At 43.2% G+C, this 144,179-nt stretch overlaps 1 protein-coding gene across 1 annotated transcript; it reads right to left on the bottom strand.

Moving 5' to 3' along the window:
- Positions 1-30,777: 30,777 nt before the first annotated feature.
- LOC124622650 (myrosinase 1-like) lies at positions 30,778-125,604 on the bottom strand. Its single transcript, XM_047148428.1, has 11 exons — positions 125,478-125,604; positions 104,031-104,164; positions 94,223-94,357; positions 79,584-79,706; positions 79,330-79,510; positions 71,825-71,919; positions 68,789-68,936; positions 57,032-57,147; positions 36,545-36,697; positions 36,342-36,448; positions 30,778-31,076 (listed from the first exon to the last, which is right to left on the bottom strand). The coding sequence occupies exons 2-11, from the start codon at positions 104,136-104,138 to the stop codon at positions 30,950-30,952; spliced, it is 1,293 nt and encodes a 430-aa protein (XP_047004384.1). The 5' UTR covers positions 104,139-104,164; positions 125,478-125,604; the 3' UTR covers positions 30,778-30,949.
- Between the last annotated feature and the right edge of the window lie 18,575 nt (positions 125,605-144,179).

The following is a 144,179-nucleotide window of genomic DNA, read 5'->3' as shown; positions in this document are numbered from 1 at the left end:
GGAACACACACCATTAGTGACGGTGCGTGTTGTGTACATAAATCACGAGTGCGACAGAGCTGCGCGGGAAACAGATATCATGCGACGAAAAAGCAGAAATTGTTCGTAGAAGAAAATGGAACTCTCTAATTGTCAAATTGCCGATACGTTGAAACTCTTAACTACCATGACTGATAATGTCGTTATATTGGACACATGTTATGGACAGACCGGAAAATATGGGCAAAGTATAAAATTATCTGAGGCATCGAAGCCGTTACTTTTGCGCCAAGCAGGGGCCACAAATCATTATTGTTTGCAGGTTGTTGCTGAGTTAAAGTTGCCAGTAAATGCCAGACGAAGACGAAGAATTTTGTCTTATGGCAAACATCTTGCATTCACGAAACGAGTGGAGAAAGCAGCTCTAAGACCCAAACATGAACAGGCTAGACTGGAATTTTTATAAAAACATATGTCATGGATTTCCGAATGGGATACCTTCAGTGATAAGAACTTTAATTTAAATGGGGCAGGTGGATTTCTACATTGTTGGTATGATCTGAGAACAGAGCAACAGATAAGAATGAGCAGAAATGTTGGTGGTGGAAGAGTATATCTGCGCTAAATGTAAGTCACTCAGTGCATGGCTGAACACTAGTGACGTTTAATATGTTCATTGATATGATAAAGAGAGAACTGACTAGAATATATGACCTACGGGATGAAAGTCTAATGTCTCAACTAGATAATGCATCTGTGCATGTTTTTGCTGCGATCAAAAAGTAGTTTGAAGATAGATATATCGATGTCTTGCTCTGGCCTAGACGTAGAACGGAATTCAGTCCCGTGGAAAACCATGGTGGAATACTTGCAAGGAGAATTTATCGCAGTGGAAGGTAATCTGAGGCCATATGTGAGATGAGAAGAGCGATACGAGGGGAATGGGCGACAATTTCACTTCAAGAATACAAACCCAAACAAAATAAATGCCGAAGAGAATTTTTGATGTTATTAGGAAGAACGGAGGTTGGACAAAGTTAACTCGTGTTATGAAAGAAACCATGTAATTCCGTCATGATTGTTTATTTTTTATATGTATCTACTACTTTCATAACAAATTCAATACGTGTACGCTCCAGACATTATAAAATCCTGCCTTTACAGAAATTCCACTACTGTATACGGCCTAAGTACCCGACCTGATGCACAAAGAAGGTACACTTGTCGTTCTTGAATTTTAGATCGGCTATCTCCAAGACTCAGAAGAGGGCTTCCAAATTTGTGGAGAGGTTATCGGCGTTTTTTCCGATGACGATGATGTCATCCGAGTAACTTGCGGTTCCGGGGACCTGACAAATCAGTAGTTCCAAGCACTGCTGAAAATAGCTGGCGCACTATATACCCTGAAACAGTCCGAGCGGCATGTTTATAACCACAATGATTTAGGATACCTTATTCAGCGACAGCTGTAGGTATGCCTCCGGTACGATGATTTTCTTGAACATTGTACCTCCTGACTGCTCTAACTTAATCTCCTGCACCTTTTGAATGGCGTATGTGTTAACTACTGTCTGGGCTTGGACTTGAAATCACTGCAGATCCGTAAGGATCCGTCTGGTTTTTCCACTAAAAGAATCGAGGTAGCCCACAAACTGCTAGCAACTGGAGCTCCAATCTCAGCTTACCTCATAAAACAAAAAGTTACATTCTATGATTTACACAGTTTTGGGACTAGCGAAGACCTTAAATAATTAGCGAAGACCTTAAATAATTAGTAACGCAAGTTGATTGCCCAGTGAACACCGAAAGACATATCTTCAGTAGCTCTTCCAGTTGCGTGCTGGGTAAAGAGAACAGTGCACTTCCAAACCTAATTTGTGGCAAAGATACAATCCCAAAATGTTAATACGTGCAGCTACCAAGAAATAAGCCACAAAAGACGATCCGTGCAACTGTGTTATAGAACTCAGTCGTACCAGCACAGCAATGTCATTATTACTGTAACTCTTCGACTGTGAGGCAAATGGTTGAAGTGGCACTGACACCAGCTGCCTGTAGGTAGGCAGACTGATCACCGTTGTGAAGGATCCTGTGTCGATCTGAAGTGTGACGGACCGGAATGATGTTAATTATCACTTCCAGCGCCAATGGACATGCCGCCACGGGTAACACAGCCTGGAGTTCATCTACACCTGACCTGTACACGTATCTGCAAGGTACGTGCTATCTACGTTCACGTGTTAGCGGAGTTTCACACTTCCGCCATGTTTCCCAGCTTTCCACAAAATGAACATTTCGTCTTCCGAAAACAGCACCACTGTCGTTGGTGAGTTATAAATCAAGACCTACAAGTGCCCACATTTCTATAACGCGACATCCCTATATCTCTGGAGGACGGTGGTTGTGTCCTGAGAAATGGTGTGTCCTAAACATCTAGGGTGGACTTAAGTGGCTGATGACTTGAGAACACCTGAAATGGGTGGTAGATCTGTCGAGGATTTAATCATCTGTTCAAATGCTCTTCTAAGTGGACGATAAGCCGACAACGAAAAATGTTGAACTACAGTACATCATTCCTAAGTCCCTCATCCGGTGAGTGGACTAGGTCATGTATCTAACCAACGAATCAGCATATGTTTCTTTACCCTTCCAATTAAAACACTGACAATGACAGTGCCGAGGGAGCCCCTGTAACTGCACTGTCCAGTCTCTGTACGTCTGGTCATTCATTTCGTGTCAGATAAAGAATTTGTGGTGAACAGTGCCAACAACTCTCTGGGAATCAAAATACTCCACTAATTTCGGGTGTCGTGATGTTGCCTACCTTCATCTCCATTAACAGTTTTTGTGCTTGCGTTAACATTTGCAATGGTAAGAGAATTTTTGTGCCACATATGTGTTGACTGTGACAATACTGGAATGAGAACTGAATATTTGGACACCAGCTACGTGATACGAAAACTTGTTGAAGACTTTCCTAAAATCACGGTGTATTCTGGGAGTATAGTGTAAAAGAGGAACAGGGAATTACAAAAATAGTAACGTTCATCTGCTCATCCAAAGCAACAGGACACTAGAAAACATGTGGTAAGACTCACAAAACGTTAATTTCTGTATAACACACTAGTATGTGTTCGACCCTAGATGCTCCACGAGACTGAATTTGGAGTTATATCGATCGAAATGTGATGAAGAAGGCGTTGAGAGACATAACAGTTCGAAACAGCATATAGTTGAAGTAATAGCAGAAGAAATTCAAGAGGCTGAGCAGATCACGGTCAAGGGAACGTGTCGAAGAAACTCATAAAATTACCATTCTCTCTTACAACACTTGGGTAGTAGACAGTAATAGAATTACCCTTTTACAATACTTTAATTCACTAAGTACCGGATGTTTATAATTAAAGTACAGCTACTCACAGAGGTCCAGTGGGGGCTGTAATTATCGTGTGGCAGCGAAACTTTGTGGGTATTCTAATGCGTTGATGCAGAACCGATTTACGCTGGAAAAAACAATAGTTTCAATTTTGGCCGCCATGAGCAAATTGGGCGCTGTGAATACAATAATACGTACACAAATATTTTCATATGTAATGAATTAGGAATACAAGAAATACGCATACAAATATTTTCATATGTAATGAATTAGGAACGGGACGTGTGCAGAAAAGATCAAACAAATGAGAAAAGCATAATGTTGATTTTATTATTAACCGCCGTTTACGTGTTCAATACGAGCATCAGAGACGTCGGCACGACGCGACCAACAGTTCCTGTGGCATCAGAGAAAGGGCTCCTGTTTACTGGCCTTCAAGTCGGGCAGAGACAGAAAGAGCCCTGGTAAACGCGTTATTTTAGATATCCCCAAAGCCAAAAACCACAGGGTTTTAGACCAGGTGATTTTGCAGGCCACGGGTCTCGAAAAACTCAGGAGGCAACACGTTCGTGGAAGGTTGCATTAAGCAGTTCTTTCACTGGGCGAGCGAAATTGCCCCGTCTTACATGAAGACAGTGGTTCTCACACTGCTGTGGTCTTCCAGAGGAGGAACCACATACTGTACAGGGAGGTTTCGATAACGTACTGACGTCACGGTACAACTGAAAGACCCTCTCAGTGCATTCTCTTCGAAGAAGAACTGACCGACAATAAAAGTGCTTGTCAATCTGCACCACGCAGTCACATACAAGTGCAATGGCCCTTCGTGAGCGACGCTTGGTTTAACAGTACCTCCAGTTCGACAGTTCTTTGTATTCACTGCATCCTGTAGGGTGAAATGTGCCTCTTCACACCACAGAATATTGTCCGGCCACTTGTCATTAACTTCGATCCGTGTCAGAAATCACGATCAATTTCATAACGTTGCTGCGGGTCACGATGTTTCAGTGGCTGTACCGTCTGGATCTCTTACGGCTACCAGTGTAAAATAGACCGTAAAATTTTCAACAGCGACTTTGTCAGTAACTTTCACCGGGATAGCATGCCTTCCTCTTCCAGGTGACAAACCAAGCTCACCCGTATTTTCGAGTTTCGCTATCATTTTCTTTAAATCATCAGTCACATTGGGCCTCTCCTCAGACCTTACAGTTATCAAGACACTCTCAATGCAGGAGACTAATTACTGCTGCTCACACAAAACAGTTTCATGAACAGTCCACAGTGTCTCTTCTCGAGAGTCATTATGTTCACTCACGTTATGGCTTGTCAAATGACAGCGTGGATGTCAGACCGTCACACAAGTAGTGTAAAGCGCCAGATTTGCACTTGGTGGCCACAACTGGAATTAATTTACAGGGTGTTTCAAAAATGACCGGTATATTTGAAACGGCAATAAAAACTAAACGAGCAGCGATAGAAATACACCGTTTGTTGCAATATGCTTGGGACAACAGTACATTTTCAGGCAGACAAACTTTCGAAATTACAGTAGTTACAATTTTCAACAACAGATGGCGCTGCGATCTGGGAAACTCTATAGTACGATATTTTCCACATATCCACCATGCGTAGCAATAATATGGCGTAGTCTCTGAATGAAATTACCCGAAACCTTTGACAACGTGTCTGGCGGAATGGCTTCACATGCAGATGAGATGTACTGCTTCAGCTGTTCAATTGTTTCTGGATTCTGGCGGTACACCTGGTCTTTCAAGTGTCCCCACAGAAAGGAGTCACAGGGGTTCATGTCTGGCGAATAGGGAGGCCAATCCACGCCGCCTCCTGTATGTTTGGGATAGCCCAAAGCAATCACACGATCATCGAAATATTCATTCAGGAAATTAAAGACGTCGGCCGTGCGATGTGGCCGGGCACCATCTTGCATAAACCACGGGGTGTTCGCAGTGTCGTCTAAGGCAGTTTGTACCGCCACAAATTCACGAAGAATGTCCAGATAGCGTGATGCAGTAATCGTTTCGGATCTGAAAAATGGGCCAATGATTCCTTTGGAAGAAATGGCGGCTCAGACCAGTACTTTTTGAGGATACAGGGACGATGGGACTGCAACATGGGGCTTTTCGGTTCCCCATATGCACCAGTTCTGTTTATTGACGAAGCCGTCCAGGTAAAAATAAGCTTCGTCAGTAAACCAAATGCTGCCCACATGCATATCGCCGTCATCAATCCTGTGCACTATATCGTTAGCGAATGTCTCTCGTGCAGCAATGGTAGCGGCGCTGAGGGGTTGCCGCGTTTGAATTTTGTATGAATAGAGGTGTAAACTCTGGCGCATGAGACGATACGTGGACGTTGGCGGTATTTGGACCGCAGCTGCAACATGGCGAACGGAAACCCGAGGCCGCTGTTGGATCACCTGCTGCACTAGCTGCGCGTTGCCCTCTGTGGTTGCCATACGCGGTCGCCCTACCTTTCCAGCACGTTCATCCGTCACGTTCCCAGTCCGTTGAAATTTTTCAAACAGATCCTTTATTGTATCGCTTTTCGGTCCTTTGGTTACATTAAACCTCCATTGAAAACTTTGTCTTGTTGCAACAACACTGTGTTCTAGGCGGTGGAATTCCAACACCAGAAAAATCCTCTGTTCTAAGGAATAAACCATGTTGTCTACAGCACACTTGCACGTTGTGAACAGCACACGCTTACAGCAGAAAGACGACGTACAGAATGGCGCACCCACAGACTGCGTTGTCTTCTATATCTTTCACATCACTTGCAGCGCCATCTGTTGTTGAAAATTGTAACTACTGTAATTTCGAAAGTTTGTCCGCCTGAAAATGTACTGTTGTCCCAAGCATATTGCAACAAACGGTGTATTTCTATCGCTGCTCGTTTAGTTTTTATTGCCGTTTCAAATATACCGGTCATTTTTGAAACACCCAGTATTTTCCAACGTGAATTGGTTCCGCATTAACGCATTAGGATACCTGTCAAGTTTGGCTGCCATAGTATTATTATAGACCACACTAGACCTTCGTGAGGAGCTGCACTATAATTATAATACCCAGTATGTACTACTAGCAAAACATGCCTGAGGTCTGCAGAAAGCTTTATGAGATAGGCGAATGACAGAAAGTATATTACAGGGCGGTGGTGTCCATTTTCAACGATATGTACCACACCTAAATTCCCACAAAAAAATTATCGTAAACCTGTCCTTCAATGTTACGGAAGCTTAGACAGACATGTCAACGTGTCAGTGGACTATGTGATATATTAAGACACATTAAACCTCATATGGTGATGCTGATGGACTTTGGGAATATAAAGAGTTAAGAAACCCGTTGTTTTTATTTATTGTCGTTGGAAACACTGTTTGCGCGTGTGTTGTTATCAGTGATTAGTGCGGTCACGTTGTGATATTGTGCTTCTGTTTTCCAGGTCAGTGTTTGCGAAGTATCTGCATGGAAAGATACAATACGGAACAGCGAGTGTTGACTGTGAAAACTCAGTACAAAAAAGGTGAAAGTTTCGTGGAAACTGTTGAGAATCTCAGTACTATTGCAGGACAGAACAATACACTACAAGCATCCACCGTCTGTAGGTTGGTCAAAAAATTTGGAAAAACCTGTTCAAAAGTAGACGTCAAAACTCTTGGACGCCCGCAAGAGGTCGCAGTGCCGCAAATGTTGTTGCTGTGCGTGATTCTGTTACTTTGAGCCCGGGAAAATTATGCCACCGTCGTGCTCAAGAAATGAGCAACAATGCGCAGAATCTCTACAAAATATTTGCTATTACTCTCGTACACAGCTTAGTAAACATGGGAAATTAAACTAGAGGATCATATAAAATGACGGCTATTTGTGCAACGGATCATGGAAAAGGGACGAGAGATCTATGGTTTCACGAAGCGCATCATTTTTTCAACTGAAGATCACTTCTGTTTAATAGGATTTGCGAACAAGCATATTTGCTGAATATCCTGAAATACATCAGAGAACCCAAGAGTTATTTGCGAAAAAGACATACATCCTCAGCGAGTGACGGTTTCGTGTGAAATTTGGAGTGGGAGCTTAATATTTCCCTCCTTTGCCCTCGTCTGGATCAGAAGAAGCTCGAGAATTTATGGTTCCAGCAAGACGGCGCAATTTGCAACACTTCAGGAGACACAATGGCTCCGTTGCGTGAAAAGTTCCCAGAGGGACTAATATCGTTATGAAGAGAACAAACCTACGCACCTCGATCTTGTGACCTGACACCTTGTGACTTTTTCCGACGGCGGCACGCTGAGTCACGAGTTTACTATAAGGAAACAAACCCCATACTCTGTCTGAGATCAAACAAGAAATTCAAGTGTCGTCGACGAAGTTGGTGGGCAAATGTGAGTGGGTGACGGTTAATTTTATGGACTGAGCGATCGCACATAGGACTTAGGTGTTTTTTGTTTGCTTCTTTCAAATAAATGAATTCGTTTTATGGTAGCTTCGAACCCGGCGTTCTTTTTTAAACAGTCTTTAGAAAAACGGATAACACCGGGCAAGTGATTACAGAACTGACTGACGAAAAGAACCTCGTATTTCTAAACGACTGATTTGCTTCACGCGTTGGTACTCCCCATCAGTCAAACGCCTCTGCCTTGTCTCAGGGACAGGTCGACTGTAACACTGTTAATATTCCGCTCTTCGGATGGAGTCATGAAGTACGGCACTGCTCTTGGTTCTATTAGAGAGAAGTACGCTACGAGACGACACCCGAAATATCACCATTTCCCTTTTCCCTTGACGTTATCAACGACACGAAAAACACTACAAGTTCACACGGACCAATCACTGTCTCGAACATTTCCAGTGTACATTTACTGAACAACATTCGCATTTCGCGAAGAAAAAATACAGGCGTAAGAAAGAAAAACGAACCTTTCGAAATACTCCGCTGCTCCTACACTTCGAGAGATCTTGCGCCACTGCCCTTATGACTTATTTGGGCGTTGCTAACGACACAAGTTGTTGACATCAATCTGTTGTAGAATTATGGAACATGTCTTATGCTCAAGAATTATTACGTTCTTGGAGAAAGAAAAGCTCCTCTATAAAAATCAACATGGATTCCGCAAAGAGAGATCCTTCGATAGTCAGCTCGCTGTGTTCCTCCATGAGATCCACAGTGCCACAGACAACGGCGCTCAAGTTGATCCAGTGTTCCTTGATTTCAGTAAGGCATTTGACACAGCCCCGCATTGCCGTTTAATGAAAAGAGTACGAGCTTATCGAGTATGGCAGCAGGCTTGCGACTGGATTCAAGACTTTGTTGCAGACAGAATTCAACACGTCGCTCTTAAAGGAATTTTCGGTGTATCCCGAGAAAGTGTGACAGGACAGTTACTGTTTACGGTATATATAAATTATCTTGTAGAAAGTGTCGGTTGCTGTCTAAGGCTGCTCGCAGATGATGCGGTTATCTACATCAAAGTAGCAACGACAGAAGACAGTAAAGATTTGCAGAATGACCTCCAGAGAATTAATGACTGGTGCAGGTTTTGGCAGTTGACCATGAACGTAAATAAATGTAACGTATTGTAACCTCCCCGCAAAAAAAAATAATAATTAAAATGAGCCAAATGTAAACTCCCCACAAAAATTAATAATTAAATGAATTTTTCTAATATTGTAACCTCTGAACAAAATTGGCTCCGATTTATTGGCTGTGTGCAGAAATGCATTCACACTAAATATTCCCACAAAATTCTTTCCTCATTTAATGTCAAGTTCGAAACAGAAAAATTCCCAAACACCAAAAATAATAAAAAAGTTTAGTAACCTGATAAATTTATAAGGACAGCAGCGCTGACCTTCGGCCCTGTATTCTGAATAACAAAAGCAAAAATTCTTACCTCAATAAAACTGCAATTATATCTGCTCTTAATTAGTCATTTTTCGACACAGCTTCGTGCAATGCTGGCGTATATTTTTTTTAATTCTTGGATGCAATGATAATGCATTGGAAATTCTTTGAATTGAAATGAACGCTTTTCTTTAAAAGAATTGCTTTATATTATAAAAATTATTATTGGGGCATTTTTTGAACAAATTAAATTACAATTAACATACATTTTTAAACATGCGCAAGGCTGCTTCTTTACCTTCTACAACAATACTCATCCTCCAGAATCCTGATCAGAGTCGCGAGCAGAGCACACAGCCGACGCATGCCGACTCCCACCGACTCACGCAGACTACTACTCACTCGCTACTACTGTCCACTCGCGCAGTCAAGCGCAGACTCGCGACAAGCAACAACTAACAATAAACTACTCTCTGGTCAGAGATTCTGTCATGCTTCGCCCATCGCCGGCGAGGCATACTCCTTACAGTATTGCTCATACACAGTAATAGAAATTCACTACCGTGTAGTTGCATTACAGACGACAAACAGTTGGAAACAGTATCTGCCGTAAAACATAGAAATAACTATCCAGAGCGACCTTAACTGGAATGACCATATAAAACAAGTAGTGTAAAAACTGGATGCCAGACTCACATCTATAGGAAGAAGCTTAAGAAAATGTAACTGAGCAACGAAGGAAGTGGCTTATAAGGCGCGACCCATTCTTGGCTATTGTTCATCTGTCCGGGATCCCTACCAGATAGGACTAATAGAAGAGACAGATAAGATCCAACGAAGAACGACACGTTTCGTCATGGGATCGTTTAGTCGGCGCGAGATCATTCCGGAGATGCTAAAGAAACTCCACTGGCAGGCGTTACGAGAGAGGCTTTGTGCGTTACGGAGAGACTTACTATCGAAATTTCGAGAGAGTACCTTCCAGGAAGAGTCGGACAACGTATTACTGCCCTCCCCCCTTTCCACACACGTCTCGTGTAATGAATATGAGAAGAAAATCCGAGAAATTAAACCCAATACAGAGGCTTACCGACAATCACTCTTTCCACGCACTATGCGCGAGTGGAACAGGGTTAGAGGGCTCAGTTAGTGGTACAAAAAGTGCCCTCCGTCACACACGATTAGATGACTTGCGGAGTGTAATGTAGATGTAGAAGTGGCAACCGATCTATCGTTACATTTTCTTCTCATGATTCTTTTTAACGCTGCATCGTAAAAGCACCGGTCTTTCGACACCCTGCTACCTTTTTTCCTACTTTTCGCTCTTATCATTACTGTCTCTTATCAAAATACAGATAGCCGGACTTGTCAAAACATCTGGCTGAAAAAAGTGGCAGAGGCTTATTTATACGACGGCCATTTCCTGTCTTATAGTTTACATTAGTGTTACCAGTATCGAGTACATTTATCGCGAACTCAACTCGTGAAAATAATTCTAGATCGCCTGACGGTGAGTTATTGCTCATTTCTTATCTCGAGAAGCTGAAGCAATCGGAAACAGCCACTTTCGATATCCGTTTTGACTACCTGTGTTTAAGTAGAATGTTTCTGTGATAACACTTTTTTCACTTTGCTTAGCGGATTGCAAGAGATAATCATCTGGCAGTGTCCTTAGTATGAAAGAAAAATTTGCACTTATAGGATGGATGATATTAGGTTTATAATTTTCATACGATCCTTGTGATTTTTCATCTGCTTTCAATGTTACTCTTGTGGTCCTCTTCATCTCCGAATAACTGCTGCAAACTACATTCTTCTGAAACTGCTTACTGCATTCATCTTTTGGTCTCCCTCTACGATTCCCTACCCCATTCGCTCCCCTTCTCCCCCCCCCCCTCCGCACACACACACACACACACACACACACACACACACACACACACACACACACACACAGGTTCTTCAGTACTACGTTGGTGAAACCTTGATGTCTCAGAATGTCAACCGGTCCCCTATTTTACGCAGGTTGTGCCACAGTTCCTCCATTTTAGTTAGACGACCTACACGTCTAATCTTCAGTATTTTTCTTAGAACCACATTTCAAAAGCCTCTGATCTATTCGTCTAAACGATTCACCGTCCGTGTTCTCCTTCCATGCATGGCTACAACTCATAAAAATATTTTCCATAAAGACTTTCTAATGCTTAAAAAAGTATTCGATGTTAGAAAATTTCTCTTCTTCAGAAACCCTTTTGTGGCCATTGCCAGTCTACATTTTATATCCTCTCTACTTTGGCCATCATCACTTATTTTGCTGTCCAAGTTGCAAAACTCATCTACAACTTTAAGTGTCTCGTTTCCTAGCCTAATTCCTGATTTAATTAGACTACATTCCATTATCCTTGTCTTACTTTTGTTTATGTTCATCTATACAATGTGATGGGAAAATCTCATAGTTTTCATTTCTTCCCCCTGAACTTCAATTCCTACACCAATTTTTTCTTTGGTTCCCCTTACTGCATGCTCAATGTATAGACTGAATAACATCGGGGATAATCTACAACCCTACCTCGCTTTCTTATCAAGCACTACTTCCCTTTAATGGCCGTCGACTCGTGTAACTGCCATATGGTTTCTCGACAAGTTTTAAATAGCCTTTCGCTCTCTGTTTTTACCCTTGCTACGTTCAGAATTTTAAAGAGAATATTCCAATCAATATTTTCAAAGGCTCCCTCTAAGTCTGCAGATGCCATGACCGTGTATTTGTCTTTCCGTAACCTACCTTCAAAGAGAAGTCGTAGAGTCAGTATTGCTTCTCGTGTTCTTACACATCTCCGGAATCCAAACTGTACTTTCTCGAGGTCGGTTTCAACCAGTTTTTCCATTCTTCTGCAAAGAATATGTGTTAGTCCTTTCAGGACCTGCTTTCCTTGGAACTGGAAGTATTATATTGTGCTTGAAGTTTGAGGGCATTTCGCCTATCTCATATATTTTGCTTTGAGTTTAACAGAATGAAATACTTGAAAATATTGAGTGTGTACCTGAAATCATTCTCCGAATTTCTGTGACCAAAAGGAATTTATCAAAATATTCATTCTCCAAGTTTACTCAACAGGAATTAAAAAAATGATGTCTCCTTTCTTCGAAATACTTTCATTTAAATTCCCTGAGATAGTAAGACTCTGCACGATCTTTTCGTATGGCCTATAGTCACCTATTATACGATTTCAACAACACGCCTCTGAAACTGTTTGATGTTTGCTGTCAGGATACTTGATAAGGAAATCAAACTTTACACGTTGACTTCTTTACTGTTGCAGCACACATTCTAGCAGGTCTTCACCAATCAATCCAGCAAAGAATTGGCTTGGTTGATGTAGAAGCCCTCGCCAACCACATAATTTTTTTAATGTGTAATTTAGTCTTTCCTGACCTAATAATTCCAAATTCGTTAATGTAATTAAGTCTTTTCCTAACTAAATATTTCCCAAGAAGTACGTATTCGTTGTCACAGTTTCCTGATGACATTGTAATCCTCTCAGAGATGACAATGAGCTTTCTAGAGCGATTGAACGGAATGGATAGCGTCTTGAAACGAAATTATGAGAAGAATGTAAACAAGAATTGAAAAGAATGTTGGAAGGTAGTATAATTAAACCAGGCAATGAGGAGAGAATACACGACAATAATGGCCATATATGCAAAATATGCCTAAAAAACCTTCTGGTTGACAACAGAATTAGACTGAACGATGAATAATATGGATACTGCTGATAGACCAATCAAGGCAATTTCGAAACACGAGCATCATGTAGAACACAGAGAGCTACGAAACAAGATAAAGAAATGCGTTCGGTGAGCTGAAATCAGCCACACTCGTTCCTTTCTATGCAGCAATGCGACTCCTGCGACTCTTTGAAAGAAGCTCGGTAGTTTGGGTGCTGGAAAGGCTAAATCAGAAACTGCTTTTTCTCAGCCGACGAACTTGAATGAATTTTACTCTGTATCAATCAACTGCCATGCGGCAACGATTACCATCCACAAGTGCCTCCTAACTACATAACTAACCACAACACTTTCTACCTGAAATACTTGAAAACAAACACAACAAGAAAAGATATAATAAGAATCTCTTGCGAAGCAGTAGCCAACGACGGCATTAGAATCAAGAATCACACGACAGCTTAATACCATTCTCTCGAGAATGGAATGTATCCCACTTCATGAAAAAGAAGCAAGGTCCGACCCATCCCTAACACCGAAAATTTGCTATCGCCCTGTCATTAACGACAAGCCAGCACACAATCTGCTGTTTCCAAGATCCTGGAGTAGATTGTTCACGAACAAATTACTGATCACTTTGTGAATTCAACTTTTTTGACAGGCCAGGCTTCCTTTTGTAAACACAATAGCACAAATACTGCACTAATTAAGGTAACTTATGACCTGTAATACGTCGTGGACAATCGTGAGGCCACCATATTGACACAATCTTCAGCAAAGCTTCTGATACAGTCAAGTTTGACATGCTGCTCAGAAAAATGCGACAGCCAAATTTCTCAGATAGTGCTCTGAAGTGGCTTCAAACCTAGTTGAAGAACGTGCAGCGACGTGTTGTCTGCGGAAAAATCATCCCAGAAACATCTTCTGTAAGGAGTCCCACAAGGGTCAGTCTTAGGCTCATTTTTGTTCTACTTGTATGTCAATGATATTTCACCAGTTTTGCCCTCCTGTAAATATCATTTCTATGACGACGAGTACCAACTGTACCTGAGTGCCAGACTTGAAGACATAACTATATCTGCTGCCCAGATGAGTGATGAGCTGTCTTCAGTGGTAAATTGGGCGAGAATACTGTGACTGAGACTAAATACATAAGAAAGTGATCTTAGTATCCCACTAGAAATTAATAAGTTAAGAATCTGCGATCATTCGCCTCCCCTTCAACATGACAGCATACCAATAGAGTAAGAGAGAGCAGTGAAGAACTTGGGTGTAAGGCTGGGGGAGTATTTAAATTGGGCAGGGAATATTGTCACCACGTGCCGAAGGATATCCGCTTGCTTCTATACCCTCGAAAAATTTCGGAACGTGTGCATGTAACTTCCCATCACGGCATGACAACACCACGCGATTTCTGCGTAAGGTTACAGTTATACTACTAATTTAATTTTGTAGAATTATAATTATTCCAGTAGAATTATAATTATTCCAGTAGAGAAGCATTAATACTCCTGACAGTGATGCGGTGATACGTCACGATTATCTACGGAAGAAACTTAGCACTACTTTTGCTCGAGAGCAAAAATGCTAATTTTTCTGAAGAAGGACACAAAAACAGAATGCCTGAATGTTACTAGTTAACTATTAGCAACGTTATGAAATTATGAACGAGTGATTTAGTTTCCCTTGCTAGGCAAGTATCATACACCATCTGAATCAATTTTGTTTCATCCGAACAAATAGAGTTTATGCTAATTTAGAAGAAAGTGTATCATTACTTTCCCTCGACCGACCAACGAACAACTGAGAGGAGAAACAGTTATCGGCAGGTGAGACCAAAACTCGATAGAATCAGGGGAGGTGCCGAACCAACAAAACATCCCACTGCGGTAATCTGTGTCATGGTGGAACGGTACCGCTTCGCTGATTGTGCATTAGTGCTTACATTCTAAATTTGAGATAATTCTTAGTTGCTTGTCATTTAATTTCCAGGCTAGCAAATTAGTAAGACAAATTATTTTTTAAAAAATAAATTAGACTGGAGAGTGACCAACAATAGGCCTTTTTCTTTCCACCCACCAGACGTATCTTATTTTACTCCCCAGGGGTTAATTATGCCCTAGTTAGGGTCCGTCTATCTGTAAGAGGAGAGATGATGTCGTCATATCGCACATTTTCAGAACTGAAGTTATTTCAGACGTCATTTTCACAGTTGATGATGACGTCCGAGTCGAGCTTCTCTGCTAGTTGAATTCCTCGCAGCTGAAGGTGTCCACTGAATTGAGTGCCCTCCAAAGCTCCAGATATCTTCAAGATGGGATGGGGACGCTAACTGCAGCCACTCTGCTACCCTCAGAGAAACTCCCAGAGCAGAGCACGGTCTTTTCTCCGGAGTGAAATAAACAGACTGCCGATACAGTTCACAGATGACACGCAAAGTCGTCGAAATGAGTGTATTAATAAAAAGTGCAAGCCATTCAGCTTATCACTTTTCATTCAATATGATAATTAATTCAGCTAGAGGATAATAAGAAGGAAGGATTTAACAACAATAGATTTGAAGAATAAATATGAGTGCAGTGAGCGTGTGTCATGACTTCAGGGTCACTTAATTAGCGTTTTCACATCTAACCTGCTGCTGACTATATTCTTTGTTTTTCTGAGAGAGCTTGATAATGTGGCCAAGCGGTTCTAAGCGCTACAGTCTGGAACCGCGCGACCGCTACGGTCGCAGGTTCGAATCCTGCCTCGGGCATGGATGTGTGTGATGTCCTTAGATTAGTTAGGTTTAAGTAGTTCTAAGTTCCTGGGGACTGATGACCTCAGAAGTTAAGTCCCATAGTGCTCAGAGCCATTTGAGCTATTAAGAGCTTGATAATACCGTACACATCGGACTCAGGACAGGTGATGTAGGGTCTGGTAGAAAAAAGCGGGCCTTGTTGTGCAGTCGGGACACAGGCATTCATGGGAATAGAGCAGCACCTTGCCGCAGGTGGAGAGATAAGCGTTGTCAGGGTGACAACTGCATGGCTGGCCTGTACCCTAGCAGATCACAGTTATTGTTCGACTTTACCACTCTAACCGGCTGAGGAGGGAACTTGTATCAGCAGATAACAATCTCCAGCTTTCCAAAAACCCTGAAGATGGCGCACAATTACTGGCTAGTTCTTTAACTTTCCCAGCAGCTGGGGATTGAGACAAGTTGCCAGGCACAAAAACGCTGATTAACAAAATTCATGTGACATCATGAGCTTGGATCACACAGAGAAGATTTTGAGAAGAGGGAAGGATAGAGAATCTGGACTTTTTTTAACATAATGCACTTTCTTGGAGGATATTTTGCTTCCGCCATTGTTGGACAAAGAGCATTTGTAAAACTATTGTTGATCGTGTTTTCTTGGCAGGAAGAAAAGAGTAGGCTATTCGATTCAGATACACAAGGCGGTGACTTCGACACGGGTTGTGGCACTGAGCGCATCTCGGCAAGCAGTGGTCTCCACTGGAGCAGCATTTGCGGGTCCTAAGATTGAGTCTGCATAACCTCAGTCCTTCAGAGAGCCAGAGATGTAGGCAACACCCTCCTTGTGAGAAGTAGTGGCAGCACCAGCACATTAGCATAGATGAAAATCCAGTCTGAGCACTGCAATTAACTGTTCCACATCCATCAGTGCTTTGGTAGCAAAATTTTAGGTAGTTTCATCGTTTCATAATAGGCAATCGCCTCTCTTCGGGATCCACAACTAGGACCAGAAGATTTCATTCCGTTAATTAATCCACTTGTGTACAGTAATTTAGCCTGGGTCTTAAGGATGTGTCTACCTCATAATTAATTTTCCCTGTTATTATAGTCTACACATGTGGGGGTTTTACATGCAACAGCAACAACTCAAACACTTTCGGTAATCAGAGACTGATGGGTGAGATTACCTATTTTTCTAACAGTTTTAACCGTTTTATACATGACTTCGATTTCAGAGGTTATCTAATTTCACATTTTACAAATCTGTCTTATCTCAAATTACGAGGTGCAATCAATATGTAATGCAACACTTTTTACTCTGCCAGCTTTGGGAGAAAAAATGCGGAATTTGTTGTGGAACGCCGTAGAATATTCTCGCCCCTATAGATTCATGAAGTTCCGATGGGTAGCAGATCTATTACCAGCTTTCAAAATGGCGTCTGTAATGGTGTTGTGTTGCAAGCAGATAACTGTCATTGAGTTTCTTTTGGCGGAAAATCATATTGCAGATGTTCATAGGCGCTTGCGGAATGTGTACGGAAACCTGGCAGTGAACAAAAGTACTGTGAGTCGTTGGCGAGGCGTCTGGTTGGCGGAAACCTGTCGAATTTCCCGTGTGCCACCTGCAATGTTGGAATGTGCGGACAGTTTCATTCGAGGTGATTGACGGATCACAATCAAGCACCTCGTTGCTCAGTTGGACGCCTCTGTGGGTATTGCTCACATACCAGTTGGGGGAACACAGAGATGTATTCTTCCTCATCCGCACTGCAACCCGGCTCACGCTCCTTCCGACTTCCATTGGTTGGCCCAGTGAAGGATGTACTTCACGGTAAGAAGAACGTATCGATGCAGCAAGACATTGGCCCCGACATTGACCAGTAGAGTGGGACCATGCGGGCATACAGACACTCTTGGTAATATGGAGTAATGCGGTTCCATTGAACGGATATCATGTGGAGAAATAGGGTTTTGTAGCCAAAACAGTGGCAAATAATATGGTGTATTGGAATCTCGAACAAAACCAACTAGCCTTCAGAATGAAAGGCGATACATTACTTATTGAATGGCCCTTTTAAGCTCTAAATTCCTCTGTAGGTTTTCCATCCTTCTCTGATTCGCTGATACTAAATTTGCGTTAATTTGTTTCTACATTTCTGTCTCATATTTTCCACTTATACTTCTAATAAATATCTCATTTTGCATCGGACGAATATGTGCGAAGAAGAACATGTGTGAATAAGAGGAAAATCTGATTCATAATGATGAATTGATATGTAAATATATACGTCCATCTTAGATTTTTATTCAGTTTAGTCTACACTTAACTTCTAGTAACAAATAGGACGTTGAAATTAATTTGTTCCATGAAATGTAAGGGAAATTGAATCTTCATCAACTCTTGATATCTCCTGCCTCATGATTGTACATTCATTTTAAATTTATTCACTCACAAATACATATGTTTTTCAGAATGAGATAAGGTCTCAAGAGAGGAGAACCCACATTGATGGTCTGTTTTAACTTTTAACCTTTAGAAATCAGTTGTGATCGGCTATATCTCGTCAGGCTATATAAATCGGGATCATGCAGTTGGCAGATGAAAAGCATTACAGTGAGCGAATCTGCAGCTTTCCCACATAGACGGAGTAGACAGTGCTTGGCTGCTACGCGTCTGGTACGAGTGTGTCAGAAGATAACGGTTATCTGCTTCCTGTATTAATAATGAAATAATTTGAAGATGGACTGACATAAAGGAGACCTTTCCACATTTGTTTTCGACTTCTTGGAATTCCCAACCTCTTCTCATAGGTCGTCAGGTAGATTGTTAAGAACATCTGTACGCTCAACTTCGTCTAGAAGGGAGAACAAAGTATCTACATCTTTCAAGAGAGCACTGGAAGATGTGCAGTCATGCATTTTGCTTCTGCTGAGTTCATCTGCAGTGTCATATACGATAATTCCGTTTTGCAGTACAGATTTTAGTTACGCAAAATAAGTTAGTGTTTTGTCTGGTGGTAAGAAACATTAAAAGACATTGACTTATTAGTGGAGAATATCCTAAACTAAGCTTAAAGATAACTTCGTCATATAACATTTTCATTTTATCATGTTATTCATACTGATATTAAGAAGAATGCAGAACTTTTTTTTTTTTGTTTAAAACTGAGCAATATAATTTCCTATAATATTAAGTCCAATACGTCTTAACGTGTGAAACGTCTAAATTTTTTAGTTGTGTTCTTCTATATACAAGATGTTAATTTGCTCAGTTATCTTGTTCCCTGTGTCTGGCATAATCGAGGCTGAATCATTAATTAAAAAGTATTACAGTGCTTTATTTGCATCCCATCCCATCGATCGCTCAGATAGAAGTATTTGGGACGTAAATACGTAACTCATACAACTCCGTAAAATCATGAAACATTATAATATAACGTAAAACTTCCTGGCAGATTAAAACTGTGTGCCCGACCGAGACTCGAACTCGGGACCTTTGCCTTTCGGGCAAGCGCTCTATCATCTATTTTTTTCTTTTTTTTCCTATTATATATCAAGACCACTTTTTTGTTTTTGTTTTATCCATCTTTTTTTACCACTTTTTTCCATCCTTTTTGTTTTTGTTTTCTTTTTCTCTATCCACTTTTTTTATCCATCCTTTTTTTCAGCAATCCAATTTTTATTAACCACTTTCATTTTATTTTTATTTTTTATTTATTTTTTATTTTTTATTTATTTATTTTTTTTTTTGTATTTTTAGGATGGTCAGGGCGTGGTACACGCCGCACTAGCAGTGGGGTCTGTTCACGGCACTGCCAGTGCGTCGAGGCCCAAACCCCTCCCACCCCTTTTTCATGTTCCCTGTTGGGTCATAGCACTAAGTGTGCAGAAATCTTAACACAATATTCCCATTCTCCGATGTAAGAAAGACAAAGAAACCTCTTCTCTGAGTAGAAACTGATCACTGATAAAAAAAAAAACTTAACAATTCTTTTCGAATCACACAAATACTTTGGAAGTCGAACACGAGTAATTTTGAACAAAATGTTTTGAAAAAAAAAAGTTCCGGAAGCAAGGTAATAGTAAATAATAATAAGAAACCAAGTGACTTTTAATTTTCTTCTGTTCGTTCTCGTTCAAGGTGTTGTAGTGGTTCCACATGTTTAACCAACACCCATTCTTTCAAAAATGATCTTCAGCATGTTGCCGTAGTGCTTCTTGTGGTTGCGATACGTGCTGATTTTTGCATATTCACACTTCATGTAAACGCGGAATTCTATCTCGTTGTCCGACCCAAGTGTGTGGATGACATAACTAACATATTTTCCCAGTAACCAGTTAATGGCGTTGGTTTTTAATTTCGGAAAGTATGTCATATCTGGTCTCAGGAGGAGCGATGGCGTTATATATTCCGTAGAGGATCTGGTGAGAAAGGCGATTTGTTGCCTGATCCAATTCCAGTTATGCACATTGCCACCACAGGTGAATCTGTGGCTGAGTGTATCCACCAGATTGCATTTTCCATAAAGGTGTGTCTGTATTTAACCGATCCCATATAGTCTCTCGTTGGTGCTGATGACATTATGAACTGTTTTGTACCATGCGGAAATAGCGTCTGTAGATAGCCCGGCATAGTTGATGTTCCGCCATACAGCTTTCCAGTCACAATTTGGGAATTTCGTTTCAATTTTGTTTCTACCCTCATTTAACTTCCTTTCAAGTATGATGTCGCGCGCTGTGATACGTGTGTTGCTTCTGATTTCGTCACTAAGATAACTTGCTTCGAGGAAAAAGTTCTTCACATACTGCAGACGGGCATTAGTCCTTCGCACATCAGTCGGTGCTTGCAGGCTATGGGGTGTCACAGCCTCAAAGAGCTTTGCGGTTATACATTGTGGAAGTTCTCTGAGTATATGGAAAGTCCGTTTGAGGAACAGAGCAGACGCTTTATTGCGAATATCCACCAAACCGAGGCCCCCGTTTCTGGCATCCAGTATAATGGTAGTCGCACCAATCCTGAATATGTCTCCTCGCCATAAATAATTGGTAACAGTGGACATGATCCCTTTCGCTACTAGTTTAGGGGTTGGAAATACCTGCGCAGTGAAATACGCTTCAGACAAAACGCAGGAGTTGATAAATCTGACTTTTTGCACCAGGTCCATAGTTCGATGGATGTTCTCCACTGCAGCACGATGAACTTTCCTCCTAGTTTCCGCCCAGTTAAAAGCAGCCATCCGCATCGGACATGCCATTAAGGTTATTCCCAAAGTTTTATGTTTGTTGTCTTGTTTTGCCCATGCCAGTCGAAGGTGATCTAGGCCCCGTAGATGCAATATTTGACTTTTGTTTTCATTTGCTGTCGCTCCTGACGCTAGACAATACCTTTGGATTTCTCTTTCCAGTGTAACTGTCTCCTCCTTATTCCTTATTACAACGCCCACGTCATCAGCATAAGCTCGTATGACAGTTTTCTCACCACTCAATGTTATGCCTGTTAATCTTGCGTGGACAGTGCGGAGGAAGGGCTCTAAAGATACGGAAAATAAAAACATAGATAAGGGACTGCCCTGTGGAACTCCTCGCCTTATCTGTATGGGTTTAGATGTTTGGCCATTGATTGCTATTTTCGCATTTATACCGGTTGCAATATGGCATAGGAAACTTTAACGCCCAGAATACTTACCTAATGTGTTCTATGAAAATGATACCAAAAATGAGAAGGTTCGTTTCACTTTTTTTAAACACGAATGGACCAACTGTCACAAATTCACTTTACCTTGTTCTGCTTCACATTTCTTTATTTCACAGCTATCCAAAAAAGGCTGCAAAGCAAATTTCATCTAGAGGTGTGACATTTTCATACAATGTGAAAGTAAATGGAACGGATGTCATGATATGCAAGCAAGCTTTCCTCAGGGTTCATACTTTACAGAACCACACAATAACAGTGAGGAATTTTCACCAACAAATGAAGCTGGGTCGCGCAATTCCAAAAGAAGATGCAAGAGGTTTTTATATTACATTTATTACAAGGTACCCATTATAACCAAATAAAATGATGTTGAAGTATAATAATAACATGAAGTAATGCATCAACTCTTGCACTCTTTTCAAGACGAAGCCGTGCAAGGTGTCAGAACTTCCTCAATGCTATACCACAATATAACAGCCACTATATCAGGCTGAAGAATCACAAAAAAGTATATTTTGGATGCGATCTCACAATTGCATCTTTATTTAGGGACAAATACTCCGAATACTGCAAGGAAAAGGGTGTCCCTACTGTCTCACAAAGCAAATTCAGGCCAATTTTTGTGTCAAAATTTAACATAGGCTTCAAATTGCCGAAAAGCGACACATGTTCAACATGTGATGCCTTTCTAACAGCAACGAGTAATCCAGCCTCGTGTACAGAAGAATTACACGAAGGAAAAAACAACCTGAGTTGAATCTAAGAAAGGCTGATAGCGGGCAAAATATGATCGTGTCTTTAACTTCTCTGGCTAAAGAGAATGTGAAAGAGAAACACGTAATAGCAATGGACATGCAACAAACGTTTCCCACGCCAAAACTAACAGATGGCCCAGCATTCTACGAGAGAAAAATATGGACGTATAACTACGGTATCCACGATTGTGGGTCAAATAAGGGATATGTGTTTCTGTGGAGTGAGAAGGTCGGAGGAATGGGTGCAGATGAAGTTGGGAGCTGTTTATTAAAATACTTGGAGATAACTAACACCCAAGCCAAAAATCTCCATATAATTGGTCTCTTATTGCCCTGGAAAGGACTCTCGTTGCCACCAAACGATTTGAATCTGCGCAGCATTATTTTCCTGTGGTAGGTCATACTAGACTTTCTTGCGATCATGATTTTGGTCGCATTGAAATTTATGCAAGAAACAGACGTCCAGTAGTATACACGCCAGATGAATGGGCAGAAGTAGTCAAATCTGCTAGTCCAAAAAATTTCACTGTGACGAAAATGCACAGACAAGACTCAGAAGCTTGGGCGATCTGAAGTCATTAATCTCGATACCAGCTCTATTCAGATCTGGATATCCCATTCGTTTTAGTGAAGCAACTCAATTTAAGTTTGAGTATAAAGGTCCCTTCACGCTAAGTGTGAAAGCACTGCTACTCAGATATAGGAACTGTTGTGACTGATAATTCGCAAATTTTCACAAACACAACTTGTATTGATGTAAGGTCACAAGGTTGATGACTGAACATACAAACGAAAGGTAACAATAAAGAAAAAAAGTCTCCTAATTGAGGCAAACAAAAGTTCACTTCTAATTTTCCACAAAAGTTCGTGGTAACACTCTCACACAGTAGGAAGACGTAATCTTCAACGGTCGCCGTACACGAGGTCGGCATCTGGCATGAACTGAACTTCAGGCCTCGTTCTAGCCCGTAAATAGCTGTCTCCAGCCAATCAGGTTTTGACATAGTGATACTTCCTGCAGGCCGTGGCTCGAGCTCCCCCTGCAGGAAGTAGTGATCGGAATGTCTGTTTCCATTACCTTGTAAGTAAATAGCCGGTGTTTACCATGGTTCTTTTGGGTGCGCCTTGGGCATAGACAATCTTGTCCTCTGTGGTGTTATATTGGTTGCCGAACGTCAGGGGCTACCTTGGCTCCTGTATAACAGGACAACAGTGGATCTACCTAGCAAGCGGAAAGGAAGACCTGCTGAATCACATCTATTTGAGATGCCAATAAAATACAGAAAGCCACTTCAAATTAACCAGGAAAAGATTGATGACGTACTGCCTCCTACGGCTTACATACCTGTAGCATGTAAAAGCTTTTTCCGGTCATGTGCTGGAAATAATGTGAACGATGATGAAGTAGAAGGACTTCCTTGTTTTCACATTTACAATTTTCACATTTACAGCGTATAATAAAGTATTAGACTGACTTATCTATTATGTATGTGTGTATGTGAAAGTGCAAAAATTGTTTAAAATTACTAGTTATTACATAATTTCAAAATGAAACCTTTAATACGTATTTTTTGTTCTAAATTATTTTCAGGGAGACACAGTCATAAGCCATTTTCGACCACATCATAATTAAAATGACTCTCAAATTAATGTTACATAACAGAAAGAAGATTATGTATTTCACACAAGGCTTGCAATGTATGACAGTATTATTAAAAGCAAGATGGAAGTGTCTGTTTAGTCTTCAACATTTTTAACTTCCATGAAACTTTAAATTCGCTATATCTCAAAACTAGTTGAATGTGGCTTATGACTATATTTCTCCGACCCCTTCAATTACGAAATTAACGCATGCAAATTGCTTTAACTTCGAACTGTGTAAACCCTAGCGAAATAGGTAAGTTTATTTAATACGATAATGGGTTACTTTTTCTGAATAATGAAAAATAACTTACCACAGCCCGCAAAAGCATTGCTAACTAATGGTGAAAGCACATTGTAGAAGTTAAATGAACTTGAATTTTCTTCCGTAATACACTTTTGACTTCAAAAGCTTACAAATAGTTCTTCTTCTGGAAAACATGTTGACTGCAGAACAGCAAAGGCTTGAATGATGAAACTAACAGCTGTTTGATACGTTCCATGCAGCACAATGATGGATGAACACTGCTGTCACAGTACTGCAGGACTTACGTTGACAAAGTGAGTGTAAGGCTGTTCCGCATTTTGGGCACACATCTAAAAATGCACGGCCTTTGTTTACTGACAAAGGACAAACCCGCAGTAAGATGTTATGTCTTTTAACGTCGCAGTACTGCAAAGGGAGCCAAAATGACGCAATACGCAACTGTAACATTAAATTTTAAAGTGAATGTATCGATATGCTACACACTATTTCGAGAACGGTTGAAGACAGGACTTGCGCTGTGTTTGCATTCAGTTGGCTGGTTTTACGAGATGACGGAGAAGCCAATATGTCAAAATTTTGTAGATATGTCGTTATGACTATAAACCCCAGAATTTTTGGCCAATTGTTCACGAGAACAATGCAAATGACCCCCTTTTCGTCCCAAAAAACGGTAGCCATCGTTTTTCGATTCGAAAACGGAGATTGCTTAAACATTTTGGTTTGGACGAACTTGATTGGCGCCACTGTATTAACTGTTTTTCCGATTCTGCGTTGGTGTATGATATCCATGTCTTGTCGCCAGCAACAACGAGGTAAAACAACTCATCTCCATATTGTCTGTAGCACCCATTCTTTTCTCTCTGTGCTGATCAGTCAGTATTTTTGATACCTACCCCGCAGATACTTTTGTGATACCCAGGCTGTGCAGTGAAAATCCTGTAAAGCAAATTTCCAGCGACATTTCGAAATTCATTAGCCAGACCACTAACCATCAATCGGCGATCACTTCGCAGTTTCTGGTTCACTCGATCAACGATGTCGTCAGCACGAATACTGGGCCTGCTACTGCGCAGCTCATCGTGAACATTTGTGCTGCCATTTTCAGACTCTCGACGCCATTTTCGAACTTGTTTGTCACTCTTTATTTCACGTCCATACACTAGACAAAACTCACAGTTTTTTTCCAGGAACTGAAGATTCTTTTGCCAGCAAAAATCTAATCACACCGCGCAATGCACAACTGGCTGAATGTACCACTGTCTCGCCAACTACGATCACCTCTCAACGACTGGAAAACGACCGCTGAATGAAACCGACACAGCAGTAGTTTCCTAAAGAGATGGGAGACTGAGTTGCATATGTGACACTTCATTAAGGCATGCCCTCAGTTAGACATTGGTCTCAGGACAGGACCTCATTTCTGGAATATGCCTCGTGGATGGTAAATGTATATACTGTAGGATAGACACACACACACACACACACACACACACACACACACACACACAGGTAGCGGATAGAGCCCTACCTCAGAATACTTTAAGCGCATCTACGATATGAGGGATACTAATTGCAAGTACACAAAGACATTAATTGGGTATAATTATAACTTGTAGAAACTGATTTTACTGACCTTTTCGCTTAGGTATGACTCAAATGAAATGCCCGTCTGTTGGCTGTATGTATTAACAAACAGATGTACCACCTGTTTTCTTAATGTACGAGTATTTAATCGATAGGACAATATTTTAAACAGTCAGTCTGAATGCGGTTGACTACTTCTTGATGTCATAGCAGATAATTCGCTCGCAAGTTCTCGTTTCATTCACCTTCTTAAAACTGGTCTTTTTCTGCACCCTGTATCTATAATTGTCAAAAGACGTGTTGCCTGCTTCTGATCTTTACAGTATAACCACTGGAATTGTTCCAAAAGCTGAATCACATCTGATGAATAGTATTGTAATGTATGGTAATCGGGGACCTAGAAACGACGGAGAGGCTCCGTCCCCGCCGCAGCCGCAGTGGTCCACAACCCCACGACGACTACCGCAGTCCACTTCACCCCTCCACCGCCCCACACCGAACCCAGGGTTATTGTGCGGTTCGGCCCCCGTTGGACCCCCCAGGGAACGTCTCACACCAGACGAGTGTAACCCCTATGTTTGCGTGGTAGAGTAATGGTGGTGTACGCGTACGTGGAGAACTTGTTTGCGCATCAATCGCCGACATAGTGTAACTGAGGCGGAATAAAGGAAACCAGCCCGCATTCGCCAAGGCAGATGGAAAACCGCCTAAAAACCATCCACAGACTGGCCGGTTTACCTGACCACGACACAAATCCGCCGGGCGGATACGTGCCGGGGACCAGGCGCTTCTTCCCGCCACGAAAACCGTGCGTTAGACCGGACGGGCATCTGATGAATAAGCTTCTCAGTTTTCTGTATGCCTCAAGAAGAAAACAAAAATAGTTGCAATGTTGTTGATTTACGATGTTTTGTTTGTAGTGGATGTTTCTAAGTATTCATAGTAACTACACTCCAGACTCTATATCTAATTACACCGTGGGGAGCAAACTCACTGGCTTTTTACTTTTGGTGTTATGGCCCAGGCGTCTTTTTTATTTAGTCATTTTACCTGGCAATAATGCGACCATCCAGCCGTCTCGTGCACCTAGCCAGGCATTCTTCATATTTTGCATTACATTGACTGTGGTAAGCACCTTGTAACGCATTTATAAATTAAAAATTACAATAGTGCATATACGAAAACACACACACACACACACACACAGTTTATATTTATTAACGACACGTGCTAAATAGAAATTAAGAGAAGGTAGGTCTTAATTATAAGCGTTAGTACATTGGGCATGACAGGAAGGGGTTGAAGAGAGGGGGAAACAGGAACGTGAAACTCATAATTAAGAAATGTCAGCGAAAACAAAGTGGCGAAGCTAAAAGAGAAACAAACATTACTGGGAGGAACGTTTGACAGAGAGGCAACTGGATACTTACGTTAATTTTTGAGGAATCCTAATGAGGGTGAGAGAAGGAAGTCCATTAACTTCTCCTTAAAAGAAACACGGCATTGAATTGTGTGCTGAATGCAGGGTAGCTCCATCCAGAGGATGAAAGCAGCAACAGCGTAGGAATGTGCGAATGTTTTTGTTTTATGAACGGGCACGGTAGGACTTGTGTTTCAGTTATGATGCGACACAGCTGTTCAATCTCTTGCGTGAGGTGCGGGGCTGGGGTGTTTTTGCTCTGAGGAGCAGATGAAGTACACATAGCGAGTGCGAGCCACATAACTTGCCTGACCACAAGCACCCAAAGTCGGCGTATGAAGAACTGCCGTGTTCATACAGAGAAATGTTGGAGATGTGACACAGATAAATCATTCACAGTTAGTTCCAACAGTCTAGCGTTTCCGCTACTGATGCTACGACGAATTACATCTGACAAGCACTTGTCGAAGTCATAGATCGTAGAATCGCTACTGTATTGAGTGTTTGTGTGTGTGTGTGTTTGTAGAACTACCTGCAGCGTGAAAATATAACTACATGATGAAGTTTACGTACTTACTTAACAGACACATCTGCTGTAACAAAAATCCCAATTTTAAAGAGAGGTAAAATACATTCGGACGTTATTTTATACACTGATCAGCCATAATAGTATGACCACCAGCCTACTGTCGATATAAACCCGTCCAGGCGATAGCAGCGTCGTCTGGCGAGGAATGACTGCTAGTCAGACACACACACTTTGCATGTAGTATCAGTGAGCGTGCTGTCCATGTGTAGAATAGGGAAGGGGCCGATCGATGTCAGTTTGGCCGAGAGCAGATTTTGACGGCCTGGAGGCTCGGCACGAGCGATTCGGAAACTGCACGACTTGTTGGGTGTTCGAGGAGTGCCTGTGGCGAGTGCCTTCAACATGTAACGAAATAAAAGTGAAACCACATTCAAACGCTGTGGAACTGGGCGGTCACTCCTCGGACGTCGTAGGCTAGGCTACGTCATTGGCCGGGGGGCCCCTTGCGGGGCAGGTCCGGCCACCTTTGTGCAGGTCTTATTACATTCGACGCCACATTGGGCGACCTGCGCACCGGATGGGGATGAAATGATGATAAAGACAGCACAACACGCAGTCTCTGAGCGGAGTAAATTCCCGATCCAGCGTGGAATTGAACCCGGGCCCGTAGGACGGCAATCCGTCACGCTCAGCACTCAGCTATAGGGGCGGTCTGGCAGACTGGTGAAATAGTACAGGTGGCAAACAGTGGCGGATCTAACATTAGACTTTAATGTCGGAAAGACTGTAGATGTGTGAACACACACGCCGGCCGGAGTGGCCGAGCGGTTCTAGGCGCTACAGTCTGGAGCCGCGCGACCGCTACGGTCGAAGGTTCGAATCCTGCCTCGGGCATGGATGTGCGTGATGTCCTTAAGTTAGTTAGGTTTAAGTAGTTCAGCAGTTAAGTCCCATAGTGCTCAGAGCCATTTGAACCATTTTTGTAAACACACACTATTCCCAACATTCCTAACGATGGGCCTCCGCAGCTGACGAACCATCCCTGTGTCAATGTTGACACAACGACATCGACAACTAGGGGCGACTGAAATGGGCGTGTGACCATCGGCACTGGATGTTGGCGCAGTGGCAGAGTGTTGTATGAAAGGGGGAATCATCAAGATATGACCATGCTGATGGGAGGGCGCGAATCCGTCGCCTTGCAGGGGACACCTCCTTGACACCTGTACTGCGGGAAGAAGACAAGACGGCGGCGGATCCATTATGCTCTGGGAAGCACTCACGTGGGCGTCCATACGTCCAATGGAGCTCGTGCAAGGCACTATCACGGCCAAGCTGTATCAACACTGGTTGCAGACTACGTGCACCCCTTCGTGCGATCATGTTTCCCCACGGCAGTGGCATTTTTCAACAAGCTAATGCGCCATGTCACAAGGCTAGGAGTGTGATAGAATGGTTCGAGAAATACAGTGACGAATTGCAACTGATGTGCTGACCCCCCAACTCACGAGATCTGAACTCGATCGAAAACATGTGGGATGTGACTGAATGTGGCGTCAGAGCTCATCGCCTCTCTCCCCAGAATTTGCGGGCGTTAGATGACTTGTGTGTGCAGATGTGGTGCCAACTCCCTCCAGCGAACTACCAAGGCCTCACTGCTTCTATGCTACGGCGCGTCGCCACTGCTATACGTGCCAAAAGTGGACATTCCGACTAATAGGTAGGTGGTCATAATGTTCTACCTGAGCAGTGTATTTTTTATAGGAACACTGAAAATTTTTCTTGTGTAGCGTAATTTATGAAAACTACTCGTGTATGTTCTCTTTCTTTGCGTTTCTTGTCCAAATGGATTTTTCTCACCGTCGACTTCGTTGCATAACCAAAGAGTGGAGTGGGACGATCTGATTCAGGATCTGATTCACCTTCAACCTTTCCACGTGTGCATCACAGACGGTACTGTATATCTGCGTCAGATCAAAAACGTATATTTTTTGGAATTCATTAAACAGTTATAAGTCAATATGTAGCAAAAAGCTTCATAAAGAGAATCAAGGACACATTGATTTCATTTATGTAAGTTTACAATTTACAGATGTCTTTTTTCAGGCTAATTATAGTGCTTGCAAATGCATAATTTTGCTCTCTTTTATTTCAAAAGAGGTATTCCAACAACGTAAATATTAGAAAAATTAAAAGCAAAACGAGTTGTATTCACAAGAGCAGGAAAATATCAGTTACGTGACATCATTAAAGAATAAGTACTGATACTCTTCGACATACTTCTCATCGTAATCAGACTTCCACATCTACATCTACATCTACATCCACACTCTGCAAGCCACCCGACGGTGTGTGGCGGAGGGCACCTCGAGTACCTCTATGGGTTCTCCCTTCTATTCCAGTCTCGTATTGTTCGTGGAAAGAAGGATTGTCGGTATGCCTCTCTGTGGGCTCTAATCTCTCTGATTTAATCCTCATGGACTCTTCGCGAGATATACGTAGAAGGGAGCAATATACTGCTTGACTCCTCGGTGAAGGTATGTTCTCGAAACTTCAACAAAAGCCCGTACCGAGCTACTGAGCGTCTCTCCTGCAGAGTCTTCCACTGGAGTTTATCTACCATCTCCGTAACTCTTTCGCAATTACTAAATGATCCTGTAACGAAGCGCGCTGCTCTCCGTTGGATCTTTTCTATCTCTTCTATCAACCCTATCTGGTACGGATCCCATACTGCTGAGCAATATTCAAGCAGTGGGCGAACAAGTGTACTGTAACCTACTTCCTTTGTTTTCGGATTTCATTTCCTTAGGATACTTCCAATGAATCTCAGTCTGGCATCTGCTTTACCGACGATTAATCTGAGGATGACACGGCGGCCGGTCGGTCCCGTTGGACCTCCGTGGCCTGTTCGGCCGGAGATTAGTTTCTTTTTGTGTTTCAGGACTGCACTGTATTTCTGCTTGAGATCAAAAACGTGTAATTGTTTTCCATTCATTAAATAGGTGTAAGTTAATAAGCAAAAAAACTTCATAAAGAAAATCATGCACACATTAATTTCGTTTATCTAATTTTAGAATTTGCAGATGTCTTTAATCAAAACACATAGCAGGTACAGCTTAGACGCAGATGTATTAAAAACAGCGCATAAAAATGATGTCACAAGAACAAATTGCGAATTTATCGGTAGCTATTCATTGCGACACAGATATAAGAAATGCATTAACTGATTTGTGGAGTACGTCGTAATAATAACATCAATAATGAATACCAAAAGATGGGCGATTGGTAATAAATTAGGACATTTTACACATTAAAAGAAAAGTTTAGTAACTAGTATTTTATTTTACTGAAGTACATGGAGTGACACTGTCTCAGCATCTCTAGCGAAAGAATTCTTCTGGAACTTGTCTGCTCCCATAGATTGTGGACATGAAATGTGCAGACTCCTTTGGTGTTCTCGTTCGATCTGGACTATCGAAATCCACTTGGTACAAGCCATATTTCTTCCTGCAAATTATAAAATGTAGGTACGTAAATTATACTTAAATACTGCTTCTACATAAGTGAACTTTTATGATTGTCAGTAATGGGATAGCAATGAAATAACGTCGTCGTACAAAATAGAAAGCAAATAATGACTAATACAGACTGTAGCTGTCAAAACACTTATTAAGCATTAATCTAAAAGATTTGACAAATTTACATATGTTTGTAAGCTGTATATGACTTTCCTGGATTTAACTTGTGGCAGTGTTATGAACTCTCAATTTGCTCTGTCACATTACATTGTAACAAACTTACACGAATCAGACACTTTTTTTTATTTGGCGTCAATAACATTTTATCAGTCCGCAACTCGTGGTCTCGCGGTAGCGGTGGTGGTGGGTGGTGTTTAACGTCCCGTCCACAACGAGGTCATTCGAGACGGAGCGCAAGCTCGGGTTAGGGAAGGATTGGGAAGGAAATCGGCCGTGCCCTTTCAAAGGAACCATCCCGGCATTTGCCTGAAACGATTTAGGGAAATCACGGAAAACCTAAATCAGGATGGCTGGAGACGGGATTGAACCGTCGTCCTCCCGAATGCGAGTCCAGTGTGCTAACCACTGCGCCACCTCGCTCGGTCTCGCGGTAGCGTTCTTGCCTCCCGAGCACGGGGTCTCAGGTTCGATTCTCGGCGGGGACTGGGACTTTCACCTGCCCCGAGATGACTTGGTATTGTGTAGTCTTCATCATCATCATTCATCCTCATTACGGTCGGAGGAAGGCAACGGCAAACCACCTCCATTAGGTCCTTGCCTAGTACGGCGGTGCGGGTCTCCCGCATCGTTCCCCTACGCTCTGTCAAGAAGCATGAGACTTCATTTCCATTACCAACACTTCATCAGATAGTGTTATTTGAATCATATGGAGCCTAGGAACTTTCTGCGTTATTGTAACTCAGAACCAAACGGACTGATAAAAAACAACACTCATGAAATTGTGCAACTGAGAAGAATTTCGCAGTAGCGCCTTGTCTGGTCTTGTCGTGATTGCTAAGAGGAATTGATCCTATTTGTTATTTAATGGAATTTTCAAACTGAATTTCGACCATATTTTTAATAGAGGAGTACCAGCAAAATGGTGCCTTGCGCGGTCACGACACGCCAAACCTCACTGTGCAAATAGCCAGGGATGTGGCAACGGCATCAGTCACGAACACGATCCAAGAGACGACCGGATTACATCTGTAATCTCAGGAAGTTTTTGGCTGAATATGGTAAAATGTCTGGTGATAGAAAGAGCAGACTGTCCACAGAGGCATGGATGTGTGTGCTGCCCTTAGGTTAGTAGTTCTACGTTCTAGGGGACTGATGACCTCAGATATTAAGTCCCATAGTGGTCAGAGCCACTTGAACCATTTGAACCACGTTACGGTCCAGCTGTACTGTGTATACGTTCACGTTGTGCACATCAATTTTGCAGAATTAAAGTTCCTTTCAATACCCATACTTCCCTAAACAAGCATTTGCGGACCTACGTTCATGTAACAGTTTTTGTTCTGTATTACTTATACTATCACTGTTTAAAATATTGACCTTTCCTCCCCCAACACCCTGCATATTTTGTTTCTATCGTAAATTACGTGAGAAATGAAGTAACAATTTTCTTACATGTTCCGGAGCTACTGAAGTTCGTTATGTTTATTCCTGACCTCAAAAATTGATAGATACGTGTGTATGATTGAAAAAGAGATTAAAATACAATATATCAACTCCAATGATTCGTTGAATGATCGGACCCTGAGGTGTGACACTCAGATCGTTAGAGTGAAACAGTCTCCTTAAATCGCCAGTAGTGTGAACTTTTAGCTTCAGGTTTTTTACCTGTGTCTCCCATGACAATCAAATGCTCTTACTATGTGACTTGAGTGCGGTCTAGGATGACAGTACCACTGCGCCGATTTTGGGTGATTTACTGTTTACTCCGATTAAAATTTCTGATTAGGCAAATTTATTTGCAGAAGCAGGAACTCGGCTTCTCTTACATCTTTACCGCCTGAAGTACTCAACATGGTAAGGCTGAGATCAGAGCGGCCACATGCACCCACAACGTACCCAGTATTAGCTTCGCAAACAACCCACGGCAGCATGTCACCAGTGATTGGAACAGAATCCGAGAAGGTGCAGTGTGAACGTAGCAGCCAGTGTTTTCTTCACTTAAAACTTTGGGACTGACACTCCGTGACTGATGTATAAAACTATTCATCCCCATCTGTTGGAGTACCTTCCAACTCAAACTGGAAATTGTATATAAAGCTGTAGTGCATCCTAAAATCATAAGCGTATTACGAGCTGTATACATGGCACTACTGTTTGTCACATGATGCTGATTGTGTTACCATTTCTGACTGGTCACATAGTTCTTGATTAGAATTAATCGATCGTTGCTCTCCTGGCACAAAGCTGGCGTTCATGTTTTATTCACTTCACCTCCAAAGTTTTTTCTCTTGTACTTATAATGGTGTTTAACAATTTCCTTAGGCTGTCTATGCGGTCAATTGCTTTTAATTGAGAACAGTATGGCTAGCCAGAAATAATCAAGCAAGTAGCATAACGTGACGGATACTGGTGTCACCTATACAGCTCGTAATGCAGATAGATCCTTTAGAGCTTCCCATGTGGCTGCGATTTATCTCCGAATATCTCTCCCGCCAATGGAGAAGAAACGTCAGTTAATAGTTTCATATACTGATGCCTCACTTCACATTACGAGACTAAACAACGTCTGGTGCCACTGCAGGTGAACGACGGGATGAGGGAAGCATGTAAGCGGTGCCGAGGCGGGCCACAACTGGGGAAACCCATTGATATCGCGTGGTCTGAATCAAGGGAAACACGTTTAGGACGCTATCGGGGTTAGCTCCGCGCCCACAGACCACCGGCTCGTAATTTACGGGAATTGCGCTACCAGTGAGCAGACATCCGATGCTATACCCTTCCTGAAACCTACCGAGGACCTCTAGAATCCATGTCACGCAGGATCGCTGTTGTATCGTGTTCCGATTCGTCATTCATCAGGTGGTCTAATTTTGTATTTATTTGCACTGAGCAAAGGACTTTCAATTAAAATGTCTCCCATGTACGAATATATACAGTAGGTAATAGATGTACGAGTGCAGGTTGTAGACACGTGATTGACACGTGAGTTGTGCCGTGAGTTGTGCTCGGATAGTCCAACGATAAGGCAACCGCTTGGGATAAGCGGCAAATACCGGTTCGAGTCTCGGTCCGGCACAGTTTCATTGTCCTTATTCCATTATATAGCTGAAGGGTTTTTCGTATTCGCAACTGCGAATGCATTTCGTGCATGTAACTAATTGTTACAGGAGGCACGAATATAGATCTGATGCTACAAATCTCACTCTGCCCACAATTTTTGAGGGCTGTCCCACTCTGGCGATATAAGTTTTATTACTCTGGACGCTATGCATCATTGGTCACAAAGTCACACTTAATGGATATAATGGCAATGAAGAGGACAGACAAAGTCAGTAAGGTAATCTGACACGACTCATTACAGCGTATACACTATATTTTACACAATTTTATAGCCATCCGGATGCATGTACTAACTTTAAAGGTCAGAAAAATATTAAGTCTGTAAACATAACTGACATCAGAATTAGCTTTGGAATGTGTGAGATAATTGCAGCTTCACTTAAGATGTACTTTCCGATAGAAAAAGAACAATATAAACCAACACACTAGTAGGTAACATGATGAATGTCACTCTGAGTCATTGCGTCAGTGAACATAAAAGTGGTTCTTCTACAGGTATAAAGGCGGAAAAAGAGGTATCAATAGCAGAGCAAAAGACAGTTGCACCATTCAAAATGCAATGAGTATAAATGTTATACTGCCGAAGATACAGAAATGTTTCGCCACATGAAGATGGGTAAAAGCGCACAACGTGTCAATACAAAAAGCGAATGGCTGCTGAATATCTTCAGAACTATCTTTACCAAATGATCGAGAGTACTGACAGCAATGAATTGCACTATTTTTACCGCCATGATAACAGGATTTTTCACTTTGTGAGAACAAGTCAGAACGGTAATTCACACAGAGCAGTTACATTAATGTGACCGCCTGTCGAGAGCCTGAATAGCCACCTTTTTCAACGTGGACGTGCAAAACGGCAGTGAGGTTCTAGAAGGTACCGACAAGGATGCGTTGCCATATCGATTCTAGCACCGTGGCCACCTATGCTAGGTTTCCTAGTTGAGGATCCCTGCTGCAGACAGTGCAATTGAGGTGCTCCCGTAGATTTTCGATTCGGTTTAAATTCGGGAAGATTGCTGGCCAAGGTAGTGCAGTGAACTCATGCTGGCCCTCTTCGAGCCATCCGCGTACTCTGCGAGTCGTGTGGCACGATGTAGTGTCCTGCGGGTAGACGGCATCGTGCCAAGGAAAAGGAAACTCCATGTAGGGGTGGACACGGTCCCCAAGGATAGATGCATACTTGTGTTGATCCATTGTGCCCTCCAGAATGACGAGATCAGTCAAGAAATGCCACGAAATGATTCCCCAGACCATAACACTTCTACCTTCGAGATGGAGCCTTCCAATGATTGATGCAGGGCCGCACACGCCAACAGCCATGCGTCCCAAGCAGTATAAAATGTGATTTGGCGGACGTCCAGTTGCGACGTTGGCATGCAAATTCCAGCCTTTGTCGCCTATGGATAGCAGTCAGCGTGGCTGCGTGAACCAGATACGTGCTGCGGAGGCCCATGTGCACCAACGTTCGCTGAACCGTCGTGAATGAGATACTGTTGCTAGTCGCTTATTCATTTGGGTGGACAGTTACTCAACAGTTGCACGTCTTTCACCCCTGTCATCTATTGATCAACGCTGCATAGCAGTTGCCTCGGCAGTAGTTCTGTACAACTCCATTTGCCATGTAAGATATATTTTAACCACGGTGGCACCCAAACAGTTTACAGCCTTAACCGTTTCGGAAATGCTTCCACCCGTGGCCCGAAGGCCGATGACCATGCCCTCTTGCACGTCAGATGAATCGCTCCATTTCCATAACGGCGACATTGCACGCTTTTCCGCGTCACCCTTTCTCGCTTTCTATACTCTCCACCGCTAGTGCTGCCACCTACCACATGTGACTGGTTATTGCGCGTCGACGTCGAATGGAGGTGGTGGTCAGATTAATGTGACTGCACTGTGTATTAATTTATCGCAACAATCATTAAGCTAAATCATAGCTGGGATAACTCACGAGTATCCCAGTTGCCACTCCAGATTATCCATGAGACTCCAGCACGTGTAGCCGACCACGGGAACGTTGTCTAGGTTCACAGCTTGCAAAAGGGCAGGAAGGAAAGCCTGGAAGAGACAACAATTTACGTAGGCTATTAGCGGCTCTTCAAAATAAGTGATACAATAATTGGACGCAGGTCTCGTTAGCAATCGTGTACTCACCGCAAAATACTCTACTCTGTCCGTGTCGTTCAGACCGACGCTACCGTCGTTGCCTAGGCCATTTTCCGACACGAAAATGGGGTATCCAGGGTATTCGGCAACCACCCAGTTCAGTATCTTTCTGAACCCTGCGGCTGACTGATCGAGTGGAATCTGAAGCAAGAGAAGTACGTGTCTGAGTCATGCATATGAGATATATTGACAAATAAGTAGACTTTGTATATACATCCAGTGTCATTCATAGTATGCTTTTGTCAGCAATAATTACGAATATTTCTGCATCTCGTTGGGCGTATCTGTCAGAAAAGAACTGTGTAAGGAGAGCATACTGAACCACTCACCTATTGCATGAGACAGTGTAAGGAACGTCACATGCACTAAATAACAATGACGTGCGTTGGGAACTTAGATGAGTTGGAGAAGACGCAGTGTTAATACCAATATTCGGCGACGTTATTTCTTTATTTTTCTTAATCATTGCGGAAATCATAGCGTCGAGTGAAAAACTTTATGGAACCCAACAGCCATTTGTAGTATGGCTGTGAACCTGCCCGTGTACTTTAGGAGTACTTTTCGAATTACCGCGAGGAGTTGATTGAGGCGAGCCATAGCGTCCAGAGGGAGAGAACTAGTGGCAGAAGTTGAGCTGTGAGGGCAGGTCGTGCAAGGGCGCACGTCATGTAGTGTGACGGCTTTGCCGCTGGCTGTCGTGTTGCGAGTCGCCCGTTCAAACCCTACCGCCTGCTAGTATTTATTAATTAGTCCACGTTTGGACGTCGTTGCGAGCGGAGGTACGCTGCGGCCGTGCTAGAGCTTAGCGTTACTCCGAAGTAGGCGAACAATCGGCAACCTAGAATCACTACAAGGTAAGGCGACCGCTCCAGGAGAGCCACGTGCGCCAGCACAGGACTGGGGACCGGGTGTGGGGGAAGTCCCGAAGCTGGGGAATTTGGGCGGCTGTTACCCGCATGTCCTTTGTGTAGGAGATCGTCCAGGAAATGGCGGAGAGTCAGAAAATCTTAAAGGTGGCTATGTTACAGCTCTCTGAGATTCCACAATAACTAACAGATATTACTGCAAATCTGAATACATCTGCGATTTCCGAGAAATGAGGAACATCCAAAGACCCAATAATACCCCAATATCTTTAAAACAACGAAGTTAATCTCTAACAGAGAATAAACTTTTTCGCAACGAACCTCTGAATTAACAACTTTCAATCGCTTCATGCGATTTTAACAAACGGTTTCTTAGGTGGCAGCATTGCACACGTGGTAGCTGTCATCCCTGAAAGCTACCTCGGCCTGGGTGGCCGATCGGTTCTAGGCGCTTCAGTCTGGAACCGCGAGGCCGCTGCGGTCGCAGGTTCGAATCCTGCCTCGGGCATGGATGTCTGTGATGTCCTTAGGTTAGTTAGGTTTAAGTAGTTCTAAGTTCTAGGAGACTGATGACCTTAGAAATTAAGTCCCATAGTGCTCAGAGCGATTTGAACCATTTTTTGAAAGCTACCTATTTTATTTATCGAGTTATCACGCTTCTTAGATCTTTCTCATTATGCAAATGTTTGTCAGAACATCGTATTCCCCACATTTACAAAGCAAATGGAATACTTTGCTGTACTTGTGTTTTTATGTAAACTGCCACTAACTTTATTTAAATGTTGATTGCAAGTGCTATTAATAATTCTGCTAATTTAAAAGTGGTCATTCGCTTGTGTTAGCCGACTCCGCTACTGTAAAGAGTGCCAGAAGACATTCCTGTCAAGCTCGTATAAATTATTGTTTAAACATTACATAGCGATAATCTGCAGTTATTTAACGTGAGCGCACTTGTCCAAGAGCGTCGGCTTATTTATTTATGAACCAGTTATCACTAATAGTTATTGTAAGTGACCTGAGAGTAACAGAATATTTATGAAATTTCTTTATTTTAGTATTGTTGCACTTTATCAGTTTAGTCAGCGAAGTTTTCTACCTGAATCACACAACGTCAGCAGACCTTGAGAACGATGTACTCTTGGTGGGGATGGCCTCCATCCGATGACAGTTGGGCAGTGGAAAAACACTGCTCGATTGAAGTTGTGACAGGGACTGTTCGAGGAACGTGCGCAGTGGAGTGATTCGAGGGCTGTATCGAATGCTGGAAGAAGGCAGACTTACCTATGGTAACGTGCGTGATTCAGTCATAAAGGTGATTGATTCTGGGTGGTGAACGGCCGCTACAATACTTCAAGTTTTGAAGGGACTTTAAATTTCGAGAGGTGAATGGCAGGACACTGAGCGTAACATTTGCTGAAGCTGGGTGAAAGTATGATCACAGGCAGCCCACCACCAGAAGAGAACATTCTTCTTCTGCAACTGGTTCAGTGGGTCAGTAATGAGTGGTCTTTGCAGGAGGAACTTAGAATAATGATTCACCTTACCCTAAAAACCTTACAGCTGCTGTAGGTTTTGGAAATGCGAGAGGGAGTCAACAGCTGAGACGATGCAGGTGGCACTTGAGTCCTGCATCACACAACACAGTAAAGATGGTGCAGAGGTTGCGTAGGTGCTCCTGAAACTATTTGTTATCTAGATAACTGGTAAAACCAGGAATGGACATAGTAACTGTTCTAGGTATCTCTGGAAGACTGCCAGAGTGGAAGAGACTCCAGAGGGCAAAAAAGCCAAAGGGTGTACTGATGATCGTTACGCATTGTGATTCTTCGTCCAGTGGTATCTGCAAATGAGCACAGGTCCTCCAGACGTAGTATCGGGTAGGTATCCACATGTTACTGGCCACTGATTGTCGACCCAAAATCTCCACAGAGCCGGAAGGAACCATTTGGTTCCTTAATCATTACCAGAAGTGTGGGCCAAGCACTAGTTTAATTACCCAGCTCCGTAAGGCGATCGAGTTCCAGCATAACCACCGCCCATGGAGAAACCGGAAGCGGATGTTCCCTACAGAAACGGGGCACTGCATCTGGATGTAGAGAAGTAAGTGACTCGAAATTGGTGGTGCACCCGAGACCATGTTCGAACTGAGACGTGAAAGAGGCACAAACATCGTCAATTTCTTGGAGGGGAACCGTGTCCGAGTCGATTTGAACTTCTCCATGAAGGAAAACTGAAATGACGAGAAGGTATCCAGGCTGAAATTGTTGCCAGCCGAGTGACTATAGACAACAAACAGCGTTATCGGCCGTGTGATAAAGTTGCTTGCTGCCGCAGTTGTGAATTGACCTCTGAGAGGAATGGAGCGGTCACCATTTGCAAACAGCTTGCAGGGCGGGGCCAACGCTTGGTAGTCCAGGTTCACCAGGGAAACCGTCGCTCCCGTGTCCACCTGGAAACGCACGTCCCGATGTGCAGTCGTGAGATCAATAAACATCTTGGTAGCTGGAGGACTGCACTGGAGGACAATGGCTTGGAGTTCATGCACTGTCCATTGACGCAAGTGTGGAGTCCTCAGGACGAATTGTCCTGATGCCTGATGGCACACAGTTCGGAGATGCCCGTTCTCTCCACAACGAGTGCAGTGCGCCCGGCAATCTGAACAGTCTCCGAATTGGTGCGTCGTGAGACGGTTAAGCAAGATGGGAGACTCCGCCGCTTATGCTGACGTGGTGCGACTGGCTACTCAGCGGCCACTGACACGTCCGAAAGCGACGAATCACGACGCTGTCGTCGGGAAAAAGGCATTCGATGATTTCGACGCCTTGGTGGTGGGTGAACCGTTGCTACCTAGAGACGAGCTATGAGGCGTTGATCTGCTGCCTGCGCGATCTCGAATTTTGCGGGATTTTTTAGATATCGTCCAAGGAAGTATTATCCAGTTTGAAGGGTGCAGTGCGTACCTCTGGACCACCACGTCTCGAATTAAGGAATCCGCACTTCAGGTTTTCCAAGACGGGTTTGCACGAGTGAAATCACAATTTCGACTCAGTCCTCGCAAAATCGTCACCCACGAGCTATATTACAGACCTAGATGCTTAGTAGTCTTGATGGAAGTGGCGCGACGCGAACTCATGGAATCGTAGCGGATAATAGTTCATCAGCAACGAACACATCTCTAATGTGAGAGCAATCGGATTGGATAGGGCAGCCAACTTGTTAAGAAAAATGTCTCCGAGAAAGCCGAAGAAAGGAAGAGTGAGCGTTGGAAAGCGTCACCAGAAACACGAAACGCGGCCAAGTGTTCCAGCCGCTGCAGCTACTTGCCCCAGTCTTCCTTGGAGTCGTTAAGCGGCGTAAAGGTCGGTGGGCGGGACTGCGCCTGGGAAGCGACCACATCCTGAACGGGTTGCGAACCCCGCACCTGCAAGCATTCTGACAAAAGCTGAATTTTCTTAAAACTCAGTTTAGCTGCAAGAGCAGCTGCTGCTGTTGCTGTTTCACGAGCAGTACGAGTTTTTGATCAGTGAGACACCGTCAACGTTTTATCTCCTCGCGAATTATGGTAACCAGAACTGTGGTACGGCAAGGAGACGCTGACCCTGACCAAGGGCGTCGACTGCGAATCGCCGAAAGCCACAAAGACAGCAACAGCGATGGACGAACAACAAGACAACACGACAGAACGACAAGGCCGGAGCAGAAACCAAACTGGGAACCTCAGACGTAGCAGTATCAAAATCCAAACAACGCTGTGTGCACTGAACAAACGAAAGCGAAGTCGCAGCATTACAGAGGTTCGGCCGCCCGCGCTGCTTGCTCTAAACTCTGTAGCGCGGCCGCGGGCGCCGGTAGCGTGGCGGTTTGGACGTGGCTAGAGAGCCTGAATAGGGAGAGAGTGGCCATAAGTGAAGCTGGCCGTGATTGGTTGATTAGCTTTGGCGCCAGTTTTCTGCCAAACGTCTCTCGCGCTTCCTATGTTCGCCGTGCTTTTGAGTTGAACTTCAGAGGACTTTTGGAAACGATTAAAAGGTATTTGAATTATTGAGAGACTTGTTATGCGTTGTGCATGCATGTTCGATTTAGTTGTATATCGTTTTTAGTACGTAATTAGCGTTTGCGTGCATACTGGTAACACCACAAGCTTTTCTGAAGCCAATATCTGACAGTCCTTGTTGGAAACGGAAAGTTCCTATAATCGTTGTGCCATGCGCATTCGACTTTATAGCGTAAAACTTTATTTAGTTCCGAATCAGAACACTAGGCATTATTTTGGTTTCAGTATTATTACCTGACTGTTGACGCAGGCGAGTTGTAAGCACATTTTCCGCAGTTGTCGTGGTTGCTGAAACATTATTCGTAGTAAATAATTGTAGGTACTCTTAATGTGGGATAGAAGGGATACAGTAGATTTTTTGTTATATTTGGTCATTATTACAGTAGCCCACATTTAACATTACCTGATTTTTGTAATCTTTTTCGTTTGTTATCTACGAGAGGTACTCCAGTTGTTTACTTGTGACACGCAAAAAATTTGAAGACGCTACAAGAAGTATTAATACGTCTCACACTTTTTGCATGTCACAGGTAAACAACTGCTTACGACTTTCATTCATCTGGCGTAATACAGGTACGTTAAATCTTTAGCGTTATGCACTTCCGATACATAACAAATGCTATACACTATATTTTTTAATTTACGTTACTTTCATTGCAATATGTCCAGTAAACGAACTTTAAAGAAGATAAATGCGAGTAACGAATAATTTTTGCAGCTACTGTATCAAATTTTCCTGTGCTGTACGTAGTAGGCTACTATGAGTATATTATAGCTGTAAAGAAAGGCATTTAACGAACGATTTCGCCATATTGTCTTGTGCTTTTGATTCAGTGAGTTTGTACTCCACTACTCCACTACTGGCCATTCAAAAGTCCCGCCCGCAGTTTGGCAGAAAAATGGCCGCCGTATCGTCCGGTTGGCCACTCTCTCCCTACACAGACTCTCTAGACGTGGCTCGCTCCTAGCGCTGAGGCGGCGACGGCAGCGATCGCAAACACTGGGAGCCCCGCGTAGCGGGTGCCGTCTAGGTGCACGTCTTACGGCTGGCATTAGAACTCATCTGGCGGCCTTTCGAATCAGAGGGTCTGCCAGCGCGGTATCAATAAAATAGGCAGGTCCTGCCTTGCGATCTCTGAGAGTCTCTAAGCTAACGTCAGAAGTGCCGATCGAAAAGACTAGAGGAATGTTTCGTTTGTACTTTGTAGTGAACCGAGTGAGAGAAAAGTGCAGTCGGAAAATTTTTGACGTGGTGAAGCTCAATGACAGACGGGTAGCCGAAGCAGAATTACAAAAGCATATATCCTCTTATACAGGGTGTTACAAAAAGGTACGGCCAAGCTTTCAGGAAACATTCCTCACACACAAATAAAGAAAAGATGTTATGTGGACATGTGTCCGGAAACGCCTAATTTCCATGTTAGAGCTCATTTTAGTTTCGTCAGTATGTACTGTACTTCCTCGATTCACCGCCAGTTGGCCCAATTGAAGGAAGGTAATGTTGACTTCGGTGCTTGTGTTGACATGCGACTCATTGCTCTACAGTACTAGCATCAAAATTATCTGTGAACGTTTGGGCAGGCATTGTTGGTGATGTCTTGATTGGGCCCCATGTTCTTCCACCTACGCTCAATGGAGCACGTTATCATGATTTCATACGGGATACTCTACCTGTGCTGCTAGAACATGTGCCTTTACAAGTACGACACAACATGTGGTTCATGCACGATGGAGCTCCTGCACATTTCAGTCGAAGTGTTCGTACGCTTCTCAACAACAGATTCGGTTACCGATGGATTGGTAGAGGCGGACCAATTCCATGGTCTCCACGCTCTCCTGACCTCAACCCTCTTCAATTTTATTTGTGGGGGCATTTGAAAGCTCTTGTCTACGCAACCCCGGTACCAAACATAGAGACTCATCGTGCTTGTATTGTGGACGGCTGTGATACAATACGCCATTCTCCAGGGCTGCATCAGCGCATCAGGGATTCCATGCGACGGAGGGTGGATGCATGTATCCTCGCTAACGGAGGACATTTTGAACATTTCCTGTAACAAAGTGTTTGAAGTCACGCTGGTACGTTCTGTTGCTGTGTGTTTCCATTCCATGATTAATGTGATTTGAAGAGAAGTAATAAAATGAGCTCCAACATATAAAGTAAGCGTTTCCGGACACATGTCCACATAACATATTTTCTTTCTTTTTGTGTGAGGAATGTTTCCTGAAAGTTTGGCCGTATCTTTTTGTAACACCCTGTATGTCAGCAGCGGTCATACGGCGTATGTTGTGTCCTGACAACCGTATCTGCACATGCTCCATAAGCATTTCAACTGAACCTCTGTAGGTAGATTATGACCGTAGTTGCCCTGCACAAATGCGTACTGAAAAAGTTAACCAGGAGCAATGGCATGCGTCATGCCAGAATGAACCCATTACGGATACATCAGGGCCTGGATGTTGGAGAAATGTAAGTCGCGGAATCCATCTTCGATAGGCAGCAGAACCGAGTGGGAAGTAATGTGACAAAGAAAGTAAATAAACCGACCAGGATCCCATTAGCGTGATCGATAACGCACGTGATGATGATCACCGTAGTGTGGCCATGTAAGGGAAAAGCGTGTGCAAACGGGAGCAAGATTTAGCGAAACTACCGCCGCAGTGCAAGCGAAGGAAATGCAGAGCATAACAGCAAAGAACCGAAGTAGATCAACCGGCGATGCTAGTGTCATCATCTCTGCCAACGTGCAGGAACTTCAGAACTCGCCTATGGGAGTTGAAGAGAATGTGGAGGTGGCAGCAAGCTTCAGTGAACGCAAAGAGCTATTCATAAACAATGGGAATAGCTATTCTGAATAAACAGAAAACAAATGTGGCGGTGAACATACATGACCGACGAAGGCTACAATGTGAGGAAAGTGGGCGATATAACAAAACATTATCTGCACTGCGACAGTCTTCAAAATCTTCACTGCGAAAGTACAAGGCAACAATAGTAGATAAGGCAAGCAGCGGAGAAACTGACAAGGGAAGTACAATGTAGCATCGAATATCGAGAAACACGAATGGGAAAAGAAGGAATCGCGCCAATCTCTGCGTTTCATGTCAAAGAGCTTCATAATCCACAAGAAAAGGCTGCGGAGTAAAACACTGCATCGCGGGCACATGACCCACCGAATGAAGAAATAGGAAATAATGATTATTCGGCACAGAATGATATAGTAAATGCACAAATTCGTGTAGCGGAAACAATCGCTAAGATGTCTGGAACTACAAGCAAAGTTTTCCCGGACTGCCTGCCGAAGGGAAAACGGAAACTACTGAAATTTCGAAACTAGTAACAAAAAGTAAACCACACATATACGCAGTCTTACAGAACCAAGAACAGAGAAATATTAGTGGTAGTCCTAAAAATTCTAAGAGAAACTTATTTCAGTTAATCTCTTAAGTGTGAGAGTTGCATCTAATCACGAAGGCAATTTTGATTAACAACTTAAAAACATAAATGGAGCTAACTGAGATTTATACTTCGTTATAAAACCCAGTTTTCATTTGCAGTTTCCATTCTTGAAAGATCTTAGTCAGTTGCACCAAATTTCTAACAGAAAGTTGAGCTATGAGACTCAGCTTGTCAAGAATGTGTTACTTTCACATTTACTTTCCTTTCAAATTTTTTCCTACTTTAGAAGATATTATTTGCGTTAATAGGAGAGAAAAATATTGTAATTTATTCGCTATGAAGCAAAAGGTTGTAAGTCTAACAAGAAGAAGGATTGTAACTTTATCAGGCTACGTTACATTTAATTTACTTCATGAAGAAGTACCGTACTCCTTTTCTTTATTATTCCTATTTATTTAGAAGGATAAACAACTGAAAGGGAAAGTCTGACAGTACATACGAAGAAAGTTTATCTCTTTTTAGAAAAAATATAGCGGGGAAACACGCCGATGAAGGCGCAACTTGAGAGCGAAAGGACGAGCTAGAGTTGGTGTTATAGAAGCTCGGTATTGCATACACTTTAATCTGCCAGAGAGTGGCAAATTGCAAATCAATTACAGTTTTGAAACCAAGGCGGTAGCAATTTAACTATTCATAATGTGGCGGGGCAGGGTTCGGTTCTCTTCGTATTGTTATTATATTCACACAGTTCAATCCACGTACCTTCACTCTGTAGTAACAATTGCAATCTAGCAAAGCAGCTTTAAAGAAATAGCCGCCTAAAACCTTCCAGATCGAGGCCGCAAAATTGTAGTTAAAAATCAGTTCCTGGAAGTTCAGGATAAATACCGGGCTTTCGGGGTTCTACCTTCTTGTAACAAGATGTTTAAAGTTTTTTGACTATTTATTACCACTAAGACTCATGAAATGGTTATGAAGTCCGTATTAACTTATGCACTAGTACTGCCTCTGGAACTGACACAATCTTACATCAGACTTCAAATCACCCACACTCACAGAAACAGTCATCACTCAGATACATGCTTTGTAGACTCAATACCGTACCACTCAGCACAGAAAATTACTAGAAAGAACTAGGCATCATCACACAAATAGTAACAAACAATGGGTACAATAGAGATCTAGTAACCAAATTAAACAAAAAAATTAAAAAACAAATGCAGTCAGTGAACACAGTATATAAACACCCACAAACAACAGTACAACAAAACACTACACTGTGACAGAACAATAACGACACAAAGAATACAGGAAAAAAAGAAAGAAGATTCAAGATGGTACACAATGACATACAAGCACGAACTCATACATAAAATAACAAACATTTTCAAAAGACAAGGGATAAACATAGCATTCAAAACAGACAATTCAATCCAAAGGCACATTACAAAAATAACAGAAAACACAGATATCTACCAAAAATTAGGAATATACCAACTACAGTGCAACACATGTGATGGAAGGTATATAGGACCAACCAGAAGAACATTTACACGCGGTACAAAGACATATCAGAGCATGGAAATATGGAACGAGCCACTCAACTTATGCTGAACATTTTAGAGAAAAAATAACCACAAACCTACTACAAGAGAAAATGATATGAAAATAAATAGAATAAATAATGAAAGACATCTCCTAACATTACAGGAAAATTATCATATATACAAAACAAAGGCTGAAAAGAAACAACTACTAAATAACCAAGTAAATATGACTACCAACTCACTGTTTACACTGATTGATCATATAATAGACAGAAATCCCAACAAATGATTACACATCTGATTCCTCTCATAAGTATATACAGGAAAATATAATAATGATAATAATTATTATTTTTAAGAATAAATAAATGAAAAAAATATTAATAAAAGTAAAATAAAATAACTTTTATTTTATTAAAAAAAGAAATCTCTCTCCCTCTCTAATACACAAACACACACACACACACACACACACACACACACACACACACATACACATTCACAAAACAGTTGAATGCAGAAAGCTGAGAATGTTGGTATCACTTAGAAAAACAAATGAATCTCTGTATTAAAAAGATGGCAGTTACAGTGATGTGTAACGTAAACAGTGAACTGAAAGTAAACTGTAAGATGTCCACCTGTTTGCCAGATGAGAAAAATCTGTTTGCTTAGATGCAATGAATTAGAAATTACATGTAAGTACCTTTCCATTTCATAAAAAACGTTAAGGAAATGTTTTTAAATCTATAACCTAGATGTGAAACCATAGCCGATGTGTATGAAATGGACAAATCATGTAATATTTCAGGACACTCACTGAGGATGCCTTGTAAAAAAGGCGAAACGCGTCTGGGTGCATAACTAAAAATAAAAATTTAGAAGTGCAGCATGCAAAAGAGGCATTTTCTTTGAAACAACTGCAATTGCCTCTGGAAGTTTACAGTTATAAAGATCGTTGATCTGACTGACCAGTCAGGACATACTTTGTAGGTGAGTCTCGCGGCAAAATCCTCTCTTATCCAATCACAATTCAGAAAGTACTTTTACGTAAGCAAAACTTCAATTTATTACATTAGATTTCAATTATAGCTCAAATACAGTGTGAAATAATTCCAAAATTAAATGACAAGCTTATTACGTTCCTAGCTTCTTTTCTGGCTGCGTTTTACGTAAGCATGCTCACTCAGACATTTGTCACATGACTCGTGGTTTTCCCCGGAATTTTTCCCATAGTTTGAATTTCACAAAGTTCTTCATAAAGTAAAAGATTTCGAATTTTCATACGACTCTCTTTCACTCTCTGAATCACCACCACGCACTCGCATAATGAACTATAACTGAACATTAATTTTAAAAGGTTCCAATATTACGTCTAATAAAAATTACAAACGTTAAAAAGTGAAGGATTCTAGTTAACTGGTTTTTAGGAGCTGAATTTTTCATATCAGCTGCATATGAAGTTGACAGCTAATCTACTGCCGTTACTAGATCAGTTTTGAAATACAAGAATTGTTTTTTGTGTCTTTTAGGTAAAATTTTCTATCTTCAAAACTATGATAAATAACGGAACGGATTTTGGACGGTATTAGTACAGTAATATCGAAAAGCGATGTGTAAGGTTTAACAAAATCTGAGAGTAACGTAGTTTATCTACTTTCATAGCGAACATAAATATTCCTAATCATCTTGTGGTGCAGTTCTTCTTGTTGTCTCCGTGCTTGCTAAGAAAATGGGATGAGAAGTTCCGCCTGATGAAAGACAACTTTTTATCTTTTGTTTCACCCATACATGTTTCAGCACTTTTGTCCTATCGTCAGTGGGTTCTATTTTTATTTATAACTGTAAATTTGATGTTAACATATTAACATTTGCGTCGTTTACAACATTATGTAAAAGTTGCATTTATAACTTAATTGGCGAAAAGTGGGTGTAATCATAAGTAACATACCTTACATGATGTTATTGTCCACTTGTTTTGGTAGCTGTTCTGCTACACAATATACAACTTGTCATCTGCAAACAGCAAAACGTAATTTATTTTCTGTTTGTTATGCATTTACGAACGGAAATAAGACTTATCACGTTTTCTTTCTGTAACTTACAGTTTTGAATTTGTTTTCCTGTGTTGTTGGCGAAGTAAATAGGCTTACTTCTTTGCCTGTGTTCGCGTGGCAATGCAGTTTTTCGGATTACTCAAAACGTAGGCGGAGTTTTCGCTGCCATTACGTGTTGTGGCTGTATGGCGTTCATTTGTTTCGTAGCGTGTTCTGCTGGGTGAGGGGCGCGAGTTTGAATTGTATTTGGTGATAGTGGTGTGTGGTTTGTGTGGGTTTGCGTGTGTGTGATGAGTACGGGGGCAGAGAGAGACTGAAAGAAAGAAAGAAAGAAACGAGAGAGAGAGAGAGAGAGAGAGGATTTGTGTGTTTGTGTGTGTGTGTGTGTGTGTGTGTGTGTGTGTGTGTGTGTGTGTGTTACTTGTATAGTTCTTCTATTGTGGCGAAGAGGGTTTTGTTGCACAGTGATGTGTATTCATTGAGTACTTTCTTTCCTTGGGCTATTGATTTTTGGATGTGGTAGTTTTCTTCTATAGTTAATTTTTGGTATAGGCTGCGGCTAGTTTTTAGGATGTGGAGGTCAGTTTCAATGTTTGTTGGGTGGTGGTCGTGTGCTACCATGTGGTCTGCAAATGTTGAGAGTGTGCTATTGCTTTTCAGTGCTCTGAGGTGTTCATTATATCTGGTTCTGAAGGTCCTACATGCTTGGTCCACATATACAGATTGACAGCAGTTGCAAGTAAGTTGGTAGATGCCGGACTGGCTGTATTTGTCAGTGTTGGTGGTATTTCTTCCGAGTCTGCTCTGTATTGTGTTGACGGTTCTGTACGCTATGTTAAGTCCTTGTTCCTTTAGCATATTACCCACCTTGTGTGTGCCATTTGTTGCTTACTGTCTGCTGATTTGTTGTGTGGTGAGTTGTGTTTGTGTGTGTGTGTGTTTCATAGTTATGTGCTGTTTGTTTTTGTATTTTGTGGTTTATTTTGTCAACTCTCTTTGCGTCATATCCATTCTCCTGTGCAATTTGTTTTATTGTGTTCAGTTCTTGTGTGTAGTCATGCTTGTTCATGGGTATTTTGTTCAGCCTGTGAAGTAAAAATCTGAAGCTGGCTTCTTTGTGAGTTATGGGGTGATTGGATTGGTTATGAATAATGGTGCTGGTGAGTGTGGGTTTTCTGTAGATTGTAAATTCATGTTTGTTGTTTCTCTTGTGTATAGTGAGATCTAAGAAATTGAGTTTTTCATCTGTTTGTGTTTCTATGGTGAATTGTATTTGTGGGTGGATGGAGTTTGTGTTATCATGAAATTCTTTTATGCGAGACAGTGGTTCATCTATTAAGCAAATTATGTCATCTACATATCTGTACCAATATATTATTTAGTACTGTTTTGATATTACTATTTTGTCAAAGATATGTTTTTCTATCTGATTGAGGAAAATGTCAGCTAGGAGGCCACTGATTGGGGATCCCATGGGTAGTCCATCATGTTGAGAGTAAAATCTGTTGTTAAATGTGAAGTAGTTCTGTTCTGTGATGAGCCTGAGTATGGCTAATATTTCTTGTATGTTTGTTGTGGGTGTGTTTCCTTGCAGTTGGAGGTTTCTTTCTATTATGTTGATGGTTTCTTCTGTTGGGATGTGTGTGTACATTGAAATTATATCAAATGAAACCAATGTTGCTGTGTTTGGTAAGTTTTCATTTTTTATTTTTTCTATTAAGTCACTTGAGTTCTTTAAACTTCTGTTGTCAGTGTATTTGTATATTGTGTGTTTGGCTAAGTGGTATGTTGGTGCTTTGGTGAAGTTAATTCATGGACGTATGGGTATTCCAGGTTTGTGAACTTTAGGAAATGATTTTAGGGTGGGGGCCTTGGGACTTTTCTGTATCATTTTCTTAAAACCTGTGTTTCTGTGAAAATTGTTTCTACGTTTGTCAGGGTTTTCTGTAACTTACTTTGGTATCGGTTTGTTGGGTCACTTGTTAGTTCTGTGATGTTGTTGCTTTGGATGAATTCTAATGTTTTGTGGATGTATTCCTGTTTGTTTATGACTACTATTGAATTACCTTTGTCTGATTTTATGACGATGGCATTTTCTTGTGTTTTTTTATTCTGTAGTTTTCCGTAGGTTTTTTCCTTCAGGAGTCCTAGTGTTTTCTTTTGTGGTGGTTTTGTTCTCTTTGATTATGTTTCTTATTCCCTCAGCAACTAGTTCTCTTGTTAGGTTTACATTGAATTCAGGTGTGTTTAGTTTTTCTTGTTGCTTTACGATGTTTTCAGTTTCTGTTATGATATTTTCTACTGTCCTGTGTGACACCATTGTGTTAATGTTATGTTTGGGACCCTTCTCAAGTAGGCTGCTTTCTTGTTCAGATAATTCTATGTCTGTTAGATTAATCAATCTTTTGTGAAAGGTGTGTTTGTTGTATTGGTGGTGGGATTGGTCGGTGTTTCTGTGATTTAACATTTTTGTTTCTTTTGTTGGGTTGTCTGTTTTCTGCCTGTTATGGTATCTGTGTATGTTCTAACCCTGTACATTAGTTCATCAAAAAATGGTGGTTATGTTATGTGATTAGCTAGTTCTAAATGCAATCTGTATAATTCATTATTCAGAGTCTGTTTTTTGGAATACAAAGACCGGATCTCTTGCTTTATCCAAATGATTTCTGCCTCACGTTTTGTCTGCTGTGCTGCTGGTGACATGTTGTTTACAGCTATTGTTACATAGTTAGGTACAATTTTTTGAGCCAAACATAGTTTATTGAACTTAATGTTGAGTATAGTTATATGAAGTCTGATGGTTGTGTTCTGATATTTGTTGAAGAGCTGCGATGGAAATACCTGGCTAGGTGTAGAAATAATCATCTTGTGGTGCAGTTCTTCTTGTTGTCTCCGTGCTTGCTAAGAAAATTGGATGAGAAGTTCCGTTACAGTTAAAAATAAAAATAGGACCCACTGACGATAGCACAAAAGTGCTGAAACATGTATGGGTGAAACGAAAGAAAAAAGGTGTCTTGCATAAGGCGGGACTTCTCATCACACAAATATTCCTACCGTCCTTCTGGCAGGCTGAGTCACTGCCAAAGGCCGCATCAGATATTGGTGCGTCAGCTGCATTCTAACTAAAGGAAAAAAAAAAAAAAAAAACGTATCTCGTGCAGTTACTGGACCGGAGGCGCTCACGGCTCCATCATACTCACTGCACCTTTGCTAACACGGAATAACTCGGCACGTTAAAACATGTTCGCCCCCCCCCCCCCTCCCCGCCGCCAGAGATGAATCTTTAACCATTGTTAGCGGGCATGTGAATAATTTCATACTCGATTACCGATTATTGAAGTAATCGAACGTGACATCCTACTATAGACTCTTTGACGTCTAATCTATAGATGTTTCAGCACTTATTTATACATGTTTCAGCACTTTTTGATATTTCGTTGAATAAGATGTTCCTGGTTTTTCAAGCCGCGTCATTTCGAATGAAACACTCAAGAAGATTTTATTTAGGCACACTGACGCGGAACGACTCCGAGGACACACTGATATTTCCTAGATTGTAATTTCGGATTTCTTTACGAGTCCACATTTAGAATGTTGAAGCCAGTTGGGTTCATCAGCCCATGTTTTGCTACCATGAACTGAATATCAGTAATACCTGAAAGTCGTGATAGGATGGTGGATTTCACGGGCGACTTATTCGTTTGGATGGTTCCAGTGTATTTGAATGGAGACGTGTCGTCTTCAGCGATGAGAGTCGCTTCTGCCTTGGTGCCAATGATGGTCGTATGCGTGTTTGCCGCCGTGCAGGTGAGCGCCACAATCAGGACTGCATACGACCGAGGCACACAGGGCCAACACCCGGCATCATGGTGTGGGGAGCGATCTCCTACACTGGCCGTACACCACTGGTGATCGTCGAGGGGACACTGAATAGTGCACGGTACATCCAAACCGTCATCGAACCCATCGTTCTACCATTCCTAGACCGGCAAGGGAACTTGCTGTTCCAACAGGACAATGCACGTCCGCATGTATCCCGTGCCACCCAACGTGCTCTAGAAGGTGTAAGTCAACTACCCTGGCCAGCAAGATCTCCGGATCTGTCCCCCATTGAGCATGTTTGGGACTGGATGAAGCGTCGTCTCACGCGGTCTGCACGTCCAGCACGAACGCTGGTCCAACTGAGGAGCCAGGTGGAAATGGCATGGCAAGCCGTTCCACAGGACTACATCCAGCATCTCTACGATCGTCTCCATGGGAGAATAGCAGCCTGCATTGCTGTGAAAGGTGGATATACACTGTACTAGTGCCGACATTGTGCATGCTCTGTTGCCTGTGTCTATGTGCCTGTGGTTCTGTCAGTGTGATCATGTGATGTATCTGACCCCAGGAATGTGTCAATAAAGTTTCCCCTTCCTGGGACAATGAATTCACGGTGTTCTTATTTCAATTTCCAGGAGTGTAGATACGACTCTGACAGGTGACACATATGTAAGCATCCTGTCTGATCACCTGCATCCATTCATGTCCATTGTGCTTTCCGTAGACTTGGACAATTCCACTAGGACAATGCGACACCCCAAACGTCCAGAATTGCTACAGAGTGGCTCCAGGAACACTCTTCTGAGTTTAAACACTTCTGCTGGCCACCAAACTCCCCAGATATGAACATTATTGAGCATATCTGGGATGCTTCGCAACATGCTGAGAGGAAGAGATCTCCACCCCCTCGTACTCTTACTGATTTATGGACAGCCCTGCAGGATTCATGGTGTCAGTTCCCTCTACCACTACTTCAGACATTAGTCGAGTCCATGGCAAGTCGTGTTGCGGCACTTCTGAGTGATCGCCGGGGCCTGCATGAATTAGGGGAGTGTATCAGTTTTTTAGGTTCTTCAGTGTGTGTTACACCTAATAAAAGTTTAAGTGGTGCTGGCTACCGGACGACTTGATTCTGCTGCGAACTGCGTATCTGTACTTCGTTTTTGTGGCCTCACACCCTTAGACTGATGCACAGAGGCGTGTTTATGTATGGATTTTTGAGAGTTGCCACAGAGCAGTTCAGTGGGAGATGATGTTGAGGTAGGTCTTCGTGACCGACAATGCCTATATTTTAGTGAAAGCCTTCCAAACGTAGGATGACAACAGTTAGAAAACATAGCCAAAGTTTGTTATTGCTGTAAATTTATATTATCGTGAATTTTTGAGAAGAATGATTATGTGATAAATGCAATTCAATTTGATTTATCAGTTGTTTCACAGAACAAAGTGCATAGCACAAGGGAACCATATGAGCAAACTCCTGGAATGGAATGCAGACAGCTAATTAATTCATCATTGATGAAATCCTTTATATTGGTTTGTAGCGTAATATAATGGGGGGCTCAGAATCTAATTGTCGATTGACCTCGAGTTTAGAGAAGACCGCAGGCTGCAGTCCGTAACTTCGGGGCGGCTAGACGTCTTCCATAAGAGTCAAATTAGGAAATCTGTTTGCCTCTCATCTACAGTGGACGCCTTTTGCACGCTATAAATACATCTGCCAGAGCGTGTCTACGCTTCATCATCCATAAAGATGAAGTGTTAACAGACTTCAGCCAGGAGACTCCGTGCATGCTTGAGCAGTATCTCACTTCTGTACCTCTCGGCGGAAGCAGCAATTCTACAAGTGTCGACGAGGGTCTGATCTTCGTATGCGGATCCGGCATGGTCCACACGAGATAATTAAGTTGGGACAATGTTCCATCAGAGTTCTTCTCCACGTGGCCGGGAATCCTCTAGGTGCGTGCTTGTTGCGGAAATGAAAGGCGCAAACCAGAGATTTTGCGGCTTAGGCCAAACTGGTACGGGACATAATACGTACGAGCCTTTCTAGATCTTTAGTGATCCTAACTTCAACATACTGGCACGGAAGGCCGTTGGTGTGAGTAGTAGTAAAAAGTGTTGGTGCCACTGCACTGCTCTGAGCTAAACCATCGGTCTGTCTCATCCAGCTACTTCTTCTAGCCTTTTCTAGCCTTGTTAAACAGATCGTTTTGTGTTACAGTGTAGTCCATTTGCACATGGAGCAAAGATGACAAAGAACGAAAGAATGAAAGTTGTAGAGGACACGACAGACTCAAAAAGAAACCACTATGAAGAGGTCACGAATAAAATTCTCTAGCTCATCCATGGAAAACGAAGTTCAGAGAATATTTAGTGTAGTTGACTTAGAATTGAAATCAATGTGCTGTGGCTAAGAGAGCTGAGATACATTGAAAGAAAAAATTGAATAAAAATGCTGCAGCTTACACACTTTTCATCTAATGGAGCATACATAAAAATAAAAAAAAATTCAGAAAACAAAATAATTAAGCTATCAATATCGCAGTATATTTTGCCAGCGGGTATTTCTCCGCCGTCGTATATTGAAGCCGTGGGGCACTCTTCAGTAGCCAGTCGATTACGTCACGACCTAATTCACGATCCAGATCACGAGAAACTCTTGGTGTTGCTACATTGATATTGATCAAGGTCGATAATTTCTGTTATCGTTTTATTACGTGGAACATTACTTTTTGGATGGTGTGACTCCAATAAACATTAAATATCAAACTAATTGTGAAATCATCAGTCATTGGGTGCAATACACACTACCGTCCAAACCTACGGACATAAAAGTGATTCTCAGATTTGCTATAACCTATGAGACATTTCTCAAACCAGTACCGGTACCGCCGCGGTGGAACATATAAGGCCGCGCTTGGCATTTTGTCAGTCTTGTGACTCACTCTGAGGAAGGCCGGACTATACGCGGCCGAAATATCAGTGGAGGAAATTTTATTTGCGCGGCTGTATGCCCGAAATTTAACGAACTATTCATTACGCCGCGAGAAGTTGAAAATGCACATTTCTCTAACCAGTTTGGCTAGCTTGCAACCTCTTTGCTTGATCACTGTGACAAACTTAAACCTAAGGCGTATCTGTTTTGTTCTCGGTCAATACTTTACCTTCACAGGTGTGGAACATACGGTCTCTCTCGTTTGAAAATGTTTTGCCGTTACTGTTGGCCACTTCTTTTCTGGACTTTGAACGGCAGAGTCGAAAAGGCACCTTGTGCTGTGTTTCTGATATTGAGAAGAAAGCTGTTTTTGTCTGGCAGACACCCCGCTGTTGAGCAGACGTTGCTGTGCATGAGGAAGCGGATGAGACCAAATCAATTTATTTACTATGATGAAGGATAGTTTTTTGAAGAGAGGTAATTTTGGATGTCTGGTTGTACCACTCTGCAAGTAGGTATGTGATTGCGTTATTTCGGCTCAGTGCAATAGATGCTCAAAGGTTGCTATCACTAACTGCCTGGAAGAAGGTTACTGTTTTACTGATTGCTTTATTTACTTCCGTGCTATTCGAAACACAAAGATAACTTTTCCTGAGGTGTAATATTTAATTTACCAGGTAGCAGTCATGTATTTCATACGACGTTACTTTGGTTTGTAAAGCTGAATGTAGGTTGGGAAATTCCTACGGCACTGTAAAGCTTTTCTCCTGACTTTAAAGCCAATATAGATTACTTGATGTACTCACGTGTTCTGAATTCATTTGGCAGAACCACATCATTCTTGGTATTTGAGGTGTTTGCATGCACCGCGCTTATGTGCTGCCATCTCGTTGTCTTACGAAATTTAAGTGACAGCCACTCTGATGAACTGTCACTCAACTACGGAGTTGGCTCTCAGAATTATAAATAATAATAAACAGAATCTCTTTGCATGCCAGTTAGGCATCAGGTGATGATAAAATTTATGTCGACGTATACTTGGCTGGTGGCTGCTCTTATGAGACACTGTGCCGTTTCGCTTCAATTATCTAATACAGTGTTATTTACGTAGCGAATTAGGATTATAACTGATCAGTTGGATTACTCGCTATCTTCTGAATTTTGATTTTATGTACACACAATAGGGCAGATAACACTATTGCTCATCTTCACGCTATATGTAGATAGGTAGCACACGTTCGAAGTAGACTATTACATTCAGGAAACTATTCATTAATGTGCTAATCACATATATTAGATCGCGGGTTCTCATTTCCTTTCATTGGGCTTATTTTCGAATCAGATTGCATCACTAAATTTGTTATCTTGGGCATTATAAATTTACATTCCGCATATCTTCAAACTATCAGAGTTTGTTTGCTAGTAACTACTAATGTAGTCTTTGTTCGTCATCCCCCCCCCCCCCTTTATCTACCCTCTCTCTCTCTCTCTTTCTTTCCTCTCTCAAAAACACACACACACACACACACACACACACACACACAGACACACACACACCTTTCAATTGGAAACGCCAGTAAACTGCAGATGAGACTCCAAGTCGTCCACTGAACTTTTATAGAGATCACCCTACTCGACGACGGGAATGAATCATCGACGACTTAAAAAATTCGAGGACATTATAGCTTTTGAATCGACACATAAATGTTTGACAAACATTTAAAACGTCTGAAGCCAGTCCATTATCCCTTCCGTCAAAATGGAGACTAGTAACGAAAATTTTTGTGACATCACCTCATCATCCTTTGTGATGACGCCGGAATCGTGTCTGCGAGACGGTGCAATGGGGAAGTCTCCAGCCGCTATGTACTGTGAACCGTATGTGTTGAGACCGAAGAAATCAGCAGATCCTGAAACAAAATTAGTTGTTGGAAGCTCTGAAAATACTGACCTCGAGCTAAGTGATCACAAACAAAATAACAATGAGAATCAAATGAATCGTTACTAAAAGTACCGCGTTGAGTACAAGATGAATACATAACTCCCTCTCGGATGTCACCCCCGCAATCGACAGAATCATCGCATTCGAAGGAGACTGCATCAAAAGGCTTTCCAAGAACACGCAGAATTACAAAGTGAACGAACGTATAATATAGGTGCATGACCAGCATCGTTGGAATAAATGTCAACTGGAGCCGGTGATTGTGGTACCATAGAATGAGGCCATGTTTGATTGATTTGAGGGAGGGGACCAAACACCGAGTTCGTTGGCCCCATCGGATTAGGGAAGGATGGGGTAGGAAGTCTGTCGTGCCCTTTCAAAGGAACTATCCCGCGGCATTTTCCTGAAGCGATTTAGGGAATCACAGAAAATCTAAATCAGAATGGCTGGACGCGGATTTGAACCATCGTCTTCCCAAATGCGAGTCCAGTGTGATAACCACCGCGCTACTTCGGTTAGTCGAAGCCAAGGTACTTCTGGTTGTGTTGAAAGCTGCCTGTTCATTCGGCTCTCCCATTTCTGACCATTAGATATTTCTTCTAGCCCATCGCTACATTTATCTTTGCATAGTCGCCTACGTTACTCATGTCTGCTGCAATCAGTTTCGATTAATCGATATAAGTACTGTAGCAACCTCTCCGCATGTCACTGAAACAGGTTTACTTCTTTGCAGAGTCAGTTTGTTTTCGGCCGATGGAAATTTTTGACGGGTTGCAGCCCATGAGGTCCTTGTCTGAAAGAGAGGTGATCAGAGAGCTGAACATTATATTACGATGTATGGTCTGCTCCAGTTTCGCTTGTATGGTTATTTGTGAAGACGTCTTTTGGAGAGAAGACTACCTTTGTCTTGTGGAAGGCTGTGCTGTTATGGTGATTCTACCACAAATGAAGTATTGGATGGGACCATTTCAGTTCACATGTCGTGGTGAAGCTTAGTTATTGAGACGAGATTATATTGGCATCGCTTGTTGCCATCACTCCGCGAGCAGTAATCTGGGAGTGTGCCTGCGCGTAGAAAACGGAAGCTCATAAGTTACTTACACTTAGTTGAATGGATGTTGATCACGGCGATGTACGTTATACACTACTGGCCATTAAAATTGCTACACCACGAAGATGACGTGCTACAGACGCGAAATTCAACTGACACGGAGAAGGTGCTGTGATATACAAATGATTAGCTTTTCAGAGCACCAACACAAGGCTGGCACTGGTGGCGACACCTACAACGTGCTGACATGAGGAAAGTTTCCAACCGATTTCTCATACACAAACAACAGTTGACCGGCGTTGCCTGGTGAAACGTTGTTGTGATGCCTCTTGTAAGGACGAGAAATGCGTACCATCATGTTCCCGACTTTGATTAAGGTCGGATTGTAGACTATCGCGATTGCGGTTTATGGTATCGCTACATTGCTGCTCGCGGTGGTCGAGATCCAATAACTGTTAGCAGACTATGGAATCGGTGAGTTCAGGAGGGTAATACGGAACGCAGTCCTAGATCCCAACGGCCTCGTATCACTAGCAGTCGAGATGGCAGGCATCTTATCCGCATGGCTGTAACGGATCGTGCAGCCTCGTCTCGATCCCTGAGTCAACAGATGGGGACTTTGCAAGACAACAACCATCTGCACGAACAGTTCGACGACTTTTGCAGCAGCACGTACTATCAGCTCGGAGACCACGTCTGCGGTTACCCATGACGCTGCATCACAGGCAGGAGCGTCTGCGATGGTGTACTCAACGACGAACCTGGGTGCACGAATGGCAAAACATAATTTTATCGGAAGAATCCAGGTTCTGTTTACAGCATCATGATGGTCGCATCCGTGTTTGGCGACATCGCGGTGAACGCACATTGGAAGCGTGTATTCGTCATCGCCATATTGGCGTATCATCCGGCGTGATGGTATAGGGTGCCATTGGTTACACGTGTCGGTCATCTCTTGTTCGCATTGACGCACTTTAAACAGTGGACGTCACATTTCAGATGTGTTACAACCCGTGGCTCTACCTTTCATTCGATCCCTGCGAAACCCTACATTTCAGTCCGCCCTCGGTAGCTGGGTGGTCAGCGCGACAGACTGTCAATCCTAAGGCCCCGTGTACGATTCCCGGCTCGGTCGGAGATTTTCTCCGCTCGGGGACTGGGTGTTGTGTTGTCCTAATTATCATCATTTCATCCCCATCGACGCGCAAGTCGCCGAAGTGGCGTCAAATCGAAAGACTTGCACCAGGCGAGCGGTCTACCTGACGGGAGGCCCTCGTCACACGCCATTATTATTATTATTAGCAGGAGAATGCACGACCGCATGTTGCAGGTCCTGTACGGGCCTTTCTGGATACAGAAAATGTTCGACTGCTGCCGTGGCCAGCACATTCTCCAGATCTCTCACCAATTGAAAACGCCTCGTCAATGGTGGCCGAGCAACTGGCTCGTCACAATACGCCAGTCATTACTCCTTGATGAACTGTGGTATCGTGTTGCAGCTGCATGGGCAGCTGTACCTGTACACGCCATCCAAGCTCTGTTTGACTTAATGTCCAGGCGTATCAAAGCCGTTATGACGGCCAGAGGTGGTTGTTCTGGGTACTAATTTCTCAGGATCTATGCACCGAAATTGCGCGAAAATGTAATCACATGTCAGTTCTAGTATAAAATGTTTGTCCAATGAATACCCGTTCATCATCTGCATTTCTTCTTGGTGTAGCAATTTTAATGGCCAGTGGTGTATTTTCATTTCGTCATGATTGCAAATTCAATTATGTTACCCTTTCATGGCGTATAAAACTGCAGACATGGGGGCCATGATGTTGAACATCGTAGCATAGCTTACGGTGCACGACCACTGAGTTGTTGTTGTTGTGGTCTTCAGTCCTGAGACTGGTTTGATGCAGCTCTCCATGCTACTCTATCCTGTGCAAGCTTCTTCATCTCCCAGTACCTACTGCGGCCTACATCCTTCTGAATCTGCTTAGTGTATTCATCTCTTCGTCTCCCCCTACGAATTTTACCCTCCACACTGCCCTCTAGTACCAAATTGTGATCCCCTGATGCCTCAGAACATGTCCTACCAACCGATCTCTTCTTCTAGTCAAGTTGTGCTACAGGCTCAGCTTCTCCCCAGTTCTATTCAATACCTCTTCATTAGTTATGTGATCTATCCATCTAATCTTCAGCATTCTTCTGTAGCATCACATTTCAAAAGCTTCTATCCTCTTCTTGTCTAAAATATTTATCGTCCATGTTTCACTTCCATACATGGCTACACTCCACATAAATACTTTTAGAAACGACTTCCTGACACTTAAATCAATACTCGATATTAACAAATTTCTCTTCTTCAGAAACGCTTTCCTTGCCATTGCCAGTATACACTGAGGGTGCGTCGGAAATTAGTTACCGCATTCCAGTCTCACAGCACATTGATAGCAAGCCAGTTTCCTTTGCAGATGATTAGATTTCACGTCCGGTCAAGGGAGGTGAACGGATCTGTTTCGGCAATTGCTGCTGGTTACATATCGCGCGGACAGATTTAGCACATTATTGGGCTATGATAAAGATGTATTCATGAATTACATTTTGAGTCACATAATTTACAGGTTATTTAGGCTCTCAGGAAACAATTGCAGAACCGAGGAAACGTCCTAATTGCAGCGCTGGATGCTATAACCAGAAAGCTAACACATGCTCAATTTAATTCGTGTTCCTATACGAATCAATACTCACTAGCTGAGTACTTGGCGTTGCTTGTGTATGTATTTATTCCAGTCTTGTATTAGTCACCCTCCTCCTCACCCCTCTTTCCGTTCAACTCCTGCTCCCCCCCTCTCCTTGTTCTTTTCTCTCTTCTTCTCTCTGTCCATCTCCTTCTCTTCCCATCCATTTCCTCCTCCTCCTCTGTTCATCTCCCCCTCCCCCCTCTGTCTGTCTCTTCGGCAATCTGTCTCTGTCTACACGCTCTTTCCTCTCTCTCTCCAGCTCCTCCTCTCCTCTCTCTCTGCTCATTTCTCTCTGTCCAACTCCTGTTTCCCCCTATCTGCGCCCATCTCCACCTTTCCCATAGGTATCTGTGCACTTACTCCTCCCCCTTCTGTCTCCACGTTATCACGTTCACCCTAATAGTGGTTGGTGGTTCCTATCCTAACAGTATGTCATTCCAGACTGTACATTTACCGCTACATGGGTATTCTGCAAATCACTCTTAAGAGACTGGCAGAGGATTCATAGAACCACCTACACAGTAATTCCCTTATTTTATTATGACTATCGTTTCTCCCTATATAGGCCGGCGTCAACAAAATATTTTCGCATTCGGAGGACAAATTTAATGTTTGAAATTGCGCGAGAAAATTTCGCCGCAACGAAAAACGCCTTTGTTTTAATGATGTCCATCCCAAATCCTGTATCATATCAGAGACACTCTCTCCCCTATTTCTCGATAATACAAAACGTGCTGCTCTTCTTTGTACATTCTGATGTACACCGGTAATCCTATCTGGTAAGGACTCCACACCGCGCAGCAGCACTTCAAAAGAGTGAGCACAAGCGTAGTGTAGTCAGTCTCTTTAGTAGATCTGTTGCATCCTCTAAGTCTGCTTCCAATAAAACGCAGTCTTTGGTTCGCCTTCCCCACAACATTTTCTATTTATTCTTTCAATTTCAGTTGTTCGTAATTGAAATTCCCAAGAATTCAGTTGAATTTACGGAATTTATATTTGACTGATTTATCGTGTAACCGAAGTTTAACGGCTTTCTTTTAGCACTCGTGTGGATGACCTCCCACATTACGTTTTTTACGGTCAAATGCCAATTTCCGCATCATACAGGTATCTTCTCTAAATCGTTTTGCAGTCTGTTGTGATCATCTGATGACTTTACTAGACGATAAACGACAGATTCATCTGCAAACAACTTAAGAGTGCTGCTGAGATTGCCTCCTAAATCATTTTTATTGATAAGGAATAGCAGAGGGCCTGTAACACTACCTTGGGGAACGTCAGAGCTCACTTTTGTTTTACTCGAAGACTTTTCGTCAGTTACTAAGAACTGTGATCTCTTTAACAGGAAATCAGGAAGCCAGTCACGTAACTAAGACGATATTCCGTAAGCACTCAATTTGACCAATAACAGCGTGCCGGAGTGGCCGAGCGGTTCTAAGAGCTACAGTCTGGAACCGCGCGAACACTACGGTCGCAAGTTCGAATCCTGCCTCGGGCATGGATGTGTGTGATGTCCTTAGGTTAGTTAGGTTCAAGTAGTTCTAAGTTCTAGGGGACTGATAACCTCAGAAGTTAAGTCCCATAGTGCTCAGAACCATTTGAACCATTGTGACCAATAATATGTGTACCAAATATGCAAATGTAGTTGAAATCGTTCCAGTGGTGCGTAGGTACATGTCAGATATATTGCACATATATTTAACACATTTCACACCTGTTTGTGCACATGTTTCACTTGTATCTCCAGCGAATTTCACCCTGCAGTTTCAGCTTCACGCAGCTTGATGTTTGAGATGTCATGTCTCCTGAACTGTATACTGCACAATGATGTAATTTTACAGGTACAACGTGTGGTACACGTGGCTACTGCCTGTGAAATGTATTGTAAATGTAGTTACTAGTAAAGAAGCAATAAACTAAAACGTCATGCATGATGCAGCGGTTTTTCAATCATCTCAGTGTTTATGACGTCATACCTTCTGCACTATGTCTCATACAATGAGATACACTACTGGCCATTAAAATTGCTACACCAAGAAGAAATGCAGATGATAAACGGGTATTCATTGGACAAATATATTATATTAGAAGTGACATGCGATTACATTTTCACGCAATTTGTGTTTATAGATCCTCAGAAATCAGTTCCCACAACAACCACCTCTGGGCATTGAGTCAAACAGAGCTTGGATGGCATGTACAGGCACAGTTGCCCATGAAACTTCAGCACGATACCACAGTTCATCAAGAGTAGTGACTGGCGTATTGTGACGAGCCAGTTGCTCGGCCACCTATGACCAGACGTTTTCAACTGGTGAGAGATCTGGAGAATGTGCTGGCCAGGACAGCAGTCGAACATTTTCTGTATCCAGAAAGGCCCGTACAGGACCTGCAATATGCGGTCGTGCATTATCCTGCTGAAATGTAGGGTTTTGTAGGGATCGAATGAAGGGTAGAGCCACGGGTCATAACACATCTGAAATGTAACGTCCTCTGTTCAAAGTGCCGTCAATGCGAACAATAGGTGACCGAGACGTGTAACCAATGGCACCCCATACCATCACGCCGGGTGATACGCCAGTATGGTACGCTTCCAATGTGAGTTCACCGCGATGTCGCCAAACACGGATGCGACCATCACGATGCTGTAAACAGAACCTGGATTCATCCGAAAAAATGACGTTTTGCCATTCGTGCACCCAGGTTCGTCGTTGAGTACACCATCGCAGGCGCTCCTGTCTGTGATGCAGCGTCAAGGGTAACCGCAGCCATGGTCTCCTAGCTGATAGTCCATGCTGCTGCAATCGTCGTCGAACTGTTCGTGCAGATGGTTGTTGTCTTGCAAACGTCCCTATCTGTTGACTCAGGGATCGAGACGTGGCTGCACGATCCGTTACAGCCATGCGGATAAGATGCCTGTCATCTCGACTGCTAGTGATACGAGGCCGTTGGGATCCAGCACGGTGTTCCGTATTACCCTCCTGAATCCAAAGGATAGGAAAGCGGCACAGGGCATCCCCGTTTTCAAGAAGGGACGTCGAACAGATGTGCAGAACTATAGGCCTATATCTCTAGCGTCTGTCAGTTGTAGAATTTAGGAACACGTATTATGTTCGAGTATAATGACTATTTGGCGACTAGAAATCTACTCTGTAGGAATCAGCATGGGTTTCGAAAAAGACTCTCGCGCTATTCGTCCACGAGAGTCAGAGGGACATAGACGCGGGTGCCCACGTAGATGCCGTGTTTCTTGACTTCCGCAAGGCGTTCGATACAGTTCCCCACAGTCATTTAATGAACAAAGTAAGAGCATATGGACTATCAGACCAATTTCGTGATTGCATTGAAGAGTTCCTAGATAACAGAACGCCGCATATCATTCTCAATGGAGAGAAGTCTTCCGAAGTAAGAGTGATTTCAGGTGTGTCGCAGGGGAGTGTTGTAGGACCGTTGCTATTCACAATGTACATAAATGACCTAGTGGATAACATCGGAAGTTCACTGAGGCTTTTTGCGGATGATGCTTTAGTATATCGAGAGGTTGTAACAATGGAAAAATGTACTGAAATGAAGGAGGATCTGCAACGAAATGACGCATGGTGCAGGGAATGGCAATTGAATCTCAATGTACACAAGTGTAATGTGCTGCGAATAAAAAGAAAGAAAGAAAGATCCTTTATCATTTAGCTACAATATAGCAGGTCAGCAACTGGAAGCAGCTAATTCCATAAATTATCTGGGAGTAGGCATTAGGAGTGATTTAAAATGGAATGATCATATAAAGTTGATCGTCGGTAAAGCAGATGCCAGACTGAGATTCACTGGAAGAATCCTAAGGAAATGCAATCCTAAAACAAAGGAAGTAGGTTACAGTACACTTGTTCGCCCACTGCTTGAATATTGCTCACCAGTGTGGGATCCATACCAGATAGGGTTGATAGAAGAGATAGAGAAGGTCCAATGGAGAACAGCGCGCTTCGTTACGGGATCAGTCAGTAATCGCGAAAGCGTTACGGAGATGACAAATAAACTCCAGTGAAAGACTCTGCAGGAGAGACGCTCAGTAGCTCGGTACGGGCTTTTGCTGAAGTTTCGAGAACATACCTTCACCGAGGAGTCAAGCAGTATATTGCTCCCTCCTACGTATATCTCGCGAAGAGACCATGAGGATAAAATCAGAGGGATTAGAGCCCACTCAGAAGCATACCGACAATCTTTCTTTCCACGAACAATTCGAGACTGGAATAAAAGGGAGAACCGATAGAGGTACTCAAATACCCTCCGCCACACAGCGTCAGGTGGCTTGTGGAGTATTGATGTAGACGTAGAAGGTAGTGTGGGAAACACATAGAGAGAGATACTCACTCAACATAAGCGCTCACCAGGGAGACTTTATAAGATGTTCATAGCCACACGTTAAACGAAACAGCTCTTCGTGGGGTGCAACTGGCTGAAATGTTGAAAAGCAGTCAATACATAGATGAACAAATTAAGAATCACAGTTCGTATTCTGCTAACAGTCATTGGATCTCTACCAACGCGAGCAGCAATGTCGCGATACGATAAACCGCAATCGCGATAGGGTACAATCCGACCTTTATCAATGTCGGAAACGTGATGGTACGCATTTCTCCTACTTACACGAGGCATCACAACAACGTTTCACGAGGCAATGCCGGTCAACTGTTGTTTGTGTATGAGAAACCATTTGCTTATCACAGCATCTTCTTCCTGTCGGTTAAATTTCGCGTCTGTAGCACGTCATCTTCATGGTGTAGCAATCTTAAACGCCAGTAGTTCAGTCTTTTGGGCAAATTTTGTGGTGTATTTGAAAACTTTCTGCAAAAATGCGTCGTGAATACAGTTAGTCGTTCAGAAGTAAGAAATTAAAGCGTCATGCTTTTTGCGGCAGTTTTACTGCATTAACTGCGAAAATGTAGTAAGCGATAAGCTTTTTTCTTTCTTCTTTCTTTGGGGCTTGTCAGCGACAAAGTGTTTTATCAAATTAAGTGTAAAGTGTGTTGCAAGTGATTAAGTGCTCTCATTCTCAAATACTGGTATTCAGTGGTGAACACCGGGTATTTGTGCGTTGTAGGCTAAATGAATGCAGGAGTCGTACCCCCCGAAACCAAATAGGTTCACAGATAACAGGCCCCACTCCTCTCGAAATAGACTAGTGGCCTGCAGGTAACATCTCCGAGGCCTCATAGCGGTTTATGGGCTCGTGTCTCAGATCTTTTTAGAGTGGACGTGAGCTCCGACGCGCTTGCAGTTACATTAAGCAGAATGGGAGGGAAAATATTACTTCCGAAAGGTAACACCTTCGTGTTTCAAAAACTGTTGAAAAGTGATAGAGCGCAATGCACATGCATCTTTAAGGGTTGCAGACGCCTTATTGAAAATGTTTCTATTAAGAAACTGGATATAGTGGAGATTTAAGAAGACCTCGGCCACACGGAAATTCCTTATTACGAAATTCGGAGGCAAAAAAATAATTCGTATGATGAAGAGAAAAGCCGCGGAATATTTTTGTGAGAGACCATGAAAGCTAATTTAAAAGGAGAAGATAAGCAAAAAATAACAGAAATTTCGACGACTTTCGTAAATTTATTTACCCAGGTAGGCGGAAAATTCTGCCGAAATTGCCGACGAATGTTGAAGGGATTCATAATGTTATCAACACGCTAAATGTGGAAACTACAAAGGGGACAAATTTCTTGGTAGAAAATAATGCCAAGAAGAATGTTGTAATATTCTGTGAATCTGAAAAAGTTAAAATACTTTCTCAGTGCGACATTTATTTATTAATTATTTATTTATTGTTCCGTGGGACCAAATTAAGGAGAAGTCTCCATGGTCATGGAACGAGTCAATACATGAAATTATAACACGATAGTAGAAACAGATAAAATGAAATACAAGCAACGTATTCAGCCGAAAATTCGTAAGTTTAAATAAACAAAATCAACACTGTAACACTGGAATTTGCTTAATTTTTCAGCTCTTCCAGGAGCTCCTCGACAGAATAGAAAGAGTGAGCCATGAGGAAACTCTTCAGTTTAGACTTAAAAGCGTTTGGGCTACTGGTAAGATTTTTGAGTTCTTGTGGTAGCTTATTGAAAATGGATGCAGCAGAACAGTGCACTCCCTTCTGCACAAGAGTCAAGGAAGTTCATTCCACATGCAGATTTGATTGCTGCCTAGTATTAACTGAGTGAAAGTTGCTAACTCTTCGGAATAACCTAATATTGCTAACAACAAACGACATTAAAGAAAATATATACTGTGAGGGCAATGTCAGAATTCCCAGACTATTGAATAAGGGTCGACAAGAGGTTCTCGAACTTACACCACATTTAGCTTGAACAGTCCGTTTTTGAGCCCAAAATACCCTTTTGGAATCAGAAGAATTACCCCAAAAAATAATACCATATGACATAAGCGTATGAAAATATGCGAAGTGGACTACTTTTCGTGTTGAACTGTCACTTATTGCAGATACTGTTTTAATGGTAAATAAAGCAGCATTTACTTTCTGAACAAGATCCTGACCAAGGGCTTTCCACAACAGCTTACTATCAATACGTTGATAGAATATTCTAGTACTGCACAAAGTTTCTTTGTCAGCTGTTTACAGTAATCAGGCTAGTTAACGGACATTATATTCCATTGGTCTTCTCCTCTGTTGAAGGACAAAGAAGACTCAGTTTGCCTTTCAAACAGTTGTCGATAAATGTAATGATCTAGGTCTGAAATTTTCACCATCAATAATGTTTCCAGACTTATAATGCAGTAGAATGAACCCTGGAAGTGAAGTCTGGACTGATATAAGAATCGTAGGATGCAAATTGCATTTCCCCATAGCTGGTCGCGAGAAGTACTTGCACATGACTCTTACACGTGAAATGAAATAAGAAGGATCAGTGCTGATTAACTAGAAGAAGGCGCAACGTATCTAATTTAGTTCTTAACAATTTTTTTCTAAGCACATCCTACTCTACAACACCCTTACAAGCTTCTCAGTTTCTGACCGCCCTGTAAAGGGTTATCAATGGGTTGCGGTTATTGCAGCGGGCAGGAGAGATCAGGCATTGTTCAAAGATCAGAGTGCATGGTACAGGTTCTGTCGAAGAAGAGTCTCAATTCAAGATTGTGGAGCGGTTTAAAGGCTCACGTATTCTCGCATCCCAACCACAATCCCCCCCTCCCTCCATTCTAGCCACCCAGGCATTCAGAACGTAGTAAACCGTAATAGGAAAATTCTGACGACTGAATGATATTGTTATGAAGCAGTTAAGATCGAATGCAGAGATAATTGCACACATAATTAACTATATTGATGACTTCAACGCACAGCTGCTTCATTTAAATGAAATAAGTATTACAAAGGCGCTATCGGTAATATATCGGCAGCTCTAAGATCTTTGTCGAAATTTCCTGTACAGATATAGCAAGACAACATATAGGGTCAAGTAATGCAGCTTCTCTACAAACCTGCACCTACTCAAAAAAATGTATCACTATGCGGTTCATATGAACAGAAACGTGGATTACGGATAATTATTACAACATTTAAATAAGTCTTATTGTTAAGAGGGATCGCAATCGCGTTTGAAGAATATATTAAGATTTTTAGATGCAAATGGCGAATAAATGCAGACTAAATTCACTCACATGCCTTGTTAAACAATGAACGAAAACCTATTCTGCCAATTATATGATCATGGATATACTTTTCTCATAATGCCCTTCTTCGAAATTTCTTTCAACCGCAATGCAGCTGCTGAGAACTCCACAATATCTCGAATAGCACAGTTATCACTCACCTCTAATGTATTCTGTTTCCTCCTGCGTGAATTTTGGCAGCCTTGAGCGCGCTAGTCCTTCTGCTTTGCTGTTGTTGTCCACCCTTTCACGCACTACTGCAGGGTAGTCACCCTCCTGACTGTAGATAGGGTGGGCGAAAATCCCAACCTAATAAGAGAAAAATGTTACGTTTTAATTTGTTCACACAAAAATATATCGATGTGCATACTAATTTCTACCATACATTCTAGAAATACACACATCAAAAACAGGTTTGCCTCTCCTCGTTTCCGAGATTTCCGGAACCTGTACAGAAAATTGGAACATCATTCCCGCCCATTTTAGTGCTCACGAAAACCACACAATTCATGTTGTGCCACCATGCAGCAAGACCTTCACAGGTGCTGGTCTAGACTGCTCATCAAGGCACTGTTGGTCCAGATTGTTCCACTCCTCAACGGCGATTCGGTGTAGATCCCTCAGAGTGTTTGTTGGGTCACATCGTCCATAAACAGCCCTGTTCAAGCTATCCCAGCAGGCATGTCCAATAATGTTCATGCCTGGAGAACATGCTGGCTACTCTGGTCGAGCGATGTCGTTATCCTGAAGGAAGTCATTCACAAGATGTTCACGATGGGTCGCCAATTGTCGTCCATGAAGACGAATGTCTCGCCAATATGCTGCCGATATGGTTGCGCTATCGGTCGGAGGATGGCATTCACGTATCGTAGAGCCGTTACGACGGCTTCCATGACCACCAGCGGCATAAGTCGGCCCATATAACGCCACCCCAAAACTGCAGGGAACCTCTATCTTGCTGCACTCACTGGACAGTGCGTCTAAGGCGTTCAGCCTGACCGGGTTGGCTCCAAACACGTCTCTGACGATTGTCGGGTTGAAGGCATATGCGACACTCATCGGTGAAGAGAACGTGATGCCAAATCTGAGCGGTCGATTCGGCATGTTGTTAGGCCCATCTGTACTGCGCTGCATGGTGTCGTGGTCGCAAAGATGGACCTCGCCATGGATGTCGGGAGTGAAGCATCATGCAGCCTACTGCGCATTGTTTGAGTCGGAACACGACGTCCTGTAGCTGCACGAAAATCATGATTCAACATGGTGGCGTTGCTGTCGGGGTTCCTCCGAGCCATAAGCCGTAGGTAGCGGTCATCCACTGTAGTAGTAACCCTTCGGCGGACTGAGCGAGGCATGTCATCGACAGTCTCTGTCTCTCTGGTCTCCTCCATGTCCGAACAACATAGCTTTGGTTCACTCCGAGACGCCTGGACACTTCCCTTGTTGAGAGCAGAGAGTAACAATACGGACGCGATCGAACGGCGGTATTGACCGTCTGGGCATGGTTGAACTACAGATAACACGAGCTGTGTACCTTCTTCCTGCTGGAATGACTGGAACTGATCGGCTGTCGGACCCACTCATGTGTGGTTTTTTGCATCTTTGGGCGGGTTTAGTGACATCTCTGAACAGTCAAGGACTGCATCTGTGATACAATATCCAGTCAAAGTCTACCTTCTGGAGTTCTGGAATTCGGGGCGAAGCAAAACTTTTATTGATGTGTGTACATTGTGAACAGTCTGTAAAATATCGACCAGTTAGAACACAGGATTTCCAGATCAGTGGGCAATTTTGACAAAGAACCAAAAGATCTGATCATAGATAACGCAACTGGATTCCATCAGAACTCTTCAGAGTTAATAAAATGAGTTGCACGTTCTTAAATATGAAAGAGTTTCACTTCGTGTCCAAAATTTATATGAAAAGGCATGTTCCAACAGACATTCTAAATCCATTATAATCATATCGTTGACAATAGTATTCGCAGATAGGTGGGAGACTATGGCACATTTGAATCAAAGTCCCTCAGTTTAATACTGAAGAATAAACAGCAAAATGCAACTGAGTGTAGAGTGTAAGTAACCACATCGGAAGGACATCTCTGGAGACGACGAACAAACCTGTGGTTCCTGAAGAGAGGCAGCAGCCTTTTCATAGTTGCAGGGGCAACAGTCTAGATGATTGGCTGACGTGGTCTTATGGAAGGAAAGGTACACAACAGTCAGTCGCAATGCCATTAGTTTTTATTAGCCTGCAAATCTAGATTTCGGCTATAAATAGTCATCTGACTATACACCAGCAAGAACATATGGTGCCATGAACTGCCAAGAGTATGTTGAATTGTAACGAAAATGCACCGAAGATGGCTATTTACAGCCGAGCACTTGCCCGCGAAAGGCAAAGGTCCCGAGTTCGAGTCTCGGTCTCCACACAGCTTTAGTCTGCCAGGAAGTTTCATATCAGCGCACACTTCGCTGCACAGTGAAAATCTCATTGTGGATGTCGCAGTTAGATATAATGGTATCTAATGAAGTGTGGTGGCAAGAACAGGATTCGTGTCCAGGTGGGTGGAAGGTTGTTAACAAGAGATCATAGGTGTAACGGAGTTGTAGGTCAAATAATCGAGAAAAAAGTTGTAATGTCGGTGAAGTGCTGTGAAAGGAATAGCGAATACATAGCCAAGAAAGATAAAAGCCAAGACCCATCACATTGGTACAAGTGTATGTGTCTACTAGCCCCATAGATATTAAAGAGACTAAACGAGTGTATGATGGGATTAAAGAAATAGTTGATATCGTTAAGTGAGACGAAAATTTAATTGTGATGGGGCGCTGGAATTTGACAACGGAAAAACGGTTGAACATAAAACATGAAATTATGAGATCTTAGGAAGTCGCTGGTGTGTTGAATTAGCCGGGCGGTCTAGGGCGCAGCAGTCATGAACTGTGCGACTGGTCCCGGCGGAGGTTCAAGTCCTCCCTCGGGCATGGGTGTGTGTGTTTGTCCTTAGGATAATTTAGGTTAAGTAGTGTGTAAGCTTAGGGACTGATGATCTTAGCAGTTAAGTTCCATAAGATTTCACACACATTTGAACATTTGAAGGATATTGAAGAACATCGTCATAAAATGAAAACACGTGTAATTACAATTTGACTGGTAGCTATAACTTTGTAGCCCTCTCAAACACTTCGCTGACTCACCTTAAACTGTCTTTGTCTCTCAGTTGCTTCTATGTCTTCAGTAGAGTTTGTATACGGTTCGTATTGTGAGCTGCTCAGTGTCATTCCCACAGAGCCTGAAACAAATTTGAGATAAAACTGTTATTTATATTAAACAACCTCTGGGTGAATTAGTTTAGCTTCGCATCAGAAAATAATACCAGTTATTGTACATCATTTATGCTACGTTTAAGTTGTTGAATGTGCAATTCCAACAATAGATCACACAAAGTTGATACTGTAACGATTGAGGAACTGTCTAAACTACATTTGTTCCTGATTTACATTTAAAGAAACACTTATAATAATTTTCATGGTCATTTCTTCATACTTAGCGCCATTATTATTGAAAGAGGAGGAAATACTTAATGTAGTAGTGATTAACTCAGTAGAATGACATTTTTTCTGAAACTAGCAACATCCACTGAACGGATTTCTCAAATATATTTAAAATTTATGTATTAGTTTTAAACGTGTCTGATTCGGGGCAGATGTAGCTATTTGAGAGGCACAACTGGTAAAATTAAAGTTGTTTTTGTTTTATGTTCATAATAACAAATCTAGCTATGCAACAATTTTTATTTGTATAAGCATACTTGTAAAATATCTGAATTAAAAACAAACTGACATAAAGCCCTTAGGCTCTTTGATTGAGAGTTTAGAGATGCCTGAAGACTTCTGTGTACAACATCCAATCTAACACCAGTGTGTATATGTGCTGCATCTGTTAAAATTCACCATAAACCTAAAATATTTCCAAGGATCCCAATAAACACTGGTACGATGGCGTATGTGATGATCTGCTTGGAGCACGACTCCAAATTTTATTACATATTGTTAAATTTATTTTTCCTCTCAGAACAACTGTTTCAAATTTTCACTTAGTTCATTATTTAAAACGTTACATATTTTGTGAAACTAAATATTTTTACATCACAAACGAGTTAGACAGCCCGCACATTGTGTGCATTTGACCAAAAAGTTACTTTGAAGAATGAGTACTTCATTCGTTATGTTTTATTGCATGATTTATGAGTCATCATTCCTCTGAACTCTAAAACGTGTCTTTAAAAAAGGGAGATTAGAGTTTAAGACAGCGTTGATGATGAGACAGTAGAGGTAGGGCCCAAGATCTGATTGAGGAACGGTAGGAACCATCCCAGCATCCACCTTAAGCGATTTATCGAAATCACAAAGGAGCTAAATCTGGATTGGTGCATAGGTATTTGAAATCCACTGTCTTACCGCTGCACCACATCGCATGATGGTTTGGCTTTTTAATATCATTTTTGAAAATTAATGCGAAGAAACAATTTTTCAACTTTACTGGTTGCTTGTGCAACTAACCTTGCTTACACCAATCTTGACTTCAATCCGTATAAACTGCTGGCATTAGTCTACCCCCAGAAAACTATTAGACGCTACTGAGAACAATTAAAATCATAAAATGATGAAATTTATGCTCCTGGCGAATACCTGTGCGCTATCAAATATGTACTTCCCTAGTTTGTTTTGCGACCAATTTCGAGGTCTCAGGCGCCCATGCTGAAGCGTCGTGAAAAAAACGTGATTAAAAATGAATAAGAGTGCTAAAATGTGGTGGCCCAAATGACGAAATCAGGAACCGCTTCATTTGTGGTATATCTCCATCGAGACTACTTTCTAAATTACCCCTCGTACTCAAATGCTGAATTTTTTCCTTTATTTTACGTTAGTTTCACTTGCTCTATTAAAAATTGCTTCATTTACCTCTTTAGTCCCACATATTGCGCTGTACCTGTTTGCAAGATTGGACCTTTTAAGGACAAAAATATCGTTCAAATGGCTCTGAGCACTATGCGACTTAACTTCTGAGGTCATCAGTTGCCTAGAACTTAGAACTAATTAAACCTAACTAACCTAAGGACATCACACACATCCATGCCCGAGGCAGGATTCGAACCTGTGACCGTAGTGGTCGCTCGGTTCCAGACTGTAGCGCCTAGAACCGCACGGCCACTCCGGCCGGCTTTTAAGGACAAGATTACCTGGTACAGTCATCTGCTTGGAGCACGTCTCCAAATTTTACTACATATTATTCAATTTATTTTTCCTGTCAGAACAACTATTTCAAGCTTTCGTGTAGTTCTTTATTTATAAGTTACATATTTTGTCAAACTAAATATTTTCACATCACAATTTTAATGAAGTAATCCCTCTTGTTTTAATACAAAACCAAACATTAACATTTTCCATCTTTGGAAATCATCTGAGATACTCTGTAGTTGCACTATTTTAAAATCTTTGCCTCCACAAAATTTTACTGCTCACATATTTATGTTTGTATCTGACACTGGCATAACAGTTAAAAAGTAGTTAGGAAAATAATAAATATCGCGGAATATTACTCCACTATCATATTTTGACTAAAGTTCAGTCTTGATCACACCATTTATGTTTCAATGATGGTGTGATCAAGACTGAACTTTAGCCAAAATATAATAATCTATTGATCACTGTATTCCAAAAATGTTTACAAAAATTGTACTCGAGTATCACTTGTTTTTTCATTTATAAAATTTGTAACCTTCATACAGAAAACACTATTGAACACAACATGTAGAACAAAATTAATCTTTCTTTAAGTCTTACCAGTAAAACTATTATTCTTTATCTACTACTTTGATCTCCAAATTTATAAAATTTAGCTGTTCGAGCTAGAAAGGAATTCAGAGGTCAAGAAATCTGAAATGGTTGTAAGAGTGTTGTAGGGTAGGCTGTGCCGAGAAATAGTAGTTAAGAAAAAATTCAATACGTTGCACCATTTCCGAGTTTATTAACACTGACATTAGGCAATCAGGCCGTTGCGCGAGCAATCGTATTCGCCGTTTGTTTTCGTAAAATCGAACGACACAAGAACTGAACTTGGTACGGCAGCAAAGATCGAACCCAAGGGAAAGGCTGAGCAGTCTTGCGCGCTATCATCTACGCTAATTGTATATGACACTACTTGTATCTGGCGCTCCGCCTGAATTTTCGTGCCCAACAACCTGATTGACTAATTTCAACTCAAAGTACCGTAGCTCGGAAACTGTTCAACGTATATACTTTTTTTCTTAACAATTATTTCTCAGTAGAAGCCTACCCTGCAATACCCTTACAAGCCTTTCAGACTGTTTCTGCAACCCTCTATAGGAAACACAGGTCAAATGGGAAAGCGCATCTATTAGAAATATATCATAAACATTTAAGCAATGTCATAATTTAGACTTTCTCCGCGAATCTTCTCGCGTTATCAGCCGAGTCAAAGCGTCGTTCTGCAACAACGGTTCAAGAAATTTTCTACTTGTCATCCTCAGGCGAAGTGTCGCGTTCGTGTCATTTCCTGCCGAAAATCAGTATCTCCACGACTGAATGCGGGACGATACGCGACCTGCGAGAAGACGAAGATACGGTCGTCCTGGCGGCAGACAAAGGCAATGTGACGGTAGTGCTACGATCAGTTGACTACTGGCAGAAGACTGAGATCCTTCTACAGAATCCAGCTTACAAACAAGTGAAGAGCAGATGTAATGGATTGCTCACGCGCAGCCTGCGATATGTAAGCTATAAGAGAATCTCAGACCAGAGAGCAGTGTTGGCTGCAGTAGGAACTGTGTTAGCATTAGTTGTAGTAGTAGTAGCTAGCGGTCTGGTGTATGGAGTTGGCTGGGCCGGTCGTGGGGAGCGGTGGCGGTGCCTGAACGATGTAGTATAAGGTAAAAGCAGCCTCGCGCATGTGTACTATTGTTATATCAAGTCCCATGTAAATGTTTAAAAAATCTTTTGATAACAATCTTTCTTTTAAAAATTAGCTTTTGACAATCGTGCATCTCAGTTTAAAGACTTTACTAATTTCTCCAATCCATGGTCATCCCGATTATTGTAAAGAAAAATCAGTTGTTTCTTTTTATGCATGACAAATCTATCGGCCAGCAGTGCACTGGGCTGTGCCAGAAAAATTTCTTGTAGGAGCAGATATATACGCGTTATCCGGCGACCGTATTTAGGTAAGTATTTTCAATTTATTCAGTATGGCCATGATGCAGCACTGCTGACGTCCAAAATTTACCAGTTTAAATTCACAGTCAATTATTGAAAGGTTATAAGTGAGCCACAATTTTATTGAGAGGTTAGTCACGTTGTTATTGTGAGGTTACGGAATAATAAACTGTTCGGAGATTACGCTAAATGTGAACGTTATACCTATTTTTTCTGTTGGGAGGTTACAAAGGGCCCTACATCAGCTGCTAAACAACTCAGGAATGGACAAGGATATGGTTAGAAGGCTGTATCCCAGAGCTATGATATCGTCACGCTTGTACGGACTTCCAGATATATACAAGAAGAGAGTTCCACTACGTCCAATAGCGGACACAATAAATTCACCAACTTATGGAATTGCGAAACACGTGGCGCAGTTATTGAAGCCTCTCGTGGGCCATTGTCCCCATCATGTCAAAAACTCGACAGATTTTGTGAAGATACTTCAAGAGACGTCTGGACAAAGATGACATCGTGGTCAGAGGCAAATTCTACCAACAGTTAGACGTAATAGCCATGGGTCCCCCCTGCCGCCATGTATCGCAAACCTATAGATGGAATACTACGAAAAAACGGCTCTCGAAACGACGCGTGTGAAACCGAAGGTGTTCTACCGCTATATGGACGAAACGTTCGTGATTTTGCCGCGTGGCCAAGAAAGTATACAAGAATTTCTTAACTGCCTCTACGGCATACATTAAAATATTAAACTCACCATGGAGGTGGAACAAAACGGATGTGTTTCCTCGGCATTATGATAAAGAAGGAGACTGATGGCACGTTAGCCCATTCTGTTTAGAGGAAGAAGACAAACCGACCTGTACCTTAACGCCAATAGCTGCCACCATCCCACATGACACAAATCCGCGCTCACCACACTGCTGCAAAAAGCACGAGACATATGCGACAAGGATAATCTAGTTTCCGAAGTGCAGAACTTGACGAAAAATGTTTCGCAGGAACGGCTATGCTGAGACGCAGATAAGACGTGCTTTCCAACTGAGCAAGAAGACGAGAGAAGACGTAAGCGACGAAGACAGTAAGCGTTTGGCGTTCCCTCCGTATGCTGGGCCTCCCACGGCAAAGATTGCCAGGATATTAGAAAAGAGCACATTAAAACCATCTGTCGCTCATCAGTCAAAGTCAAGAATATGCTGGGCCCAGTAAAGGACATATTAGGAATACAGACAGCTGGAGTCTACAGCATCAGCTGCGAGTGTGGCAAACACTACTTCGGTCAGACTCAGTGATGTGAATCGCAATGCTGCTCAGAACACGTTAGGTGCGTTCGCCTAGGCCAAGCGGAGAAACCTGCAGTGGCGGAATACAGTCTCAACGAAAACCATATGTTTGATCTCGTACAAACAAAGCTGGTATGCAGGGCCAGCGGGTTCTGGGATTCGGTTTTTAAAGAGGCTGTGTAGATACGAGTCCATTATAATCTTGTCAACCGAGATAGCGGTTTCCAACTTAGCACAGCGTGGTATGAGTCGATAACAGAAATACGACCAGAACGCTCAAATGCGAAACCGGCGAAGGCAGGGCCAGGACGCAGGAAGCCCCACCATCACCGGCCGCCATGTCCACCCCCCCACCCCCCCCCCCCAAATCCCGCCCCCTTGGACCGCAACTCCCCTACCGGAGGCGCGTGATTGCCGCTGCCGTCGAAGACGAGGCAGAGGAGCCTGCGGTCCAGCATCTATAAAACACGGAGAGGACACGAACCCGACACTCTACCTGAAGTTGACAAGTAGGAAACTATCTGGAAAACGTTGCAGCAGAACGACGGCTTGACTCAGCTAATTTCAGCAGTGCTTTAACTAAAAGTATCCATAACGAGAAATGTACCTTTTGAAAGACAAATATGGGTCATTATACTGTGTGTGCTTCAATGTATAACGAGGCATAAGCCAGAGAGATAAGAGATATATAAAATATGGTTTAAAAATAATAGGTATAATGTAAAGAAAAAACCTATACTTAATTGAAACGTATACGAAAAAATTGTGTGAGGAAACGTAAATCTATTTTGGATATAAATAGAAAATGGAAATTAAATGATTGTGAAAACAAACATCCATTGTTTGGTCTCCTGGATGGAGGGATCAGCAGAACTTGGAATCAGAGCTCAAAAAGAACTGCAGGGGAAGGATATTGGACAACAAAAAATTTTCTTTTGTGACCAAAAGAACAAAATTGGCACAAACAGAAAAATAATGTGTGAAACAACATAGATAGTAGAAACTCAATAATAGGTAAAACAATGAAAAAAATAAAAAAAAGGAGGGCTGCTATGAAACCAGTTACGTAAGATAATACGAATATTAAATATCATAATTTTGACAAACTTCTTTTAAAATTACGTATCCCGCTATAGATAATTCAATATAAACTAATAAAAACATGGCTATATAAGTAAATATAGTAGTGTTCAGATAACAATTAAGATTGGGGCATCAATTAGTTGTGGTTATTAAGAAGAGAAAGAAATAGTCAGTGGACGAGTAAATGTTGATAGAAGTTTTTTAAAATTGGCTCTGAGCACTATGGGACTTAACTTCTGAGGTCATCAGTCCCCTAGAACCTAGAACTACTTAAACCTAACTAACCTAAGGACATCACACACATCCATGCCCGAGGCAGGATTCGAATCTGCGACCGTAGCGGTCACGCGGTTCCAAACTGAAGCGCTTGGAACCGCACGGCCACACTGCCCGGCAATGTTGATAGAAGTTTGGAGAGAGCATAGCAAACAAGAGATGAAAGGGAGAAACAAGTTAAAAAATGCCTAGCCGAGAGAACTATTGAGAATAAGACTGGTATGTTGTTTACCTGGATACTGCTGACATTTGAACAGCGATATTTCTCCAAACCGGAGAAAAGCGTTAAGTGCAGATGTGCCCAAGTTTGCTAGCATATCAGGCTATCAGAAAGATTGTCTTATGTAAATGTATCTGCATCAATTGTTTTGAATAAAGTTGCATATTTGAGACACCGCACAAACCCTGGCGCAAATTCGAATTGTTTTGCAACAGGTGCTCACAGTGAATCGTAAATTTAATCGAATAAAACATTCAAAACTGAGGAGTGTGGTAGAGAAAATGAGTCCGAAAAATCAAGTGTGATCGTGAGAAACACGAAGTGCTGATCTGGGAATAACACGTATTTACAGTCAAGAAAGTCAGTAAAAAGAAGTGGAAGAATGCACCCACAGGGAGACACGAGGTGAGCTGACCGATCCTCCTTCCACACACTCACAAACTGACTTGCACACATATGTAGATATATTTACACATGTACGCACAGCATTCAGCATACCGGATTTGATCAAGAAGGAACAAACTATGAGTATCAATTTTGTTTGCAGTCACTTCACACCCACCCACGTGGAAACCGAAGACAGGTTTAAAGCAAAGTGGACGAACCGTTCTGTGTCGCCCTGTACTGCTCGTCGTAGAGGTGCCAGACGCGCGCGTGCGCCTTCACCAGCGTGTGCGTCGCCAGGTAGTCGCCGACGCCCGTCGCCGGAATGCCGGGCGGCATGCCGGGGATGGCGTAGCCCCAGACGATGATGGCGGGCTCGTTGAACGTGATCCACCACTTCACCTGCCCACCCAGAGACACTCGTGAGGCGAGGGCGCCGCAGGGGAGCTACGAGCGCTGCCTCACGGGAACTTACCCTGTCTCCGTAATTGTCGAAGAGCAGCTTGGCGTAGTCCGCGAAGTAGTCGACCATGATCTCGTTAACCCACCCACCGAGGTACTGCAGCGCTTGGGGTAGGTCCCAGTGGTACATCGTCACCTGTAGCAAAAGTACGTTTCTCCGTGTATCAGGTAGAAAGCTCCCTTCACAATCAATTGTCAGTTTTATAAATGTAAGTTCATTTCTGAGATGTTAGCACTGTCTCTGTTCTGCATTAACGACTACGTCCAATCCCGTAATTTAGGAACACAGTTAATGTAACAGTTATTCTCTCTGTATTTCGATGCATCTATGCCAGAGACTCCTGCAATGGGCAGACATGCAGAATCCATAAATGTCTCAAATACCACTTTCAACGCAAAATTACGGTTTTTTAAAGAGCACAAGTATACTTCTGAGGAAATGAAAACCAGAGGTGCAGGTAGTGATGACGGACTTGCTTCACTGTTGCAAACCTTGTACCTCCTGAAACACATAGACTTTAAAGGATGGTAATGGCACATCAGTTTCTGCCGTGGTATGCAGCACCACGACAGAAACAGTGTCATCGCTTCCGTTATTTAAAGTATTTCACAAGATATAAGGTTTAGAGCACTGAAAACAAGTTTGAAATGACTACTAACTGTACCTCTGTGTTGTGTACATAGTTCCGCATAGTCAGCTTTCCCACTAGAGCGCACCCGGCTAAGCACAACATCCCAGGCGCAGCGCTCGTCTGTCTCTGCACTACGTGATGGCGCTGCCATAGAGACGGACCAAATTCGGCTTCCGCCGATCCGCGTATTAATATGTAACGCAGCCAATGAGATCGCTGCTAACACAGAACCTTTTCTCCTGGCAGATCACACTCGCACAGTGATTCATGAACGCGCAAAGTATTATAACGAGTGTACAGGCCTCCGATCAGTGCATTAGTCTGCATTTATCTGCACCTGTCTGTACCAGTCTACATTAGTCTGTACCAGTCTATAGTCAAGTTTCAGTCTGCGCCTAATAAGATTGTCGTATTCCTGTACATAGCCATGAAGATAAATGTATAGACACTTTGTCAAGTATCAGAGATATGTGAGAATAAGATTAACGTACCAAGACCAAAGGAACTTCAGATTGTCAATTGTAAACAGCATCCAGAATCAAGTAATTTTATGCTTGTTATTATTTTAATAAATGTGTGTGAAAATTAATCAAGTTCTGTTTAAAGTTGGTCACTGTCAATCTGCTACTCTAAGCGTGCAAGTGGCATTTCTATCGTCTGACCTAACGGCAAAAGATAAACACGCCACGATAAGACCACGAGACATATTGCTGACACTCGCCTACTTCGTTAGAGCGACGAGTCAAATAATCTGATGGTGTACCAAAGATCTTACAGTACGCACAGCACACTCTGATTTTCATTTTGGTAGAAAAAATGAACATGCACCATTTAAAAAAGCATAACTTTCGTGTTGAGAATGATATTTGTTTACTTGTAGAGACTGTTCCTGACGACTATAAGAGACCCTAACATGGTTGCATCCCTGGCCAACTGCATTTTTCACATTTTGTTTCATTTCAGAAATATCCTATGACGTGACAAATTTATGTGATACACCCTATATACACTCCTGGAAATTGAAATAAGAACACCGTGAATTCATTGTCCCAGGAAGGGGAAACTTTATTGACACATTCCTGGGGTCAGATACATCACATGATCACACTGACAGAACCACAGGCACATAGGCACAGGCAACAGAGCATGCACAATGTCGGCACTAGTACAGTGTATATCCACCTTTCGCAGCAATGCAGGCTGCTATTCTCCCATGGAGACGATCGTAGAGATGCTGGATGTAGTCCTGTGGAACGGCTTGCCATGCCATTTCCACCTGGCGCCTCAGTTGGACCAGCGTTCGTGCTGGACGTGCAGACCGCGTGAGACGACGCTTCATCCAGTCCCAAACATGCTCAATGGGGGACAGATCCGGAGATCTTGCTGGCCAGGGTAGTTGACTTACACCTTCTAGAGAACGTTGGGTGGCACGGGATACATGCGGACGTGCATTGTCCTGTTGGAACAGCAAGTTCCCTTGCCGGTCTAGGAATGGTAGAACGATGGGTTCGATGACGGTTTGGATGTACCGTGCACTATTCAGTGTCCCCTCGACGATCACCAGTGGTGTTCGGCCAGTGTAGGAGATCGCTCCCCACACCATGATGCCGGGTGTAGGCCCTGTGTGCCTCGGTCGTATGCAGTCCTGATTGTGGCGCTCACCTGCACGGCGCCAAACACGCATACGACCATCATTGGCACCAAGGCAGAAGCGACTCTCATCGCTGAAGACGACACGTCTCCATTCGTCCCTCCATTCACGCCTGTCGCGACACCACTGGAGGCGGGCTGCACGATGTTGGGGCGTGAGCGGAAGACGGCCTAACGGTGTGCGGGACCGTAGCCCAGCTTCATGGAGACGGTTGCGAATGGTCCTCGCCGATACCCCAGGAGCAACAGTGTCCCTAATTTGCTGGGAAGTGGCGGTGCGGTCCCCTACGGCACTGCGTAGGATCCTACGGTCTTGGCGTGCATCCGTGCGTCGCTGCGGTCCGGTCCCAGGTCGACGGGCACGTGCACCTTCCGCCGACCACTGGCGACAACATCGATGTACTGTGGAGACCTCACGCCCCACGTGTTGAGCAATTCGGCGGTACGTCCACCCGGCCTCCCGCATGCCCACTATACGCCCTCGCTCAAAGTCCGTCAACTGCACATACGGTTCACGTCCACGCTGTCACGGCATGCTACCAGTGTTAAAGACTGCGATGGAGCTCCGTATGCCACGGCAAACTGGCTGACACTGACGGCGGCGGTGCACAAATGCTGCGCAGCTAGCGCCATTCGACGGCCAACACCGCGGTTCCTGGTGTGTCCGCTGTGCCGTGCGTGTGATCATTGCTTGTACAGCCCTCTCGCAGTGTCCGGAGCAAGTATGGTGGGTCTGACACACCGGTGTCAATGTGTTCTTTTTTCCATTTCCAGGAGTGTATTTGATGTCTCACATAAAACTTGTACCGCAGATATTATGGACTTGGAAAGTGCTATTGATATATCGTTTTCACGAATGGAAATCGGAAATTTGTGGTAAGTTCCTATGGGAGCAAACTGTGAAGTCATCGGTCCGTAGGCTTACACACTAGTTAATCTAACTGAAACTAACTTACGCTAAGGACAACACATACACCCATGCCCGAAGGGGGACTCGAACCTTCGAAGGAGGCCAAGGCGCCTCAGACCGCGCGGCTACCCTGCGCGGCTCACAGAATAGATTGGTAGTCGGGGGCGCTATCTGTCTGAGGTTCACCGAGGACATACTGTGATGGAAAGACCTTTCTGGTGTTCGAGGAGTGCTGTGGTGAATGCCGTCAACACGTGGCAAAACCAAGGTGAAACCATATCTAGAGGTTGGGCGGCCACTACTCATTACAGATGAAATGAGTCATGCGGCGAACTGTGGCGGAACTAACACCGGACATTAATTCTGGGCAGAGTACAAGAGTGTCTGACCACACAGTGCAGCGAACACACCTGACGATAGGGCTCCGCAGCCGACGATCGATGCATGTGCCAATGTTAACACCACGACATCAGTAACTACGACAGAAATGTGCACGTCATCATCGAGACTGGTCTCGGCACAATGGCAGAACGCTGCACGGTCTTCTTCATCATGCCGATTCGGGGGCGCGAATCCGTCGTCTTCCAGCGGTACAGCTCCTCGACACCTGTTCTGCGGAACGGAGACAAGCTGATGGCGGCTCCATTACGCTCCGGTAAACACTGATGTGAGCATTCACGGGTGTAGTGGAGCTCGTGCAAGGCACCATGACGGCCAAGGAGTATCGTACAATGGTTGTAGACCACTACAGTCCTTCATGGCGATCATGTTTCCCGACGGCAGTGACATTTTTCAACAGGATAATTCTCCATGTCACACGACCAGGCGTTTGGTGGAGTCATTCGGGGAACACGGTGGCGGGTTCCAGTTGATGTGCTGGCCCCCAACTCGTCAGATGTGAACCCGATCGAACACATCTGGGATGTGATTGAATGTGACGTGAGGACTCCTAGCCCCTCTCCCCAGATTTTACTGGAATTAAGTGAGTTGTGTGTGTGGATGTGGTGGCAACTTCTTCCAGAGACCTGCCAAGGACCCATTGTTCCCATGCCACGAGGCGTCGCCGTTTTTATGCGTCCCAAAGGTGGACATACCGGCATTCAGGTAGGTGAACATAATGTATATGGCGTCCCAAGAAAACGCCAATAAACTTTAGGGACAGATTCCTTACACAAAAACAATAAATGTCTAGTAAACAAGGGCTCTAAAGTGCTTACCTAGAGAATTATGAGAACTATGGGCACTTGTTCAGGAGTAGAGTCGGTTCATATTAACGACGAGGAGCAAGTGCTCATAGCTCGTAAAGTAGGCGTTTTAGACCGATGTTTACTAGACATTTCCTGCTTTGGTCAATACGTCCTGCGCCAAAAATATGGAAAGGAAAGACCTTGACGTGGAAAAAGGAGTCGGTAATACGTCCTTTTTATATATTTTATGGTACATGTTACAGGTTCCCCGTATCCTGATCTATTATTTTGCGTTGATCTCAAGACATTTGTTGCTGTTAGAACGCAGACCTCATCTGTTGCAGTGGACTTTATTTGAGCACATACCCTTCCCATCAATGTAATTCATAATGAAGGATATGTGAATAGCTGTTTGTACAGCATCATCATCATCATCATCATCATCATTTGAGACTGATTATGCCTTTCGGCGTTCAGTCTGGAGCATAGCCCCCTTATAAAATTCCACCATGATCCCCTATTCAGTGCTAACATTGGTTCCTCTTCTGTTGTTAAACCTATTACTTCAAAATCATTCTTAACCGAATCCAGGTACCTTCTCCTTGGTCTGCCCCGACTCCTCCTACCCTCTACTGCTGAACCCATGAGTCTCTTGGGTAACCTTGCTTCTCCCATGCTTGTAACATGACCCCACCATCTAAGCCTGTTCGCCATGACTGCTACATCTATAGAGTTCATTCCCAGTTTTTCTTTGATTTCCTCATTGTGGACACCCTCCTGCCATTGTTCCCATCTACTAGTACCTGCAATCATCCTAGCTACTTTCATATCCGTAACCTCAACCTTGTTGATAAGGTAACCTGAATCCACCCAGCTTTCGCTCCCATACAACAATGTTGGTCGAAAGATTGAACGGTGCACAGATAACTTAGTCTTGGTACTGACTTCCTTCTTGCAGAAGAGAATAGATCGTAGCTGAGCGCTCACTACATTAGCTTTGCTACACCTCGCTTCCAGTTCTTTCACTATTTTGCCGTCCTGTGAGAATATGCATCCTAAGTACTTGAAACCGTCCACCTGTTCTAACTTTGTTCCTCCTATTTGACACTCAATCCGTTTATATTTCTTTCCCACTGACATTACTTTCGTTTTGGAGATGCTAATCTTCATAACATAGTCCTTACATTCCTGATCTAACTCTGAAATATTACTTTCCAAACTTTCAATCGAATCTGCCATCACAACTAAGTCATCTGCATATGCAAGACTGCTTATTTTGTGTTCACATATCTTAATCTCACCCAGCCAGTCTATTGTTTTCAACATATGATCCATAAATAATATGAACAGCAGTGGAGACAGGTTGCAGCCTTGTCTTACCCCTGAAACTACTCTGAACCATGAACTCAGTTTACCGTCAACTCTAATTGCTGACTGACTATCCATGTAAAGACCTTTAATTGCTTGCAAAAGTTTGCCTCCTATTCCATAATCTCGTAGAACAGACAATAACTTCCTCCTAGGAACCCGGTCATATGCCTTTTCTAGATCTATAAAGCATATATACAATTCCCTGTTCCACTCATAACACTTCTCCATTATTTGCCGAAAGCTAAAGATCTGGTCCTGACAACCTCTAAGAGGCCTAAACCCACACTGATTTTCATCCAATTGGTCCTCAACTAATACTTTCAACAATACCTGAGAAGATTTTACCCACAACGCTGATTAAAGAGATACCTCTGTAGTTGTTACAATATTTTCTGTTTCCATGTTTAAAGATTGGTGTGATTACTGCTTTTGTCCAGTCTGATGGAACCTGTCCCGAATCCCACGCCATTTCAATTACCTGTGTAGCCATTTAAGACCTGACATTCCACTGTATTTGATGAGTTCCGACTTAATTTCATCCACCCCAGCTGCTTTATTGCACTGCAATCTATTGACCATTTTCTCCACTTCCTCAAATGTGATCCTATTTCCATCATCATTCCTATCCCATTCTACCTCGAAATCTGAAACGTTACTGATCGCATTTTCACCTACATTGAGCAACTCTTCAAAATATTCCCTCCATCTGCCCAAGGCATCCACGGATTCACCAGCAGTTTTCCTGACCTGTCCAAAATACTTATTATTTCCTTCTTACCTCCTTTTCGAAGACCACTAATTACACTACAGAATGGTTTTCCAGCGCGCTTGACCAATAGTCTCCAACCTGTTTCCAAAGTCTTCCCAAGATTTCTTCTTGGATGCTGCAATTATCTGTTTGGCTTTGTTTCTTTCTTCAACATAACTTTCTCTGTCTACCTGAGTTCTAGTATGTAGCCATTTTTGATACGCCTTCTTTTTCCTTTTACAGGTTGCCTTGACTGTGTCATTCCACCAAGCTGTTTGCTTCATCCTACTTTTACACACTACTGTTCCAAGACATTCTTTAGCCACTTCTAGTACTGTGCCACTGTACCTTGTCCATACCTTTTGCAATGACTGTAATTGACTACATTCAACTAACTGGTACCTTTCTGATATCGCTGTTATGTACTTGTGCCTGATTTCCTTGTCCTGAAGTTTCTCCACTCTTATCCTCCTACATATGGACCTGACCTCCTGCACTTTCGGCCTCACAATCCCAATTTCACTGCAGATTAAACAATGATCAGTGTCATCAAAGAACCCCCTGAATACACGTGTGTCCCTCACAGCCTTCCTGAATTCTTGATCTGTTATTATATAGTCAATGACAGATCTGGTTCCCCTGCCTTCCCAAGTATACCGGTGAATGTTCTTATGTTTAAAAAAGGAGTTTGTGATTACTAAGCCCATACTGGCACAGAAATCCAAGAGTTGCTTCCCGTTCCTGTTGGCCTCCATATCCTCTCCAAATTTTCCAAATTTACCCCTAACCTTTTCATACCCTTCTGTTCGATTTCCAATCCTGGCATTAAAATCACCCATGAGCAGAACACTGTCCTTGTCCTTTACTCTAACAACTACGTCACTGAGTGCCTCATAAAAACTATCCATCTTATCTTGATCTGTCCCTTCACAATGCGAATATACTGACACAATCCTAATTTTCTTGCTAGACACTGTCAAATCTATCCACATCAGTCGTTCGTTTACATACCATATTGCAACTACGCTGGGTTCCATTTCTTTCCTGAAGTAAAGCCCTACACCCCATTGTGCTGTTCCTGCTTTGGCTCCTGACAGGTAAACCTTGTATTCTCCCACTTCCTCTTCTTTCTCACCCCTTACCCGAATGTCATTAACAGTTGAAACGTCCAGCCCCATCTTACTTGCAGCCTCTACCAGCTCTACCTTCTTCCCAGAGTAGCCCCCATTGATATTAATAGCTCCCCATCTCATTACCATTTGTTTGCCAAGTCGTATCTTAGGAGTCCCTTGTTTGTCAGTTAGAGGTGGGACTCCGTCACCTCCAAAGGTCCGAGGCATTTTGCTCTGATTGTTGCCAGCATCATATTTAAAGAACTAGGGAAGCAGGTTGCTGGCCTTACTTGCCCCGAGTCCCATTGGGTTTTACCCCTAACGGTTGAGGGACTAATCGGTGGATTTGGTAGTCTTTGACGTATGAGCTCAAAGGTGACCACGACTCAGAATATGTCCGAGATGCCCAGCCTTATTCCAAAGTAACTGGTATCCTGACTGTCGGGACCACTTACTTGGCCACTCATACGTTGCACGTGGTTCACGAACTAGGACATGATTACAGGAACCCACACCACGAACCCACTGTTTGTACAGGTTTTACAAAAATAAAGAACAGTGTTACAAATTCAATTATGTCTGCAGTGAAATACAATACTGATAACTGAATGTATTTCGTTTAACGAGGAGCAGTCATAGGGTTTTACTTATCACCTCGAAAAAGTCAAGCTACAAGAGCGAAACTTGGTATTACGCGTTATCTAAAAACTCACCCTTCCATGTGCGACATTTTTCCCAAGGACGGAGGCGTTGGCTGTTGAAGTTTGCATTTAGATTGTTCAAGAAAATAAAAAATCGCTTCGTTATCATTTTGAATATACCTGCCACGCAACAGTTTCTTCATCCGAGGAAAGATGAAGAAAGTATTCTGTACCATTTCTTGGGAATACGGACAATGAGGAAAACTTTGCTAGCCGCCAGAATCAGCATGTGCGGAATGCGCCGGGGCGTTTTTGTGGATCACAAACACCCCACCGAGTGAGGTACAGTGGATAGCATACTGGACTCTCATTCACGTCCGACAATCCTGAGTTAGGTTTTCCGTGATTTCCTTAAATAGTTTCCGGCAAATGCCGGGATGGTTCCTTTGAAAGGGCACGGCTGAGTTCCTTTCCCATCCTTCCCTAATCGAATGGGACCGGTGACGTCACCGTTCTGTCCCCTTCCCCTGTCCGACCAACCAACCAACAAACACCCCCTTAGAGAGCTTCCCGCGACTTTTGGTGTTAACAGCTTCACGTACCCTCGTCAGGAGATTTAGATAGTACGCGCCTATCACTGTTTGGTATTTACAAGCAAAATCTGTTAGCATCACTCCACGACAGTCCCGAAAGACGCATAACAGCACCTTGCCGATGATGGTCGGGCATTCACTGCAATGGTGACTCGACTCGACATGTTTATACTGTTTGCTTTGTTCGTTGTCCTCAGGATGACAGCAATACAAGCAGGATTCATCCACGGTGATTAGGTGGTTAGACAAGTCAACTGCACTGTCCTGACACAACTGCTACATTTCCGGTGCTGTCTCGGGTCTTATGGCTCTTTGGATAAGTGTCTGCATTTCCCTATTTTACTAGGGCGCGCTCATAAGTAATGGCTCCCAATCTTTTATTCTGTTGTCAATACCTGCCGAGGTATTACGTCTTATGCATATTTATCGGCCCGGTCGACTTTCTCGCTTCACTGACACAAGTTGCAACCCTCTCCCGCAAGAGGACTCCGGATTATAGTGTGTTATATAGCGGTGTGTAATGTAACTGCGTCACTGCATCAGAGACAACGTGCTGTAAGCGAGCTTCTGAGAGCGGGAAACGTGCCTCCAATGGAAATCCGTAGAAGAATGAAAACTGTGTACGGTGATGATTGTGTCGACACCAGTAGCGTGCGACGTTGGTTGTTTTTGTTCGTAATGAAGGGAACGATGGTGCTGACCTCAACGTGTGTGATACTGCTCAGACGACAGGCTTACGACAACCGACGAGACTCATCGGAATCGGGTTGATGAATACATCAGAGAAAATCGTCGGATAACACAGACACGGCTCTCAGGTAACTGAGAGTGTGCACTGGCCATCTCTGCAGAACTGCGGTACAGGTAAGTGGCTGCCCCGAATACCCGATATAAAAAGTGGGAGATTCAAAACATGTGCCAACAAATTGTTTTTCGTTTTGAGAGTGAGGATTATGGGCACCTTTACAACATTGTGATGAAAGCTGGGTTCCTCATTTTCACACCAAAAACAAAAGAGCAGCAATGGAGTTCCCTCACAAAGGATCACCGACGCCAAAAAAAAGAAACAAAAACAAAATCATGGCGCCATCAGCAGGCAGTCATGCTCCAAAGATGTTCAAGGTGTGCCGGATTTGACATTCGTACCTACAGCATAAACTCTGCAAGGAACTACGAGACCCCCAGAATACTAAAAGCACAAAGTTCGAAGAGTTCGTCCATACACGGAGAACACTCTCCTTTAGCATGACAAAGCTAGATCCCACACGAGCGGTGTGACAACTACAACAATGCAATGCTTTGGGTTCACTGTCATCGGTCGCCCTGCATACGGTCCTGATTTGGCCGCATCCTATTTTCATCTGCTTTCAAAACTTAAAAGAAGACCTTCGAGGACTTCACTTTGATAGTGATGAAGCAGCGCAAGCAGAGGTGAGGTTCTGGCTCCGTCAACTGTGTGAAACATTCTGCAGTGACGGTATTAATAAACTGGTCCCTCGTTGGGAGTAATGTGTTCCTTGCCAGGATGACTCTGCTGAGAAATAAATATGCAGACCTGAAGAATAAAGACTTAGAACGTTAATAACATTTGTTTTGTAAGATGGCAAGAACTATGCCCCTTACATGAAGTCATTAAAGATCACCAAACTCTCGTTGAGCGAACAGTAGGGCTGAACAAAATGACTGACAAGGCACAATGCATCTTGTAGAGGGTATGGTATGGACGTATTGGAATAATTAATGTCAGGTGATGGTTTTAAAATAATTCACATGACATGAAAACTTTGAGGAAACGAGTCGATTTACTGGATGCTAGTTTACCCCAGGAAAGGATTTAGAGTTGACCATGGCCGGCTGGGGGAGCGGCTAAGGGAAGCAACAATAGGCAGCTTAGGGCGGCTCAAGCTCTGAGAAAGTGGTAACAGTGCGTGGCCTCCAGCCGCCTTAAGATGAGTGACAGTGAGTGGGTGGTTGACCGCGACTCCATGCTGGTGTATCGAGAAACAGACGGAGAACTTGTATGCCTGTTGATAAATGTCCGGCGTCCCATTTTCTGTGAAACATGCGACAAAGCCGCGCAAAGCTATGGTGGAGCGGTCAACAGAGGTCAAAATATGCGTGTTCGTGACTACAGCAACTTCACGCTGAATTCACGGTCCACAGAGCCTGAAGTAAATCAGGTGAAGAGCGACAGCATGAAATACGCCGGCCTCCGATGGGAACGTAGGACCATGGAATTTGAAGTACTCTCCTGGGAATCAGAATTCCGGAAAACTTGGTGTTTTGTGCAGACGCTAACCTTGATGGATGGCTTGGGAGGAGCTAAATAGCAGAAGTTGAGAGGAAGGGAAATTTTGGGGGAATTTGTTCTTCCCAGAGCAGGCATTGGTCGGCGCTGGGAAGCGATGCATAATTAACGCGACTTGTGTTGCAATTGGCGTAAGCGATTTTGCTGGAGGGGAAACCAAGGCGAAGAGCGGACTGGCAGAAGTGTCAGTAGAGGTCTTCCGTTCCCAGCTTGCCTAGAGTGCGGACTTGGCGTTCTTTACTCAGCTTGCCTGAGGAAGAGTGAGCATCTTTGCAGTTTAGGACTTAACAAATGGAACGATTGAGCTTGGAGATAGAAAGTTTTGGTTCAGCTATGTACTGAGCAAGATAGCTAGGAGTGAATAGACGAGCGCAGCCTTGCAGCACCACGAGGTCGGCCGACGTCCACACACCGACGCCGCTCCGCCACGCTGTATTCAGTGATATTGCGCCTCCACCAGCCACTGATTAATTTCTCGGATGACGTTGGCAAAGTTTCCACGAGGGTTCATGGGACGTGTACTGTAGAATTCTTCTTGCGCTTCGCATTGCGCCTGGGTCAGTCGATAGGAATTGCTTGTGAGTTATCGAGCTTTACTCCACGCAAATGCAATTTATTACCACTGCCTGGTAGGAGAGTCATGTAATGTGATGATTGAAGGTCGTGAGTTAAAATTAATTTGTGATAATCGACTGCATCTGTTTTCAATCAAGTAGTTGAAATCCCAAGTCACTTTCTTAATTAATTTTATGTTCAACATTTGCATCTGGGGTTCAATAGCTGCATATAACATCTACGTGCACCTCTTTTTAATTAAAAGTGATCAATTCTGAATCAATTAATGTCAACACTGCCACCGCAGTTCAATCAGGAGTCACAGGGCCTTATTACTTTCTTTGCGTTATCCGATATTGCGGAAGTTTTGCACTCTCTGTTGATCTGTTAGTCAATTAACTGGGGTGAACACACGCCAAAACCAGATAAGTGACGGGTGGGGTGTTACAGTTTTACAAACAACCGTGTTGAAGGAACATCTGCAACTGAGTATTATACCAGATGTTCAAAATACTGCTACAGTTGTGAAGTTCTTTTATTATCACACGACCAGTTTCGGGCTCTTATATGCCCATCTTCAGCCACCATACGCTGTGCTCGTAGATAGCATACCGCGCCTCGTACACGTCCACTGCGGCGCTCGGGTGTCACAGAACCAAGTTACGACATCTGAAGATGGGCTTATAAGAACCCGAAACCGGTCGTGTGATAATAAAATACTTTACAACTGTAGCGGTATTTTCAACAACTGGTAACGCTTGTTTTATTGAACAAGCTTAAAGGGTTTTCGCATGAAATATTAGGAGTCATTGCTTTTCAGCATGTCCTCGTAGCAGACAGCGACCTATTTAATGAACAAAATGTCGGGAAAGATACTGAAAACTGATCCATAACTATTTTACACTTTTCCCACACTCGCTTAGACTATGATGTACCAGTCTTCGAGCAACAGTGTGTCTTGCGATTTTCGGTTTTCCACGTAGACATTATTTGTCCCTCCGGCATCGTCATCCATATTTGTTTGACCACAGTCGAAACATCAGCGCCAACTTAACAATTCCAGAATGAAATTTTCACTCTGCAGCGAAGTGTGCACTGACATGAAACTCCCTGGCAGATTGAAACGGTGTAGATGTTTCCAGAATGAAATTTTCACTTCGCAGCGCAGTGTGCGCTGATGTGAAACTCCGTGGCAGATTAAAACTTGGTGCTGGACCGATGCTAGAAATTCGGGACCTATGCCTTTCGCGGGCAAGTGTTCTACCAACTGAACTACCTAAGCACGACTCACGAACCGTACTGACAGCTTCACTTCCTCCAGTACCTCGTACCCCACCTTCTAATCTTCACTTGTCCCGAGTTCGAGTCTCGGTCCGGCACTTAGTTTTATTGTACCAGAAAGGCTCAACTTAACACTTGTCTGATACGATGATAACCACGTCAGCACGAATTGTTAGAGTGGCGTTCCTCCTTTTCAAATGCAGAAAGTGCATTAACTATTGTAGAATGCTGCACTGTGTCAATAGGTTGCACAACTTCGCTTTGGCTCGTCTACCGACGTGATGCGGTTCCGCGGCAAGGGGTTTCACTGTGTACCACGAATGCAGACTTCTACCTGACTGCAAACACACAAACGTATTAATCCTACAGCTTTATTTACCGAGGTGATAAGTACAATTTTATGAGTACTCCTAGCGCCATTCAGTTTTACAAACAGAAATAAAAATGATAATTTGTGCACAATTTCCAAACGGGTTAAACTATTGGACAAGCATACTAAAAGTTGTTGCTCTTAGTGACGTACAGCACACAGTAGGATTCGGGGCTATTCTGACAACTCTTATTATGTCTACCATCGAAGAATATTGTGCAGAGGAATGTTGTGTGCAACAACATCACATAATGCTTTCGAATACTTCACGGCTTATGGAGGACCGATATCAGTCCCAAAAGCGTACTGGATGAAAATTGCCTTACTTGGCGTACATACCGAGTGATCAAAAAGTCAGTATAAATTTGAAAACTGAATAAATCACGGAATAATGTAGATAGAGAGGTACAAATTGACTCACATCCTTTCAATGGCATGGGGTTTTATTAGAACCAAAAAAATAGAAAAGTTCAAAAAATTGCAACAGATGGCGCTTCATCTGATCAGAATAGCAATAATTAGCATAACAAAGTAAGACAAAGCAAAGATGATGTTCTTTACAGGAAATGCTCAATATGTCCACCATCATTCCTGAACAATAGCTGTAGTCGAGGAATAATATTGTGAACAGCACTGTAAAGCATGTCCAGCGTTATGGTGAGGCATTGGCGTCGGATGTTGTCTTTCAGCTTCGCTACAGATGTCGGTCGATCACGATACACTTGCGACTTCAGGCAATCCCAGAGCCAATAATCGCACGGACTAGGTCTGGGGACCTGGGAGGCCAAGCATGACGAAAGTGGTGGCTGAGCACACGATCATCATCAAACAACGAGCGAAAGAGATCTTTCACGATTCTAGCAATATGGGGTGGAGAGCCATCCTGCATAAACATCGTACGTTCCAGCACGTGTTTATGAGCCAGGCTGGGGATGATGCGATTCTGTAGCATATCGGCGTACCTCTCACCCGTCACGGTAGCAGTTTTGCTGTCCAGTGCCATCTGTAGGACATTTTGTGAACTTTTTTTTTTGTTTTTTGTTCTAATAAAACCCCATGTCATTCCAAGCATGTGTGTCAATTTTTACCTCTCTATCTACGTTATTCCGTGGTTTATTAAGTTTTCAAATTTATACTGACTTTTTGATCACCCGGTACTTGGTTGTATCTATTAAAATATTCGACGAGGGCAGAACGTACAGTGAAATAATAACTAGCAATGCTGTGGTATATTTCGGAACTTGACAGTCATTCAGGAGTGATCCATTATGAGAAAAAAGTGGCTGTTCCTTACCACAGGTTGAATTCCGTTGGCCAGCAGCTCGTTGATGAGGTTGTTGTAGTAATCAATGCCTGCCTGGTTGATGACGCTGAGGTCGCCCTTGGGTAGCACGCGTGGCCACGAGATGGAGAACCGGTACGCGGTAGCCTGGGGCATGAGATATAAAAAAAAGAAAAAGAGAAATTTTAACAAACAAATAAAGTACCTCGTCTGCCTCTTTCGACGTGTTTTGCCCCAGGAGCCGGAGAGACGTCATACACTTTCTGAATACTCTGCCGTGATATAGAACAGCTAGAAAATAGTTTATTTATTTCTTCTATTTTTTATTTAAGTTAACGAGAGTAGCGCCTTCACACCCCTTTTACATCGTACCGGGGACTTACTCACACAGCAGTCATTACATTAGAGTTACTAAGAAAAGTAAAATTATTTTAATATCATAAATGGTAATAAGCTGGTAGTAATAGTACTAAAAATGTATATATAATATATAATATATATATATATATATATATATATATATATATATATATATATATATATATATATATCTAACGATAAGAGGAAAACAGTATTAAGAGCAGACAGCTAATGGTACTGCTGCTGCTAATAGTAATAGTAATAGTAACAATAGTAGAGGTAGTAGCAGGTACACAATACACTTATGGTTGTCAAAACTGATATTTCTCTGATAGGGAGAATTCAAAGGGGTAGAAATTTAGTCGGAGCACTCAAGGGCTCTGGGAAATGGTAAATATTTTTTTGGGAAAGAAAGGTACTCCGTGCTATGGGGTAAGAGGAGCGTACAGGGCAAAGCCAGACATTATTGCTGATTCAATACGTATGTTATTAATCGTCTGTTGAAGCAGATGTCATATAGTTTTCTAATATAGTGAGGGAGATAGTTCAAGTGTCGGGTTCCTGTTATTGAGAGGGAATTGTTGTAAAAGCCGGCTGAATGAAGGAGTCAGGTGGAAGGGATATTGCTTTGATGTGAACAGTTGTTCCTGTTGTTTGATTCAGGCAACAGAATCAAGGTTGAGAAAGGATTTGAGGTTTTTTTTTACGTTGGCAAAATGCCAGACCAGACGCAGCCAGGATAGCTGTGTATGATGTGCCGAACGGCGCTTGCCGCATAACTCTCGCCTTTGGGCTCGAAGCGTCCAGAGGCTTAGGTTGAAAGGCCCTCTGGTTCGATCTGCTTCACGCTGGGTGAGCAGGCAACGTGCTCTTGCGTAGGCCAGGGGAAGTGGAGCTCTGGGGGCGGCAGCGAGGAGGAATGTTTGTGAGCGAGTGCTCTGCGGCGGCTCACCTCGAGCTCCTGTTACAGAATGAGATCAAAAAGTCGACCCTTACACACCTGCCACACACAGGCGCTCAGCGTCATTTCTAAGCGCCCTCAGTTTTCCTGAGAAAGACATCGCAGGATACTACAGCTGTAATCAACAGCTGAAGTACCAGCGTTTCAATTTACACTGACGTGCAGAACTGAAGGAGGAAAGTAACTTTTTCATGACGTGGTACTGCAAAGTAACTTAGCTGTAAGAAACTTGGACCATACACAGGAACAACTGCTACAGTGTAGTACTGGAGGAAACTGAAAGAAACACACAAAGAGACGAAGAGAAATGATGGTTTCATTTATAGAAAACAGTTTCACTGAAGTCACCGTCTCTCATGATAGGTTCTTGGACATTACGAAATGTTATACAGTGTTCTTAATAGCGTGTGCGACCACCACTGACTGCACTGCGTACTCTGCAACGTGGCCCCATGTTCACTACAAGGCTGGTGACGAGTTCTTCTGAACAGCGCGGTTAACTGCCGGACGGTTGTTGGAACATGTGGAACGTGTTGCAATGCGTCTTCCACAGCGAATCGCACATGTCCTCGAAGGGATTTAACTCGGGGGAATGGGTAGGCCAGTACATTCGTCATGTCATTCTCAATGGAGAGAAGTCTTCCGAAGTAAGAGTGATTTCAGGTGTGCCGCAGGGGAGTGTCGTAGGACCGTTGCTATTAGCATTATATATAAATGACCTTGTGGATAACATCAGAAGTTCACTGAGGCTTTTTGCGGATGATGCTGTGGTATATCGAGAGATTATAACAATGGAAAATTGTACTGAAATGCAGGATGATCTGCAGCGAATTGACGCATGGTAAGCAGGGAATGGCAATTGAATCTCAATGTAGACAAGTGTAATGAGCTACGAATACATAGAAAGATCCCTTATCATTTAGCTACAATATAGCAGGTCAGCAACTGGATGCAGTTAATTCCATAAATTATCTGGGAGTAGGCATTAAGAGTGATTTAAAATTGATCGTCGGTAAAGCAGATGCCAGACTGAGATTCATTGGAAGAATCCTAAGGAAATGCAATCCTAAAACAAAGGAAGTAGGTTACAGTACACTTGTTAGCCCACTGTTTGAATACTGCTTACCAGTGTGGGATCCGTGCCAGATAGGGTTGATAGAGGAGATACAGAAGATCCAACGGAGAGCAGCGCGCTTCATTACAGGATCATTTAGTAATCGCGAAAGCGTTATGGAGATGACAAATAAACTCCAGTGGATGACTCTGCAAGAGAGATGCTCAGTAGCTCGGTACGGGCTTTTGTTTCGAGAACATACCCTCACTGAGGAGTCAAGTAGTAAATTGCTCCCTCCTACGTATATCTCGCGAAGAGACCATGTGGATAAAATCAGAGAGATTAGAGCTCACACGGAGGCATACCGACAATCTTTCTTTCCACGAACAATACGAGACTGGAGTAGAAGAGAGAACCGATTGAGGTACTCAAATTACCCTCCGCCACACACCGTCGGGTGGCTTGCGGAGTGTGGATGTAGATGTAGACATCCTCTCATTCCAAGAGATTCTCCATCTACAGTTTTCGACGCGGCTGAACATTGTCATCTATAAAAATGAAGTGAGGGCCGAATGCATCTCTGATTGGACGCACATGGGTGAGGGATACAGGGTCACAATACCGTGTTCAAGGCTATGGAGGTCAATACTCCCTCGCAGCATTATACCTTCCCACACCTTAACACCTGGGCCACGTTCCTGAGTGCGTTACGAGTTCCCACCTGACGCTTTGTGAGGGCACAGCCAGCATTGTCTAGCACGACCAGTTTGGTGGTCCAGATGGGATCATGTGAGGATGCATAATGTCGCAAGGGCGTACTGACCCCGAAGTATTTGAACACGGTACCATTCACCTGTCTGCGTTATTATGACACTGTATTCCTTTCCCATTTGCGTGTTTGGAGAGATGTATTCGTCACCGACTTCGTTTATAGGGACAAAAATGCGCGACCGAATCGAGTGGCACAGGTGGAGGATATTCGACGAATGGACTGTACTGTTTGTTTCCCCAACTTGTATCCCACCGACCACGTGTGGGGTGTGCTGGGGAGACGTACTGAAGCACGCTACTTGCACGAATGGACATCCAGCGGTCGTCTACGAAGCTTGTGGAGGAATGCTACTCCCTATCATAACAAGTGTTTACCAACCTTGAGGCGGACGTGGGACCTCGTTGCATAGCTTGCTTCGCCACCCCTGGCAGTCACATACTCAATTAAGAATCGTATCCCACCTTCTCTAATGTCCAGGGGACCATCACTAATCACTGCGACTTCAGTGTAATTACAGTCTTAGAATGAATGTGTCATTTCAGTTCGTCTCATTGTGTATTTCTTCCAGTTACCTTCTGTACTGTACTATACTAGTACGTTCTATGTATGGTCCAAGTTTTATCGAGCTACACTCCTGGATATGGAAAAAAGAACACATTGACACCGGTGTGTCAGACCCACCATACTTGCTCCAGACACTGAGAGAGGGCTGTACAAGCAATGATCACACGCACGGCACAGCGGACACACCAGGAACCGCGGTGTTGACCGTCGAATGGCGCTAGCTGCGCAGCATTTGTGCACCGCCGCCGTCAGTGTCAGCCAGTTTGCCGTGGCATACGGAGCTCCATCGCAGTCTTTAACACTGGTAGCATGCCGCGACAGCGTGGACGTGAACCGTATGTGCAGTTGACGGACTTTGAGCGAGGGCGTATAGTGGGCATGCGGGAGGCCGGGTGGACGTACCGCCGAATTGCTCAACACGTGGGGCGTGAGGTCTCCACAGTACATCGATGTTGTCGCCAGTGGTCGGCGGAAGGTGCACGTGCCCGTCGACCTGGGACCGGACCGCAGCGACGCACGGATGCACGCCAAGACCGTAGGATCCTACGCAGTGCCGTAGGGGACCGCACCGCCACTTCCCAGCAAATTAGGGACACTGTTGCTCCTGGGGTATCGGCGAGGACCATTCGCAACCGTCTCCATGAAGCTGGGCTACGGTCCCGCACACCGTTAGGCCGTCTTCCGCTCACGCCCCAACATCGTGCAGCCCGCCTCCAGTGGTGTCGCGACAGGCGTGAATGGAGGGACGAATGGAGACGTGTCGTCTTCAGCGATGAGAGTCGCTTCTGCCTTTGTGCCAATGATGGTCGTATGCGTGTTTGGCGCCGTGCAGGTGAGCGCCACAATCAGGACTGCATACGACCGAGGCACACAGGGCCAACACCCGGCATCATGGTGTGGGGAGCGATCTCCTACACTGGCCGTACACCACTGGTGATCGTCGAGGGGACGATCCGTCATCGAACCCATCGTTCTACCATTCCTAGACCGGCAAGGGAACTTGCTGTTCCAACAGGACAATGCACGTCCACATGTATCCCGTGGCACCCAACGTGCTCTAGAAGGTGTAAGTCAACTACCCTGGCCAGCAAGATCTCCGGATCTGTCCCCCATTGAGCATGTTTGGGACTGGATGAAGCGTCGTCTCACGCGGTCTGCACGTCCAGCACGAACGCTGGTCCAACTGAGGCGCCAGGTGGAAATGGCATGGCAAGCCGTTCCACAGGACTACATCCAGCATCTCTACGATCGTCTCCATGGGAGAATAGTAGCCTGCATTGCTGCGAAAGGTGGATATACACTGTACTAGTGCCGACATTGTGCATGCTCTGTTGCCTGTGTCTATGTGCCTGTGGTTCTGTCAGTGTGATCATGTGATGTATCTGACCCCAGGAATGTGTCAATAAAGTTTCCCCTTCCTGGGACAGTGAATTCACGGTGTTCTTATTTCAATTTCCAGGAGTGTATTTTGCTTGCCTTAGTAGGTTTTACACGCTTTCTAGGTTGAAAGGGGAGGATCTGTTAAGTTTTTGTAGGGCATGCAGATATGCTGGTGCCTTCTTGCACATTGTAGCTGTGTGCTCAGCCCAATTTAGATTTTCATCTGCTATTGTTCATAGAGTTTTGCTGAGTGAGAGGAATTTATATTTATCCGATTTAAGTTTAAAGATAGTAGGGATTCCAGATACTTCGAGCTCATGAGCCTAGAATGAGCAAGCAGGTCCGCTAGCGTTTTGAATCGATTGAGTCTTAACCCTATATTCTATACTAATATTCATTATACACACAGGTCAGTACTGACATTGTCTGTAGCTGGCTTCAAATTGATCTGCGCAGAAATTGGGCATTGTTGGCAAGACGTCAGGTACGAGTGAAATCATTACAGTAATAGTAGAGAAAAGTTTCTGCTCCTAAGTTTCCCAAGTGAAATATCTGAGTCGACACGGTCAAAGGATGTTCTAAATCTAAAATAACCTGACTGTCGGTTCTGATCTATCCATGGTTATTTTCAGACCGGCTGTTGTTTTTATTTGAGCAGATGCTGTGCTGCTGTAGTTTTGGAAATTGGTATTCGTCTGATAGTTTATCTGTACTGAAATAGTGGTTTTCGGGTCTTGGGCCATACATTCTCCGGTCATGGATAGCGCCGGAAGAACACAAATGGGGAGTTAGAGGTTGCTGTAGTAGCGTCCATCTCGTGTATTGGCTTGGCAGTTCCATGTTTCCACGACTCAAGGAAGACGGTTACGATCAAGGAGATGTTGAAGGTATCTCTTAATGCAGGCAGAGTTAGTCAATAATAAACTTTATCATTTGGACTGTGATGCCAGTGTATGCAGCAGATGCTGTTTTGATGTTCATAAAGACTTTTTTGGAGCTATTGGCAGTATCGTGCGTGAGACGCAGTTTTTTAAGCTACCACCATTTATCCCCACCGTATCTGAAATCGTTCCATTATCTCTCGATGCAAAGGGCCTTATTTTTACTGAAGTACGAAACATTATTGAGCTCATGGATTCACTGCAATATCACTGAACCTGGACTGAAATATGAACAGTGTGACGTACGTGTTCTTTTGTCATAGTGACCGAATTACAAAGTGAGATAGAAAAGCCACTGGATTGCAAAAGCTTTTAAGTTTATGTTACGCTGACGTCTGGCGACATTGGTTTTCGGCCGTGATGGAACTTAATAAGCGGGTACCAGATACGAATGGCCGAGGGCGAAGAGATATGGAACGCAAGGCGGAGTGCAAGTTGCTCGATGATTTGGAAGGAGTGGTAAAACGTAGGACGGAGATCTATGTAACGTTTGTATAGGCGAGTACTGGTCGGCTCAGGGTCTGTTAGGTAGCCGGGGAGTCTACACGTCTTATTCGGCTCGTTAGTAGATTTAGTAGATCTGCTCAATTGTGGGCTTTCTTTTGGACGGTTGGTAGGTGGGAGTTCGAGGGTAGCTTTCGATTGGGCTTTGATGCAAGTTATTGTATTGTTTTAGTTGGGTGAACAGGACGTCTGCGGGTGGTGAGGTATAAGTATCGAGGACTGAAAACTCGGGTGAAATGTCCTGCGTTTCTACAGGCTGGATGGAAGGTACCACTGGTTGCACGAAGAGGTGAACCTACGGGATTTCCGTTGGAGTGACTGTTGGGACGCATCACCTAGTAGAGGTTTGAAGGCTGCTCGTACATTTCCTCTAACCGCAGCGGACTGGCAGCGGCTAAATTATCGCTCTTCAGCCATTGGAGTTCGTCTTTATAGTAGGCTTTCAGGTTTTGCCAGGACGGCGTTGTCATCTCGGAAAAACGGGTTTTCTGCCTTTAATCTGTGTCGTACTTGCATGATATTTCGATCGTGTAACTCGCAATCTTCATCAGGTGCTGTCCCAGTAAGGACCTGCTGAAGATTATCGTGTAACTACGACGCGGATTACCGGCAGAAAACCCGATGCCCAATTTATGATTAAATGATTGATGAGATTAACATTTCCTCATCGTGAGGACAGTGGAACATAGGCCCCTGGAAACTGTGGGTGTGGACTGGGATGTGGTAAGTATTGGCGAGGATGTTTTATGGAAAAATGTAACTGGATGTCTATTTGGGAAGGAACTGGTAAGTGAGATGCAGGTGTTAGGAGAGGAATGGGATGTCAGCTTGACAAAGGAAGCGTGGGTTGGAGCCTTCTATGGAATAGGATGGATAGGGTAGGCTATGGTTGGAAGAAGGCTGGATTTCGGTGATGAGAGAAAGGTCTAGAAGGCTATTTAAATACCGATGGAAAAGAATGTGAAGTGTTTAGTAATGGTGTGTATGGTCAGGGTGGGGGGTGGGGACGGGGGGGGGGGGGGGGTGGGGGTGAGTGAGCCGTGATGATAGAGGAGCGGTAGCGGACGAGGATTCTCAAGGGTGGGGACCACTGTATCATTTAGGGACTCAAGTTTAAGTGAGACGAGTTATTTTGTGCTGAGTACGACTTTGTGTGGCTAGGAGAGGTGAGCTACACAGTCGTGTGGCAAATATCATAGGAAAGCTGGACAGGAGCAGAAATGATTAGCGAGCAAGTTAACACAGTAAACAGAAGATATACTTAACTTGCATTTCTCCAAGCGTACAAAAAAAATGGTTCAAATGGCTCTGAGCACTATAGGACTCAACTGCTGTGGTTATCAGTCCCCTAGAACTTAGAACTACTTAAACCTAACTAACCTAAGGACATCACACACATCCATGCCCGAGGCAGGATTCGAACCTGCGACCGTAGCAGTCGCACGGTTCGGGACTGCGAGCCAAGCGTACAGAGACTCATTATAAATAATGCAGCAAGAAACAGAGTCCAGCTCTCTGCAACAAGGATGAAATGCTCTGAACTGAAGGACGAACGATGGTGTCGGAACCATGACTGGGTGGCAACTGCATTGCTTCATGTATCAAAGAAACTCCAAGCGTGACTGAACTGTCTGGCTGCCGCTGGCCACAATATATCGCGGCGGCAGAGAGCGCTCGTAGTCCAGAGCCACTGTAGGCATGACTCAGAACGAGAGCGCCAGTGGGACCGCCGGATCCCGTATGACTGCTGTCGGCGTCTGATGGAAACTTACAATTCCGTTGTCAGCTTTGACGCCCGTGGGGTAGTACTCATGCGTTGTACTGCATTTTGCAGGTGTTTGAGGAGTTGTGGGAACTTCGTTAGCTGTACTGGATACGAGAGGGAGAAGGCAGATAAAGTATAGTTCCTGATTTCGGAGGGAATGATGGGACGCACAGGGTCACAATACTGTGTTCAAGGCTATGGAGGTCAATACTCCCTCGCAGCATTATACCTTCCCACACCTTAACACCTGGGCCACCAAAACGGTCATGTCAGACTACGTTCCTGAATGCGTTACGAGTTCCCACCTGATGCTTTGTGAGGCTACAGCCAGCATTGTCTAGCATGACCAGTTTGGTGGTCCGGATGGAATCACGTGCGGATGCATAATGTCGCAAGGGCGTACTGACCCCCAAGTATTTGAACATGGTATTATTCACCTGTCTGCGTTATTTGGGAGAAGACTTAGCAGACGACACATTCCAAAAGTAGCATACACCATCTGATCAAAAGTCTCCAGACACATGTTAGCACACACTGATAGGAAGTGTGTCCACCCTTCGCCTAAATGACGGCTTCAGCTCTATTGGGGACACATTCAGTGAGCCGTCTTTAAGTCTGTGGAGGAAGGGAGGCCCTTTCTTCCTCAAGAGCCGAAACTGGAGAAGGCAGTGAAGTTCAATACTGGGGCCTGGAGCAAAATCTATGTTATTCCTCATCTCATAGTTGTTCAGGTAGGGACTCTGGGCAGGCCAGATGTCCTTATGCCTTTCGAACTTTCTTAAGCACAATAAAGGAACCGAAAGAAACTCGCACATCTGTAACATTACCTCCTCTGTTCCCACTTTTCGCACTAGACGTGATGGCAGGTAACGTTCTCCAGCTATTCACCAAGCCCAAATCCTTCCATCAGATTGCCACAGGGTGTAGCGAGATTCATCACTCAAAATTGCTCGTTTCCAGTTATCCACTTCCGTCCTCTTTACACCACCTCTAGAGTCACTTAACATTAAGTACAGGCATGTGTCGCTCATGAGATGCTGGACGATGGCAGCCCATTCTTTTTGTGTGTCCGGTCTTGGCTTACCTGTGATTATTCCGTCGCGTTTCCACCTGGCAGTCACATAACCAACAATCCACTTAGGTAGCCTTAGAAGGGTTGAAATATTCGTAATGGATTTGTCGCTCAGGTGATACTGCATGACCAGTCCACGCTCAAGTCACTGAGCTGTCCTGATCGACCCACCTTACCGTTACTGCTTCTCTACTGAGAACACAGTGCTCCCCACCTCCTTTTAGACTGGCAGGTCCGCTTCTCTACATCTTTAGTGTTCACATACACGTTAAATAAGGGGTGTCGAGATGCATTTGATCAGATAGCGTATTAGTTTGGCAGATCTGCAGGCGATTAGTAAAGAGAAAGCCATTTCAGGTAACTAGACGAACTCATCTCAATCCCACACTGTAATCTAACGAGCTAGGATGGCAATGTCGGAAGTGTGCGCTGGCGCGCAGTACTCACGTTGATGGCCTTCAGCATCTGCACGTCCTCCTCATACTTGTGGTAGCTGTCGCAGGCGACGTCGCCGGTGGCGCCGTCCGTCGTGTAAATAGGCTGTTCGTGCAACATGTGGTCCCAGATGCTCTCTCCCTTTCCTTCACAGGCAAACAAACATTTAAGCTTGCTCAACGTCATTTCAATAAAAACGTATTTTTCAAGATCTATATCAAAGTGTTTGTTTATTTTTACCAAACTGATGCATCTACATCTACATGATTACTCTGCAATTCACATTTAAGTGCTTGGCAGAGGGTTCATCGAACCACAATCATACTATCTCCCTACCATTCCACTCCCGAACAGCGCGCGAGAAAAACGAACACCTAATCCTTTCTGTTCGAGCTCTGATTTCTCTTGTTTTATTTTGATGATCATTCCTACCTATGTAGGTTGGCCTCAACAAAATATTTTCGCATTCGGAAGAGAAAGTTGGTGACAAATTTCGTAAATAGATCTCGCCGCGACGAAACACGTCTTTGCTTTAATGACTTCCATCCCATCTCGCGTATCATACCTGCCACACCCTCTCCCCTATTACGTGATAATACAAAACGAGCTGCCCTTTTTTGCACCCTTTCGATGTCCTCCGTCGATCCCACCTGGTAAGGATCCCACACCGCGCAGCAATATTCTAACAGAGGACGAACGAGTGTAGTGTAAGCTGTCTCTTTAGTGGACTTGTTGCATCTTCTAAGTGTCCTGCCGATGAAAAGCAACCTTTGGCTCGCCTTCCCCACAATATTATCTATGTGGTCTTTCCAACTGAAGTTGTTGGTAATTTTTACACCCAGGTACTTAGTTGAATTGACAACCTTGAGGATTGTACTATTTATCGAGTAATCGAATTCCAACGGATTTCTTTTGGAACTCATGTGGATCGCCTCACACTTTTCGTTATTTAGCGTCAACTGCCACCTGCCACACCATACAGCAATCTTTTGTAAATCGCTTTGCGACTGATACTGGTCTTCGGATGGCCTTACTAGACTGCAAATTACAGAATCATCTGCGAACAACCTAAGAGAACTGCTCAGATTGTCACCCAGGTCATTTATATAGATCAGGAACAGCAGAGGTCCCAGGACGCTTCCCTGGGGAACACCTGATATCACTTCAGTTTTACTCGATGATTTGCCGTCTATTACTACGAACTGCGACCTTCCTGACAGGAAATCACGAATCCAGTCGCACAACTGAGACGATACCCCATAGGCCCGCAGCTTGATTAGAAGTCGCTTGTGAGGAACGGTGTCAAAAGATTTCCGGAAATGTAGAAATACTGAATCAACTTGAGATCCCCTGTCGATAGCGGCCATTACTTCGTGCGAATAAAGAGCTAGCTGCGTTGCACACAAGAATGATGTTTTCTGAAACCATGCTGATTACGTATCAATAGATCGTTCCCTTCGAGGTGATTCATAATGTTTGAATACAGTATATGGTCCAAAACCCTACTGCAAACCGACGTCAATGATATAGGTCTGTAGTTCGATGGATTACTCCTGCTACCCTTCTTAAACACTGGTGCGACCTGCGCAATTTTCCAATCTGTAGGTACAGATCTATCGGCGAGCGAGCGGTTGTATATGATTGCTAAGTAGGGAGCTATTGTATCAGCGTAATCTGAAAGGAACCTAATCGGTATACAATCTGGACCTGAAGACTGCCCGTATCAAGCGATTTGAGTTGCTTCGCAACTCGTAAGTTATCTACTTCTAAGAAACTCATGCTAGCAGCTGTTCGTGTTTCAAATTCTGGAATATTCCATTCGTCTTCCCTGGTGAAGGAATTTCGGAAAACTGCGTTCAATAACCCCGCTTTAGCGGCACAGTCGTCGGTAACAGTACCATCGGCACTGCGCAGCGAAGGTATTGACTGCGTCTTGACGCTTGTGTACTTTGCATACTACCTAGAATTTCTTCGGATTTTCTACCAAATTTCGAGACAATGTTTCGTTGTCGAACCTATTAAAGGCATCTCGCATTGAAGTCCGTGCCAAATTTCGCGCGTCTGTTAATTTTAGCCAATCTTCGGGATTTCGCGTTCTTCACTGAGACGAAAAGAGTTAAGGGATAGCCAAATTCACACACATGGTTGTTGGTAGTATTGTGTACACAAGGTGTAAAAGGGCAGTGCATTGGCTGAGCTGCGATTTGTACTCGGCTCATTCATGTGAAAAGCTTTCCGAAATCTAGTGTTAATGAGGTATTGTAGCAGACGACTGACGTGAGTGTCTTTGCAAACAGCATGACGCCGTCTGCAGCGCCCTTCCTGGGCTCGTGACTGGGCGGTCCTAAAGCACCGACTGATCACCGAACAGTGCAGCACCGCGAAGCGGCATCGAGAAGTCAGTGGGAAGGCGAGAGTTCAGCGCCCCCTGTCAACACTGACCTGACCAGTCGCCTGTCCCTGGTCGGGCCACACTCCGATCGCAGTCTTCGAGAGCATCAGTACTGAGTAACAGGAAGACGATGCTTAGCCTGCGTTCTGAGAGTAGCAATTGCGTGTACCAGGCGAAGGAAGCCATTTCATAATGAGAAGTTACGTTTCTTTTCTTTTTAAAAATAAAATGTCCCATTAATTTGAAAGCGCCGTGTACTGCCAGCGGCCATCGCGACTTCTCTCCTCGCTCGTCTGTGCTGGTGCTGGCTCCCACAGTAGCCAACACAATACCTGGTACCACGGGTTACAGAACCAACGCAGCCTTCACGGTTCATTGCTCCATCACAGCCCGTCACTAATATTTCTCCCTTTTCTTTCAGAGGAGTATTGCTACTGATTGTGTTCTTTCTTGCAGATTAGCCACAAAGCTTTCGCTATTTGTACATTTGAATTGCTTACAACAATCTTTTGCGGCGCTCCTCTCGTACAAATGACCTCTAACCTGCCTCCTACACCACCTGCGTCTACGCCTCTTGCTGCTGACTTTGACATAATGCAGCTTGTTCAGTTTCACCACCAAATGTCGCAGTTGATGATAGCAATCAACAAGCTCATTAAGAGGATGTTTAATATCTATTGCTTCAAAAAATCTATTTTTTTTAAATTGCATTTTTGGATTTATAAAAGGGTTTAGAATCCCCCCCCCCCCCCTCGAAACAGTTTTTCCGAATACGGAACGGAAATGTTTGTCATTCGCTGTTGAACAAAAAAATGCACCTGCCTGAAATCGGCCTTTTTCCCGCACCAGTTTTTTTTCTTTCGGAGGACGAGTTATTGTACCGGTGCTTGGGAGGAAACACACAGAATTCGAATGAAAGTTTGCACCCAAGTTAGCCCCCAAGCATTTGCATTCTGGTGCGAAGACTGTGGAGAATGCAACTTTCCCGGCTGTGAGCAGCTTCAACGAAGGGTATTCAGCAATTCTGAAGACCATGACAACGATGGACGTCACCCTGGGACTCTCTCGAAGCAGTTCGCCAAGCATTCGGATGACCACCGGATTAAAACGGCCGAAAACCACTTGTCACCAGCCGTACGAGCGGCCTTGGAGCAGCGCAGGATGGCCCAAATCGAGCAGAACGCCCTCTGTGAGGAAGAGGAAGGACTAGTTTATGGACTCGGATTAGCAGATTGAACGTAAGTTGCATAATATTGCATTTATATGTAGTCAAAACTTCAAACGCGTTTTTCTCGAAATGACTTTTTTTTTATCGCGCGGTATGGTAACATCAAATCTACTTAACCGATTGCCATGATTCTTTTTTCGGAGGAAGCTAACTAAATTGTCTAGGAGTAGTACCACTTTTATTCCGATCCATCAACTATAAATATTTTTATTTATCCGACGAAGTCAAAAAATCGATGAAAAAACCCAATTTTTTTCAAATGGCCGCCATTTTTTCCTATGGTCCAAATAACTTAAGCGAGGTAAAACTCCTAAAGAATATTATATACTTCGCTAACGTCAACTCAGTTTTGATTTCAGACTAGCTGACTGACCTGTGACATACCGCGCGTGGAGGTCTACATCGAAATTTTGTTTCGTTCCGACGGCACTCCCGCCTTTGCATTTCCGGTCGAAAAAATTCCAGTTTGAAGAGGAAATATCAATAACTATTTTGGCCAAATTTGACATTGATATGTATAACACATCCCGAGAAAAAATTTGTCAAAAACACGCTTTTTTTCGGACCAACCTCCCACTAACGCACAAGCCGCTGATGCATCACAACAGGCAACCACAGGTATGTCACCGCCTCGTTTCATTCCACCGTTCCGAGCATTCAGTGAACTACAAGAGGAATGGAACAAGTGGTACGCGTTCAGCGCTATTATGCTACACATGAACTGCAAGGTTCTGTGAAACGTTCTTATTTCTTGTCAACGGCTGGCATACGAGTTTTACCACTTCGCTCAGAAATTGTTCCTGACTAGTAGGCCGGAGATGCTAGTTTTTGAAGATTTAGTTTCCGCCCTCACTAAGTATTACGAGAATCAGGTGCAGGTTACTGCAGCTCGTAACGAATTCCTTCGACTGCGGGAAAAGCTAGAACAGACATACCTGCTTTGAGTCAGTCACTGAACTTCAGGGTTTCATGCGACAACGTTGTTTCCAATGTAGCTGTGGACAGTACTATAGTGACTCAATGATTCGAGATGCAATTACGTACAGTGTGCCAGACAGTAGTCTTCGTGAACAAATTCTCAAACATTTTGATCCTACTTTTGAACAAGTGTTACAAATTATTGAACATCAGGGCTCGTGTGATAGTGTCGGGGAAAACTTTGCGGTAGCTCCCATGTGAAGAAGAGGTGTGGCCTTGCGACCGATCACTGCATGGAAACCGGCCACCGCACAGTGGACAAGAGTCAACACGTGTGTGTCTCCTGCGAAATCATGTCCCCACGGCTTTTGCACGTATAAAAGACAGAATTACTCTTTGGGGACTGTGACTTTCTTCTCTTGTTGGAAGCGATGTTATGTACAGTCTGCGTGCTTGCAACAGATAAAGAACTCCACCAACGTCCCCTCTCGTAGGTGCGTAGCACCTCTGACTCAGTGGATGTAGTGTTTTCTAACCCAGCTACCAGTTCTAGTAGTGTCCAAATTCAGGACGTGCCTTCACCCCACCCAAGTGCTGTGCAACTACAGTCAAAGAAACTGTTTGTGAAGTTAGTCATTGCCAGACGCTGTGTGCGACTTCAGTTAGACACTGGCGCTTCTGTTACATTGCTTAATCCTGCCACTTACGAAGAGTTGAGCTCAACATCTTGCATGCAATGTACTGCTTATAACGATCACGACATTCCAGTTCTAGGTACATGTAGTCTGTCTGCTACATTCCAGTCTCTCGTCAGAACAGTGACTTTAACGATTTTGAATTCGCGAGACTGTTAAAATATTTTTGTGTTAGATTCATTTGATTTGTTTTGTTTTCGTACTTTCCGTTTCTGCTTTCAGCCCAAGAGAAAGTGTTACTCAATTGATTGAGAAGTTTCCTGATTTATTTTCCGAATGACTTAGCAGAGAAAATAATTTTTTGGTGCACATAACTATGAAGGACTATGTGTAGCCTACGTTTTTTCGGGCGCATCTCGTCCCTCATGAATTAAGGCACAGCTGTAATTGAACTTAAAGAAAGACAAGACTGGTGTTATTGGTCCGGTCAAAGCTGGTCAATGGGCTTCTCCCTTAGTAATCTTACCGAAGCCTTCTGGAAGACTTCGCCTTCTTGTTGACTTTAAATCCACTGTGAATCCACAAACAGTCATTATTTATCCGTTGCCTCGACGTGAGGAATTAATGGACAGGCTCACTGCAGGACACAATTTGCGTATTTGCAAAATCCGCTACATGAGGAGGCTCAGAAAGTGTCTGAGGTCAACGCACATGTCGAATTGTTCAAATTTTGTGCGTTTACCCGGGCAGCGCTTCCGCGCCTGCCATATCCCAACGCTGCTGCAAAAGTTCCATTCTGTCCAAACTACCGGGACGTACCCTTTTTTGAGTGCTATCAGCTGCAGGTTTGAAGTGCCACCTGGACAAATGTGCCTTTTTTCAGACTGAAATCCAGTTCTTCGGCCATGTTCTAAATGGCCAAGGTGATCATCCCCTTCAATCACATTTGCTGCCCATCTGAGAGCTCCCAGCCCCGCGGAACGTGACGGAATTACAGTGAATTCTCGCAAACTTGACATATTACATCCGGTTTATTCCCAATGCAGCCCAGATCCGTTGCACCGTTTGTGGCGGAAGAACGTGTATTTTGTTTGGACCAAAGATTGTCAGAACGCATTACAGAAATTAAAAAATGCGTTACTTGAGTGACAGATGCTTTGCTCATTTCGATCCCGCTAAGCCTTCGGTTTTGGCAGTGGACGCTTCCACGTACAGAAACAGAGCTGTACTCTCGCACAGATTTGGTTCACAGGACAGGAAATCGCTTTCGCTTCCAATTTATTGACCGAAAATCTATGTAACTACTTCCAAAGCGAGAAGGGAGCGCTCACTGTTATCTATGGCGTGAGAAAGTTTCATCATTATGTGTTTGGTTGTAAGTTTTAACTAGTGGCGGACCATAAGCCACTTCAGTCTTTGTTTCATCCGTAGAAACCTGTTGCACCACACACGGCTCATAAGTCAGAACGGTGGGCTTTGTTATTGTCACAGTATCAGTACGAAATTTCGTGTCGGACCACGTCGAAGCATGAAAATTCCGACGCCCCTTGTCGCTCTCCTGTTGTTCCTGAGTCTGAGTTCGACGCTACTGCCGCATCTTGTTGTCAGATCGATGCACAGGACGCTGAACTTCTATAGACTTCTCCACTGCACTATAGGAAAATTGCACGGGCCAGAGAAGTAGGCTCTGAGTTAAACATTTTGTTGGACTACATCTGTACTCCTTGACCCAGTTCAGGGAAAAATATTCATAATTCTCTTGTGCGCCGACATTCTGATCGTCGACATAGCCTCTCCGTCCAGCACAATGTGGTTTTATTGCAAAATGACTGTACATTCAAGTGCGATTATGCCTAAAGTGTTGCAAAAAATGTGTTGCGATTGCTCCACCAACGACACTGGGGAAGTGTACGCACAAAACAACTAACGCGTTGCCACTGTCCTAGGCCGGGCACGGACGCACATACTGAACAAATGACGTCACAGTGTCGCACTTGTGCTGAAACACTATCGCGCCGTTGCAAACGTTTTCAACTTGACCGAAGCCTCAACCGACGTGGCAACGAGCACATATTGACTTTGCTAGTTTCTTTTGGAACCCTCGTTGGCCTACTGTTGTGGATTCTTTTAACAAATATCCGTTTGCAGTACACGTGAACTGGACTAGATGCGTAGTACGATTGAGACTTTGTCATGTCTTTTGCTCCTTGGAAGGTTTGCGTGAAGTGTTGTGTTGCGGCCAAATGTAGTTAGCGTTGCTTCACGCAGTGGAGAATGGCAAAAAAGAGGCAGCCGGCGACTGTGGCGTTGCGAAGTAATCGCGGCACAGATAGCCTTGCTGACAGCAGCAGACTACCAACAGGCTGACACAAGGACGCACACAGATTGAGCGCCGAGCGAAGCCTGGAGAGTGCTGAGTAAGGAGAAGTGAGGCCAGCACGATAAGTTACACTGCAATATACAGCGGGAGTAATAACAAAAAGCGACCACCGAAGGTAAAAAACGTCCTCCTGCCGGATATAAATAGTGGAGCGCAGGCAGCAACAGACAGGAGCCATTAGGAAGCAGTTCGGATCTGAGGACGGACGTGGTCCGTGTCCGAATGTTCAATCTTCGTAGGTGACGATTCGGGAAGTCTGTTCCAACTCGCTGGAGTCGTCCGTTCGTCGCCAGATGTCGACTTCAGCTCTGGAGGTCGGCCCGTGTTCGATCGGCACCTTGGCTGACTAACTACAGCGAGAACTTCCAGCAGGACCGGCCACAGCGCTGTCTCGGTCACAGGCGCCGCCAGGGACTGACGCCCGGACATCGCGACTGACGGCTTCCCAGCGGCCGGTGCAGCAGGCTTCGGCAGCTGACCTCACGGCAACGCGGCTCCGTGAGCGTGCCGTACTGAGGCGCCGAGTGGCGACGAGTTCACCTCAACCACAGGGCATCCTGGCTTCAGCGGAGCACTGGTGGCCTGAGGCTCCCGAGAGCGAACAGCGGCGGCGCGTTGCGCTCATTGTGGGAGAATCTACACAGCAGCAGCCAGGCGGAGGGATCTGCACGGCTGGGCAGCGACGACGAGGGAGAAATTGTAAAGAAAGTTCAATAAATAATTTTAAAACTCCACGCCGTCTCAGTCTGTGGCGCAGCCACTGTGTCTGCTGCTAACAAGTACTGCAGAAGTCGCAACAAGTGGCCATCTGCCGTAACAGTTGGTTCCAGACAACAGACCACAGTTTACGACTCAAGACTGTTTTATACAGCAAATGGTATCACTCACCTTACCAATCCGTTTCATCCTTAGTGGAACGGAGAAGCTGAGCGATGTGTGCGTGTACTCAAGCAACAGGTGAACTAACTACGTGCCTCTCACGCACGGGAGGAAGCGCTGCTGCTCTTCCTCGGTACGCACCCCTCCCCAGCCCGCGACTGTACTCCGCCGGCGGAGCTCCGTGCAGGCCGGCGCCACCGAGCACTGCCCCACTTGCTGCACCCACCACAGCACACGGCCCCTCCCACGCTTCACAAGTATCACTTTGCGCGTAATGATTCTATTCTTTTCAGAGCTCCTGGTCGCATCCAGCGCCCGGAGCGAAGAGCGATTCTTCGAGATTTAGCCGTTAGCATGTACGACGATTGCCCAGAAAGTAATGCACAGCAATTTTTTTCTCATCTGAAAACAATGCTCTTTTTTTTTTTTTTTTTTTTTTGGTCATCAGTCTACTGACTGGTTTGATGCGGACCGCCACGAATTCCTTTCCTGTGCTAACCTCTACATCTCAGAGTAGCACTTGCAACCTACGTCCTCAATTAATTCCTTGACGTATTCCAATCTCTGTCTTCCTCTACGGTTTTTGCCCTCTACAGCTCTCTCTAGTACCATGGAAGTCATTCCCTCATGTCTTAGCAGATGTCCTATCATCCTGTCCCTTCTCCTTATCAGTGTTTTCCACATATTCCTTTCCTCTCCGATTCTGCGTAGAACCTCCTCATTCCTAACCTTATCAGTCCACCTAATTTTCAACATTCGTCTATAGCACCACATCTCAAATGCTTCGATTCTCTTCTGTTCCGGTTTTCCCACAGTCCATGTTTCACTACCATACTATACTGTACTCCAGACGTACATCCTTAGAAATGTCTTCCTCAAATTAAGGCCGGTATTTGATATTAGTAGACTTCTCTTGGCCAGAAATGCCTTTTTTGCCATAGCGAGTCTGCTTTTGATGTCCTCCTTGCTCCGTCCGTCATTGGTTATTTTACTGCCCAGGTAGCAGAATTCCTTAACTTCATTGACATCGTGACCATCAATCCTGATGTTAAGTTTCTCGCTGTTCTCATTTCTACTACTTCTCATTACCTTCGTCTTTCTCCGATTTACTCTCCAACCATACTGTGTACTCATTAGACCGTTCATTTCGTTCAGCAGATCATTTAATTCTTCTTCACTTTCACTCAGGATAGAAATGTCATCAACGAATCGTATCATTGATATCCTTTCACCTTGTTTTTTAATTCCACTCCTGAAACTTTCTTTTATTTCCATCATTACTTCCTCGATGTACAGATTGAAGAGTAGGGGCGAAAGGCTACAGCCTTGTCTTACACCCTTCTTAATACGAGCACTTCGTTCTTGATCGTCCACTCTTATTATTTCCTCTTGGTTGTTGTACATATTGTATATGACCCGTCTCTCCCTGTAGCTTACCCCTACTTGTTTCAGAATCTCGAACAGCTTGCACCATTTTATATTGTCGAACGCTTTTTCCAGGTCGACAAATCCTATGAAAGTGTCTTGATTTTTCTTTAGCCTTGCTTCCATTATTAGCCGTAACGTCAGAATTGCTTCTCTCGTCCCTTTACTTTTCCTAAAGCCAAACTGATCTTCGCCTAGCGCATTCTCAATTTTCTTTTCCATTCTTTTGTATATTATTCTTGTAAGCAGCTTCGTTGCATGAGCTGTCAAGCTGATTCTGCGATAATTCTCGCACTTGTCAGCTCTTGCCGTCTTCGGAATTGTGTGGATGATGCTTTTCCGAAAGTCAGATGGTATGTCGCCAGACTCATATATTCTACACACCAACGTGAATAGTCGTTTTGTTGCCACTTCCCCCAATGATTTTAGAAATTCTGATGGAATATTATCTATCCCTTCTGCCTTATTTGACCGTAAGTCCTCCAAAGCTCTTTTAAATTCCGATTCTAATACTGGATCCCCTATCTCTTCTAAACCGACTCCTGTTTCTTCTTCTATATCATCAGACAAATCTTCACCCTCATAGAGGCTTTCAATGTATTCTTTCCACCTATCTGCTCTCTCCTCTGCATTTAACAGTGGAATTCCCGTTGCACTCTTAATGTTACCACCGTTGCTTTTAATGTCGCCAAAGGTTGTTTTCACTTTCCTGTATGCTGAGTCTGTCCTTCCGACAATCATATCTTTTTCGATGTCTTCACATTTTTCCTGCCTTCTTTGTACCTATGTTTTCCTTCCCAACTTCTGTGATGACCCTTTTTAGAGATGTCCATTCCTCTTCAACTGTACTGCCTACTGCGCTATTCCTTATTGCTGTATCTATAGCGTTAGAGAACTTCAAACGTATCTCGTCATTCCTTAGTACTTCCGTATCCCACTTCTTTACGTATTGATTCTTCCTGACTAATGTCTGGAACTTCAGCCTACTCTTCATCACTACTATATTGTGATCTATATCTGCTCCTGGGTACGCCTTACAATCCAGTATCTGATTTCGGAATCTCTGTCTGACCATGATGTAATCTAATTGAAATCTTCCCGTATCTCCCGGCGTTTTCCAAGTATACCTCCTCCTCTTGTGATTCTTGAACAGGGTATTCGCTATTACTAGCTGAAATTTGTTACAGAACTCAATTAGTCTTTCTCCTCTTTCATTCCTCGTTCCATATTCTCCTGTAACCTTTTCTTCTACTCCTTCCCCTACAACTGCATTCCAGTCGCCCATGACTATTAGATTTTCGTCCCCCTTTACATACTGTATTACCCTTTCAATATCCTCATACACTTTCTTTATGTGTTCATCTTCAGCTTGCGACACCGGCATGTGTACCTGAACTATCGTTGTCGGTGTTGGTCTGCTGTCGATTCTGATTAGAACAACCCGGTCACTGAACTGTTCACAGTAGCCCTACCTTCCTATTCATAACGAATCCTACACCTGTTATACCAGTTTCTGCTGCTGTTGATATTACCCAATACTCATCTGACCAGAAATCCTTGTCTTCCTTACACTTCACTGACGCCTAGTATATCTAGATTGAGCCTTTGCATTTCCCGTTTCAGATTTTCTAATTTCCCTACCACGTTCAAGCTTATGACATTCCACGCCCCGACTCGTAGAACGTTATCCTTTCGTTGATTATTCAATCTTTTTCTCATGGTAACCTCCCCCTTGGCAGTCCCCTCCCGGAGATCCGAATGGGGGACTATTCCGGAATTTTTTGCCAATGGAGAGATCATCATGACACTTCTTGAATTACAGGCCACATGTCCTGTGGATACACGTTACGTGTCTTTAATGCAGTGGTTTCCATTGCCTTCTGCATCATCATGTCATTGAACATTGCTGATTCTTCCGCCTTTAGGAGCAATTTCCCACCCCTAGGACAAGAGAGTGCCCTGTACCTCTATCCGCTCCTCCGCCCTCTTTGACAAGGCCGTTGGCAGAATGAGGCTGACTTCTTATGCCGGAAGTCTTCGGCCGCCAATGCTGATTATTTATCAAAATTTAGGCAGTGGCGGGGATCGAACCCGGGACAGAAGACGTTTTGATTATGAATCAAACACGCTACCCCTAGACCACAGGTCGCTCTTCAAACAATGCTACGAATGCGAAACGTTACGTATGTATTATTTGATGCCTCCTGAGTGAGCGCGAAGTTTCCGGCACTTCCGATACATAGAGTAGCTTCAGGAGAGTTTCATACGGCGTCTGTAGGTGATGTACGTTACAAGCAATGTGTCGTCATTGAATTTCTCACTGCAGAAAAACAAACTGTGAGGAATATTCATGTCCGGCCGGGGTGGCCGAGCGGTTCTAGGCGCTTGAGTCTGAAAGCGCGCGACCGCTACGGTTGCAGGTTCGAATCCTGCCTCGGGTATGGATGTGTGTGATGTCGTTAGGTTAGTTAGGTTTAAGTAGTTCTAAGTTGTAGGGGACTTTAGATGTTAGCTCCCATAGTGCTCAGAGCCATTTGAACCATTTTGGAATATTCACAAACGCTTGTGTATAGCGTCTGCTGTCGACAAAAGTACGTTAGTCGCTGGGTATCGAGGGTGAGGTCATAAGAAGTCCGTTCGGCGGATTCAAATGGTTCAAATGGCTCTGAGCACTATGGGACTTAACATCTTAGGTCATCAGTACCCTAGTCTTAGAACTACTTAAACCCAACTTACCTGAGGACATCACACACATCCATGCCCGAGGCAGGATTCGAACCTGCGACCGTAGCAGCAGCGCGGTTACGGACGGAAGCGCCTAGAACCGCTCGGGCACAGCGGCCGGCCGTTCGGCGGAGGTCCACGGTTTACAGCGGTCAGGGAGACCAACCACGACTGTCTCGGCTGACATGTTGCAGCGAGCTGATGCCATTGGCGAGGTCATACGCATTACGACCCGGGTAGACATTTTGAGGAGGTGAGTCACACAATGAAGCACTGGCTCCGCCACCAGGACCAGGATTGGGTACCGACAGGGCACACACGCCCTCGTTTCACGCTGGAGTAAGGCCACAGAACGGGATGCAGATTACATGGTACGATAGGATGTGTAGATAAAACACCATTCTTTCGTGTGTATAATTGTTACAGAAAAAAAGGCGGTGCATTACTTTCTTGGCAACCCTCGTATTCAATTCGAGGTCCTGCTGGGTTGCTGCGCCTCAATCAGAACGTGATTCGAAAAGTAACAGTCGAGATCTGGAATTTATTTTATATATAGTGTTTGTAAGCGGTCTCGATCGTTATAACCACCTTCAGACCAAGCCTCTGAAATATACACAACCAATTGAGAATTCCGGCCTTGCGCGAGTCAGAATGTGTTGCATGGGAGAAGGCATGAGTACCGTTTCAGATATAACACGTTTACAGACGAATGTCTCATTAAGGATATTGTGCATCCAGTTATCGTGTTAGCAAGATAATCTGGTCGCGGTGCGTGACAGTGGGTGAATGTGCTGGCAAAAAACCGCGAAATTTGCAGTACTAAATACTCTTAGGTAAAGTTAAATAATATGACTTACAAACTGTACCGTCTGTGAGAAACCATTTTCATTCACGATGCAGCGTAATGAGGATAGTCTCGAATTCGTTTCTTGGAAGTGGATGATTAGGTTGGTAGACATGTCAATATAATGCGCGATGTGAAACACTTAGTTCTCTTATAGAAACCTGTATTCTGTAGGACTTTTGAACTTTACCGTATTAGTGAATATATTCTCTTATACAATGCTCACCCTGTTCCATCCATACTGGCTTTAACATTACGTTCCCCATACATATTCAACCACTGTTAACATCATGGGGACAATTAGTTTAGTAATATTGTCTTAACATAATAGTATTTAAATGAAGCTGGACAGGAATGGAAGTTACGTTAGTTCACTTGGCGTTTACTTTTCGTTAGATATACATAAGTTCATATGGTTCAAATGGTTCTGAGCACTATTGGACTTAACATCTGAGGTCATCACTCCCCCAGAATTTCGAACTACGTACACTTAACTAACCTAAGGACATCACACACATCAATTCCCGAGGCAGAATTCGAACCTGCGACCGTAGCAGTCGCGAGGTTGCAGACTGAAGCGCCTAGAACCGCTCGGCCACCACGGCCGGCTACACATAAGTATAATGTCTTGTTTTCACAATACTTTCTTATAGTCTATATTTGCAGTGCTTGATAGGTTCTCGGGATTTACGCCGGATAATATTGTAGAAGCCGCACAATATTTCAGCGAGACAAATGCCCGCCATCTTCAGGTGCTACTGTCGCGTCGCTGAGAAACGCGCCAATTTATATGCTGGCTTACTAGAACAGCGCAGGCGCCAGCGGGGCATAACGTCATCGAAGACCAATCGTAGACAGCGTCGAATACCAGAGTCCTCTGCTGGAGAAACGGGTCGCGGTCTGCGGAAGCGCGCCGCGGCGCGGGAAATGCGGCCGGGAACGGCGGACCCCGTTGCGCGCGCGAGGTGTTGGCGCGCGATTTAAGCATATACGCTAAGGCTTCCCATCTGCGTTGACTCGGTGCGGTTGCTAATCTGTGGCTGACGGTTCCTTAGTGCCGACAAGGCTGGTTCCCAGGCTTTGCTCAGCTGAAACCCTGTGTCTCTGTTTATTAGCTCACTGCTTATACGTATTTCGACCGCCTCTTTGATGATGGAGTCCCAGTATGTGGAAGCATGCGAGAGGATCTTGGTTTCTTCATAATTCATGCCGTGTCCCGTGTCAAGGCAATGTTCAGCAACCGCAGATTTCTCTGGCTGACCCAACCTCGTGTGACGTTTATGTTCGTCGCATCTGTCCTTGACCGTACGACACGTCTGGCCAATATAAGATTTCCCACACTGGCGCGGGATTTTGTATATTCCTGGTCTCCTCAGGCCGAGGTTGTCGTTAACAGAGCCCAGCATCGATTTCACTTCTGCTGGAGGCCGGAAAACACATTTAATCCGGTGTTTCTTGAAAATTCTGCCCACCTTAAAAGACACGCCACCGACATACGGTAGAAAAACCAACCCCGTGGTGTTATCTGCTTCTTCAGGTTGTTCTTGAGGTTTGGAGCGTGCCTCATGGTTCTCAAATTCCCTTTCAGCCTCGTGATGGTTGAAAAAGTACGGTGCTTCTTACAAATGCGGAACGGGATTATATCAGTGTCCGAGTATTCAGTCCCCCGTGCAAGCTGTCGACAGTTCACCTAAGGAAGTATTGCTCCCTTATTTTGACGAATCCGTTCTTTGGAGATGGGATTCAATTGTAGCATTCCTATCCATCTACAGGTCTGTGACTGCAGCATTCACATAACGTATAACGGGGAAGTGGGAACATGTTTTCTCTGCAGTGACAGTGGTCACCTTAGATCTAATTTGCAGGTATTTGTTTTGAAGTCTCACTTGAACAGCGTCGTTACCTGGTCTCGTTTCTACTGCTTAAAAGGTTGGTGCCAAACCTTCTCCAGGTGCAATGGAAGCAGAGGGTCGCGCACCTTTACCCTTGCAGCGCGGTCCTGAAATTGTTGCCAACCCAGTAGCGTCCGCAGTGCAGCATAAGAGAGTGCATCTCAAGAGTCGCATGTATCTACTCCTCACCACCGAACTTAGTTTTTCGACTCATGTGTCTTGTAGTGGTGAGTCCGGTATTCTTGATGGTGTTACGAAAAAATCTGCTGATGTCTCTATTATTTCTCCTAGAAGTCTTTCACCGGTTGAGGGAACTCCTCGAGAACCACCCTTAGGCGGGGAAGTCGTTGAGCCTTCTGATATTCGAATGATTCAACAGCAGCAAATTGAGCGCCGCTAAAATCATCTGTTCCCTTGATGTCACCCATTCAGATGACGCCGGTGTGACCAACCAGTCTTACTCCATTGGAGGCGATTGATGGCCATGGAATTCTATCTGTCGACCCAGATGTTGTGATGCCTGACGCTTCTCTTCATCGATATGAATTGCAGGTATCCAACAGTGCGGAGTGGGCCTTTGAGGCTCCTTGTTCGTCAACTGCTTTGATTGATGTTCAAGAAGCGTCTATGTCCCCAACTGCCGTTGCGATATTGCCTCGTAATCGCTGTCAACAACGCATCGAACCTGAGCCCCCGGTGGCTCGTGAAAAGAAGAAACATAAAGATTCTAGAGGCGGGGATGTAAGCCCCTGACCTTCTCATTCGTCAGTGGATCTTGACAAACATTAATGACGTAATTAAGCTGGTAAGCACATAGAAATTTGTTTCTTGTCGTTAAAGTATGCAGGCTTATCCTTTCTTTCTTTGAATGTTAATAGAGTGGAATGGGAACCGTGGCTCGATTCATTGCGCCAATTTATCTACGACTCCTGTGCGTATCTTTTATTCCTAAAACAACTACAATCTACTCGCTTTCCTCTTCCTAGCTTTTACATTGAGTTTAATATTTTTTTAAGGGGGAATTCCCAATGAAGGGATTGAATTCTGGGTAATGGAAAAGGAAGGATGTGTACTTTTTCTTCACCTGACCTTCATTCTCCTTTATGCACCGTCGAATACCGGATGCACTTTGGACTGTCCCCCGTTTTATAAGAAAGAGGTGGTTTATTTGTTACGCAGAAATCCACACATTGTTCTGAAAGGTGGTGATTTTCAACTGCAAGATTTAATTCGTTCCTTAAAACTGCAAGATGTTTGGATCTGTACAGATCCGACTCTTACCAAACTTCCCTATTTTGCTGTTACTTACAGCGATACGTTTGACAGATTTCATTTAACTGACTGCGTGATAGGATTTTGACTGTCGATGTCATCCCCGCCACCTTGATGGACCACTGTGCAGTGACTGTTACCTCAAATCATGCGTGCCAGTCGTGAAACTGTTTCGATCGCCTTGGATTTTGTATGTGGCGCACGTGGTAGCTGAATGTGGCGCAGTTGGTAGACCCCTCTGTACATAATGTGATTATGGAAGTATGGGACCGTAGTCTCTGTTGAAATGTGCGGTGTGCCTTTTCTTACAAGAGAACCTCCCCATCGCACCCCCCTCAGATTTAGTTATGAGTTGGCACAGTGGATAGGCCTTGAAAAACTGAACACAGATCAATCGAGAAAACAGGAAGAAGTTGTGTGGAACTATGAAAAAAATAAGCAAAATATAAAAACTGAGTAGTCCATGAGCAACATAGGCAACATCGAGGATAGTATGAGCTCCGGAGCGCCGGGGTCCCGTGGTTAGCGTGAGCAGCTGCGGAATGAGAGGTCCTTGGTTCAAGTCCCAATGAACATTTCTGAACTATTGAACGGAACACATCAATTTCGAGAAGACGTGACTCAACATATTACCAGCGGGGCGCAGAAGGCCTCTGATCAATTACAAAACCCAAAAAAAAAAAAAACTATAAAAATAAAATTAAGAAAAAGGAAGATTTTGTTTTGTTTGTAAGGATAGCCCTAACCTTGATTTCCCATATTTCCCCTGGTATATAGGCAGCTCTCTGGGATAGGTTTAGTCAGGAGCCAACGCCTGAAGTGGCCCAGATTTTTTTGTTATAGGATGAAGAGTGGCCGTGGCACTTGTTTTTTTTTAGTTCCATTAAAAAAAAAGTCTTCCCTCGAGTGAGAAGTTTAATTTTTCGTCCGTCCGTCCGATGCGAGGTAACTGCGCCGTAGTATGGGGACGCTACACCTAAACAAACATCGAAACACACGACGTCAGTCGACTACAGCGCACGGAAGAGAGAGTATTCCTGCTAACGAGGCTCCCTGGATGGCAGTTGACTGTTCGCTACTTTGGACAAGAGTGCATTAAATATGCGAGATGTATTCCGTGGGCATATGAAACCAGCAAATATAGCTCGCGACTTCAATAACAAGGTCAATTAATATTTTCCGAACTGTAAGGAATCGCACGGTTTTGCGGTGCGGTCGCAAAACACCGACACTAAACTTATTACAGTGAACAGAGACGTCAGTGAACGAACGGACAGATCATAACTTTGCGAAAATAAAGAAAGTAAACTTTTCACTCGCGGGAAGACTTGAACCAAGGACCTCTCGTTCCCCAGCCGTTCAGGCTAACCACGGGACTACAGCGCTCCTGAGCTCACATTATTCTCGATGTTGCCTATGTTGCGCATGGACTACTCAGTTTGTATATTTTTCTAATTTTTTTCATAGTTCCACACAACTTCTTCCTGTTTTCTCGATTGATCTGTGTTCAGTTTTTCAAGACCTATCCACTGTACCAACTTATAACTAAATCTGAGAGGGGTGCGATGGGGAGGTTCCCTTGTTAGAATGGGTCAAGTCGCAAAGCCAAGGCACCAACAAACACTGATACTATTCTTCACTGATAGACCGCGGGAATTCGTGAAGACGCAACGCGTTGAATGATGTCTTCTGCCACAATTTTATCACGTGTTATTGAATTACACGATACACTTCGGACCCTGTCGGTCAATCACCACTTGTAAATCGTGTTAACACATTGCTGACTACTACTCTTGAGGGAGGTGATGCGAAATGTACGAGTATGTTCCTGTTACGGGAAAGTTTGTTAGGTTTTGTATTTCACGATTCAAATGGCGGACAACATAACGAAAAACATTGAAACGCAATAATAAACTTACCGAAAAATCAAGGAACAACATTTTTAACGATTTAATGCCAGCAAACATTGTTTTATCCTTAATGTAACGTGATGCGTCTTTACAGAAAGGATAAACCAATCTATGCTGGCATTAAAATGTTAAAAATGTTCTTAGCTGCTTGTCCGGTAAGTTTGTCACTGTTATCGTCATTTCATTCGCGAAATACAAAACCTTACGTCTAACCTTCTCATAACAGGAATGTACATTTCACATCACCTCACTCAAGAGCACAAGAAAATAACATATCAAGACGATTTACACCTGACTATGGACCCACACGCTCCGAAATCCACGGTGAAATTCAATAAAGCAAAATTGTGACTGAAAGCGCTATTATTCATGCTTCCTGTGTTGCATATGGTCGCTTTCATAGCTACAAAATATGGATTAAATCAAATACTATTTCGCAGATCTGTCGTATGTGAACAGTGACACTGTTATGCAGAATTGTATCTACAAAAAAAAAACTGTTTTAACGTTTCTAAGTTATATGCAGATGACGCGCATTGTAGCCCTATGACCGCAGAGAGAAGCTATGTAACCTATACATGTGCATAACCCTCAACTTTTAATTAGTATGGTAACGTATCTTACATAAACTACAGGTACCACTTGCTGATCCACGAGTATCGACCATATTTTATTTTAAAGCATGCTTTGTCAAGAAGAAGAGGTACAGTTTTTAAATTCTGTGCTGATAATTTCTTTTTTATATTTTCCATTGTAATTTCTGAAGATCCAGTTATAAAAACGTTTTGTGATTGCGTCACACAGAAGATAGGATAAATTATGATCAATTCCGATTTTAAAAGCTTCCGCATTACATTTCATGTTCGAGCATCTCCAGTACTCTTCATCAGTGCCATTCACGTAGGCCACGCTGGACACTCACCAACTGTAAGTTTCGGTTGCACCCGATAGCACCCCACTTCATAGGGCCTTAAGCAGGCACTCTGATGCCACTCCCCATGTCGGTCACAAACCAAAATGCTGCAATCATTTTCAAACAAGGAGATCCTGAATTGGCCCCAAAACGCTGTCTGATGCCGTTCCTGTCCCTAGTGACGTCGTTCCATACAGCATTGCTGTGTAGCATGTTTCTGCACATCCGCCAAAGGCAGTCGGAGAAGTGGACATGAGCACGTAACCCATGCCGTAATAAAAAGCGACGGACTTTCGTCCCTGGTAGTATACAATGTGTTAAACTGTTTGACTGTTGCACTAGAGCCGAGGAGGACGCAGCTCTGTCCTGCAATGCCATTTATTACGAGGCGTGCGCCGGCCGTTGTGGCCGAGCGGTTCTGGGCGCTTCAGTCCGGAACCACGCTGCTGCTACTGTCGCAGGTTCGAATCCTGCCTCGGGCATCGATGTGTGTGATGTCCTTAGGTTAGTTAGGTTTATGTAGATCTAAGTCTAGGGGACTGATGACCTCAGATGTTAAGTTCCATAGTGCTCATAGCCATTTTTTTTTCGTACGAGGTGTCAAGCTTTTCGGGAGGTGGTCTGGATGGTCCGACGTGACCTATCTCGTCGTGTTTTGCGGCCTTCCGTGAACCAATCTGCACACACTCGTTGCACTGTCGAAATACTTCTTCCCACACGAGTAGAGCAACTTTCCAGGTGGATGCAGCTCATTCTCTCATGCCAATAATGCGCCCTGTTTCAAACTCAATGACTTGACGGTACGATTCGCGCATACGTCTGCGAGGCATCCAGCACGTCTACTCAAATCAAACTGATCCGTTACCTTCGGTTTATAGCGACAACGAGAGCCGAAGACTTACTTTACCGATAGGTGGTGTTGCACAACGATATCAATGTTGAACTTGAACCCGCTGCCCAACTTGATTCGAATGTTAATCATTTTTTCAGAACATACTAATGTACATTTCCTATAAATATGAACGTCCTATCTCTAGTCGTTCAAGGTATTCTGTTTTTTTGCTGAACATTGAGTGTGTATGTTACATTTAGTTCCACTTACAAGACAAACATTAAACTTACAGTGCAGTCAATGTGACGATATAAGATTAGCTGTACGCACTGAATATCTCACACCAGGGCTTCTTGAAGTGCGCTGACGTATCCTCTGACTGTTTTCTGCCTCATACTCGAAACCTATGTTACAGCCAAGCTACCTCCTTGTTTTCCTTTTTTGTTTGTTAACTTGAGAATGTTTTGGTATTGTGATGCTTATCGTTATAAAGATTGATTTTAAAATCTGTTAAACGCATCCAGTCATTTGTTAGCTGTATATTTAGAATCAACGTTCTCTATTTCTTTGTTACCAATTAACGCTATGTTCATGTCTTGCCAAATCTAGGTAATTGGGCCAAAGGTAGACGAACTGTAATACAAAAAAATTCCCTTTTTACTTAAGCGTTAAATATCGTTGATAAAATAGGAAATCAGTGATAAACGTTTTGGAAGAATTTTGTTCATTTTTTCGTGACAAGTAGTTCCAAGCAGAAGTTAATCATTGAATGCTTTGCATTTTTATTTGCATTGCTCTTCGTACTGTTTTAATTATTTCAAACCAATTCAATAAACCTAATAAATTCCAATCTGAAGTTCCTTTCCTTCTGTTAACTCATATTCTTTAAAACAAAGTACACAGTGGGTGCAATGTACTTACTACGTCTTCACATTTTCATGAGAAAATATTTTCTTCATTACTAAGCGTTAGAAAACGAACAGTAATACCATTCTGTGGAGTACAGTTCTACCACTGGCTACGCAACATTTGTCTGTGGCAAATGAGCTGGAATTGTACTATCTGCTACTCAACACTCTAGCGAAATTCTTTTCTCGTTTTGCTTTATGTACTGAGTAATTTGCTGGCCTAAGACGATGACGCGGTTCCTTCTCTCAAGTGTAATTAGCGTGTTCAGATAAACTACTTTGGTGATGGTAAGTGCAGTTTACTCACCACTCTCGTTCCAGGCGCCTTCTATCTGATAGGCAGAGGTGGCAGCTCCCAGGAGGAAACCATCAGGGAACTGGTTGACAGCTGTTTGCGCAAGGCTAACAGCTAACACGGCTGCAAAAAATGCTGGTAACATCATTTTCACAGGCTGCGGAAAACACATGGAACTGCTAGTATATATACGTCTTTAATCTCAGTACTGTAAGCGAAGCGTAATATCCGTTCTCTTATCAGATAACAAAGACATGAAAGGGGTACCTTAACCGATATTTATCGAAACAAATGCAGTGTCATTACGAGGTCCGTCTTCAAGACCAGTAGAGAGGTAAGTTACTGATAGGTTTAACACGTGACGCTCAGTCACTTGCGTTTTACCTGCAGCCAGATCACCCTCTTCTGGAATGATCTTCACTGAGCCTCGCCTATACCACTTGTCTACGTTTTCAAATCAAATATACTCAAGTAATCCACTTGCCACAGTTTCCAAATACACTTCACCAGGTATGGTAAAACTGAAGAGGCGCTTCAGAATCGCGAGTAGTTTACTGAATAACAAGTCCTTTTGTAAGTAAAATTTCCTGTATTTTAATGCGGGATATTCATTTTTAATATTTCAACTCATGTAAGATGGATAAAGAATTTTTAAAGCTTTTCACGTGCTTTGAAAATAACAATAATGCAGTCAAATTTACTTTCTGTGAGAAAAGGATCAGGTTCTTCCCGACAAAGAAGGTGAATGTTACTGGCACATCACTGTCGCTTCAGCAGTATTCGCCAGTCCCTGGCCTGAGGACCGCCGCTTCTCCCTTTTTTTGGAAACTGAAAAATTTGAAAATTGAAAAACACATATGTTATGGTGGATCGAAATGCATAAAAAATATGTTTCTTGAGCATTGCACCACCTTTTTCGTAATCCGAGTAAATGTGGTAGTTTAAAATTGAAAGCTTAAAGGAGAAAAGATTAATAGTCTACTTTTAACAATAATTTATCGGAGAATTAGGATATGTATGAGTTGATTGTTAATGTAAAGTACTAATCTGCATGTTTTGTTTGTTTCATCATGTGCTGAGCGAATGGTCTTTCTGACACCCATAATATGACGCGCACCTGCTGAGGTAATTCTACACTGCCTACAAAAAACAAATGAGTACTCAGTAGACGTAGTCTGATGTCAGTGTGAATAAGTACATATACACATCACCGTCATGTATAACTGACTAGAGTTGCAGTTCTCTGTGATAAAGACAATGACAACCAGAACGTGTTAGTTTCGCTCGATAAGTGACGTTGTCAGGTATGGTAGGCTAGATAAGGGTGACACGCCCGCTAAACCCGCTGGGCAGAACAGGTAATAGGATTGTGGAATGGGCCAAGGGTTGAGGTCAGTCTCTGCTTCTAATTGTCATTTATTGCCATTTAATAACCTTTACAACCAAAGCGGCACATAGCCGAATCTTTATCGAATGCAACTCTTTCACGGCTGAAGGCCTCTAACAAGAAATCTTAACAAGATAAAATCCAATTAAGATAGCAATAAATTAATTAAAAAAAACAACATACACTAAGTGGAATACAAATGGCTGAGGGCTAAATTAAATTCCAAAACTTTAGAATATATTACCATAGACCTTTAAAGGCAGAAGGCCTACAAGAAATCTTAAAAAAAAATCAAAATTCAATTAAGATAGCAATAAAATAATTTTAAACCCCGAAAAAAGCAACATAAGCAAGGTGTAACACAAATGGCTGAGGGCCACAATTAAATTTCAAAATTTTAAAATATATTACCATAATCTTTAAGGCAGAAGGCCGCAGTGTTTAAGCTTGAAAGAGAAATTTAGAAATTAATTTTGCAAAATTTTAAGAAAAAAAAACAAATAACCATAAGTCTAAAATTTAAAATAGCTGACAACAGATAATTAAAAACCGGTGGCACTCAGAAGGCCTCCAGGGAGGTCGGTCTGCCCTCGTTCACTTAGGTGAGACAGGTGGTGAGCCCAACCATATTTGATCCGTTGGAACCCAACCAAGGGACAGTCACGGACCGACCGACACGACGACTTGTTTCCCATCAATCAGAACATGACAACTCGAACCGGCAATGTTACAAACGTGATAATCCACAATGGAGTTTGTATTAGCTGTCAAAATTACACACCATGTTGGACAGTGACAACAGGTGAGGAAAGGACGCTGCCTGAAATTACATTAGTGGCCAGGGCAGGTAACCGGAACACTAACAGCCACCAGGCAGAAAATTCCACTGGTGCACTCAAATCGTAGTCGACTGAACAGTTAATTGCACCGCATGGCGGCTAAATCTCAGCAGTAGAACCACTCGGTGTTGCTCACCAGAAAACCTCCCCAACAGCAAACCACCGAAGCGAACCACCACAACATGAATGAAGGTGACTTGGGTAGTTCAAACCACTGCTCAACTGTGACGTCCTGGGTCGGCGAACCACGAAGCTCGTAGCGATCGGACAGCTCCACACACGCTCCGACACTGTGCAGGGGCTGCCAGCAGCCCCAACCGACTGCACCACGCGGCGATAACTTCCCTCGTCCGCAACAACCGATCGACTCCCTCCAGACTCCCTTGCCGGAAACTATATGCACCAAACCAAAAATGGTACACGGCGCAGTCCGAAACCGTGCGACTGGTACGGACGCAGGTTCGAATCCTGCCTCGGGCATGGATGTGTGTGATGTCCTTAGGTTAGTTAGGTTTAAGTAGTTCTAAGTTCTAGGGGACTTACGACCACAGCAGTTGAGTCCCATAGTGCTCAGAGCCATTTGAGCCATTTTTGTACACGGCGCAAATATCGATACACATCACTGCTGCCACACGTAGAAGGAAGAAGAACCGCGAAGTAACCGCGACAGGGGCGGGAAACCAAACACCGATAGACAGGGAAGTTCACGAAAACGCTTAGTTGGGAGAGAGCACGGCTCAAAGGGGGATCAACAGTTTCAGATTTTGAGCGATCATGTGAAAAACACATGAGGTGTCTTGCACTGATGTGAGACAGCGTTAACAGCACGTGACGGTTTGAAAGGGGCCTCATTGTGGTTCTCTATTCGGCCAGCCAGACGAGCTGTGCAACATCCAGTCTTGTGGAGTATTCGGATGTGACAGCAGCCCGTTATTGGACTGCGTGGGGGACGTGAAGGCAGACACAGTCGTTTCCAAGGTTTTGTCGCTGTATTGTGCACCACGAACATCATAACCCGTTCATATCAGCGCCTGCTATCTGAGAACACAGCCCTACAACATTCTGCTTAATTCCGCATCATTGGTCGGGGACTACCGGCGGGACTAAGGAGTTACCCTCCCACGCACATCCTGGCGCAGACACCGCAGCACAGCTGGCTATGCTTGTAACAGAGCGACGACCGGCAAGTATGGAATCGCAGTTCTGTTCTCCCCCTATAATAATCGTCGGAGAGTATAGTGGGGATCAGGTAAGAGGTCCCATTCTCTCAGTGTTTTGCGCAGCGGTTTTACTCCTTAGGTCACGGTGGAGGGCGGGGGGGGGGGGGGGGTTTGCCAGGTATGGGTTGAGATCAGAAGTAGCGCACGAGCCACCCTTCAAACGACCTTTTGGGTCGTATTACAGATGAGTTTTCAATTGCAGTGCTCAGGCAGTGTGCTTGTCATGTTTCGCCGACGTCAGCATCAGCACTTTATTATCTTCAAGATTATTCCAGGAAATACGACATCCAGCCACGTAGCACCGCTGCAGTTCTGCAAACTTTGCATGAAGCACCCTCATCCACCACCTCCATGCTCCGACCTCTACGATCCACGCTGCTGTACTTCGCACTCCGCGATTCTGCTCTTTACCCTTGCTTGCGTTATTGGCTTCCAAAAGTTCGTTACAGGACTGGCTCACCAGTCCTCACATTGGTAACTTTCATTTGAAGCTGCATATCATCGCCATGGGATTTTGGAACGAGCACATAGCATATTTCGTTATAAATAATTAAAATCCAACATTTCCTTATTTGTACCATTCTCACCGTTATCAACAGATGGCTCTACAGTATAAAACACATCTGTTCGTGAGTCATAAACTAATTGTTTTCCACAGCTAATTTGTAGCAATATTCTAAAATGCCTGCAAAATAGTCGGCAGGCAAAAAGTGCAATATTTTGAGTTTAATGCAAGGTGAAACGCTACAAGACTCAATTAGTTAATAAGATGTCACAAAACTACAATTAGAAAACGCTACAGGGCTGTAAATTAATTATTTTCTCCATTTAAAACGTTGCAAAAACTATATAATGTGTAAAAAAATACGTCCTCAGCGCGAAAAAGTGTGAGTTTACATTCTTAGTAGAGGTTAATACATGAAAAAACGGTGTTTGATGTCACAATAATGCAAAAAAAATTCTGCAATCCAAAGAGTTAATTTCTTTATATACATATTTTCGTCAGATTACTGCTTCCAAACGTCTTAAGTATATGTCCCAACATTTTACAAGGTAGGCCTAACAAATTGATGTAAAACTACCCTGAAAACACTTGTAACAGCGGAAAAAATACGCGCTATCTAAGCATGCAAGTAGACTGGCTGAATTTAACTAAATAGGCCTACATACAAGACACCCTCAAAGTAAATACTCCAGCAGTTAGAATTCTCAAGTACCATTTTAGGAGGAGCAAAGACAAAGCGTCGTGATATTCACTGGAAGCGTTATAAACGAAGTCATTCATTGCCAATTCTTACTATAATTACGTATGACACAAACCCATCGTAAGCCATATAAATAATTGCAGTTTTTAGTCAGAAGTTTCCCTAAAATCTTTATAGACGGTATTTGACCAATCTTATTGCTCACAATATTCTAAAATATACGTCAACGACGTTGGTCATGTTGTTAAATACGTAAAATGAGTATTCCATCTGTGTATTGGCATTTCCGCAAAGTATGGCTCCCGTAAATAAAAACCAGTGACCAACTACACCACTACAGACAGGCGCGCAACGCAATTGTGTTATTAGGAAAGAAAGGAAAGAATAAGATGTTTTTTTATTACTAAAATATTACATACAGAACAGAATAACGTGTGCAGCTTGCAAACACGCGACCAAAGACGGTAACAGTGAGAGGCGCGAAGTCTCAAACTTTGCATGCACGAATTAAATATTGCCGAATAATTCTTTAAAATACATGTTTATCGTTATTATAAGCTAAATCGCTACGAAAATTCGAATTCGTACGCCTTGCAGACACAAAGAATCATCATGATGCGCCTAACGCCTAACCCAAGACTTTGTGTGATATCTTCCATTGCTATAAATGGCAAACATGTGGTGTCACCGCCAGCCACCACAAAACAAATGCCCCAAAATTTGTTAAAGTGATGATATCTCCATAACGCATAGTTATATAGACGTTGATGTGGAAGTCGTCGTGTTCTACAGAAAAATTTGTGGATGACAAGCGGAAAAGGCAGAGATTCTGCAACCCCTGAGACTGTCCCAGCTGTAATATGCGCTTAATATCAAGCCCTCGACCACATAGTCCATTTTAGGTCTTGCAACAAACAATGCTGATACAAAATTGCTCTAAACATTATATGGTGTGGCACCTCAGCATTGCAGAGTCACTGCGTGGCGGGGTCGGATTGCAGAAACGAAGGTACCGACTTCATAATAAACTGAAAATAACGTGATTACAGCAGCAGTAGCGGCGAGGCATTACCAATTATTGCCGAAGTGACGTAATCATATTACATAACAGAGTAGCTGGAAAGAAAGACGCAGGTCATCAGGTAATAATCAGCCTTGCACAAGGAACAAACACGTGATCCATTCTGTAGAGATATCCAACCAGGTGATATCATGGTCAATCACGTGTCTGGTCGCTTTATAAAATCTATAGGTTGGTTACTTATACTGGTTCCCGCTCCTCGGCTTGTGATTTGAAATACGTATGTATTACGTAAGCATTACACTAAAATTGAAGGTCACACAAGTTAAATACTCAATCCCAACTGTCTTATCGTATAGTATAACCCTAGATGTCGCTGTATATATGAAATGTCACCTCCAACTCAACACCACACTCCACATAGAAAAAACTTTAGATGGATATCGAAGCAGACTGGCTTCGTAAATGTGGATTTATGGTGTAGTTTTGTGAGGTAAAATGGTATGTGAATCCCACGTGCGCTGTGTATAAATTAATGGCGTCTATCATAATCAGCAAAAAAAAGTTTGATGGTAAATACCGCGATTTGTGCGACAAAGTACCAAGCAGTGACGAACAGACCGTACCACAGACGGTATAGTGGAGAAACAAACAGCACAGGGGACTGCGACCAAGTGCTAACAGAACTGACAGTGTAGGAGACACGAAAATTGTCTTCTGTCGTCCCAATCTCACGTGCTGTAAATGATTTGACTGCAGCAGGAAGGTGTTAGGGATCAACGGGAAACCGATATTGCTGACATAGTGCTCTCAAACCATGTCACTCTGTGTATAACACATCACACACTTCAGCAAACCTGAGAGCTTACGTAACAAGTATATGCTATTATTGTTACGTGGCGATGCAAAAACTGCTTACTAATGCGGATTTGCAAATAGTATCTATACATCACAGTCGGAACGTTGCTGTATATGATTCAGACACTCCATATAGCACTTTTTAATAGTTATATATAGGGTGAATCACCTTAAACTTGCACCGCAAATATGTGGAAATGGAAAGTGATATTGATGTGCAGTTTTCACAGAACGGATTGGTGGTCAGGCGCTCGTATTGTTAGCCAATAAACAGATTGTAATAATACTTAGATAGTGTATTTTTTGCAAACATACACTTTTCAAATGGGATAATGCCTATTAACATTAAAAAACTAAAAGTAGGGTAAATCAGAATGGCAGTGGTGTCTTTGGAGGATTCCAGTACGAGTCGGTTAAGAGATATCGTATTTTGAAAAGTTTCCACGCCGGCTATTGTTTGTGTCATTCATCCTGGGTATTTCCTAAATACTAAGTTCTTATTTTTGCTTACAGTTCTCTTGTGTGTCGCTTGAGTGGACTGCAAGTTGCTAGTCAGTTAGTGTGTGACAGTCCTAGCAGTAGTTCGTGAGTGGACGATTTGATTCAGCAATGCAAAAAAAAGCTGACATGCTCATGGTTTATGGAGAGCGTAGGAAGAATTCAGTTGGTTCTTGTATGGGGTACGCAGCAAACCATCAAACTCTTCAGCCACTTACGTGAAAGTTGTATTTTAACACTCAGACAACGTAACAGAAGGCAACAAGTGACAACAGAAGAGAGGGACACTAATGTTCTTGCTGCTGTTGCAGTTGATTTGCACGTTAGCTCCCATGCAATCGCAAGAGGAAGTTTGTGCAGAAGGAAGTGGCGTGAGTTCCACGCGTACTCCATCGTCATAGGTTCCATCCCTATCATATCAGTCTCTGTCAAAAGGTGCATGGAAACGATTATGAGAATCGTGTTAGCTTCTGTACATGAACATTAAGACAGGTTACTTCGGATGTATCATGTGTCTTGTTTATTGAGGAAGCCACATTTATCAATCTTGGCCAGGTAAACCGCCAAACATGCATTATCGATCTGTTGGTAATCCTCGTTGGCTTCGTCAGGTGGAACGACAGCATCCAAGGAGTGTAAACGTGTGGTATGCGATGGTGAACCATCGACTCATAGGCCGTATTCCATAGAGGGAACACCGAAAGCAAACGAGCATCACAGCCTTCTAACAGACCACCTTCCACAGATGCTAGAAAACGGTCTTCTCCTTTGGCACCAACATGATGGCTGTCCATCCCATAGCGCACGAAACACTGCAGCATCGTGTCTTCACGATTTGTTTCCAGATCGTGGAACTGGGCGCAGAGAACCTGTAACTTGTCCCCCCCCCCTCCCACACTCCCCACCACCCCGTTCTCCGGATTTGACGCCTGTAGACTTTTTTCAGGGTGGAAAGCTGAAAGACCCTGTCTACAAGGACATACCAACTACACCCGATGATATGCAACGACGTATTACTGCAGCCTGCTCGGACATCCCAACTGAAATGCTAGCACGTGTACAGCAGACGGGTTGCATAGCAGGTTCGAAGCGTGTATTGGCGCTGCAGGTGGTCATTTTGAACACTACCTGTGATGGTCAGTTGTCTTGTTACTCATCAGAATCCACATAAGCAGTGCATGCAGTCGTGTTGTTCTTTAATGTGGGCTACTACAGGTATTCTACAAGTGTCGGGGTGCGAACTTTTCAAAATACGATATCTTGTAAACGCCTCACATTAGAATTCTGCAACGAACACCACTGAGATTCTAATTTACTCTACTTTTCGTTTGTTAATGTCAATAGGCATTGTTCCATTTAAAAGGTGTATTTTTTCTTTTTGTAATTTTTTTTTCTTTTTAAAATTCAGTCTTGATCGGACCACGTATGCCACAAGAACATAGGTGACCGGTTTCGGTCATATCACATGACCATCATTAGACCTGTAATTTAATTTAGAAAGTAATAGAAATCTTACTAGATTGACAATAAAATATGACAAAATGCTTATAAGGACAAAATACAATAAGGCTTGTCAATCCAGTAAGGTTTCTGTTACTTTCTAAATTAAATTACAGGTCTGATGATGGTCATGTGATATGACCGAAAACGGTCACCTATGTTCTTGTGCGATCAAGACTGAATTTTAAAAAGAAAAAAAATTTAATTTTTTGACCGCTGTTCCAAAAATGTTTACTAAAATTGTTAAAAATGTGTATGTCTGCACAAACAGTACACTTTCTAAGTGTTATTATACGCTTTTTATTTGGTAACAACATGAGCCCCTGATTACCAGTCCGTTCTGTGAAAACCATACATCAGTAGTACTTTCCATTTACGCAACATCTGCGATGCAAGTTTTAAGAGATTCTCCCTGGGTATATCATTGCGTTCTTGAATAGGATTATGTACTGTGTACGTGAACTTGGTGACAAAAGAAAGACATTTCTTGTGATCTGCAACAGGTACATACTAATATGTGAACTGCGGAGTGTAACATGTTGTAAAGTCCAAAGAATACACTGTCTGAGAATATTTCCTGCTCTACCCGCTTTCGCCTTTGTTGTCGCACTATTGGTTATTATGCGTTGTACTAGCATGCCAGGATGAGGTGCTGCCTTACCGTCTTCCTTAAACAGAACATAGGTTTGAACGGGTGTGATGCTTGCCTGATGCTTGACACCTGACACGTGGCGTCGAACGCATGACGTTCACCGCATGACGTGTGATGTCTGACGCCTAACGACTGACGCATGATGCATGATGCATGACGCCCTACGCCTGACAGCCCTGCCAGAACCTGACACAAGCACACACACGATAGTGCAACTGAGCTGGGAGTTTACAATTTCGCTGCAAATACAAGCAAGTTTAGTGGGACCTTGCGGAAGAGGACGTGATCAGAAGTACTGCCGTATTTGATCTCGGGAGTGTAAAAGGAGGTTTCTGTGGTAGCGGAAAGTTTTAATATGTCTTCCTCCTATGTGTTAAACTTCCCTTAGCTATTAGGGAGGAAGAACAGACCAACCAACGAACACTTTGCTTTGTGGTTGTTACTGGAGAACATGGACAATCTTTTTAGCGATACGGGCAGTATTACTTACATGTCAAACAATAAATACTTTTTTTGTAAACAGAACTTATTATTTAATTATTCAATTCCTATTTTCCACCTCCTCATTTACAGGTTTTAGGGAAGTGTTGAACGTACGTCATCTGCGCTTGTCTGGAAGAATAGGAGAAATAATTTTGGAGACATCGTCAATACGACAATCACAGCTCCAGCAGTCGATTGCTGCCGGCACCCAGGTGCCATTGCGAGCCTTTCTCTGTATTGTTAAATCCACATCATTCAATAGGTAAACTGATGTACACACAGTGTCTGAAAGGTGAACTCGCTTCCTGGTGTTCATGCAGGGCAGCTGTTGCTGCTATGTGGAAGAAACGCCTGTTCTCAAGTTGCACCAGCAGGTCCCAACAGGTACGGTGCCAAATCGTCGCTTCTCATGTCGCAACTCCGCTGATACCATGAAGAGCTTTGCGGACTCGACCTGTCTCTCAAGTTGCACCAGCAGATCGCACGGGCATGGTTTTGCAGTGCTGAATCGTCAGGTTTCCGTGGTGCAACAGTGTGCACTGTGATTCCAGTTCACGGCAGTTGCAGATCTACAATACATACCGACGTAGGAGGTGGTGTAGGAGGCAGACCTGCACAGAACTGAAAAACGTCCAAGTGCCTCTCCAGAACCGATGCCTCAGTTGAAATCACGCCGGGACCATTGTGGCCTAAATACGGCACGCAGGACGCACATGCTTTGTGGTTCTCCAAAAGTGCGTTTCTGATCCAGGTAAAGCGCAATGACTGTGGATACTATATGTCGAACGATATATTGCAGCAAACAGTGTGTTAAATATTTAACTTGAGGCAGATATTCTGAACAGTACAGGGTCATCCGAACAGTGTGTGCTTGAAGGTACTCTTCTGCACATAATTTGCTTCTAGGACGAGATAGGTACAATTTTCCATCTATGTGGACACATTACCACCTCTGTTAAATGTGGATTCTCCATTGTCCCACGTGTTCATGTTGGGAGCATGTAGCATCTTCAGTTAGAGAATTCATTCAACGTAATTAAAACAGTATCCCCAAATGGTGTGTTTACTGACTTTGCAACATGTTAAACTCAACGGTCCACAAATTAATAAGTATTTGTTGTACAGCACAATAACTATATTTTTTGTAAGCAAGTTCAGATACGTAATTTGTAAGCTCGTCCATGAACTTTTTGACGTGATTTATATATTAAAAAGTGTTATACGAAGTATCTGAATAACATACAGAAATACTCAGACTATGATGTAGGGACCTTATTTGGGAATCCGCATTAGCAAGCAGTATTTACATCGCCAGTAGTATATGCTATTATTGTTAAATTAGCTGGTACGTTCGCTAAAGTCCTATATATATATGAACTTTTTGATGCACTATACACAGAGTGACATGGTTTGAGAATACTACGTCAGCAGTATCGGCTTGTTGTTGGTCACTCACACCGCTGCAGCTCCATCTTCCTTCTGCAGTCATATCGTTTATAGCACATAGGAACCGGATGGCAGATGAAAACTTACTACCAGACATAGCAGGTTCCACTCATTGTGTTCGAACACACAATCCCGTAATATGTACCCTATAGTTGCATGGTGTAACTCCTTCAGTTATGTTAACAATGGATCGAAATCCCCTCTACAGTTTGTCTACCGGCGTACCCATAGTCCCTTAACCACAGCTGTATATTCCATCTGCATACGGCTGTAGTAGGATGCCCTGACAGGGGCAGGGGAAGCTTTGTCCTCCACAAACCGTCTACTACGCAGTCTGTCCGTCGCTGCACGGTATTCTGTCAAATTTTAGCTTTATATAACTCCTAAAACGGATGATGTGGTTGAAGGCTTGATATTGAGAGTATATTCCAGCTGGGGAAGTATCATGGGCTGGTAGAATCTCTAACGTCATTTCCGGTTGTGATCCACCAATTGTTTTGGTACACAACGACTTCCACATCTACGTCTATACAAAGATACGTTATGGGGAATAGCATGACTTTAATACGTGTTATGAGGTTTGTTTAACATTTACAGCGATTGGGGGATAGTCATATGAGTGTTAGGCGCATTACGATGCCTCTTTGTGTCTACAAGGCTTACGAATTCGAATTTTCGTAGCCATTTAGCTTGTATTAACGATAAACATGTATTTTAAACAATTATACTGACATTTTGGACGTGGAAATGTTTAACTTGTGCTTGTAAAGTGTGAGATGTTAAGCAATATGTCATGCTAAGTTTTTTTTCTCAGATATCGACTCTGACATTCTCTTCGTAATATTGCAAGCAATCATGTGGGACAAACACTGACTCTAAGGCTTCTAGGGAGTCTTCTTAGTGCAAACTGCTATTATTTGGATGGCTTTCGGTAGATCTACGTCATTTATAATAGCAGAAATAACTGGCAATGAATAACATCGTTTATAATGTTTCTAGTGAATAACACGATGCTTTATCTTTGTCCTTCCTAGAAAGAAGGTTGTGAACTTTTTTTAATGCTGAGGGTAATGTAACACCAATATCGATCAAGAATAGATTTATTCTATGTAACTATGTATCTGTGATTATGAAGTGTTTGTTCTTTGTTAGTTAAGGTCACTGATTTGTGACAGGAAAGTAAAGTTTGTAATATAAATATTGTAAAACCTAAATGATGTTTAAAAATAATGAAATTTTATAATATATGTGTGTTCATAAAGTAAAATTTGTATATTGGAAGCTGGTTCATGTGTAGGGAACTTGTATTGTGAGAGCTAAAAGATGTAGGGAAGTCCCTCCGCTACGGAAGCGGCATGGCGCGATGTAAACGGTGGTTTTGGTGGTCGAACTGGGCGGCCCCTTGGTGGGAACGGTGCGCAGTTAGTGGTTAGCCGTTGCACGGTACACATCGAGGGTGCCAAGGGAGGCATTTGGAAGCCGTTGTGCATGGAAATTTGCCTCGGATGTGGATTTGGCTGTTGCATGGTGCTCTTGGCAATAAGGAATGGCTCTAACAATCCGTCGCCAAGCAGAAATTGTGAAGAGCATTCAATATCAAGAGCTGTGAGTACAGTTAGCCGCCATGTCGCTTGCCAACACTACTTCGCCACTGCTCCACCAAGTTCAGGGACACAGATATGTATTATAGCATGGACCAGTTAATTTTTGTGAGTGTTTTCAATAATAATACAAGTGCTATAAACTTGTGTTTTGAACCTTAACTTTATCCTAATCTTGAACCAATGCAGGATCCGCTCCAAAGTGTGTAGAAAACCGAGTATCCTGTTCTAACAAACTAGTGATTTGATTCTGTGTATTAAATGTACAAAAATTCAGTGCCAGAGTGTGTAAATGTTAGTGTCTAAAATACCTGCTTCACAGATGATGAAACAGGCACACAAATTAAACTTATTTGAAACGTAATTTAGCTTTGATTGCTATCATGAACTATTATTTTTTTATGTTAATCGATCTCAGTGTTGAGTAATTTGCTTTAAAGGATGAAAACATAAATTATTCCAAGTGGGGATAAACATTAATTTTGGTTGAATTGAACCATGCTTCTGAAATAATCATAGAGTTGCCTATTGAGACAGTATCACTTTATGAGTCCCCACCATATTAGAAAGATATTTGAAATATAATCGCTACTAAAGAAATCTGATGCTTTTCCATAAATGGGAATGTAAACAATGTAATTGTAGTATTATTTAAATTTTATTTGTGGTATTTATATGTCAGTTAAGACAGAAATCTTTTCATGCCCTACTTTAATTCAGTGTTTCCTGCAGTAATATCTCAGTACTGAACCAAAAATGGATAGTAATGGTAACTGTTATTACTTAGTCACATGAAATTTCCATGAGAGAGATACATTCTTGCTTTCTATGATTATTGGTTTGTGCATTAATGGTAACTACTGCAACCCACAATTTAGATCGTCCTGTGATCGTGTGTGTCCAGTGCGCTATTCAAAGGGAATCTTAACGAAAATCACTACGACAGCTTATATTCACTTTTCTTAAACATAATGTTTCAAATTAATATGCCTAATTAGGCTGGCGATCGTTTATTGGTTCATTGTATAAACTTTTATACTTTTACTATCCCTAAAGTAAAGTCTGGTATAGTTTTTCTTTTAATTGCATTACATTCGAAATTACTGTCCGATATCCATTATCCATTAGAGAAACACGCGGTCAAAACTAAAAATCCTCCCAGAGAGTAACACTAGGTTGTGTTAGTGTTATAGTAAGCCTAATTTGTTACATCCTGTCTGGCTATTTGCCTGCTTAGCTAACAAGTATCTTTCTGCAGTTACAAGCGTGGTCAGGGACGTTTAACGACATCAAATTATTGGGTCTAACTTCTAAAATGTAAACTGTTATTCGGCGTTGAAATCTACCATGGGAACACATGTTTAAGACTTTTGGGGGTATTAATTTGACGAATATGTATATATGTGGGAATTAAGTCACCCTTTCTTTTATCTTGCAGACATATGTGATATCATTTTAATTAATTTAAACTTACAGTTTTTAACTGTGTATTAACCACAAGTGGCAATGTAAACATCGTATTTTATTTGAGGGCGTGTCTAATTAGTTACATTAGTGTCCCACATGTTAGATGCAGAAAATAATTAATAACAACTATTTTGCATCTTTTAATTGCAATTTTTTGACATCTCATTGATTAATTTGAGTCCGGCAGCATTTATTCGCGTATTAACTTGAAGCTCAGGGAAAAAATTGGACTTTTAGACTGTCTATTATTTTCAGTCATTTTAGAATATTCCAACATCTTTGCTGTGGAAAATAACTAATTTCTAACTCACGATCAGTAATGTTTCTTACTGTAGAGCCATCTGTTCGTAACGGTGAGAACCACTTACTCACGGTATAGCCAAGGAAATGTTGGTTTTTAATTATTTATGGAGAAATATGCACTCTGCTAGTTCTAATATTCCATGGCAAGCTTCAAATCGAAGTCACTAATGCAAAGTCCTGTGAGGCAGTCCTTAAACGAATTTCTGGAAGTCAGTAATGCAAACATAGCTCGAGTGAATGGCAGCTCGCCTAAGTTTGAGCGCGTGGCATGGGGTGAGCACATGGCACGTGGCATGTGGTGCATGGTTTGTAGGATCCAGGGTGAGGGCAGGGTCCGGGACAGGGAGTAGTCCATGCAAAGTTTGCAGAATTGCGGGGTGTGTAGGTGTCGCTGCTGACGTCAGCAAAATATGACACTCATGCGAACTGCGGTCTAGTTTCGCTTCCACGAATGCAGAGGAGGCGGGGGGGTAGTGCTTTATGCAAAAATAGCAGAGGGGGAGTGGGTTGGGGAGGTTCTTGATCTTGATATGTGGCAGGATGTAGTAATTCCTGGGATGACCTCAGAGATAAGGGAGTGCTGATGCTGACATCAGCGAAATATAACAAGCACTCTTGCCTGAGCATAGTAGATGAAAACTCATCTGTAATACGGTCCCAGAAGGTTGGATCGTACACGCAGTGCCCTACTACTGAGATCATGAGTGGTAGTGACTGAGGGACCTCTGATGACAGAACACTACGTCATGGATACCGTGTGTACTCATGTGATATCTCTGACGCGGCGCTGCCATGGTTAAGTTTTTCAACAGGACAGAGCCCATCCACTCATGGCACGTGGCTTTGTTAACTTTCTGCGTGGTGCTGAGGTACTCTCGTGGACAACAAGATCTCCAGATCTCTCCCCAATAGAACGTGTGTAGGACCAGCCCACATGTCAACATCATCCCACTGACAGCATTCAGGATGTCGGGTACCAGTTGTGACAGTTGTGCGCCATCTTGCCTCAGGAAAGCATACAACGACTTCATAACACTCTTCCCACCTGAATCAGTGCATCCATCCAAGCCAAAGTGGCTGCAGTGCCATACTGATTCGGAGGCTCATACTGCCAAACTTGACTCGATTTGGCTATCATCGAAATCACATAGCCTCTCAGTCTATGAATTTTCATTCCGTTTTGTCCTGCCCTTTGGGTGCTTCTCTTTTTTTGTCGAGCAGTACGGTTCTTCAGTACACTGCTGTTGGCAGCTGGTCAAAGTCTGGGAGTGGGGAGCGTCGTTGAAGCGACAGTTGCTCGAAAGAAGACATTCTCAGTGTTGAAAGAACCCCCTACGCTGCGGCAGATCCATTTCCGTGCAATATCCTTTCTTCCAGGCGCACTAGCAGTGGTAGGTATGTAGGAGAACATGTAACTATTGTGCTTAGTTCAGTGAAAAAAAACTGATTTGTTTTCGATGGAAGTGTGTTGCACAATGTTGTGGCTAATAAGCCTAGCTGCGCTCTGTCGCCTATAGAGTTAGCAAATAAGGTGTTTCAGGGAACGCACTGATTGGTGCATAGAGCGAAGAGGCAGACTTTAATGTTTAAATTAATTTGTCTTAGATATTAAAATGGAACAAAAGTAAGGAAACTAACAAGTAAGTCAGATAGATACTGTACAGACATATAAATCATATGTACGTAACAAAGGATAGAAGCTATTATAAAAATACCAGTTGCAAAAACGTATGTGGAAGCCAGTTAGGGAAGGCAAATGGGTGAACCAACAACAAGCTTTTGGCGTTGCGAGGCAGGAGAGTAATTCGCAGTGGGGGATAACATTAGAAAAGAAACGATTAAGAGATTTAAAACTAAATGTTGGTCAAAAGACCGACAAAGGGAGCAGGGAATATGGTTCCAATTATTCCCAGAGTATAGACAAAACATAGTCAGACATATCCAAAAGAACAGGCACCACACCTTTAGAAATATATATGCCCGATAGCATAAAGTCGTTTCTGTGTAGATGCACTCTCTCTTCCAAACTCTTGAGGGAATCAGCGTGAGACTGCGAGCAATGAGTATGGTGGACAGGTGCGCTACAGAAGTAGTGTGCGACAAATTGGGAGTTTGGGTGGGACAGAGATCAAGTCTGGACAGTTGAAGAGGTTAAGTAGACTGCCTGCGTAAAGAGGGAAATTCGGGTTTGAGTCCCTATCCGGCACATTTTCCACTTGGCGTCACTGAACTCATATCAGTGCCTGATTGCAGCTAATTTCAGAATTTCTATTTCTTCGGGTAAGTGTATGATTGTTTATTACATTGACCCATCTATGTGTGAGGAAGATTTAATGATACTCAGTCCATTGGAGGTTACCCAGCGAAGGACAAATGCACATGAGTGTAATGAATGCTGATTCTGATCAGTTTTTGAGTTGATTAAACGAAGAGGATACATGGGATAGCAGGGAAGAAAACTGTTATTATCAAGGAGAAGCGAGATCCTGAGACAGAAGACAGGTTAATAATTTTGGAATGAGATTAGTTTAGACGAGTACAGGACGTGGTGTCGGAGGTAGAGGACGACATAGAGGTTATTACTGAAGCACTTACCATCGTAGTAACAAAGAAAACAAAGTGGAAAACTGTTCTCCATGTCATTAAAGGGATGAACTGTGGTGAAAGATAATCAGGGGCCCAAAAATATTTAATATTTACAGGAAATATGTACAGATGAGTGACTGAAGAAGCGAAATGAAATAGAGCGAATAATGCTAACTATCTGAATGAGTCAAATTATCTGGAGTCAGAGGAAAGTAGGGCTTATGCACGAATATATACTTTAGAACCTTTACAAGAAGAAAGAATGAGTGTTCATAGAAATGATGAAATGATTCAGTGCTGCCGTTCAGAGAAGCAAGTAAAAGGAATAGGAGGATAGAATGAGGAGTATTGAAGGAAACAAAAAATACTAGAAGTAACCAAAGGGTCAGTTACAAAAGAAAGAGGAACACTCCATTCCTGTTAATAAAGAAAAAGTGGAGGAATTATTGGAAGTCTGTTTGATGGTTGGGTAAGAGCAGAAGAAAGAAAATCCCAAGGCTATAAAGAATATGTTGGAGAACAAGTCTCATGGAGAGATCAGAGCTTTGATTGATACTATTAGTATTTTAGAAACTGAGTGTCCATAAGAAACATTAGTAGGCTGGGAAAAGAAGCTATAAAATATGGCATCTGCTGTTATCAAATATGGAATGAACAACAGGGAAGAACGAGAGAAGAAATGTGGTGAGAAGTCTGCTGGCGTATGGAACATGGTGAAGAGGAACAGGAGAGTAATGACTACAGGGATGATGATGCAGATGAGACAGAGTCAGAATAAGAATCAGAAGATGATTCAAATCAAGACGATGGGAAGAAATAGAAGACTGTAAGGGCACAGAAAATGAAATATTACCAATATCAAGCTGCAAATCAGTAAAGGAAAGAAATAGAGCAGAAAAAGATGTAACTGAGTTGAATAAGGAAGAACGAATTCGATCGAGTCTTATAAAAGATTAATTACACCATAGGATAGTAGTGGGACTGAGCATGTATGACCCAGGCTACATTGTTGTCAGATCTCTCCCTCCCCCTGTGATATTCTGTAATATAGCCAGATTTCACTTTCCCGCACACCCCTGACGAGGCTAGTTGTGTGTATAAAGAGGTGAGAAATTCAAAAGTTGGTGGCAAATTCAAACTAGCCCAATGCCCGTGTATGAAACAGCGGGAAATTCGAAAACTGACGAGATATTCAAATAGTCCAATTGTAGGAAGTGTCATTCGGCAGGAAATTAAAAAATCCAAAATGGGAAATTGTCCTACTGGTTGAAAGCTGAAGGGAGTCACTTGTGTTAGGTACAGAACACAAGGTGGCAGACCCACAGATATGGGTCCAGCCTGCATGATTTTTCAGATTTCCTCAGCCCTATGATGTCAGAATCCAGGATGGTGAATCTGACAGATATGAGGTCAAGCGTCAGGGTTGTTACAGTTCCCCAGCAATATGACATCGGAGTCTAAGATGACAATTCTGTATGACCACTGAGATTTCTCCCCATTCTTATGATGTGAGAATAAAATATAGCAGACTTAAATATATGGTTCCATTCTCAATGATTGTCATATTTCATGTGTGTTCTAAGTTAAGAATCCTATGTCAAATATAAAATGAGGGAAGTTAAAATATCCCAGGTCTTTCCCCTATCCC

The sequence above is a fragment of the Schistocerca americana genome, chromosome 7, assembly GCF_021461395.2.
Source record: "Schistocerca americana isolate TAMUIC-IGC-003095 chromosome 7, iqSchAmer2.1, whole genome shotgun sequence".
Taxonomy (NCBI): domain Eukaryota; kingdom Metazoa; phylum Arthropoda; class Insecta; order Orthoptera; family Acrididae; genus Schistocerca; species Schistocerca americana.
This window is presented reverse-complemented; position numbering and strand designations above follow the sequence as displayed.

Bases quoted from the DNA above. Each gene is read 5' to 3' on its own strand.
- LOC124622650 (XM_047148428.1), bottom strand. From the start codon at position 104,138: ATGTTGCACGAACAGCCTATTTACACGACGGACGGCGCCACCGGCGAC. The intron at 79,511-79,583 runs GTAAGTTCCCGT...CTGGGTGGGCAG, and splicing joins TCGACAATTACGGAGACAGG to GTGAAGTGGTGGATCACGTT. The intron at 36,449-36,544 runs GTGAGTACACGA...TGTCTCTTCCAG, and splicing joins ACAGAGTAGAGTATTTTGCG to GCTTTCCTTCCTGCCCTTTT.